Source organism: Cibotium barometz, chromosome 55 (genome assembly GCF_041138505.1).
Source record: "Cibotium barometz isolate CiBa-2024 chromosome 55, ASM4113850v1, whole genome shotgun sequence".
NCBI lineage: Eukaryota > Viridiplantae > Streptophyta > Polypodiopsida > Cyatheales > Cibotiaceae > Cibotium > Cibotium barometz.
In genome coordinates, this window is record NC_141100.1 from 17,644,936 (window position 1) to 17,789,114 (window position 144,179).

General features: G+C 43.3%; 1 protein-coding gene across 1 annotated transcript; it reads left to right on the forward strand.

The window, feature by feature from the left end:
* Positions 1–19,214: 19,214 nt before the first annotated feature.
* On the forward strand, positions 19,215–98,671 carry LOC147607442 (senescence-induced receptor-like serine/threonine-protein kinase). The gene is made up of 14 exons (XM_086790570.1): positions 19,215–20,079; positions 20,481–21,027; positions 30,004–30,494; positions 32,031–32,163; positions 32,282–32,353; positions 57,217–57,288; positions 63,005–63,070; positions 65,268–65,524; positions 65,656–65,885; positions 96,740–96,866; positions 97,036–97,092; positions 97,657–97,813; positions 97,925–98,057; positions 98,145–98,671. The coding sequence occupies exons 1-14, from the start codon at positions 19,944–19,946 to the stop codon at positions 98,460–98,462; spliced, it is 2,796 nt and encodes a 931-aa protein (XP_086646696.1). The 5' UTR covers positions 19,215–19,943; the 3' UTR covers positions 98,463–98,671.
* The last annotated feature ends 45,508 nt before the right edge of the window (positions 98,672–144,179 follow it).

The following is a 144,179-nucleotide window of genomic DNA, read 5'->3' on the forward strand; positions in this document are numbered from 1 at the left end:
TGATTACTCTAAAATATCTCATTTTTTATTAATACTTCATAATTTTTAACTAGTAAATCTAGTACTCAATCAATTCTTCATCTTATGTGGGTATTTACTTATTTTTGGGTATTTTCTTTTATTCTTATTCTTTGGATTTATCTTATCCCAACACTTGGGTATTTTCTTTTATTCTTTGGATTTATCTTATCCCAACACTTGGATTAATCTTATTGGTCCATAGGAACCTTAATTGGACCACCATAATCTAAAATTTTCAGAAAATCTTGACCCTTAAGTGCTAAGGTCTTCTAAATCATTTTTAATTAATTCCAATTGCACCTTGGAAAATCTATTTTGATTTTCTATTTCAGGGAAATATTTTTTTGATATTTGTAGAATTTATTTATCCAAAAATATCCTAATATTGATTTATCACTCTCTAGAAATTTTTATCTCAGTAGGCCAAACAAGGAAAAATAATATTTTCTTGTATTCAGAAACATAGAATGATTACAAGGGATTGAAGTAGAGGCTTATTTGTTATTCACGCTGAGGAGGAATCTTACATCCTCTCCCACTTGAAAAACGCGAGATGTCCTCATCTCGCAAAGTGGGGGTAATCCTTCGCCAACTCTTCTTCTTTCTCCCAGGTGGTGTCTTCTAGAGGGAAGAACTTCCACTTTACTAAGAATTCTCTGAGGACTCTGCTCCTGATGAGAATCTTCTCCCGAACAAGGATTTCCTCAAGTTGGAGTACCATCTAGCCTTGAGTTGGAGAGATCAATTGTTCATCATCAAGCATGTGACTCGGGCTAGGTACATACTTCTTAAGCAAACTGCCATGGAATACATCATGTACCTTGAGATGGGGAGGCAGAAGAAGTTTGTAGGCTAGATCGCCCACTTTCTTTATGACAGCATACGGAGGAGAGAGCTTCTTGTACTTCCTTAAGGATAAGGAACTTCTTTTTGGTCTTACTCAAATGAAGACCATATCTGACTCTTCAAACTCTCTCTCTGACCTCTTTTTATCTGCATAATGCTTTTGTTTGTCTTTGGCTCCCTTTATATCTTTACGGAGGATTGATTACATTTGTTGGTCCATGTCATCAAGAATTTGTCTGGACATTTCGACTCTGATCATCAATGGGTCAGACCAAGTCAACGGTGTAAGGCAATCGTGTCTATACAAAGCTTTGAAAGGACTCATCCCAATGCTCTGATGATAAGAAGCATTATAAGCAAATTCGACAAGATGCAGATGACTTAACCACTTCTTGGGTTCCCTGCCGCAACATGACCGAAGGATATCTTCTATTACCTGATTCACCCTTTTCGTCTGGCCATCTATTTCGGGGTGGTAGGTTGTGCTGAGATCCAAGAAAGTTCCTACTGCTTCAAAGAACGCAGTCCAGAATTTCGATGTGAATTTGGGATCTCTGTCACTTACTATCCTCCTGGGTAAACCATGCAATCTGAAGATCTCCTTAAGGAAAACTCTGGCAACATCCACTGCAGAGTATGTTTCTTTCACTGGAATCAGATGGGAAACTTTGGTTAGCCTATCAACTACCACAAAAATGGAGTTGTAACCTGATTGCATTGAAGGTAATCCAGTGACAAAGTCCATACTGATGCATTCCCACTTCATCTGTGGAATGTCTAGAGGCTGCAGTTTCCCTGGCGTCTTGACTCTCTTTGCTTTGACTCTTTGGCACATCAAGCATTTTCGCACATGATCAAGTACATCCTTTTTGAGTCCTGGCCAGAAGAAGCTTTTCTTCATAGACATGTAGGTTTTTATAAACCCTGAATGTCCAGCTATCAGGCTATCATGGGCTTCTCTCAGAATTCTTCCCTTTATTCCCTCATCATTGGGGATACGTAGCCGATTATTATAATACATGCATCCTTCATCCAGTTTGTATCCAAGAACTCGACTCATTTCCTAAGGAGTCTTGCTTTCCTGCATCAGAAGGGTAGCAATAGGGGCAAAGAATTTGTCCTGCAAGATTTTCTCCTTTGCTTCATTGACCAATGGATTTGACACCACTGTTATTGCAAGCAAGGAGGCTTTTCTGCTAAGCGCATCTGCAACCACATTTTCTTTCCCCGGTCAATACCTTATTTCAAAATCAAATTCCTGTAGGGTTTGCATCCATCTTCTTTTCTTCTTTTTAAAGAGAACGGGCGCACCCCAAGGTGAGACACTGGGTCTGACGAGTCCCTGTTCTAATAGTTGTCTTAACTGTTTCTTAAGTTCTATGGCTTCAGGGACTGGCATTTTGTATGCACGCTGGGCTACTAGCTGAGCTCCGGGGGTTAATTTGATCTCATGATCTACTTCACGAGATGGAGGCATCTCAGTCAGCTCTTCAAGAAACACATCTGCATACTCACTTAACCACTCTGGTTCTTTAGCCTTGCATTGTATGTCTACTAGATTCATTTTAACGACATACACAGCTTGCCTCTTTTTGAGCCCTTTTAATAATTTAGAAGCCTTGACTAGTTGTAGCACTGGGGATCTGAAAATTCCAATTCCTTGAACTTTGTTCCTTTGTGACAAAATGAATGTCAGCCTGATTCTTTTGGAGCCAATCCATTCCAGGGATTCCATCATATATTCCCAGGGGTGGTAGGACTATGAACTGGCACTCTGTTACGTTCCCATCTAGGCTAACCTTAAGGTCAGTCTCAAGGTGAGTGAAAAGAATCTTCCCACTGGCTAATTCCACTTACATAGGTTTTCCTGATTTTTTATTTGAGACTAATTTACGCAGACATCCTGGGAAAATAAAAGAATGAGTAATGCTTGAATCAATCAAAAGCTTGAATTGCTTACCCTGGTACTCTGCTGGAGTCTGGAGGACTAAGAATTGATGGTTATTCCCCTAATGCTCTATTGCTGCATAGATCTGTCCTTTCTCTTCCTCTACTTCCTCAGCTATGATAGACTGCTCTGGCTGCTGCAGTAGTCTGAGGTGGAACTCTCTCTCTTTGGTTATTCCAATTCTAGAAGGGAGTTTGGAGACTGCTTTACATGGAGGCTGCAAGGCTGAGCTGGCACTCTTCTTGGGTTACTCTGATTCTGGCGTAGCAGGGGACCCTGATTGGACTGATATGAAGGAGTCGGTCTCTCTGAACTCTGGGACCCTGGCTTCCTTGGCCCACCGAAGGAGATGGGCAATCCTTGAGCTGGTGCCCAAATCCCTGACATCTGAAGCATTTGTTCTCACTTTGAAGCTCTTCCCTTTGCATTCTGGAGAGAGCCAAAGTTCCTGAGAATGTACTTTGGGGGAAAGGTCTTACTTCCTTCATTTGGGAAGCTTCTCGTCTCCACATTCTGGTTAGGACCTTGGTGTCTCTTTGGAGGCGAAAAGTTGGAAGAACTTCTCGGTGTCTAAAATTTTTTAAAGGATGAGGGAGCTGGCTTTGGCGGGACTTTCACGATGAAGGCTTTGGAAAAGTCCTTCGCCATTCTGACAGCTTCTGCCATGGACACTGGCTTGGCATTCTTGACCAGTGTGTCCAAGGGTTCGCTCATTCCTCGAATGAACCTGGCCATGAGTTGCTCTTCGTCTAGAGGTGGTGAATATTTGAGTAGAAGAGCGAAGGCCTAGTGATATTCCTCGATGTTTTTGCTCCCTTGTTTTAGCTCTAAGAATTCGTTCATTTTGGTTTCCAAAAACCCAGGGGGACAAAATCTCTTCCTCAAATAGGTTTTAAGGTCGTTCCAGGACTGAGTATTCCTGTCCAGACGGTTGGTGTCACAATGGTTCCTCCATGCTCACCCTGGATGTTTCCACTATTTTTAGCCTAGCAAGAGCCATTTTGCTTCGCTCATTGTAGCATGTGACATCAAAATATTATTCCATAGCTTCCACCCATTTCTCCACAGCCCCGCCTAGGTTCTCCCCTTCTCCTTTGAAGGGTCCTGGGTGGCTGAGTTCTATGAAGAGCCTTGCGAACGTCGGGACCAAGCTCATCATCTTTAGAGAGAGGGTCTGGCTAACGGCCATGGTTTCCTCATCTCATGATTCTGCCAAAAATGATATATTATTAAATTTTTATTTTGATATCGTCCACGAGATCCTAAGACTTAAAAGGTTCGGAAAACATTTCTTAAACAAGATAAATGATCTTATTGGAGATCTATGACATATGTCCGGTAACAGATTTTTCTTTATCAGTTCGTCCAACCATAAACAATCACTTATACAACAGGGAATTTTTCTCCAAAAAATATTTCTTTATTTATATAAAAGTTGCAATATGTACATAGAGCAGCTCGGCTCCAGAAATCAAAATCTCCTCGGGAGACGCATAAGACGGCGGTACTGGGCCATGGCCATGCCCTGATACAAACGTTCTCTTTACTGCCAAGGGAGCTATAATCTTCTCCTTAGGAATAAAGCAACTAAGGAGTCTATAGATTTTGCATGAAAGTCTGAAATTTCGAGGCGTCGAATGATATAGAATGACACCATCATGTACCATTTTCAGCTTCATCAGAATCATGGCCAATGAGAGGTTTTGCCTCAGCATTACACGCTAGTCGTTGCAAGAGGCGTGGACATACTGCCCTACAAACCACTTATGCTGTCGTCTCTCTGCTAGGTGGTCAGGAAAATATAAATCCTCGAAATGGCGTGCGAGTCTAACTCGGCTTGTTCGAGTTGCAACAGCAGAAGAGATGAGATGCGAGAAGGCAAACGCGGTCATGTCTTGTGACTAGGTGAGATCGAGAATACCAGATAAGTATGGAACTTCCATCTATAAAAACAATTTCTTTGATTAAAGATTCTTTATTAATGAGACTTGCGAAATGAAAATACATTATGAAAATGCTTTTTTTGAGTTTTTTTTCAATTTCTGATAAGAATTTGCTTATCCTTATTAGCTTTTAGCAACGCTCTGATACCAGTTGTGGGGTCCGTGCCCCTCCCTAGTGCCCTGCCAGTGGGTGGCGGAAGCGGCATCGGCCTCCCACGTGGGGCGGGGATGCACACTCGGGGCCTCGCCCACCACCACGGATGTCTGGGACGAGAGGCTAGCCCGGGCGGTCGGGCCCAGAAGACTCCCCCTTGCCCAGAGGCACGGGCGATTCCACCATGGGAAAAATCTTCTAACGGGGGAATTACTCTAACGAGTCAAAGTCTTAACTAGATAAACTGATCTAATCGAACCTGAAGTCACATACTCAGATCAAGAAGAGATTTGCACTCGATCCATGGAATCGCCGCTTTTTTTCTCATTTACGAGGCACAGCCGGCGGCGGCTGATCCCCTCTCACAGAACAAGGTCTTCTCAGGATTTAAACTAATTAACGCAACTAATCGTATCTAGCTGTTTCTCAGGATTCCTTCGATTCACCCTAACCCCATCCGGCCCATGGGTTAGCCAACCACCCGACCACTGTATTGGTGGGATTCCTTTATAAAGATTTGGTTGTGTTTTTGCCCGGGTACCGAGGAAAAGAGTTCCCAGGGGCCTCGTAGCCGGCGATTCATGCAAAAATTAAGGTAGGCATACCACGTACACACCCAATATGAAATTACCATTTATAACAGATTCAACTGACTTTAAAACAATCCTTCAATAGAAATCATAATATTTCTGATCATCATTTTCTAAAATTTTGAGTCCATTGTATTACAATAATATCCTCTTGACTCTCCGTTGAAGACCAGTTGGCCAACCAACGAGATCCAGTATCGAAATTTGGTTCCCAAAAATCTTTCCTTTTAGTCCATCCGAAATCTTCCTCGATGTATGCATGGGTTTCCTAGCAACCGCGATCCCATGCATCACCTGGTCAGAACCCTCTAAGATCCTCCTTAGGTGTCCTAGCACTTCACTCAGGGACCGCTTCATCAGTCCTCGCCCATCATACAGGAAGCGCACCATTTTAACCGTACCGAGGTTGGTCAAGACCTCGGCAGGCTTTGCCGTCTGAGTGACGTCCCTTGACGACTCCCCGGTAGCTATTCCAACGAACCTCCTCTTAGAAAAACATAAGCCAAATGCTTCCTCCAGCATTCTGGCATAAAATAGTCCTTTGAATTAAAAAAACAGAGGTTCCAATGCAAGTAAAATTCCAATTTGAGAATGGTTCCAAAAACCCTTTTTCCATAATTCCTAGTTTCATAATGAGGATCCTTGATCTCTCATCGGGGTAATCTACCCATCATTCAGTCTGATTGTCCAACTAGATTCTTGGTGAGTTCGGTTAGGAAAAACTAGTTTAGTTCCGGTAGTCTATTCTTTGTGATTAGAAACTGGAATTGGTGTCACGAAGTTTTTACTTGACAAGTAGATTTATTGTCCGTCCCTCTCGTAGTCTAACCAAATTCATTCGGTTTAGTTCTACAAGGATTCCCTTCAGATAAACATCTAGCTTTGGGTAAATATCCATTTAGTGAATTTACCAATTAAAATATCCAAAAATATTCCTTCAATCACATAATTTCTCAACCTTAATTCATTAGGTAGAATTATGGTGGGAATTCATCTTTTGATACTAAAATTTAATTCAAATCCATCTTTTCTTAATTATCCTAAAAATTATTCTTTTTAACTAAATATCATACCTATTTGTTTTTTGAATAAACTTGAAATCCCTCTTTTTCTCATTTTAATGAGTGTAATCTAATTATCATGGGAATTCCTCTTTTACCATAAATTAAATCTATTTAAAATTCTTCTTAAAAATAACATAAAAATATCGATTAATTCCATTAAGCTAGAAATTCCTCTTTTCTCATTTAAATATTTGAATTCCAATATGGTGGGAATTCCTCTTCCATCATTTAAACTTATCTATGTAAAAAGATAACTTTAACTAAATTTTCTCTTAAAATTTTAGTAAAAATCTTCATTAATTCCTTTATACTAGGAATTACACTTTCCTCATTTAAATATTTGAATTCCAATATGGTGCGAATTCCTCTTTCATCATTTAAATTTATCTATGCAAAAAGATAAATTTAACTAAATTTTCTCTTAAAATTTAAATAAAAATCTCTATTAATTCCTTTATACTAGGAATTACAATTTCCTCATTTAAATATTTGAATTCCAATATGGTGGGAATTCCTCTTTCATCATTTAAACTTATCTATACAAAAAGATAAATTTAACTAAAATCTTTCTTTAATTTTTAAATAAAATTTACATTATTTTAGCATCCCAATTTTTCTCTTACTTCATTGGAATACATGAATTTCCATTGTCATGGGGATTAATCTTTTAACATAAAAATAAATTACTAGAAATTTCTCTTTTTCCTAATTAACCATTTATGCATAAACATAAAAATCAAATTTTCCATGATTATAATGAGAATCATTCAATTAATCTAGGATGATTAATCCTAGAATATGGTAGGAAGTCCTCTTTTCATATTATGAGTGAAAATGATTTATGTGTGTTAATTTTTTAGAAATTTTGCCATAGCTCCGTTGCTATTACTGATAATTCTCAATAATTTTGAAAACATAAAGTTTAGTAATATCATATGATAGAATAACCATTAATTGGATCAATATCCAATTATGGACTTGTTTCCTAAATTTTCCATGAATTAAATAGCATAAAAGCATTAAAAGCCACTTATTTGGCCTCAAATTGACAAGCATAGAAATTACTTTTAGATTAGAGAATTGCTTCATGAGAAGGTTCATTTGAATATAGAATAGGTCATAGGAATGACCATTCGTTGGGGGGGAGAGAGAGAGAGAGAAATGCTTAAAAAACATTATAATTTAAGCATAAATGGAAATTTATGTATTTTATCACCACAATTCATTAAAGAACTTCAATTGTATTAAAAAGCCATTCAATTGAATGCTTCTCAAGCTTGAGAGGGGTTGAGAAGAGAGAAACATTTGGAGATTAAAAAAAAAAAGACCATAAACCACACTTTACCTCCTAGATTGCTTGATTCTTTAATCAAAGTAGAGGCCCCCAACCAATCAATTGGTTTGGTATGTTGATGAAGACTCCAAGGAAGATTGAAGAGAGAGAGAAGCTCCAATCTCTTCAATTTGTAGAGGATTTTTAGAGGATAATAGAAAATAAGCTTATCTTAGAGTAATACCGGCATAGTTTAGTTCACAGATGAGAATACAAAAGAATGAGGGTCTATGTATAGGTGAGGGAGGCCACTAACTGAGTCCAACTGAGTTCTAGAATTTTCCAGCTTCAGTTTGGCTGAATTTGGACAAGATTTAGACCAGCTTAGCTGCCTTTTTTATTTGGTTTGATCCAAGAGAGAGGAGAGATAAAAATATCCTATTATTTTTTAGTTTAAAACTCATCCACACATGTGAAATAGGTGCCTCCTTGAAGGGCCCCCTTCTCCTTACCAATGTGTCAAAAATGAATGATTACTCCAAAATATCTCATTTTTTTATTAATACTTCATAATTTTTAACTAATAAATCTAGTACTCAGTCAACTCTTCATCTTATGTGGGCATTTACTTATTTTTGGGTATTTTCTTTTATTCTTTGGATTTATCTTATCCCAACACTTGGATTAATCTTATTGATCCATAGGAACCTTAATTGGACCATAATCTAAAATTTTCAGAAAATCTTGACCCTTAGGCTAAGAAATCTAGTACTCAGTCAACTCTTCATCTTATGTGGGCATTTACTTACTTTTGGGTATTTTCTTTTATTCTTTGGATTTATCTTATCCCAACACTTGGATTAATCTTATTGGTCCATAGGAGCCTTAATTGGACCATAATCTAAAATTTTCAGAAAATCTTGACCCTTAGGCTAAGGTCTTCTAAATCATTTTTAATTAATTCCAATTGTACCTTGGAAAATCTATTTTGATTTTCTGTTTCACGAAAATATTTTTTTTGATATTTGTAGAATTTATATATCTAAAAATATCCCAATATTGATTTATCACTCTCTAGAAATTTTTATCTCACTAGGTCATACAAGGAAAAATAATATTTTCTTATATTCAGAAACATAGAATGATTACAAGGGATTGAAGTAGAGGCTTATTTGTTATTCAGGCTGAGGAGGAATCTTACAATTAATTAAACTCTTTTTATTGTTTACTCTCTAGAATTTAGAAATTATGTAGATTAGAGTTCTATAAATCAAATTTGGGTTAATTTAAGTTAAATAAAGAATGATAAAAATGAGAAATGGTCAGCTATACAAAGGAGGTTATGGCAAAATTTTCGAGAATTTTGTGAAAAAGAAAGTTTGTTTTTTTGTTATTTCAAAAGAGTAATTCCCACCATTTTTGTATCTAAAAGAAATATTCTAATTACTCCATGTACATATTCACCTATGAATATGCATGGATATCACTGATATTAATTATTGAATTTGATTTTTATGCATAGAAAGATGCATAAAGGAATTATTTTTATTTCAAAAGTGTTATTCTCATTAAAATTGATTTTTATGCATAGAAAGATGCATAAAGGTTTTATTTTTATTTCAAAAGTGTTATTCTCATTAAAATTGATTTTTATGCATAAAGGAAAGAAACATAAAGGATTTTTTTTTATTTCAAAAGTGTTATTCTCATTAAATTTGATTTTTATGCATAGAATGATGCATAAAGGAATTTTTTACTTACAAAAATGTTATTCTCATTAAAGTTGGTTTTTATGCATGAATAGATGCATAAAGAGTTTTTATATCAAAATAAGAATTCTCTTAAATTCTATGTTTAAATTCTATAAATAGATGAGATGTGAGGTGAATAGATGTGACAAAATGTGATGTGAATCAGATAGATGTGAATGAATGGATGGATGGGATGTGATGTGAATAGATGTGTTGAGATGTGATGTGAATCAGGTAGATGTGAATGAATGGATGGATGGGATGTGATGTGAATGGATGGATGGGATGTGATGTGAATAGATGTGATGAGATGTGAGGTGAATAGATGTGATGAGATGTGAATGAATGTGATGAGATGTGATGTGAACCAGATAGATGTGAATGAATGGATGAGATGTGATGTCATGTGAATCAGGATGTAAATGAATGATATGGGATGTGAGTGGATGATATGTGATGAAAATAGATGTGAATGTGTATGTGAAGAATGGATGTGGATTTGTATGTGAAGAATGGATGTGAAGAATAGATGTGTATGTGAAGAATGGATGTGAATGTGTATGTGAGGAATGGATATGGATGTGTATGTGAAGAATGGATGTGGATGTGTATGTGAAGAACGGATGTGGATGTGGATGTGTATGTGAAGAATGGATGTGGATGTGTATGTGAAGAATGGATATGAATGTTTATGTGAAGAATGGATATAGATGTGTATGTGAAGAATGGATGTGGATGTGTATGTGTATGTGAAGAATGGATGTGCATGTGTATGTGAAGAATGGATGTGGATGTGTATGTGAAGAATGGATGTGGATGAGTATGTGAAAGAATGGATGTGGATGTGTATGTGAAAAAATGTGATGTGATGTAAAGAGATGTGATGTGACATGAATATATGTGGATGTGAAGTGATAGATATGAATGTATGGAAAGATGTGAGTAGTCTGTACATGTGAACGATTGGATGGATGTGGATGAATGAGATGAGATGTTTATGAATGAGATATAATGTGGATAGAATGTATGTGATGGGATGGTTATGAGAATGAATGTGGTGGATATGAATGAATGTGGATATGAATGAATGTGATGTGATGGATATAAATGGATGTGATGTAAATGAATGTGATGGATGTGAATAGATGTGATGTGATGTGAATCGGGATGTGAATGAATGAGATGTGATGTCATGTGAATTAGGATGTGAGTGAATGAGATGTGATGTAAATTGGGATAGATGTGATATGTGATGTAACTGAATATGATGTGATATGTGATGTAACTGAATACGAGGTGATGAGATGTGGATATGGGTTGATGCGAGTGATGAGAACTGATGCGGATAAATGAGAAAAGATGTGATGTGAATGGGAATACATATGAAATAAATGAGGATTGATGTGGAACAATGTGGAAAGACGAGAGTTCGTTATAGAAACTGTATTTATGACCTGTTTTTAAATGATTGTTTTATGTCAAAAATGCTGGGGAAGCATTTTGACCGTCTTGTGAATGAGGTCGTGGAGACCTATCTGATAACGTTGCAACGGCTGACAGAGAGTCAATGGAGGAGGTCTCGCGTAGCAAGGTCGGTCGAGGTCTTGACCAGCCTCGGTTCGATTTAAATGGTGAGCTTCCGGTACAGTGGATGAGGGACCAAGGAAGCGGCCTGTGATGAGTGACAAAGGGATCCTAGAGGGTACTGACCATACGGTGCTCGGGCTCTCGGGATCACCGAAGATACCCACACGTGCGTCGTGGAAGATATTGGAACAAGGAGTAAGAGTTGTTTTTTGAATTCGGGCATGCATCTGGTTGATTAACCTTGCTGGTCCTCAAAAACGGATGAGTCCATGGCTCTTTTATATGGATCTGTTGGTTGATCTTGCTGATCTTCAACGGAGATTCCATTTTGATTTTTATAAGTGAATATATTGCCGGGTACTATGAGCTAGGAACTATCGAAAAGGCCCTTGAGTGGACAGGTGGTGAGCATTCTGGTTGCCAACCTTGGAGAGTAGATGAGAAGAGCACCAAGAAGGCATCCTCCTACTCAAGGCCTCAGCTCTTACGAATGGAGATCAACCATTGGATGTGGTCATCCACATACTCATCAGTGGATGATCCTTTGAAGGTGGGAATCTTGATGTTGACTTGGCCCAGCAAACGTGGAAAGGGGTTCTGCACTAGGAGGATTGGATGGACTAGGAGGGTTGTCTTAGGGCTTGGCTTGGCCTCCCACATTGCTAATGGTGGAGTTACCAAGGTTAGACGCCATAGGAAGAGTGGTAGAGGAGGTTCCCTAGGTGACACATAGCTGAACCTCTTCCAACTGTAGTAGCGTATTGAGAGAGGATTTTTGGATGGGTTGGTCAGAATACCACATGAGCGTGTATTGGGCATGCAGAGAGGATGCAACATGAAAAGAGGATGTAACACAAAGAAAGGGGTGAGCTATCAGGACTCCCAGTTTTGTGAGTCCCACCAAGCATGCCAAATTTTAGTGTACCTGGAGAGCAGGGTTGGTTGCCCGACACACTACGTGGTGGCTCTTCTTTGGATAGTACGTTGTGAGTCCTCGATACTCACAACGCAACACAGAAGACACTATGTAACAAAACACAATACAAGAAGGGATGAGACTGCATAAGGAACAAGAACACTTGCACTACTCAGAGAACACTGATACATGTCCTTCACTATACCGTGCACACTCAGCAGAGGTTAGGACGACACAGCTCAAGCTGATGACAAAACATAGGGTACAAGTGGTATGAAGAATGAGCATAAAGGATGTCCTCCAAGGTGAGATAAGGATGCAGGATAAGGATGTCCTCCAAGAAGATGAGTGAGAGATGAAGAATGAAGTATGTCTTCCCTTCAAGATGAGTCAAGGGACCATATTTGCATGAGGTCCAGTCGGTGGCATCTCCTATCTTTGGTGGATGGCATGAGGTGGCAGTATAGCCTTTGGTAGAATCTCCTATCTCTAGAGATGTTGTTGGAGTGTTAGTTGGTACCGTTAGTGTCATTGGAGCCTTCAATGTTGCATACGATCCCAATGCTTGGCACCTCCGATGGTGTGACACTATTGTGGTGGGGACAATCCGTGTAGGGTAGACAGTCCATGTGGGTGCCCTTGGTGGCTACAAAGTTGTCGCACTATCTTCATGTACATAGTGACATACTCCAAAATATCACTTGCGTTTGAACTCTTGTCATATTGATCCAATGGTACAGAAATGGGCTTACATGTCCAATGCAATTTGGACATGTCTAATGCATATTGTCTTTGCTATGATAGCCATATTCCCTAAGGCATCCTAATAACCTTAATGCTAAGAAAGTATCTCAATTCACGCAAATCCTTCATGTCAAACTTCTTCTTGAGGAGACCCTTTGCATTCTCAACTTCCTCTTCATTGTCACCCTCAACAATCAAGTCATCCACATAGATGGTGATGACCACAATCCCCTTATCACTTATTTGCACATAGAGTAAATGATTCAGCATTTGTCTCTTATTATGTCATGCTCTTAGTGCTTGTTGTTTCAAGCCATACAAGGTTTTACGTAATTTGCACACATAATCTAGGTGACTCAAATCCTCATTTAACTAGGTGGCTCGTCGTCTGAATATACTTCTTCTTATGCAACTCACCATCCAAGAATGCATTCTTTATATCCATTTGATGTAAAACCTAACCTTTTGAGACAACCACTGTAATAACAACTATCATAGTTGAACGTCTCTTTATAATCAATGCCGTAGGTCTGAGCATTACCTTTGGCAGCCAACTCACCTTATACCTGCTTAATTCTTCCATCTGAGTTATGCTTCACTTTGTAGACTCACTTACATCTAATAGCCTTTTTATTCTCAGGAAAAGGCACCAATTTCCATGTCTTATTTGCATCCAATGTAGCCATTTATTAATCCATGGCTTTCTCCTATGTACATGCCCAACAACATCCTCAAAATATGTGGGTTCAACCTCTTACATAACCTTTACCATGTATGCATAAGGGTGAGATACATAACCATCATATGTCAATCTTTAAATAGGGTTTTTGAATCTACCCGACCTGCATGGTCGTGGATCTATCCGATGTCCTTGCAACTGCCTGTCTTTCTTGTACTAGGTGTCCTAATAGTAGTTAGAATCCCTAACTCCTTATCAAGGCTCTGCTCTGAGCCACACTCTCCATCAATCAACATATGAATGCCATGTTCACATGTCAGGCATACCAAGAGACTCATTGACCTCTCTTTACCTTTATGTGATGCACTTGGCTGAACTTGGAGAACTAATTTTCTAACACAACTTGCCACTCCATGGTCTATTAATAGACCCACTACTAGATAACTCTCTTGGTCCACTCAATGACTACGATTGCTGACCTGTAGTTTGTGTAACCACCTGGTCCTATGCATCAGCCCCAATCAAGTCTTTTACATTAGCATACCAAGTGCTCATCTAATCAAAGACATCCTTGATCACCCTTATCTCATGTGTGATAGGGTTATAACATATGTACCCCTTTTGCTCAAGGGAGTAACCAATGAACACACATTTTTTAGCCTTTGGATCCAATTTACTGTGTAGCTCATCAAGAATGTGTACATATGCAATACATCCAAACATGACAAGTTTGGTTTTCTGCTAGTATACTTCTTCTTTGGAGTCACACCATGCAATGCACTGTGGGGGTCCTGTTCATAATGTAAGTTGCAGTAAATTGCTTTAACCCAATAATGGTGAGGCATGCTCTTCTCATCCATTAATGCACGAGCAACCTCTACAATGTTCATGTTCTTCCTCTACAATGTGCATGTTCTTCCTCTTAACAATAGCACCATACAGAGTGTACCATGTGAATTGCCTTTGAATTCCATGCTTTCTCAAGTACTCACTGAACTCATTGGAGAAGTACTCTCCCCCTCCATCTAACTTAAGGCACTTAACCTCCAAACTTATTTGCTTTTCAACCAACTTTTTGAAATTTTGAAAGTGAGTAAACACTTCACTTTTCTCTTTCATGATGCAATAGACTGTGTGGTCATGAATGAAAGATACATAGTAACAACATCCTCCCATTGATGCCGTCGTTGTCGGCCCCTATACATTTGGGTGCACCATATCAAGTACTTACATTCCTGTTATGTGGAAACACATTCTTTGTTTGCTTTCCAAATTGACATGCTTCACATACTTTATGCATTCCATCCACCTTAAACTTTGGCAAACCTATAACAATTTTTGAATTTTGCATAGACTTCAATCGTTGCTCATTTACATGATTGTTATGTTAGGCACAAGAAGTACATTAGCCAAGTACCTCATCTTGCCATCCTGCATAGCCAATGGCACATTCCCAATGTGAGCAATAGGATGAGCCATTTCATCTCCCGTCTCTAGATAACCTGGTTTTTTCATATTTTTGACATCTCTAAACCACTCATCTTGCCATCCTGCATAGCCAATGGCACATTCCCAATGTGAGCAATAGGATGAGCCATTTCATCTCCCGTCTCTAGATAACCTAGTTTTTTCATATTTTTGACATCTCTAAACCACTAACCATGATAGGTGATATGGTTAGAGGCTCCTCTCAAATCCACATCATAGTAACAAAAAAAACTATTTCTAGCTTTCGAAACCTCGAAACTTCGATACGGTTTTTAAAAACCTCGAAACCTCTCAAGTACGACAGTTTCGCCCAAATCTCTCCCACCTCCCTCCTTTCCTTTTCCATCTTATGCTACTTCTTTCACGTCTACTCCTCCTTCATTCATTCTCTTCTTCTTCCTTTCTTTTCTTCTCTCCTTCATTCATTCTCTTCTTCTTCCTTTCTTTTCTTCTCTCCACTTCTTCTCCCTTACTCTTCTTCTCCTTTTCTCGTCTTCTCCTCTCTTCTTTTCCTTCAATGTCTTAAATCTTTCCCAATTTCTACCTTCTCTTCTTCAATTTCTTAAGAGTCCTTGATTGAACCACTTGTGGCATCTAATCAATAAAAATTGCCACAATGCCTCCCCAAAATAAGGATGATTCCTCAAGATCTGTGAGAAGAGACCATTTTTTCATCATTACACTATGTTTTTAGATGGCTACTATAAGTTCTTTAAGTATTTATACTTTATAAAATTATTGACTTTTTGAAACCTCATGGTTTCTTAGCCGAGGGATGAAACCTTTCGAAACAAAACCTCGAAATGAGAAAAACCTCGAAACGTTTCTTGTGACTATGATCCACATACATACACCATCATTGTTTGTGGATACATTTGTAGTCACATAATTCAACATGTGTTGCATAACAAACAAATGCTCACATCTATCTTTAACTTGCTTTGCTTGAAGATGCATAATTGTTTTGCTGCAACTTGCCACTTTTTATGTCACTCTGCTTCTTGTGATATTCTACTGCAAAGTGACATGGTTTGCCACAATAAAGGAAATCCTTTGAACTTGATCCTGATTGTTGTCTTTGGCCAGTTACCTTGGCCTCTTTGGCTCCCCCTACCTTGAGTCTAGCCTCTTCCACCTTTGTGTGTTTAATGCTACCCGAATCATTGGATTGCTACTGTCCATAATTCTGATTTCTAAAATGGCCCACTTTGACCTTAACCAACCATGACCTTTACCTCTACCTCTACCTAAATTTGAGTAGAAGACCTATTCTAAATTCTGATTTCTAAAATGGCCCACTTTGACCTTAACCATGACCTTTACCTCTACCTCTACTTAAATTTGAGTAGAAGACCTATTCTAAAGTGTTCTTATTTTGGGAGGAAGAGTCTTCACCTACTAAAGATTTCTCTTATATGATTAACATAGACACCAAATCCAGAAAGCTGGAAACATTCTCTCTAAAGAGTCTTCACCTCTTATGTAATTAACCTAGAGACCAAATCCCAAAAGCTGGGAACATTCTCTCTCACAGCGAGATAAAGGTCTTGAATGGCTTGTATTATTTACTAAGACCATTCAAACAGCTCACCAAACTTTGGGAGGAAGAGTCTTCACCTATAAAGATTTATCTTCTATGATTAACATAGACACCAAATCGAGAAAGCTGGAAACATTCTCTCTAAAGAGTCTTCACCTCTTATGTAATTAACCTAGAGACCAAATCCCAAAAGCTGGGAACATTCTCTCTAACAGCGAGATAAAGGTCTTGAATGGCTTGTATTATTTGCTAAGACCATTCAAACAGCTCACCAAGTCATCGTCTTCCACTGAGATAATAGATCCAAGGGATTCAACAATACCCTTAATCTTCAACACATACTCATTGATGGACATGTTCTTCTTCTCCACTATATGCAGCTCTTATTTTAGTTGCAACTTCCTTGCCTTTGTGTTTATCTGAAACATCTTTACCAAGTTTTTCCATGTAACTGCTAGAGTGTTAGCATCCCGTATATACCCTATCATAGTTTGTCACATGGATTGAAAGTCAGTACATGACTTATTTTACACCCTGGTTCCAGCCTTTGAGTGCCTTTATCTCTACTAGAGTAGCATTCTCTTCCCGCATTCTCTTCCCATAATTTTGGAGGATTCTCACTGATAATTTGGTTGATGTTGTTAGATATCTTTGCTTTGCAAACAACTAGAGATCTACAAATGGACAATTTCTGTATGCAACCTGCAACACAACAGTATCTGTTGTAACTCGTGTAACAGTACTTCTATACAATCTATATGTCACAACACGTGACTAGAGTACCTATGTATACACCCACAATCAGGAATACATGTGTAATCACTCTCTAGGCGCCCAAAAATCGGAGAAATCTAGCTCTCAAAGATACCGAAAGAGTGTCGTACCAAAAACAAGAAGGGGAAGAGATGATGATGATCTTATCCGTGTACCGCTTCCTTTGCTTTCATAGCTTCCTTTTGTTACCGCTTAGATCCTTAGCTTGAACCAAGCTATGATAACATGAAAAGATTGGGGGAGGAGAGAGCTTGAGCTCTTACAAGCACACACACACTCACATGACAATGGATAAGACACACACATAAATGGAAGGCTATGATAACATGAAAAGATTGGGGGAGGAGAGAGAGCTTGAGCTCTTACAAGCACACACACACTCACATGACAATGGATAAGACACACACATAAATGGAAGGCTGAAGTCTTCTTCTTCTTGTTGCTCTTAAAAAAGATCTACAGATGATAAGTGAAAACCAACATAAGTACTGAAGTACTATGTACAAGTGGTCCATAAGGTGAACATGTTAAGTACGTGATCTGACAAGATAAGTATGCCATAACTTGGTTCGACTAGGTAGGTGTAGTCCAGTTGTAGAATCACTGGTGAAGATCCATTGTGTCAGCTACCAAACATGCTAGTGGTGAAAAGTGAAACGGTCACCCAAGCACGTCATGAGTGTCAGCTCGTGTTGATCTTGATATCTCAACAATCGAGTCCTAGCAAAAGGTCTAATGGGATGAGTTTTATAAGAGATTTGGTGACTTCTTATGTCATCAAGAAGGGTTTTCTTATGATGCAAACCCAGGATATGTACAACCCAAGGAATTAAGGATGAGGTAATGGAAGAGTGCCATGCTCCTTCCTACATGGGGCATAGAGACACCTTGACTACTTTTCAAGCTATAGGAGAGCTATTTCTATTGGCCTACTATGAAAAAAGGACTCTTTAAGTGAGGGATTGAGTTCAAAAATCCTTCTTGATCTTGTGTACATGTAAGGGTGTGATTGGCTTAGAGTGCACCTTTACCGACACAAGTCACATGGTGGCCTTGGATGTTCTGGATTCAGCTGGATTTTCTATGTTTTTAGTCTCTGTTTGACTTGTGAATATGCATTTCCACTTGGATACGTGCATGGCTAGTGAGTTAGGAATGCGTGTGTCTAGGACCGAGTTAGACTTGGTGAGTGTGCATTCACAGGCTTGGGAACGTGTGTGGGCCAGGAAGGATAGGAACAGTGTCATTTTACATGAAGCGCATTGTGCGATACAAAAAATATGGCTCGAAGGTGTTATCGCTCATTCGGAGTAATGTAGCCAATGTGGTTGAGAGAGAGAGAGAGAGAGAGAGAGAGAGAGAGAGAGAGAGAGGTAGCAAGACACACCCTTCTATGATGGAACCAATGTTGATGTACACTTTGTATGTTTGTAGCATTCGACTCACCTTCTACAATCTATGATGATAAGATATTGGACGATGGAATAGTGGGCCAAAGTCATAGAGGAACGCTCTCTTGGCGTGCGAGAGACAAAGCAATATGCTCTCTTGAATGCCCAACTTTTTTAAAAGATAAAAAAATATATATATCGGTGCAAGAGACATAGCAATATGTTCTCTTGAATGCTTAACTTTTTTTAAAGATAAAAGAATGTCTGTGTGTGTGTGTGTGTGTGTGTATATAATATATATATATATATCATTGTATAGATTTGACATAACTCCCTACTATCGTTACATCCTCATAATAAGGTCTAGTTATACACTTTTCTCTCTTGGAATGCCTAACTTAAAACACTATCTGCATAGATTCCCCTCACATTTTGAGGGATGACAAAATATATACTCTTTCTTCTCATAGCATTTACCTTGTCACCTTGATTACAAAGGTGTTTCAAAACATGAGGGGAACTGTTCTTTCCTTTTTTTTTTCTTTTGTCGTACGTACCTTTCTCTCAGGAGGTGATGGCATATGTAATTGAGAGGTACCTACTATACAAAAAAAAAAAAATCTTGAGAGGTGCCCTTCCTAGGGAGTGGTTCACATGGAAGGTATAGGGACTTTACATTTGGTATGGTGAGACTGCTTCACATGGAAGGAGCTCAGTAGGAAGTTGCCTACTATGCAATGAGAGGCGATAAGACAAGTCAAGGAGAAGCGGTCAAGGAAAGACTTTTTTTTTGTAGCATAGAAAAGGGACCAAGAGGATGAGCACACGTACTCTGCAAAAGCCGGCAATAGAGATTGAGGACGACCCCATCACACACTCTTAATCACAGTTAATGTCCACAGTTTGGACACCAAATCTGCTTAATTATTTGTGGGCGAAGCATTTCACACGTTCTAAATGTCTCTCTCCCTCGCTCTCTCTCTCCTTTGACTCGATCATAGCCCCCTTTGAGCAGATTAGATAGAGCTTGCACGTCTTTGTTTCAATCCTTCCAACCACCCTGTCGCTCTTGTACAGCCTCAATTCTCCGGCTTTTTTCCTCCTAACCCTCATCTTAATCATAATTTTGGACCTAACCCTAACCCCAAATCCCTAACCCTTACCCTTTGCAGGGTCCCTATTGTCAATCCAGCACATCCATTGCTTTGGGTTCTGAAAGCAATCCAGGGGGCGAATGCATGGAATGAAGTGGCTCCGCGGAGCTTTACTTGCGCCCAAATCTCTTTCCAGGTCGGCCACATGGTTGCTAATACTGGGACTTGCTATATCATGGGCAGCATACGGACCAGCTGTCTTGGTGAACGCTCAAGGTACTTTATCAATATGGTACATTAAAGTACTGTAAGCTAAGTAATTACTGTGTACGTATATGTATGTATCTAGGCGTGGTAGACACATTACATTATTCATGTGTATGCGTGTGTGTGTGTGTGTGTGTGTGAGAGAGAGAGAGAGAGAGAGAGAGAGAGAGAGAACGTATTTATGTCAGCATGTGGATATATCCTCATATTCTACAGGTACATATACATGTGTTTGTGGTTTCTCTGCATTACTTTATGTTAGCCTAAGTTCTAGAACTAATGCACGCAATTGTGTGTGTGTGTGTGTGTGTGTGTGTGTGTGTGTGTTTGTCTGTGTCTCACTAATGTATGCATGTATCAAGTTATGTGTCATGATCATCAATAAGTCGTCACATGTGTGGTGCTTGCAGGTGGTGGTTTCATCAGCATTGATTGTGGGGCTTCTCAAGGGAATGTCTCTGATAACATTTCGTGGATTCCAGATGGCAATTATACTGTGCTAGGGAGCCCTATCAAGATAAAAAATGCCATTCTACCTTATGACACTCTCAGATACTTTCCAAACAAGACCATCAACAAGAACTGCTATGTATTCAACACAGGGGCCAACTTTTCTTACCTTGTTCGAGCTGGGTTTTTGTATGGGAATTATGACAATCTCTTCGACAGCAATGGGCTGCCAAGCTTTGATCTCCTGTTTGACGCCAACCTTTGGACCAATGTTTCTTTCAATGATGTCAACGAAATCGTTTCTCATGAGATGATTGTTTTAGCTTCAGGTGACACCACCAGTGTGTGTGTGGCACGTTCTAACATGTCTGTTCACAATCCCTTCATTTCCTCATTGGAGATTCGGCCAATTTCTAATGAGAATTCCTACTCTCCTGTTCATCAAAATTTTCTCATGAAGACAAATTCAAGGATCAATTTTGGGGAAAACAACAATGATTCAATAAGGTAAATTTTCGCCATCAATCATTGCTTCGGCCCAGAAAATTTGGGTTTTGATTGGGGTTTAATGAAGTCAGCTCTATGGAGGCTGTGGTTGTCTTTTGGGAGGCCTGTTACAGGTGGTGTTGTGTGCGTGCCATCTTTATGCATTGTTTGCCTTTTTGATACAAGAACGAGAAAGTACAAGCCAAGGCTGGCTGAAAACTTTCACCATGATCTCTATGCAATACGGACCACGACTGAGCAACTTTTTGGTGTCTTCTTCTGCAACTCTAACTCGTACACTGCTAAAACTTTTGGCTAGGAAGAGATAGTCTGCTTTGCTGCTGTCCCGGCGGGGCTCGGTCTGTGCTTCAGAAGATGGAGTTTGATGGATGAACTGATGCTTTGGGGGTTGGAGCAGAGAATTGTGGAGAATGTCCACTAGGTGCCAGGAGTGCACTTCGCAGAAATAACACTGTTTTGCCCCATTAGGGGCTTTTCACATGGCCAACCTATGGCCGGGGCTGCTTCCTAGCTGTTTATGGCTGTCCGAACACCTCCAAATCTGGCCCACTACTGCTCCATGCTGGTTTAAGCTGTTTTTGTGCTGGTTCTAGTGTCCAACTTCCGCCTTCTATCGCTTATGTGTTTTGGTGTACTCATTCATAGGACGATGCCTGTAGGCACTTTAAATTCCGTCAAAGGTTTACATCTTTTTTTTTTCCTCCCCTTCTCACTAGCCTTTGGCCCAAGATCCTCCCATGGTTACTGATGTTTCACCACCCGTAGGCGATGCCGCTGAGGAAGCACCAAGGGAGGTTTTGAATCCAGGACCTCTTGGTCCTAGGCAAACACCTTCACGACTTAAGTTATCACCTCATTGGCTCAAAGGTGTACATCTTACTCTAAGGTGTGCAAATGTCAGAATGCACAGCGGAAATGAAGACAACTGCTGTAGAAAGCAAGACACAGATGAAAGAGAGAGAGAAGCTGTGTAACTCTGCTATATACACCAAAGAAAATCCTGAAAATATACAAGGTGGAGTGTGGGGGTAAGGGGCCATTTTATATGGCCCTAGGTTGCTGGTCGGCCAGCCCATAAACAGCCGACAGCAGCCCTGACTGCTCACGACCAGCAAAAAGCTCAGTCGGCCAGAATTCATGTAGTCGGCTAGCACTGAGGGATAGGTCGGGTGGCACCTGAAGGCAGCCGACAACCCAAACACATCTCAAGAAAATACGAAAAATCCACGGAGAGTGAGGAAAAATGGGTAAACACGAAAACGGGCAGGCACACCCACAATAGAGGCCATGACATAGTGTACAGACAGCAGATGACTGCTAACACCCCCTCTTAGCTCATGGATGTGGAACCAACCCCAGTGAGTTGGAGTGCCGCCGGAGCATAGCCTGAGGTAGAGACTTCGTGAAGAGGTCCGTCGCATTGTCCTCCGTCGAACAATAAAGAAGCAAGATGTCACGAGCCAAGATCTTCTCACGAACAAAGTGATATTGTATCTCTATGTGCTTGGTCCGGGCATGGAAGACTGGGTTTCGAGCAATAGTGATACAACTTTGGTTATCGCACTGGATGACCGTGGGCTTCTTTTGTGGAAACCCAATCTCGCTAAGCAACCTCTGCAGCCACACAACCTCGCAAGCAGCACCACAAGCAGCCCAGTACTCTGCCTCTGTAGATGACAAGGCAATAGTTGGCTGCCTCTTGCTACTCCATGAAACAGCTCTTGATTCGAGGGTAAAACTGTAGCCTGATGTAGATCTCCTCGTGTCTGGATCTCCTCCCCAATTTGAGTCACTCCAACCTTGGAGTCGAACTTGGTCCTTCGTTTCACCTCCAGTGGCGTAGAAGAGTCCAAGATCCTTCGTACTTTGCAGATACCGCAAGATCCACAATCCTGCGTCCCAGTGAGACTTCAATGACGTCTGCATAAACGAGTTCAATAGCCCCACAAGAAAGCTCACGTCCAATTTGGAGAAATGCTGTACAATGCTGAGTACAAATGATATGAATGCCCAACGCAAGGACGAGGAGGCCCAAGAGTATCTAACTATCCCGAGGCTCTGCTGAAGACTCTCCTTGGCCACTGATGCAAGTCCAAGTGACTGAAGGATTGCACATATGCTGGCTGAGATGTAGAGTATCTTCCTTGTTGCCTGGAGATGAGCAGGGCGGCTGAATTGACGTCGTTGAATGTTCACTGCTGTATATCTGAATGAATGAGGGAGAACTGCTGCGCCTGTATTTATATGTCTCTTTGCTACTGGTCGCGGCCAGCACAAGGCTGTCAGCCAGGTCAGCATGGACAAAAAATACCAATTAAATAGCATTAAATGCTATAAATGGCTGCGCATGGGAAATAAAATGCTGTCCGACATGTTTATTACTTGGCCGACTGGATTATTATACCCAAAAGGTGAATTTGGGCATGTTCCTGGATTCATCTAGGTATATATATATTAAACCCAACATGCTGTCGGCCTGCAGCAAATGTTGGCCGATTGGGCATAGAGTAACCCCCATGCTGGGCGGCTGGTCACTAAGGTTGTCTAGGGCTAGGCTTAGCCCTTCGATAGGCCAAATAAGCCCAAGGACACCCTAAAGACGTCTACATGCCAGCTAATGTTTGAACTAATGTTAGAGCTGACACTACATGCTTCTGAATGATGCTTTCTCCAAGTGGGTTAAGAGGACTGACATCTGACTGACCTCTAAAGCTAAGAGATTAACTTACGTAGCTCGTGCCTGACTGTCCTTGGACTGAGGGCTCACAATGGGGTCACGGCGTACGACAAATAATCCTAGAAAAGGTTCTACTTCTGAACAAATGTTGCACTGATGATCATGCCAGTGTGTCACTGTGTACCCCAGTGCAGGGTGCACGTGACATCACCATAGCAGGAAAATGTGCTTCCTTTCCGGAGCGCAATCTGACCATCCACTATGTATGTGGGAGACTTCCGGAGGCTGAAAACCAACCGTCCTGGGACAGGAGACATATCGAAAGGGGTGGCCCACCGGAATCTAGAAACCAACCACATGAGCGAGAAAAAAAATTTCTTTCTTTTTTTTTTTGGTTTTTCTGGCTGAATCTTCACACTTGAAGGCTCTGATACCAATGTAACATGCGGAAGCTTCGGGGTCAAATCGGTAACTTCAATGCTCAGAATTCAACAATCTTTCACGACGAACATAACGCACGAAACTGAAGTAGATGTGCAGAAAAATAGAGAGAGAGAGAAAGATATATTAACGTCTACGAGAGGCTAAAGTCGGCCTATGAGACAAAAAATAATACAACTGTGTTCTTCCGGTCATCGGAAGAAAAGAAAGAAAAGAAAAAGTGTGCATGTGTCTGGATACAACTGTGAATCATCATGGATCGGTGGAGCCCTTATACAAACAATATAAGGGGGGTGGGGATGTGGATGGAGAGAGAGAGAGAGAGAGAGAGAGAGAGGGAGAAGAGGACACAATATTGGGTCCTGAATACCCGCCCCCACCACGAATGGTGTATTTGCTTTATTAGAATGATGCAAATCAGAAAACAAAGACTGAATCTTGACCTGTTTTGGCTGAGGTAAAATCCCTTCCCTTGACCTTCAGCTTTCACCCTTTGCGTTAGCTTCTCCCTTGGCTGTCCGGGCCCTTGAGATGCTTCAGCACTTGTGAATGATGAGATATGAATGAATCGTTTTCTGGGCTGTGTTTTTATACCCTCAAAAGCGCTCAGTCGGCCAGCACCTAAAACTCCCACGACTTGTGTAAATGATATTTAATGCTCTTTATGTATTCATTTTCACACGGTGGGCTGCTGGCTTTCCATCGCTTCTGACCAACCATCAATCTGGGGCTGTAAAAGCTTGCGCAGGCTGCCCATTGGGCTGGCCGGCCTAGCCTTTGGGGCTGGCCGAGTGGCTGCCCAAGCCTGCCATGCTGGCCGACAGGCTGGCCACCTTGCTGTCCGGGCCCCCCTGGGGCTGGCCGACAGCATGTTGGCCCAAGCATGGGCCTCTTGGCCCCCTCTAGGATGTGGCCTCCAAGCCTTACCATGAGATATTCAAGGAGTCTTACCTCCTTTTCTGGGGGAGCCATAAGGGCTGCCCCCTCTTCTATATGCAATCTAAATGCACCTACACAGAAGTTTGGCATCTAGTTGCAAACCAGATACACAGAACATCTGACATCATTCCAGAGGGAGACTCAGCGCGGATTGGCACTGCCTCATGTGCAGGACAATGCACACCTGACCTCGGACGCATAGAGTGGAACCCTGGCTGACTTGTCCCGGACTGGGCTCACATGGGACCAATTTCCACTCCAGGTCCTGCACCTTCTTGTTCAGATATGTCTACGTGGCGTCCAAGTGCGGGATGCACGTGACACGACCCGCATAAAAAGCTCATATATAGTAAGCCCCTCAGCCCTTGCATAAATCATCTCATTATTCATAGAATTAAATAGTGAATTATTGCAGAAGTATGTGTGCTTGAGACTTTGGTCCTTGTGCAAATTCAGCCAAGCACTCCTTTTGCTACAGTCCAAGGCAGTCTGAAGCTATCTTCAGCATTCAGCCTTCAGTATTGCATCTCCCTCAACAGGTTTGGGTGTGTAGAAGGCTCTCTGAAGTGGCTTCACAGTTGTCTTCAACCCATTCGATGGTTGAGTAGATGTTTGGTCTACATCGTCCTTGCGTTTGGCAATCCTCTGTCAATCATCTTCAATAAGTTTGTAAAAGAAGTTATGCAAAGCAATAATGCAAATACTCTTGCTTGTGGGAGTGGGCCCTTAAGTGGGTAGATTGGGACCCAATCTGGTGTCATCTCTACATTCTCTCTCTCTTTAGCTCCATCTCCTGTGAATAAAGATTAAAGTGGATTGCTTCATGCTCACTAACATGAAGGTATAAAGAAGGTCTTGCTATGCGTTACATGATCATGCTTCTGTCTGGATCACCTCCAAGCTTGATAGTGCCTGCTCTTGGGACTCATCCTCCAAAATCTGCTCCTTTCTTGGGGACTATCTTGTGGATCTCTTATTGGCAAGCTGTTAACTGGCTCTCCAACTACTAGATAATCTCCTCACTCCTCTCTATCCTATATGGTGCCACTATTGTAGGGTAGGAGGGAAGCTAGCCTGCACACACACACACACACAACCTCAAGCACAGAGAAACGTGAGTGCTGGAAAAGATGTACTCAATAATGATATGAAATGAAAGTACAAGTGAGTACTAAAAGGCCTAGGGCAAAGTGCCCAACACACATAAGTGTGTTCACACGGGGAAAAAACCTGTGTCCAGTCACAGGGAAAAAGTGCCCGTGAGTAAGCTGGGTTCACACCTGAACTAGCCGGGAGTGGACATGACCAACAAACCCCCCTCAAGTGAATGGTGTGAACGGGTAGCAGCAGGGTGATAAAGCTGTGAATGCTGCCTTGCACTATGCTCTGCACAGTAAGAGTGAACTGCAGTGCCAATGGAAAAAGCAAGCACTATATGACGGGGAAAAGGAGAATCCCCAATGTCATAGTGCTAATGTTAGAGCACAATAGTACATAAATGCATCACCAGAAATGCATGGCAAAGATCATTTGGACATCAACTGCATCAAATCAAGAGGCATCGCATAATACCCCCTTGAAGGCAAGTACCAAATGCCAAGCTGAACTGCATGTAATCCACATCAATGCTCTGTAACTGCACCAGTGATGAGCATAAGAAGAGGTAGCAGATATATGCATGTGTAAAGGCAACAGGATCCAAAAGTCATGCCTGCGGCGAGACATGCAATGTAAGCTGCAAAAGTGAAACTTATCAATGGAGGATCCGATGAGGAAAAATCAGCAATGGTAGGGCTGATAAAAGTAAAAATTCAGCAATGGAAAAGCTGAAAATGAGGAGAAAAATTGGGGGCGCGAGGCGGGCATCAGCCAATGCTATGAGAGGATAGGTAAACTCTCAGCGATGCCATGATCAGTGGCATGTATGGCAAGTGTAAAGATGCATAATCCCACAATGAATAATATACATGCGACATGTCAAAACCATGAGAGCAAGCCAACACTGGCCAAGTGTGTAAAAGGAACTCCGAGTAAACATCACATGTGAGAAAGTGACAATGTCAACACTGTAGAAACAATCCCACTGTAAGGGAAAACAGCAAGGCATCTCCAGTAGACATCACATAAGAGAAAGCGTCTAGCATAGACCAACATAAGGGTCAACAAGCTTAAGTGACCATGAGGCATCACCAACTGCATGTGGGCAAGTAAAATCCCCCTCTGAAATGTATCTGCCAGACAATGCATACCATGGAGTCTGACTATAGAGCATAGTCATCAAAAGCAATGGCATCAGAAGACATCTCTGCAGGCGATGAAGATGTAAGGGTCAAGGCTGACACGTGTGTAGCCAAATTGGCCTGATCTGCACTTGTGGAAGAAGATGCTAGCTTGTATATGCATTCCTCTACGGTGTGCCCTGTTTTCTTGCAATAGTTACAGCGCTTTTTCTTTTCAGGCTTGTCCTCTGTCTTGGGAGGATCCGATGGGCTAGGTTTAGGCCCAGATCTATTCCCACGTAAGGGAGCAGCCATTGCTGACTCAGCAGACATCATGTTGTTCCTGTTGGAAACGAGATTGCTCTTCACTGAGCAAGAGAGTCACAAGGTTGTCAAAAGTGACCGCATTAGGTGCATTGCCAGCCAACAACCGCAAAGTGGTACCAAATGTTTGATAAGAGTCAGGCAAATTACGCAAAACTGTCTGAACAAGATAGCTATCTGTCAAGACCTCATCAATGTTAATGAGTTGCTCTCGTAGGTCTTTCACGTGTGTAAGGTACTGATCGATAGAGTCACCTTCAAGCATGCGGTCAGTCTCAAGCTTGCCCCAAAGGTAAGCTACACGAGCCTCATTGCGACCTGAATACAACGCTGCCAAGGTATCCCAAGCACCTTTTGCAGTGGTGTAGGAACGAATGTGCGGAATGATATACTTGCGGCACGAGAGAGCAATCAACGCATGAGCATGAGCATCCCTAGCATCCCAAGTACGCTGTTGGTGAGTAGGAGGAAGACGAGGAGGTGGACCTGCAGGAGGGTGAGCGGGAATCACTTCACCTCACTGGAGCAGGTGCAAGAGGACGCTCCTCAGTGCCATCCACACACAGCCATACATTCTTGGCAACCAAAACATGACGCATCATATAAGCCCACATAGGATAGTTATCCCCATTGAGCTTGTCCTCTTGAGATAGCATTCCAAAGAGGTCATTATTACTGTTGGCCATGATAGTACAACAAATCTGTCACAAGTCACCAAGAGTAGGCAATGCCCAGCAAAACCGTAAGAATGCGGGAGATAAATAGCAGGATAACCAATGGACTGAAAGGGAACTCCTTCACCACGAGAAATACATATGCATGTCCCAAATCTGCAAGTGTACTGCACAATGATGCAAATCTGTCAAAGTGTCCACAATGGCACACATATACTGCAACAAACCATGAATGTATACATGTGCCGTGAGAAACACAATCAGCTGACACCTGTAAAAGCTGCAAGTGCGCAAATCTTGGCAGGTAAATTGTCGAATGCTCCAAAAATGGACTCAATGTAGAAAAGCCCTAATTTTTAGGCAACCAATTAGACCAGATCTGAACCGGATCTGCACCTGTACATCTGCTAATGCAATTGTCACCTGTACCAAATGCTATAATGCCCAAAAATTGGAGGAAATGCCCCAATTCCAACCAAATGTGCCTGAAATACCCAAAATTGCTTGCAAATAGTACCAATTTTTGCAAAATATTGCCAATTTCTTGCAGATCTGAGATTTGAAGTTGCTTTGGGCAGATCAGGTACTATATAGTTGGACTAGAGCAGGTACAGTCGTACGGTACAGGGTGCAGTACGGGCTGCAGGTAGCAGAGCAGATCTGGATAGTACGGGCATGAGGCGGCGTAGATCTGGGTGATGGTGGCGGTACAGTACGGCGGCGACGGCGGTGTCGACAGCAGGCAGGCGTAGATCTGGCGCAGGTGCAGCCGGCTGCTGTTGCAGGTGGCGCAGGGCGCCCAGATCTGACATGTATTACTAACATGAAGTATAGACAATGCTGAATAGAGATACTCACTAGAAGCATTGCTCCCGAGTTCTCAATGACTCAATGATGACTGATTGATCAATGAATGAATATGGCTAAGCCTAGACTCCTATTTATAGTGTCTAATGTTGGTGGCTTGGCTACCAACTCTACCAACCCTATAATAATGTCCAAATACGTGTGTTCACACACACTAACCCAATAACTTTGTCCACATTGGGCTGCTGATTGGGCGCCTAGACAATATTTTAATGATATGGTACAATAGCCCTTACAACATGAATCCGGCCACGTACTCGACCTCTGAGGTGGTGAATGGATAGAAGCATGTCCACGTCACACTTGGGAGGGTGTGCACTTGACGAGATTTTTAAAATGTTGTTCATTTGGCCTACACATGACATGAGAAGAAATGGTTAAGTGGCAGAGGGAAAATGGTTGAAACACACCATTTTGTAAATGGAAACTGCTGGAACAGCCAAACTGTGTTTTGGGCAGAGGGACTCTCAAAATGGACATTTCAGCCGTTCCATAACTATGATTAGAGAAGTTTAGTCTTTACTCATGTAAGCATTTATGCCATGCCTCCCCCCCTTTGTTTGATTTTCTACATCAAACATACAAAGATTTTTGTGCGAGCATTTCGGCCTGGAGATCCTGTGTTTTGGCCATTCCGTAACTATTATTTGCTAACATCTCTCAAAGCTTTAAGTTGAGAAGTTTAGGAAGGCCTCTTTCTAAGATTCTACTCATGTAAGCATCTTTGCCATGCTTTCATCTCTCTGTTTTCAAGTTTACATCAAACATTGAATTAATGTTGTGCCTTCCCATTCATTTGCATGCATCACTAAGTAGTAAGTGTGCTAAACTGTAGGTACCCTGATGATGAGTATGATCGCATATGGCAGTCAGATCAAAAGGTCATTGAGGGTATTTCGGCGTATGGCTTAATCTCTTCAAATAAGAGTGTAATGATCGGATCCATCTTAGACTCCCCACCCTCTAAAGTTATGCAAACTGCAAGGAGTCTCAACAAGACTGAAAACATGACATTCAACTTCGTTGCAAACTTTGGTCCTGGACAATACTATCTTGCATTCTACTTTGCCGAAATTGACACTAACACATCACCACGGTTCATGGACATGTACATGGATCAACGCTTAAGTGTTACTGGTTTGGATGTGTCTGCTTATGGTGGATTGTTCAGCACTGTTGAGATCTATTACAATAATTATACAGTCTTTGGCGAGTCTTACAATCTGCTTTTGATGCCTAATGCAAGCTCAATGAGAGGTCCAATCTTAAATGCAGCAGAATCCTACTTTTTACAGAGGGCTGATCAAGGGACACTCGACCAGGATGGTTAGTCTTCTTCATATTCAAGAGCTTTGTTTTACTTGATCTATCATTATGTGATACCTCAGACCTGATTGAGAGCACCATATGGTCTCATCTATTTTCTATTGAATGATTTTTTGGCTGGTCTCATAGATCCTTGTGGTCTTTATAAAACATTAATACAATTTTCTTCCTCCACACCCCTCCCCACCTGCCCACTTCTTCCCTTTCTCCTTCTCTTTGAGAGGCACAGAGGATGGTTGCATTGAGAAACTGGTTTATCTACATGTCCCATGCCATGAGGGGACCTTCCCACCGCCTTCGGATAGAGACTGAGAGAGCTGAGAGGAGGTAGAGACTGAGGAACACTACCAGTACATAGCTTTATAGCTTCCAAAATATTCTTCTAGACTCGCATGTGAATCTTCTCCCTATAGACACACAATGCATGTGACTAGCACATGTGCAAGAGCCATGTGACTAGTTCATGTAACTACCAACCTCACCCATCTCTACACTTTTCAACCTCTAATCACTTTGAGCCAAGAATCATGCAAACTAGAGGACTCCTGCCTCCTGCCTCCCCTTAAAATACAAATGTGGAGAGAACTTGTGTCTCCTCTCAAAAAAAAAATGTAGCCCCAAATTTTAATATCAATGGCCTTTGAGGTGGTTTGACCAGCTTGTGGCTAGAGCCCACCCTAGGGTTGGGCCTTCCAGAGTTGGGAGTATTGGCGCCTGATATTGATGAGTTTTGGCTAAGGGAGCACATAGAACAGAAAGCATTGGCATGAAGAGAGGTGCACCAAGCATTCTACCATGGGCTTGGATGAACTTGCAATGCCTTCCATCAGAATCCAGTTGTTGAGATTGCCATAGTAACCAGAACGTTTTCTAGCTAAAACTGTGGGAACATTATTTCTCTGGAGTCTCCGTTTCCATTTCAATATTTTTATTGCAAAATTTTCCTCTTAAATTTTAATATTTTGGGAATTTCCTCATCATCTCCTCCAAATTATAATCCACCCCACATTTTTTCTCAAATTTATTCACGTATTTCTATTTAATTTAACAATTTCACCTTTCATGTATACTATAATGCTTAAAATGCTGTTTCCTACCCGTTTCGATTTCCTAGGTTCAGGCCTTTCCGTTGCATAGATATTAGCCATTGCCTTTTTTGTTTCCATTTCTGTTTCATGCAACATCCTCATGAAGCACTCAAGGTACATGTGAGAAACCCTTGTGCCTTAAGTTCATGTTTTTCTTGTCGGGTGACTTTCTTGAATGGTATGGAAACAAACCATTTACCGTTACGAGGGATCGAAGGTGCTGTGGTTGAAATTAGATGTTTGCATGGAATGAGAATGTGTGAGTTGGAAAGAACCACCAAATTTTCTCTTTCTGGGGTACCCTATTTGCATCTTATATCTAGCATAACAAAAGGTGTTGGATTAACATTTCAATTTTGCATGTAAAAATGAAAAAAAGCTATATTCTTTCAACCTTAGGCACAAAAAAGTAATCTCATTTTTGTGAACTATACTGTCACTCCTATAGTACAAGCTCTGGAGAACATCAAAACTACTTTCAATCTTTCCTTTTGGACGGGTGATCCTTGTTTACCAAGTGCCTACAAGTGGTCTTGGCTTGATTGCGACAGCTCTGCTAGTCCAGCAAGGGTCATTGCACTGTAAGTATTGCTAGGATGTAAGCCACAGTTTTTTGAATGTCTTGAATTTTGTATGATTATTCTCTTGGCTTTAGTACAAACGGATGCTCTAATACAAGTTGACTTATTTCCACATCAGGAACTTGTCAAATAGCGACCTGCGTAGCGAGATACCCTCTGCTATTGGGAATTTGTCAGCTTTAACTAGTGTGTGAGTATTTTGACACTTTTTTATTTACGTTCTTATGGAACTCATGAAAGTAGCTATTTCCTTCTCAGTTGTCATTGAAGTGCATCTTGTAATCCTTTTAATGGTATGCGCTTTTGATCTGCTGCATAGGGATTGCATGTGGTAAGTCTGTGTCCTCTCAATGACCTTTTTGTGAATGGGCCTCCAAATTTGTGGCGAGTGATGCTCTACTTTAAGCCTCTACTACGGGTTCTCATAGGCGTGCAGGTCTTTGATACCTTTTACAGCTATATTGTGTGAGGCTTTAAGTCAAGGGACACTTTTATTCCGCTGAAATCAGAACGTTGTAGAAGAGGCTTTTCTTTGATTCTCAATCTTTGAAGTACAATCTGCCCATGAAACTTGGGCTCAATCTTACTCTCTCAATCTCAAGTACATTCTCACTCTCAATCACACTCACAATCACAATCATAGACTTACTCTCAATCACAGGATTCACAATCATGTAAATCCCTTACATTGCATGCAGCTTTTTTGGTTTATTGAATCCCATGCCTTGGAAACCATGCCATGCCACTTGTAATGGAAAGCGCACCACTTAGTACTCCCAAGAATAGCGGTCAATCCAATAATAGAGCCTAAATGTGAAACAGGAATAGAAATGTGGGTTAATTTTGCCATTTGATTTTCGCATTTTTCAAATGGTGTGGAACTCCAAACATGATTTTCAAGCAACAATGAGATCTTTGAACTTTTGAGAGACACCTTAGAGTCAAATTTCCATTGTTAAAGCATCCAAATCTTGCCTGCAATACTGGTCATGCAGTTCTAGCTGACAAAAACAGCTCAAAAGATACTTTTGGGTGCTTTTACTACATGAAGATGGCTGATATCACAGAAAATTTTTAAGTTACAAATTCTTCCTTTTTAGGAGATCTACCATTTTTGTTTACAACACTTTTCTTGATTCTAATTGGTTCTTAAACCCAAAACTAGCTCACAAAATGATCTGAAGTGAGTATTGTCATGTCTCCAAAACAAATATCCACCAACTCAAGTGAATTACAAAATAAAACACACATCATAGTCTTTATCTACTTATCTACTGATATGGAGGCAATTTTCTTGTGCAACATAGTAGCTCTATATGAAGTGTGGCCAGCTCAGCCACTATGAACGTCACTAAAGTGCCCCCTTAAAGTGCTACTTGCTGTGCTTGTTATATCTCAAGTGATTTTTTATCTAAAACTCGCTCACAAAATGACCCAAATTCAAGGTACATCATCTCCAAAACATGTATATGCCAACTCTATTATAAATAATGAGTTGAATGACAAAAAATAAATGAGATGCTGATCTATTGGTGGAGGCTCGTAGTTCTCTGCGGCCATTTTCTTATGCAACAAGGTAGCTAGCTCTTTACGAATTGTGTGGCTAGCCTCAGGCATTATGAACTTTACGAACATGGATCCCTAGGTGCTGCTGCATTTGTTAAATCTCAAGTCCCTTTCTCAAAATAATGCTATCATATCCTAGTTGCTTATGAAAATATGTTTCTTTTTGCGGAAACGACCATGAATATTAAGTTTTGGTTAATGAGGCCATGCTCTGCATGTGAGGGTCTAGCATCCCCAAAGCAGAGGAAGAATGATAGTGTACCAAGCAACCTTGGCTTTGCAATAACGCGTGCATGAGATGCAGCAATAGACAGTTGTGAATCAATCTCCTAAGTTGTGTAACACTTGAGTGTGAGAAGTACTAGTAGGATGTAACGGCCATGTGTCACTAGAGACCAAATTATTTAGCAAGATGCACACCGATTCAGTAGAGCATGTTATAAAAATATTTACACCACAGTGGAGCTCATAAAACCAACCTGCCTCCCTTCCTTAGAGGTACCTTTTTTATTCCATAACAAAAAAGCCATTGCTTAGTGTACATCAACGCTATTCAAAGGAATGTACTTTGCACTAGCAACATGCCACGCACTCATTGTTAAAGTCAACCAAAACATATACCAAAAATTAATACCCAGCTGACAGTCACTTAAAGGGAAACAATATTGACCTATGTTGACGGATGGATTGCGTGGTCAAGTGTGTGTGACTTATCCCACATGCATGGGAACGTAACGTGCATTTGTATTAAAAGGGGTGTTTCCCACCCATGAAGGCATTAATAGAAGTTCCCATTTTTGCTTTGTTCTCTCTTTTTGTTGGCATTCAAGCTAGCTGTAGGTGTAGCTGATTTTCAGCGATCCTCCTGGGGAAGGGGTTGAGTCTCCATCGCTCCCCCTCTCCAGATCCCCAGCTGTTTTTGTGCTGCCCGTTGTGCTTCGTTCTGTTTTTGTGTCGTCCATTTGTGCTTTGTGCTGTTTTTGTGCCGCCCATTTGTGCTTTGTGCCATTTTATAACATGCGGAAGCTCACAGAGACCAGGATTTTACTTTGATAAATATCTATCAGCCCTTGGTTCTTGACGATCAATATCACAATGTAGAGAAGAGAGACAAATACATAGGATTGGGTCCCAAATACCCTTTGAAGGGCCCCCACCAGGTATGGTGTATTTGCTTTATTGAACGAGTAGAGTGACGAATTGCTGGCTGAAATAACCAGGACTGAATTGACTTGGATACCTTCACTTGGCCGAGATAACATTCAGCCTGAAAATAGCCCCTTGATCTACACTTTCCACCTTGCCTTTAGTCCCTTCTTGGCCGTCTCAGCCCTTGGACTTCAGCTCTTGGAGAGAAAATGAGATGATTTATGCCAAAAGGCTGACCATCGCTTATATAGGCTCCCCACATGTTGATCGGTATGATTAATTGCTGTCGGCCTGTTTATCTGCTCACGACTAGAAAATATCATTAAATGCATCGCTTTTCGCCCGTGTGAGAATGGGCAGCCTTCCTGCTGGCCGACAGGGTCTTATGGGCCTCCATAAAGCTGTCCAATTGCCATGTGCACAGTGTGTATCTACCGTGTGCTACACGCACGCAAGACTAATTTCGAGGCTTGGGGAAGCTTGGAACTAGGCAGGCTGATTGACGAGCTGAGTTAGGGAAATACTAACGGGCGGGCACCCAAGTATGGATGGGCGGGCGGCCAAGTGTGGAGGCCCGATGACTGGCCAAGAGCCTATAAAAGGGTGGCCAAGGTTAGTTATTATATTATAGAGAGTCTCGCGAGTTTGTGAGAGCTCTATGGTCTTGGAGCTTGGATCTAGTGCAGACGTGCACCTGCTTTATGCAGCCGAGGCCGGCAGCAGTCTCGAGGCCCGCGAGGGCAGCTTCATGGCGGTATGGGACGTCGCGAGGAGGAGATTGGTCGGTACGTCATCCTAGTTAGCTCAGCTCGTGGCTCGGTGGGGATAGCCAAGACTGTGGGCTTGCCCACGGCTGTCATAGATCGACCACGAGGGGATCCGTGGGAATTTGACAGTGGTATCAGAGCATACCTCGTGAACGAGCAAGTCGGTAGGTAGAGAAGAAGAGGTCGAAGAAGGTGTGTTAAAAAGCTTGCTGTTTTTTCTGTGCATACTGCAGTTTTCAGATTTAGTATGTGTTTTTTCTTCATCAAAGAGACCCATGTTGATGGGAGATGGTGGTCTAAGAAGGGTTATTTGCTTTGCAAAGAAGAGAGTTGTTGTGTAGTTGCATGAGAGAAAACAGAAAAAAGGAAAAAAAAGCATGTTTGCTTTTCGTTGTTTTTTCATCGAACGAGAGAGAGAGAGTGAGAGAGAGAGCGTGCGAAGCGAGCGCTGCATTGCTGGTCACGTGCGTTGGTCGGGTGTTGTATGATGCTGCGGGGTGTTGAGGGCGCAAGTGTATGGGCGGCCAGGGCCAGTCGGCTGGCAGGCGCCTAGGCTTGCGTGGCCATGCCTGCCACGCCAGGCGGCCAGGCTAGCGTGGCCAGCCCAGGCAGCGCCTATGCCAGGCACCCAGACCAGGCCTGCGCAGCCAGCCCAGGCGGCGCCTAGGCCAAGCGAGCGCCCAGCCCAGTCCACGCACGGCAGGCGCCCAGGGCTACGTTGCCACAGGCCCACGTGCAGGTTGGCGCAAAGAAGCACAGGCTGACGTAGGTGACGGCAGCACGTCCGGCTACGGCAGCACTCGACGTCAACAACGCAGCAGGCCGCCGGCTATTCTAGGAGAAAAAAAAAACAAGGAAAGCCACGTTTTTTTAGTGCTTTCGTTTTTTTTTGGGAGTTTAATTTAAAAAAAAAAAAAGGTTTAAAAGTCATCTCCTCTCCAAGGTTTCAAAGTGTTTATTTTTTTTAAAAAAGAAAATAGAATATATATATCCATATATATAAATATAAATAAATAAATAAATAAATAAATAAATAAATATATATATATATATATATATTTAAGGAAAAAAAAACACAAAAGCAAAGCAAAAGCTAAGCCTAGCTTTTGGAGATTTTTAGCTTTTGGGAAACCTTTATAAATCCCCTCAAGTGGGCTTCTTGCCACACATCTCTCAAGTTCTTAAGTTTTCAAGCTCTCAAGCTCTCAAGTTCGCTCGCACTTTTGTTGTGCAAAGATCGAATTTTCTCTCCACGTACCCTCTTCACGATGTCGACCCAAGAATCGGAGTTGGAGCCCCTTGTGGAACGCGAAGGCTTGCCGGCTATGGAAGGTACCGATGCCGATCTTTTTGACGATTTTGTGTCAAAATCAGATTTCCAAGAGTTAAAAGTAGCTCTTAAAGCTTCTTCGACGGAACGTCAGGCACAAATCGCAGCCCAGATGCAAGCTTTGCAGAACTCCATCGCTCTATTGACCACTACCCTCTCTACTTTCTCGGGTATGGATACCTTGGCTTCAGCTTTAGGCCCCAATATTACTCCGGAACTGTTCGGGGGCGAGCAAAAGCAACACACCAAGGAGATCGTGGACACGTGGCTACATAAGTGGCAAGTTCACTTTCAGTTTCATCCATATGATGATGGAAAGAAGATCCAATCAGTAGCAGGTTTCCTGTCCGGCAAAGCTTTGCTTTGGTGGAAGGAACTCAACCCTAAGCCAACGACTTGGGTACAATTTGAAGATATCTTCAAGAAAGAATTCCTCAAGAAAGAGGATGATTACGATGTTGTTGCCCGGTTTTCAGCTTTGACCATGACCTCGCAGCACCTCACTCATGAGGTCTACCTCTAGGAGTTTCGTGACTTGCAGATGAAAGCTACAAAGATGGATCCCACTACTCTTTTGGGGTTTTTCGTAGCTGGTTTACCAGACTTGTACCGATTACAGGTTAAAAATAACAAATGTAAAACTTTGGACGAGGCCATTCATTCAGCTCGTATCTATGATGATACGATGGTCTCTTCCAAGTCGAAACCCGTTACCGAGCAGGGGAACAAGAATAAAAGAAAGTTCTCCGCACCTATGGCTAACACGACAGAGGGAAAGTCTTCGGACCAACCTTCGAAGAATTCAAGTTCGACACCAGTGAAGAAGAAACGACTCCTTAGGGCTTTAAAGCTCAAGAAGGAAGGACGTTGTTTTATCTGCGAAGAAAAAGGACACATGCGTAATGAGTGCCTGAAGCAAAAGGGTACCAAGTCAAACGTCGGACCCAAGCCAAAGGCAGCTAACCAGTTGTCTTTGACAGGTACGTCAATTACTGTACTTTCTCGCCCTAGTACTTGTTCTGATTGTCTGTTCAATCTAAGGTATTTGGCTTGCATGATCTTCTCCGAGTTTATGGAGAAGTAAATGGCCATAAGATTCACATTCTTTTAGACCCTGGCAGTTCGCATAACTTTGTTAACTACAAACTTGTGTAGAAATTGAGTCTTGATACGACACTCAGCGACCATACCTATGAGGTACGCCTACCTGCAGGAAGGCAAGTTTGGGATCGCAAGGTGGAGATGCTTCCAATCCAGATTCAGGACTACAAAGATACTCTGGAATGCTATGTTATGCATCTGGAAAATGTAGACTTGTTATTAGGGATTGAGTGGTTTAAGACTCTTGACGTCCAGATAGATTGGTCTAGTCATATTTTTTCTTTTCAGCATAGGGACACCAAGTATAGTATTTTAGGTGATTGTATTCATCCTCTCAGGGACCTCTTGTAAATACAATTAATTTTGGAAATATAATGGATTCTTCTTTGTATACCGCTTTCCATTGTGTATTGATTCCACTTTCTTCTTTTCTCATCCCTTCGTTGGATGTAAATGAATTAAGTGTGTTTGAAAGTAAAGAATTACAGAAGATACTTGATTCATTTCAAGACGTATTTCCTAAGGAACTGCCATCGGGTTTACCACCTGAACGTGCAGTAGATCATCGTATTGACTTGATCCCTGGTGCTCATCCTGTCAGTATTCCACCTTATAGGATGAGCCAAGCTGAGGAAGATGAGTTGGCTAAACAACTCGAAGATTATTTGAGGATGGGCCAGATCCGTCCAAGTAAATCACCTTGGGGTGCACCTGTGTTGCTTAGGAGGAAGAAGGACAATACCTGGAGAATGTGTATAGATTACAAGAGATTGAACAAGCTGACCATTAAGAACCGTTATCCTCTCCCTAGATCAGATGACCTGATTGACCGGTTAGCAGGAGCGAAATATTTCACGAAGATAGATTTACGTACTGGCTATCACCAGATACGTATTCATGAAAGGCATGTCGAAAGAACTGCCTTTCGGACTAGGTATGGCCATTACGAGTTTCTCGTATTACCTTTTGGGTTAACCAATGCTCCAGCCACTTTCCAGCAAATGATGAACGATTTTTTTCGTGAACATTTGGGAAAATTTGTGGTGGTGTTCCTGGATGATATTTTGATTTATAGTCGTACTCTTGAGGATCATGTTAGACACCTCACGATAGTCTTATCTATTTTAAGACAGAATCGACTATATGCTAAGTTAAGTAAATGTGAGTTCTTTATGACCAACATCATTTACTTGAGACACAAGATCAATAACGATTTGGATATGGCCTTCAGACTTTTGAAAGATAAAGTCAAGGAAGCACCTATCTTAGCATTGCCTGATCCTAGTCGGCCTTATGTTCTTGAAACTGATGCCAGTAACTATGCTATCGGGACTGCTTTATTTCAAGATGGTAGACCGGTTGCTTTTGAAAGTAAAAAGCTAGACGACACTCAATCTCGTTGGCCAACCCTTGAGAAGGAGCTTTATGCTGTGATTCATGCTCTCAAGGTTTGGAGACATTATTTATATGGCTCCAAGTTTGTGGTATTGACTGATCATCAGTCAGTCAATCAAGTATGCGGATGATTTGAGAGGAAGGAAAGCTTGTTGGGCAGAGTTAATGTAAGATTTTGATTTTGAGATCCGTTATCGGAAAGGGTCCATGAATAATATTGCAGATGCGCTTAGTCGGATTAGAGAGGTGAATACTTTGTCGTTCACCGAGATTTCTATTGACTTATTTCAGTCATTGAGAGGGCTTTGTAGGACTGATAGTTATTTTGGTCCATTTTGGCAGAAGATCCAGGACGGGAGCTCATTGATTGACCAAGACTCGATGACTGAGCAGTCTACTATTCAGGCTGCAGGAGGCCAGTGGATGATTCGGAATGGTTTGCTATTCCGTAATGACAAAATTTGTATACCACAGATCTCGGACATTAGGTCCAAGATTCTTAAGGAGTGTCACGACGCCCCTTCTGCTGGACACCCTGGGGTACACAGGACGCTATCATTAGTGAAACACACTTTTTATTGGCCGAAGATGAAAGGGTATGTAGAAGATTATGTTCTCAAGTGTCAGATTTGTCAGGCAAATAAAGCTGAACGCTTTAGACAGGCTGGATTGTTGCATCCTTTGCAAATCCCAGGTAATAAATGGGAAAGTATTTCCATGGATTTTATTACCGGATTGCCAAGAACACATCAAGGCCACGATTCTATTTGGATTGTGGTAGATCGCTTGACAAAATGGCTAGATTTTTACCGACCCGGAAGACTATTACAGCTACGCAATTAGCTCGGCAGTTTATCGAGCAATTGTTTAGACTGTACGGGTTACCGCAGGACATAGTCAGTGATAGGGAAGTTTACGAGTGATTTTTGGAAACTTGTTTTTGAGAAGTTGGAAACAACTTTGAATTTGAGTTCCTCTGATCATCCTCAATCTGATGGCCAGACTGAAAGAGTGAATCATATTTTGGAGGATATGCTTCGAGCATATGTATCCAAAAGACAGAGTTCATGGGAGGATTATCTTCCTTTGTTAGAATTTGCATATAACAGTACTAAGCATGATGCAGCACGTAATTTTTTGCAAGATATGCAGGAAATGTTACAAGTTGCGAAGGAATCTATTAGAAGTGCCCAAGACCGAGACAGGTTGTCACGTGCATCCCGCACTTGGATGCCACGTAGACATTCTGTACATTAGGTGCAGGACCTGGGATGGTGAACTGGTCCCATGTGAGCCCAGTCCGGGACGAGTCAGCCAGGGATCCATCTCAGTCGTCCGAGGTCAGGTGTGCATTGTCCTGCACATGAAGCAGTGCCAGTCCGCACTGTGAGTCTCCCTCTGGAATGATGTCAGATGTGCTGTGTATCTGGTTTGCAACTGGATGCCAGGCCTCTGTAGGCATGTAGTTTGCATGTAGAGATGGGGCCAGCCCATAGGGCTACCCCAGTGTAGGTATTTGCATGTGCATACTTAGATGGGCATGGGGGAGGTGTAGAACCACCCCCAAGGGGCCAGGAGGGCCCAAGACTTTGCCCACCAGCCAAGGCAAGGGCTGGAGGGGCAGTCGGCCAGCTCCAGAGCCTCTGGACAGGCAGCCGACAGAGGGTTTAAGCCCTAGACAGTAGGCAGCCAGGTGTAGGGGCAGTCCCCACACCTATGCGCAGCATGCCCAGCAGCCAGGGGCTGTACCAGAGTCATGCGCAGGCTGGACAAACAATTAATCAAGTGTGAAAACACTTTGTTAAGTGTGTGGGTATTTTTATTCAGTCGTGGGCTGTCCTGAAGCCAGCCGACTGGATGCAAGAGGGGGTATAAATACCCCAGCCCATAATCCCATTAATCATCTCATATTTCACCAAGAGCTCCAAGCATTCAAGGGCCAGGACAGCCAAGGGTTTGCTAAAGCTAAGGGGTGAAGGACTGAAGGTCAAGGGCAGGTTTTCCAGCCAAGAAAAGGTCAAGTACTTTGTATTTGTTTCAGATTTACATCATTCTAATAAAGCAAATACACCATCCGTGGTGGGGGCCCTACAGAGGGTAATTGGGACCCAATACTGTGTCCTTCTCCATCTCCCCCTTCTCTCTCTATTTTCTGCACATCGTCTTTCAGTTTTGTGCGTTAATTCCGTCGCGAAAAGAGTGCTGTTTTCTGAGTTTTGAAGTATCGATCCTTCTCCGAAGCTTCCGCATATTACAGTGGTATCAGAGCCTACTTCAAGGACGAAGATTCAGCAAAGAAAACCAGAAAATTTTTCGCTCGTGTGGTTGGTTTTTAGACGCCGGTGGACTACCCTTTTCGGAGTGACTCCTGTCCCTCGAAGGACGGTTGGTTTTTAGCCTCCGGAAGCCTCCGGAAGTCTCCCACACAGATAGTGGATGGTCAGATTGCGTTCCGGAAAGGAACTGCATTTTCCCGCTATGGCGAACTTCGGCGACGAGAGAGAACCAGAACCATGGGACCAGAGTGCACCAGGCAGCCCAGCTAGGGCACCCGGCTTGAGTGTACAAGACATGTTCCAGCAGATGATGCGAGCAATCGCAGACCAGACAACCAAGTTGGACGAGCAGAAGGCGCGGATTTTGGCTCTGGAGGAGCGTTCTCGCTCTCCAACGTCGCGTTTTCCATCTCCTCCTCCCTCTCCTTCCGTACCCCAGATACCAGATCCTCGTCACAGGGACCCTCTCGAGGGGTCACAGCCGCAGTCAAGCTCCTTGCTTGAGATGCAGATACGGGCATTGGAGATTCGACAACGAGAAGACGAAGCCATGCGACGAGTGGAACACGAGCGTTACCTCCGAGCTTTGGACGCCAGATTGACACCGGCGGCGCCCTCGAATCATTTTCCCGAGAAAATGAACTTCAGTAAGTATAATGGTAAACTCGATCCCACTACTCTGTATTCATGGTTACATCAATTTGAAGCTTACTTTGCCGCAGTTAGGAAATCAGATATTGACAAAGTGATCTTAGCCAGTTGGTATTTGGAAGGTGAGGCCATTCCTTGGTGGACTCAGTGGGCTCATGCCCACACCAGATCAGGTATGGCAGCTTATGGGTGGGACGAGTTCGTCCGTGACCTTAAGCAGCGGTTTTTACCGCCCCACTACCTTGAGCGACTCGAAGACGAGTTCAGGGGAGCGCGTCAGAATGCGCAACCAGTCCTTCAGTTTGCCAATAGAATTTCGACCTTGTGTCTACAATTAGGCTTATCTGATGCGGACAAGAAAGGGCAGTTTTTGTATGGCCTGGACACGCACATCCAATGGGAGGTGCGTATGTTTAGACCAGCCACCTTTGAGGACGCACTCTCGCTTGCGCAGAGTGCAGAAATGAAACACAATGGTGGCAAGCCCAAGACTTTCCAGCCGGCTTCTCCCAAGGCTAACACCTCGGGGGGCAAAAGCCAGAACCAGACGGGGTCTTCCCCAGGACAGAGCCCGGGAGCCTCTGGCTCCAAGAACTCGAACAATGCGTCTAAGCTTACTCCAGACCAGAAAGCGGAGGCAGGCAAGACAGGTGGCAAGTTGAGTGCTGAGGAGCTTGCTCAGTACAGGAAGGAGGGTAGATGTTACTTTTGTCACACAAAAGGACATACTTCTCGGGATTGTCCGAAGAAGCCTCCAAAGCCCGCCGCCGCCTCCACAGCTTCCGTGGTGAGCACAGCTCCCACACAGACCCCAGTGGCTACCCCTAGTTCTTCAACCCCCGGTGCTTCAGTTGGAGCAATTATTAGCCGGGAGCTCGAAGATAAGCAGAAGGGCGCCCATGACCAGGAGTATGAGCGCAACGAATTGCTCAAGTCCTTTGGCTACATAGGTGGCCAGAGAGTCGTTGTCTTGTTTGACAGCGGCAGCACGGAGGATGTGATCACGGAAGAGGCCGCTAGGCGTGCCCGTTTCGAGCTCAGTTCGGTGGACAAACAAGTTGAGGGTTTTAGCACAGGTATGACTACGAGCGTCAAGTATGAAGCTCTAGGTGCTAAATTAGTCATTCAGGGCATAGAGTTTGTGCGTGATTTTATGGTTGCCCCTCTTGTAGGAGCAGACATAATTTTGGGGATCCAGTGGTTTCACAAGTTTCTCCCTGATGTCAAGTGGGACAAGCACACGTTCCAGATTGATCGGAATGTGTCAAACACCCCTGTGACCATTAAGTGTAAGCCAGGTATTCCAAACTTTCCGCTCATAAGCCACTTGCAGGCTAAGCGAGCAGTCAGGAAAGGCGCACAGTGTGCGATGATTTACATCCAGACAGCCCAGACGGTGGCCAGTGCTTCCGAGAAGTACTCGGTTCTCCATGAAAAGTTCCAGAAGATTTTTCTTCGGGACAGTCTCCCTCCCCAGCTTCCCCCGTCCAGACCGGAGGATCACAAGATTGACCTCCTCCTAGGCTCAGAACCCCCGAGCAAGTTTCCGTATCGCCTTTCTAAGGCAATGGAATCGGAGTTAGACCGCCAACTCCAAGAATTGTTGCAAGCTGGCTTCATCCGCCCCAGCGTGTCGCCATTTGCAGCCCCAATTTTATTTGTCAAGAAGAAAGATGGGTCTTCTCGGTTGTGTGTCGATTATCGTGCACTCAACAAGCTGACTATCAAGAGCAGATTCCCGATGCCTCGAATTGACTATATTCTCGAGAGGCTGAATGGAGCTAAGGTGTTCTCTAAATTGGATTTAAAGAGTGGGTACCACCAGGTTCGGATTGTTGAGGGGGACATCCCCAAGACAGCTTTCCGTACAGAACGGGCCCACTATGAATTTGTGGTCATGCCATTTGGTTTGACGAACGCCCCAGCTACATTTAACCGCATGATGATGCGTATTTTCCGGGAGTTGATTGGAGTGTGTGTGTTCATATTTTTGGACGACATACTCATATTTTCAGCTACAGTTGAGCAGCATGACATTGATGTGGAGAAAGTCCTTAAGTTGCTGGAAAGCAACGAGCTCTATATCAATGAAAAGAAGTCAGAATTTTATCTGTTCCAGGTACATTACTTGGGATATATAATCAGTGCCGAAGGCATTCGACTTGATCCGGCTAAAGTGGCCGAGATTGTTAACTGGGAAGTACCTCAGACTGCTTATGACATTAGATCATTTGTGGGTATATGCCAGGCATATTCCACCCACATTGACAAGTTTTCTGATCTCTCGGCAGACCTCACCGATCTGCTAAAGGGAGTGAAAACAAGGAGGCAAAAGATTCGAATGACTCCACGAGCGTTGGAGGCATTCCAGAACCTCAAGGTGGCTTTGTCTGAAGCACCTTGTTTAGCCCTTGCCTCGTGGGACGAACCATTTCAGGTGATCACCGATGCGAGTAACATCGCAATTGGAGGTGTATTGCCACAGAATGGTCATCCAGTAGCTTACATGTCTCGTAAGTTACTGCCCGCCGAAAAGAATTACTCAGTCTATGATCGTGAACTCCTAGCAGTCATTCAGGCCTTGAAACATTGGAAACATTTCCTGTATGGCCGTGACTTCGAGGTTCGCACTGACCATCAGGCATTGCGCTGGATTCAGACGATGCCAAGTGCACAGTGGAGTGATCGACAACACCGCTGGAGTCAGATATTCCAGCAGTTTGGTGGCATGATTGAGTACCTTCCAGGAAAGGCCAACCCAGTGGCCGATGCTTTGAGCAGGAAGGGACAAGTATCTGCGATTCAGACCACTAGATTTGACCTTGTTGGTACAGGACTAGATGACATGAAGCACACGTACGCGGATTCTGAGGAATTCGGTACGCAGTGGGAACAGGCATTGGATGCCACAGGACCATGCCATTTTCTGATACGCGATGGTTGGCTTTACTACAAAGGCCGACTGTGTGTCATGAAATCATTCCGGGCAGCTCTTCTCCATGATGCCCATGACGCCATTACAGGTGGTCATAGGGGCATGAATTCGACTCTGGAGAAATTAGAACGGCAATACTATTGGCCAAAGATGAGGCGTGATGTGTTTACTTATGTACAACGCTGTGACATTTGTCAAAAGGTGAAAGCTCCTCGTGGAAAGAAGATAGGGTTGTTACAGCCTTTGCCAATTCCTGAGGGTCCTTTCCAAGACATTTCGATGGACTTTGTCACAAATCTGCCTCCCAGTCCGAGTAAGCGTAATACACAGTGTTTGACTATTGTTGACAGGTTCAGCAAATTTGTGATGCTTATTCCTTGCAGGGCCAATGTGACTGCCGAGGGTGTTGCCCAGCTATTCATTCGGCATTGGTACCCGATTGGTGGGATTCCTAGGACCATAGTGTCAGACCGAGATGCCAAGTTTACCAGTCATTTTTGGAGGGCATTGTTTGATAATTTTGGTACTAAGTTGAATTTTTCCAGTGCATTCCACCCACAGACAGATGGCCAGACAGAGATATACAACCAGTTGGCCTTTGATGTGCTGAAGTGTTATGTCCACGATCAGCAAGGTAAGTGGGAATCGTTTCTGCCTTTAGTTCAAGCTGTTTTGAATGACTCTTTTTCTTCAGCTATTGGCAGGACTCCATATGAGGCAGCGTTTGGAAGGCCTTTCCAGTCGTTGTTAACCAGGACGTCGTCTTCAGTACCGGAGGCGAACAGAGTGACGGAGTCTTACCAGGAGATCCTAGAGTCCGTCAAAGACAGATTGGCTAAAGCGCAAGAGGCCTACACTCGACAGGCCAATAAAGACCGAAGGGACATGAAGTTTTCGGAAGGAGATTGGGTATATCTTCGGATTATGAAGCAAAGATTAAAGCAGGTGGGCAAGCGATGCCCAAAGTCGTCTTTCACGAGCTTCGGACCATTCCCCATCCGGAAAAAGATTAATGAGGTGTCTATGCAGTTAAAGCTACCTCCGAGTTGGACTATGCACGATGTATTTCATGTCAGTTGGTTGAAGCCATATGCAGGTCCACCCCCTTCAGAGGTCAAGGACGAAGCGGAACCAGACATCATTGATGAAGCAGAAGTAATGGTTCGAGAACAGATCCTTCTGCACCGTTTCAAGCATGGCTCAGGCCAAAGACTACGACAGTTCCTCACGAAGTTTCAAGACCGAGGAACTCATGAAGCGGTATGGCTCGACAAGGAATTCTTCGAAGACTATCCGGCTTTATTGACGGATTATTTGGAGGCTATGCAGCTTCCGTCAAGTTAAGCAGAAGGGGATGTCACGTGCATCCCGCACTTGGATGCCACGTAGACATTCTGTACAGTAGGTGCAGGACCTGGGATGGTGAACTGGTCCCATGTGAGCCCAGTCCGGGACGAGTCAGCCAGGGATCCATCTCAGTCGTCCGAGGTCAGGTGTGCATTGTCCTGCACATGAAGCAGTGCCAGTCCGCACTGTGAGTCTCCCTCTGGAATGATGTCAGATGTGCTGTGTATCTGGTTTGCAACTGGATGCCAGGCCTCTGTAGGCATGTAGTTTGCATGTAGAGATGGGGCCAGCCCATAGGGCTACCCCAGTGTAGGTATTTGCATGTGCATACTTAGATGGGCATGGGGGAGGTGTAGAACCACCCCCAAGGGGCCAGGAGGGCCCAAGACTTTGCCCACCAGCCAAGGCAAGGGCTGGAGGGGCAGTCGGCCAGCTCCAGAGCCTCTGGACAGGCAGCCGACAGAGGGTTTAAGCCCTAGACAGTAGGCAGCCAGGTGTAGGGGCAGTCCCCACACCTATGCGCAGCATGCCCAGCAGCCAGGGGCTGTACCAGAGTCATGCGCAGGCTGGACAAACAATTAATCAAGTGTGAAAACACTTTGTTAAGTGTGTGGGTATTTTTATTCAGTCGTGGGCTGTCCTGAAGCCAGCCGACTGGATGCAAGAGGGGGTATAAATACCCCAGCCCATAATCCCATTAATCATCTCATATTTCACCAAGAGCTCCAAGCATTCAAGGGCCAGGACAGCCAAGGGTTTGCTAAAGCTAAGGGGTGAAGGACTGAAGGTCAAGGGCAGGTTTTCCAGCCAAGAAAAGGTCAAGTACTTTGTATTTGTTTCAAATTTACATCATTCTAATAAAGCAAATACACCATCCGTGGTGGGGGCCCTACAGAGGGTAATTGGGACCCAATACTGTGTCCTTCTCCATCTCCCCCTTCTCTCTCTATTTTCTGCACATCGTCTTTCAGTTTTGTGCGTTAATTCCGTCGCGAAAAGAGTGCTGTTTTCTGAGTTTTGAAGTATCGATCCTTCTCCGAAGCTTCCGCATATTACACAGGTTTTATTCTAATAGACATCGTTCACCTAGCTAGTTCTCTGAAGGAACGATGGTGTATTTGCGAGTTCCGAAAGATTCCGAGACTTTACGGACAAGTAGATCTCCGAAATTATCCCCTAGATACTGTGGACCATTTCGTGTTACACGACGGATTGGTTCAGTTGCATATGAATTGGATTTGCCTTCTCATGTGAAAGTTCATCCTATATTTCATGTCAGTAGACTTAAGGAAGTACTGGGTGGAGCAGATCAGTTAGTTACTCCTCAAGAAATTATAGATGTCGAGGCCATGACATTTGTTCCGCACGAACCTGAAAAGATTTTTCGGATTTCGTGAAAGAAGATTGCGTAATACGCTTATCACGGAATACAAGATCAAGTGGAAGGATCGTGTTGAGGAGGACGCTACATGGGAGACATTGACTACTCTTCAGAGGGATTACCCTGGCTTTTTAGTGAGCTCAGGAGTGAGCTCTTAGAGGAAGGGGAGTATGTCATGTGCACACTGTGTATCTACCGTGTGCTACATGCACGCAAGAGGCTTGGGGAAGCTTGGAACTAGGCAGGCTGATTGACGAGCTGAGTTAGGGAAATACTAACGGGCGGGCACCCAAGTATGGATGGGCGGGCGGCCAAGTGTGGACGCCCGATGAACCGGCCAAGAGCCTATAAAAGGGTGGCCAAGGTTAGTTATTGTATTATAGAGAGTCTCGCGAGTTTGTGAGAGCTCTATGGTCTTGGAGCCTGGATCTAGTGCAGACGTGCACCTGCTTTATGCAGCCGAGGCCGGCAGCAGTCTCGAGGCCCGCGAGGGCAGCTTCGTGGCGGTATGGGACGTCGCGAGGAAGAGATTGGTCGGTACGTCATCCTAGTTAGCTCAGCTCGTGGCTCGGTGGGGACAACCAAGACTGTGGGCTTGCCCACGGCTGTCATGGTTGGGAGGTGAGTCAGGCCTGCACCCCCTTGCTTGTTTGTTTGTTCGTTTGTTTGTAGGATTCGAGTTTCGAACCAAGATCGATCACGAGGGGATCCGTGGGGATTTGACACCAATTGCCATGGGCTATGAGAAGGCTTAATAGCCATGGGCTCTTTGGTGGCTCTTGGATAGGTTGTACATGGCTGCCCATGAGACAATCTTCTACAAAGCCTATCCCCTGACCTAGACTGATGCCCGTGCATCCGGCTGGAAGCCTAACAAATGCCCGTACACCTCTACATCATTCGAGAGGGTTACAGAGGTGCGGGACATGCACTGACTTCATGTGTGGACATGCACACCTGACCATGACCCTCTACAATGGATCCTTGGCTGACTTGTCCCGGACAAGGGCTCACAAAAGGCTAGTTACCACTTGCACCTGCTGTAGATATATGACCTTGTGGCATCCAAGTGCAGGATACATGCGATGACCCCTTTTGCTTAACTTGACGGAAGTTGCATAGCCTCCAAATAGTCCTTCAATAATGCCGGATAATCTGCAAAGAAGTTCTTTTCAAGCCAAATTGCTTCGTGCATCCCTTGGTCCTAAAACTTCGTGAGGAATTTGTTTGCATTATCAACTCCTGTTGGTGGCTTTTCTGATGTTTACGGGGGGCCATTTCTATGCTGAGGCATTCCCCATATCTTCCCCCATTTTTCCCATATTTTTTCCCCTATTTTATGGGCCTTTGATGTGGGTTGCCCACCCTTTTGTGGAGCTTTTACCTATTTTTCAGGTCATGTGAGGGACTAGGATGCGGTCGGCCAGCTCATATAGAAGTATATATATGTGCTGCCCCTTCCTCACATTCCATTCATTCCTTGATCATTCTTGATCACTTTGGTGAGCACCTTCACTCCTCTGCCTACGGAGTCCACTCCTTGCCTACGGCGGCTGGTTGTATCCACTCGTTTCTTGAGGATTAGTGCATCAGCGTTTTGCTGTTTTCTCATCTCTCTCTTGGAGCTTCAGTGCTTTTGTCATTCGTCTACACCTTTCCGCTGCTCTCTGACATGGTATCAGAGCCTAGAGGCGTCTAGACCTGGAATCGTTGATTGGAGGCTGATTGGTGCTGATTTTCTGCGTTTTCACACAAACTCGGTGGCTGTCCATATATGGAGCAGTGATCAGAAGGTTAAAGAGAACAGATCCTTCAACATCCAGAGATCCTTGGCTGCTGAGCCTAAAACGACACCAAAAGCAACCCCTCCCCAAAACAATAGAAAACAGCCATTTTTTTCAAAAAAAAAAAGGTCAAAATAGCAACGGTCAAAAACGAGGGAAGGGGGGGGGGGGGGGGGGGAATTGATCCTAATCCCTATTTTCATTTGCAAGAGACTCCCACACCTCAACATGAGTACTGAAGGATGACCATCCAGATTTGGATGACCTTTGTTGCCTTCTCATTACTCCACTCAAACTTGGCAAATCTGCATTTTTTGTGTTTTGTTCTCCTCTCTACTATCTATCTATCCCACCCACTCTCCCTACAAGTGCAGAGAGCAGCTCTTGGGCTGTTTCGGTGGTTGTGTTTTTTAGAGGAGGTACATCATGGCACTCATCCAGCCTTTGTTGTTTAGATACCCACTCTTCTGACTTTTCTTTTAGATGCCAAGTTGGAAGGCTTTTCGGGAGCAGCTGGTGGACAGATTGCCAAATGTTGGTACATGTGAGGACCCTTGTCACTCGTCTCGAAGGGAAACAACATTGGGAGGCCTTTCCAAAGAAGGCTACAGGGGGAGCTACAACACCTATGGAGTTGGTTCATGTGGATTTGTATGGCCCGATGCGCACTCCATCTCTTGGTTCATGTTTTTCTTTTGGTTGATGATTTTAGCCGGTATACCTAGACCTATTTTCTCAAATCGAAAGATGAAACTTTCGACAGATTCCAAACATGGAGCACCCTGGTGGAGAAATGGTTGGGACACTCTATCTTGACATTACGTGCTGACAAAGGAGGCGAGTTTACTTCTCGTCAATTTAACCAGTATTGTGAGCTACATGGCATTCAACAGGAGTTTGCTAACATAGGTACTCCTTCAGCGAACAGTGTGGTGGAGCGGAAGAACCGAATGGTGATTGAGATGGCTCGGACAATGTTGGAACATCGGAGTCTTCCTCAAAAGCTTTGGACGGAGGCAGTTGCTACTGTTGTTTATATTCTCAATCGGTCCCCTACTACTGCTGTTCTAGGACAGACCCCCTTTCAGGCCTACCTCGTTAGAAAACCCACAGTTTCTCATTTTCGGGTTTTTGGATCAGATGCATTTGTTCATGTACTTGATGGTGACAGGGGGAGGCTGGGTGCTAAGTCCAAGCATCATATTTTGGTTGGTTACAGCTCAGAATCCAAAGGTTATTGGCTCTACAATCCTGTAACCTCGAAGAACATTGTTAGCAGAGATGTGGTGGTTGATGAGACTTCATCTTCCATTGCAGAGGGGGCTTCCTCATCTTCAAGGGCTGATTCGACTCAGCCTCTCCTTGGCTCCTCGCTGGATCCTCCTATTCGTCTTCCTCGACTTGATCCGACACGTCTTGGAGCAAAGGCGGAGGAATCATCTGACATTGATTAGGAGGAGGAGATTTCGGTGTATGCTCCATAGTAGGCTTCATCTCAGGAGCAGGGTTTGACTTCTAAGGGGGGATCTCGTATTCCCAATTGGTTGTACCAGACATTGTAGGACTCGGGGGTAACACGGTTGCCTTCACCTCCAGTAGGGGGTCAGGGGGCCACTTTACGTGGCTAGAGCAACTCTGACTGGGCTGGAGATGGAGATTCCCGACGATCTACTACAGGGTATTGCTTTACTCTTGGATCTGGAGGCATTTCATGGACGAGTAAAAAGCAGCCTACGGTGGTGCCTTCATCGACGGAGGCGGAGTATCGAGGGGCTTGTTCGGTCGCTTGTGAGGTGATTTGGTTGCGGCGACTACTTGAGGAGATCGGTTTTTGACAGCAGCAGCCTACCCTTATCTCATGCGACAACCAGAGTTGCTTGGCTATTGCTAAGAATTAGGTATTTCATGCACATACCAAGTATATAGAGATCCATCATCCCGTACCACTTTGTTCGGGAGCGGATCTTGGAGGGAGACATTATCCTTGAATATTGTCCTACCCAGGACAACGCTGCGTATTTATTCACCAAAGGATTATCTCAGTCAGCTATTGGCGTTCATGGCAGCTTCTTGGGTCTTGGGCCACCGGTTGGTTCTAACATTCCCAGCAGGTGTTTTACCTTTGCCTTGGGAACTTTGGTTTGCTTAGTTCTGAAAACCTTCCCATGCCCAGAACCTGAGAGGGGAGGGGGTGTTAGCATATATCATCTCCTGTTGGTGGCTTTTCTGGTGTTTACGGGGGACCATTTCTATGGGCCTTTGATGTGAAACGGTGCACAAAGCGGAAGCAAAGGAGCACTAGAGTGTGCTGAATAGAGAGTGCAAGAGAGAGAGAGAGATATGGAGCAACTATGCTGAATATACTGAAGCAAAACAGTCCCAAGCAAGAGACACAAATAGTCTCATAAGTGAGGGAGCAAAATATGTACAAGACTGAATGAAAAGTGAGAGGCCGGCCCCACCTATTTATAGGTGGGTAGTGCTGGCCGACTGGGGCTGAATAAGCTGGCTGACTGGTAAAATACCAAATGGGCTGGGAAAATCCCAGAAAAATATGGAAAAAAGGGGTGGCCAGCCCACAATCAAGGGCCATACAAAAGGGACCAAAAAGGACACTAGAAATGGGCAGAAACTGGGGATGAATGTGCTAACATCCCCGCTCAGCACCAGATGCTAAACAAACTCCGAGAAGCCGAAGATGAGAAGCCAAGGAAGCCTGAGAAACCGGCTTGGTGAACAAATCCGCAACATTCTCCGCTGAAGGACAATACTCCAAATGCAAATCTCCAGCAAGAACCCGTTCACGAACATAGTGATATTGTATCTCAATGTGTTTCGTACGAGCATGAAACACAGGGTTCTTGGCGATGGCGATGCAACTCTGATTGCCACACCAAAGAAGAGTAGATCGGGCAGGAGGACAACCGAGTTCCTCCAATAATCTCCGCACCCAAATCGCCTCACATGCAGCATAACAAATCGCACGGTACTCCGCATCTGTAGAGGAAAGTGCCACAATAGGCTGCTTTTTACTGCTCCATGAAATGGTCCAGACCCGAGTGTAAAAACACAACCAGTGGTCGAACGCCGAGTATCTGGATCTCCAGCCCAATCTAAATCAGACCATCCAACAAGAGTTCATCCTTGGCCATAGAAGATGCCAAAGTCCAGAGTGCCACGCAAGCACCGAAGAACTCTGAGAGCACACCACCAATGCTGCTGACGGGGTTTGGATGAGAAAGAACTCAATAAACTGACTGCGAAACATATGTCCAATCGGGAGTAGGTCAACTAAATCAAACAACCGACGAGAACCCGACTGTCCCTGATCAATCCCTGGACAAGCATCTAGTAGAGAAAGCTTCTCACTAATATCCATAGGAGAAGATACTGGTCTATATCTAGTCATCTAAAATCTGTCGAGAATCTCCCGTGTGTACTTCTGCTGAGAGAAGAAAATGCCCTTCGAGGTCTGCCAAATCTCAAAGCCGAGAAAATAATGCAGAAGGCCAAGATCTGTTATCTCAAACTCTATCTCCAAAGCATCCATGACAGAACAGATCCTCACAGAATAAGAACCTGTAAAGATGAGGTCATCAACATAGACCACAATGATAACAATTGGTGCGAATGGTGGGCCGTCGGAGCGAAGGTCTCATCGAAGTCGACTCCAGGGCGCTGAGCATAACCCTTGGCAACCAACCTCGCCTTGTGCTTGTCCAAGCTGCCATCAGCTCGGAACTTCGATTTGAAGATCCAGCGCACAGCAACAATCACCTTACACTGCAGTGGCCTAGGCACCAAAATCCAAGTGCCATTGCGTTCAATAGCATCCAGCTCTGCCTGCATAGCACGATGCCAAGGCTCATGTGAAAGAGCCTCGTCCACAGAAGTGGGATCAGAAGGACCATTAATGATGGAGGACATAAGAGCATAATTAACAAACATGTCGCCCTCACGAGTTTGTTTCCCTGTAACTCTGGAAGAACGCCGGAGAGAACTAGGCGGAGGAGCAGAAGGAAGCTGACGTAACCCAGAATCACGAACTGTCTGATAATACCATCCAGGCATAGATATGCTCGAACTCGTTGGAGGAGGAGCAGAGTCATCATCATCTAACTGAGAATCCACAGCTCGAGGCGAAACAGAAGCAGCGGGAGGAGGAGGAGGAGGAGAAGGCAGGGACGGAGGTGGAGAAAGAAGAAGCTCACCACCCCCCTTTGAAGATGTAGGAGTCTCGTCGAACAACACATCACGGCTCACAACCACTTTGCTGGCCTGAGGATCATAAAGACGATATGCCTTGGACACAGTGTTGCATCCGAGAAAAGTCATGCGCTGAGACTTCGAGTCCAACTTGGAGCAATGCTCCTTAGGCACATGAACATATGCCGAACACCCAAATATCCGAAAATAAACAACGGAGGGCTTCTCACCATGGAAAGCCTCATATGGAGTTTTATTTGGAAGAGCAGCAGTAGGAGACCTATTCTGAATGTAGACAGCAGTGGAAGCCGCCTCAGCCCAGAAATGTCGAGGTAACGAAGAATGCTCAAGCATAGCACGGGCCATCTCCATAATGGTCCTATTCTTCCTCTCTGCAACTCCATTTTGTGATGGAGTATATGCTGTAGTAAGCTGTCTCCGAATGCCATGGGTCTTGCAATATTGCTGAAACTCCTGGGATGTAAACTCACCCCCTCTGGCAATCCTGAGAGCCTTGATCGAACAACCAGTCTCTTTTTCCACCTCAACTCTCCACCATCACGAGCATGTACAACGCCATCACGAGCATGTACAACGCCTTACTCAAAGACACGGTACTCATAGGACCACATAAGTCTGCATGAATGAGAGCAAGTGATGTCGAAGATCTGTCTGTCGCCTCCTTCGGAAAGGCGGCTCGGTGTTGCTTCCTCTGTAAACAAGAGGAACAAGCAGAAGGAGCCTTGATGGTCGGTAAACCCCCAACCAACCCATCCTTCGAAGCTCGCTGTAGAAGCTGATAGCTCAAATGGCCAAACCAAGCATGCCAAAGAGCAGAAGAAGCACCAGAAGAACGCAGAGCGGTCAACTTGTATAGACCTCTATCTTGGACTCCTTGAGCCAAGATGCTACCAATCGCCTTATCACGAATGGTTATCTCATAACGAGAGAAGATCACTTCCGCACCCTGAGCTGTAATAAGAGCACTCATTGACAAAAGGCTAAAAGCCAAATCTGGAATATATAGAATGTCAGAGAAGCACCTCTTGTCCTCGGAAGAGCGGAAGATGGGGATGGTGCCATGTCCATGCACTGGCATGGAAGAAGAATCACCCAAAGTGATCTCGCCTGACCTGGCAGTGAAGTCCTCGAACCAATCTCGATGGGGTGTCATGTGAGCAGTAGCACCACTATCCACAATCCACGACCGTGGCTGAGAAGTCACAAGAGCAAGTATACGACGAGTATTTGCTAAAAGAAGAATGCCATTATCCTTCTTGGTCTGGGACACGGCTGTAGATGAAGAGTTCTTTGGTGCTTCATCACGCTTCTTCTTGTGACATTGGGGAGATTTATGACCCTTCTTGCCACATTAATGACACTCAATGTCTTTGTTTTTAGAAGGTTTGCTATTGTCTTTATCCTTGTCCAAATCCTTGGAGTTCTTGTCAGAAATCCACGCCACGCAAGGCTGATTTCACCTTCACCTTCCACAAGGTGTAGTTGGAACCATCCAACTTTGTAGACTCAGAGAACATATGAAGAGAAGTCGGAGCAGCCATCACAAAAGCTCGGGCTCAATCTCAGAAATATGCACAATCTCAGAAGAAAAAGTGTCCTCCACAGGTACCAAGGGTGCCACCAAAGCCCGAACCACCACAATCCCCCTCAATATACTGAAGCAAAACAGTCCCAAGCAAGAGACACAAATAGTCTCATAAGTGAGGGAGCAAAATATGTACAAGACTGAATGAAAAGTGAGAGGCTTGCCCCACCTATTTATAGGTGGGTAGTGCTGGCTGACTGGGGCTGAATAAGCTGGCTGACTGGAGCAGAGGAGCTGGCCGACTGGTAAAATACCAAATGGGCTTCTCATACCTGGACTTGAGGTCTTGAGACTACTCCATGCTTACATTCGATGGGTGTGTACTGGTGGTATGGGATGCCAGGGACTTTGCACGTGGAGCCATGCCTTTGTTGCTTACTATCCCCCTATGCTCGGGGGTGAGTCCTAACGGCTCTATGGTTGGGCAGTGAACTAGATGCCTGAGTCTGTGTGTGTTTTCCTATTTGTTTATACTTAATCGCAGGGTCTGCTAGCCTGGGGGATTGACAAGTGCGGGGAGGGGGGTGGGGGCGAAGTCGACCACCCTAATTTTGTCCCCTTCCAATGGACCCCTCATCACCCCCTTCTACATATAAACCCCAACTCCTGATCGCTCACCCCATACCGTACGATCCCTTGGCCCCTATCGGGGAGAAAGAGAACCATATCCACTGTTTCATTCAAATGCATTTAGCTGAGTTTGAGTATGTGCATGTGGCTTGCTGCTAGGGGAGAGTGAGCTTATCTAGCTAGACAATAGATGCATGTTGAGCAATTGCTTCTGTTCTTATGAAATGAAGATACCCTGACAGGGGGACCAGCCTGGTTTTTCAGATCCCTGGTATGGTGTCTAGTTTATCGCATAACATGCTGGCTTATGGATACATTCCAGATAGCTTACTCAGCTTATGGCACATGGGTATAAAAACTGTACAAGCCAGCCACATGCATGCAGCCAGGTCATATATATACTATTAAGGTTTTAGACATTTCTGATTCATTTCTTAATGTTTTTTGAAATATAAGTTTCACTTCTTAAGATGATATTCGTATGGCTCTCATATGGGTTGATGCTTACGGGTTCTTAGGGGTTGATTCACATAGACCTCTTTCAACAATGGTTTACATAAGGAGCTTGGCTTGCTAAGAGGGAGTTTACATGGGGTTTCCTCCATAGAGGTGCATGCATGGCCTTATTTTCATGGGGGAGCATTCATAATGTTTTGAGCCATATCTTTATTTTATAAGAGAGTATGCTTTGTTACGGCCCCAGGGGTTTATCAGAAATCAAAACTTGTATCGGGCCACATATTTGTTATATCAGAGAGCATGATTTCTACATAAATGGACATCTATATCAGAGGATGTGTGTTAATGCTGTAAAGTAAGTCGTATTGTTTTGCTTTGGAAATGTGATGTTTGGAGTTGTTTCCTTGACATGTTTGCTTGTAGTTTTATGTGGACCCCAACATGGGATGTTACCACTGTCTATGGCTGCATCTTCTTGAGGTGTGTGATTGAGCTGTTTTCTTGTTGTATTCTCCTTTTACATTGTGCAGGGATCTTCATAACAATTCGCTGTTTGGAAGCATCCCATTATCTCTACAGAGACTCGAAAATTTAACATTGTTGTAAGTCATTCCATTTTATCGATAGTGGACATTATCTGAATCTTATCATTATCAGTGGCTTGCCTTTGTATAAAGGCAGTTAGTTCTAAGCTTGCTTAGAGACTTCTTTCATAAAGTTTCTAAAAATAAAATATGCTCTTTCTCTCTCTCTCTCTCTCTCTCTCTCTCTCTCTCTCTCTCTCTCTCTCTCTCTCTATGGGCTCCACCGATCCATGATGATTCACAGTTGTATCCAGACTTTGGCCTCTCGTAGACGTTAATATATCTTTCTTTCTTTCTTTCTTTCTTTCTCTCTATCTCTCTCTCTCTCTGCCCGCACCCTGTCCCTTCTGCCCGCCTCCCCACCTTCCGCCCTTCTGCCCACCTCCTGTGCGCCCCTGCTGTCTGCCCACCTGCCCTCCCTCTCTGAGATATCTCTCCCTGGACCCTCACCAGCTCTCGCCTCTCCTTTTCTTGGAACTGCTTTCCGCCACTCTGCTTGCACCATGTCCCCTGTGCACCCCCATCTTCCGCCCTTCCGCCCGCCTCCTGTGTGCCCCTGCTGTCTGCCCACCTTCCCTCTATCTTTGATATATCTGTCCCTACCCCGGGTTAATAGTTGAACCATCAACCACAGGCCACTCCCACCCTCCCTTCATCGCACATCGGGCTGGCTCTCGTCTTCACCCATGTCCTTGAAAAAAGTGCTCGATAAGATCAATGCCCAAGTGATTGCAAGTAAAGAACCAAATGGACGCAGTGTGCTTACCAGAAACTGCCTACAGTTGCTGAAAGAAATTTTGACTATCTAGGAAGATCACCATGAACGGGTGGTGCCAGAAATACAAGAGGAGATGGCCAAATTGAAGGATCGATATGCTAGAGAGTTAGATGGAATGGAGAAAGAGCTAGGCTCAATGGAGAAATATAGGACTGCAAGAAGGAAGAAGGAGAAATCAGTCCTTCCATCCTCTTTGAAGTTGCAGACCTCAAGGTGAAGCTCCAGGAGGACATTGTGGAGACCAAAAGGGAGATTGAAGGAGGGTGGGCTGTAGTAGTGAAGAAACAAGTTGAGAAGGAGTGGACAGAGGTCACCAAGAGACACTGGAGAATAAAAGGAGGAAGTTTCGGGCATTACATGTGCTTGTGGTTGGGCTGCAATAAAGGGAGTCTGCCAAGGGAGACACCACCATACTATGTCAAAAAATGCGCATAGAAGACACCATATATGAATGCACGAAGAGCAGATAAGGACACCACACTGCCTACCTACTGCTCCTTGAATTCAAGGACACCACTAGCTAGCAAGCATTTTTGGATCATAGAGCAGCCCTTGAGAAAATTTGTCTTGGCGATGACCTCGCTCCCACACAGGTGGAGTATAGCAAAATGAGCATGCGGCAGGTGCTTGAAGCTCGTAAGGTGGGGAAGTGGGTAGTTTGGCAAGGTCATCATCACAGACAAACGTCTCATGTAGTTACACGGGGTATATGGTACCACACATCATCACAGATAGATGCCACAAATAGTTACACGGGGTATATGGGACCACACATATGAGGATGGAAGTTTGGAATTGCAACCATAGTAGTTAGGAAACGCGTTTCCTACAGGGAAGGAAACTTGGAAACGTTTCCTTGTAGGAAACACATTTTTTTCAAGCAAATTTTTTGATTTTTTGATTTTTTTTTTGGTCCCAAATCTAACGTCGAAATCTGTGTGACTCTTTTGATAACGTTTTTCATGTAGTGTCATGTATGGTTTTTTTTTTTTTTTTTTTTTGGGGTGGCATGGAATGATGGATGATTGGATCATGGATCAAGGACAGTGAACCATGGTCTATGAATCATGATCATTTGACATTGATGATGGATGATTATATGGTTTTTGTTATTTGCGATTCAAAGACTGAAGGCTTCAAATTGATGTTTCCATGTATTCTATGCATTTAGTGTTATTTTTACATATTTTATACAATATATATTTGAAATTTTGTAAATTCAAAAACTTGTAGGTAGGAAACTTGTAGGAAACTTTGGGCTGATTTTACGAAACCTGTTTGAAACTTTTAGGAAACCCGTTTCAAACAACCCTCTAGCTACTATGACTGCAACCGGACTTTGTGGTCAAACATTGGGGGATTCAGGGAGATTTTCACAAGATGGATTATCATCTTCTACACAGAGATGCATGAGAGCATGGAGAGGGGACTACCACATGTATTGGGATACGAGTGGGAGAGTCGGCTTACCGGGGGGGGGGAGAGACGTGAACATTAGGAGGGGTGAGGGGATCAAGTGGAGTAGCGGTTTTATTTAGGGCACTTAGAGCCCATGTTTACCATAGTCAAGAGGTTACAGGTTACAACCTCAAGATGCATCTATGTGGTGGTATGCTATTTTGCCCCAAATTCCTCACGATATGCCCCACATGACCGGAGGGAGTCTCCATACACAGCTCTCCCTAAGGATATCATTGAGACTAGGTGAGGTCCTTACTTGGGGACTTCAATGCTAGGACCAAAACTGAGGAGATATAGATATATGATTTTGAGGACCCTATTAGATTGTAGGTGATAGACCAAGATGGCACAGGGCTACAAAAGATCTCACAGGACGATGGAGACATCACTTTCTATGGGAGATGCCTCCTACAACTTGGCTCATGCCACAACCTTGCTATCTGTAATGGGATGGCATGGTGGATCGCATAAGGAGGGCTTACTAGTTTTTTGTATAAGGGGGGACTCCAATACAATCGATTATCCTATGGGGTCGCCCTAGAACTAGCCTCGTTGATACCTTACTTTACCATCCCACCATGCCCGCTTGGTGCTGACCACAATTACCTCGCCTTCACCCTCATCTGCACACCACCAACCGCCTATGATTGTGATCTTATCTATGCAAATCAGCTCTATCGTTGTCTCTTGGATGTAGACCCATCTGCACCTTTCACCACCCTCACCTCATAGCTCACAACAATTATCCTCACATTTGCCATTGACAATTTTCCAAACACCTGCTGGTCCACCACCAAACCTCGCATAGGTACCACACCTCAGAATTGTTGGTATGACAATGAATGCTGTATCACACGTGCACATCTTTTGCATGAATTAGTTGAGAAGCATGACGTTGAACAAATTAACCAGTACCTTACTCGCTGCAAGAAACGAGCACATTGTCGTAAACAACAGGACTTATACCAACTCTTCCTAAGCGGGAATTCTAACGAGGCTTGGCATAGGATCCGGGAACGACACTTACCCACCCCCATCATAGACCCACACATCTAGCACTCATATGCACACTCATTGTACCACATACCCCACCAATTCCCCCTCCTAGATCCATCTCATGCATGTCCCACCACATCCACCTTCTTCATAGGAGACACTGTGGTGAAGGCTATACACATGCTTCAGAACGGCCGATCACAGGATCGTGAGGGGCTTATGGTTGAGCTCCTCTCTTATGCAGGCAACACCCTAGCACCCCTCCTAGGCCATATGTTTAATAGGGCCCTCTCAAAGGGCTTTCCCCCATTTGGTCAATCATCACACACTATTCCGCCTATCCATAAGGTGGGGGACCCCATGAATCCTAATAACTGCAGAACCATCATGATTGGCCATACCTTGGCCAAGCTCTATGGATCTATACTCAAGTTTGAGCTCAGCACAATTGTGGTGAGAGACGGATACAGGGCACTAGGGTAGGCAGGAAATAATAACTGAGTGTAGAAAGACCATGTATGATAGTTGGTTGCTGAAAGCTTCATGGAGTCACTGACTTGGGGAGGATTGTAGGATGGTATATGGGTAGGGGTGGGAGCAAGACCTAGATGAGAGAAACTCAAAGAAGAAAGATTGGGAAGAGGAACCACATGGGGAGTGGGAGCAAGGGATCCAGGCAATGAAGGAGCTGGAGTATAAGCAGAGGAGGAGCAACACTAGAGAAATCTCCTGAAGCCATGCCCTCTGACAAGAAACCTTGTTTGAAGAAAGAGGGCTGTAAAAAAAACAGCAAATAGCCTCCTCTCAAGCTTTGCACAACAAGAGGAGAGAAAGAAGAAAGGGAGGGAGGAGAGAAATAGAGAAAGCAAATCTCTCAGGAACCCTCTCCTGAGCACGTAGAGGAGAGCTTTAGCTTCCAATGGCAAAAACGCAGCCGTTCAGCAGTACAAATGCAGAAAACATAGCACAATGATGAAGCCTTTGCTCCAATCAGAAAAACGCAGCAGTTTCTTACGTGTAGATCAGCGTTTGGCTCTGATACCATGATAGAAAGAGCATCACAGGTTGTAGGCCCAAAGCACACACTGTAGAAGGTTGGAAACAGTTGATTATTACTGAAAATGAGCACGAGGAAAGTCCGTAGGTGCTTACAAGCAGAAGAGGCTTGCTACAACCAATGACCTCCAGTAGATATGCAAGAATGAGATGAAAAGTGAGGGGAAGGGTGAGAACCCTTATATATCCCTCGAGAGAGTTGGTCGGCTAGTTGTAGTAGGCCGATAGCTGTCCAGTAGCATAAAATGCTATAAAATGCCTAAGAAATGGTAGAAAATGCCTAAATAATATTTGTTAAATATGCCAATGTAGGGTCTCATAAAATGACCAGCACAAGCATGAAAAAAGGTGATGTAGACCCTTTGGAGATGATATATTCTAACAGCCTTTTGACACCCTAGTCACCCTCTAGCCTTCTTGTATCACCGATGATGGACATCCTGGATGGGCCCTTGCACGGCATACATGGTTGATTGACTGTTTTTATTCAGCTCTCCCATATCCCATCACTTATTGTACCCTATACATGGCATAGTTGGATCTAGATTTTCTCAATCTTGTATAATCTCAGAGTTTGAGATCTTAGCTTTCAGTTTTCAGTTTTAGTTTACTGTTGCTTTTTCTTTTTTCATCCATGACAAGATTTCATGGACAGTATGTATACATCATTTTGGTCTCATAGACCCTTTGGGTCTTTTGAAGACATTCTCTCTTTCTCTCTCTAGAGCATCACATGGATACTTTAGTTTGTGCAGCTAAAGTATGTATACATCATTTTGGTCTCATAGACAGTATGTATACATCATTTTGGTCTCATAGACCCTTTGGGTCTTTTGAAGACATTCTCTCTTTCTCTCTCTAGAGCATCACATGGATACTTTAGTTTGTGCAGCTAGTTTTTACAGTTTTTGTTTTCCATGGTTCAATATTCATCATGGATACATTGTACTACCTTTTTGGTCTCATAGACCCTCTCGGTCCTTTGAAGACGTTAATCTCTCTCTCTCTCTCTCTCTCACACACACACACACACACACACACATGCATGCGCACACACATGCATGCTGAAAATTCCATTTTTTTTCAATCAATCATTTTATTAATATAGATTGTCATTAAATAAGTAAACAGATTATATATTGTATTGATTAATTTACAATCCATATAATAAAATCTTTGATTATTTTTTATTAAATAGTCTATGTCAGCAAATTAATAATTATTACTTTTTTTCACCAAATTATTTGAAAAGGTATATTGACATTAATTTTTTGTTAATATAAAAGTAAATGATAGTTTATCATCTATCCGTCAATCATGTTTTTAAATAGTTGTTTAAATTCAACATGTTTCAAAAGAAAAGGCAGCTCTATTAAGAATCCTTCTCTTGTTGTTGTTATTGCCTCGTTGTCTCTCTTACACAAATGATTCTTTATTCGGCAGGGATTTGAGTAACAACAATCTTAGTGGGGAGTATCCGAATGGTTTCAACAATCATACAACTGCCAGGTGCTATAACACTTCATGGATCAGAGTTTTGTTTGGAATATTAACAGTCTCCATAACTGTTTTCACCTCAATGAAGGACTGGCAGGTTTGCTCAAATAGAGCATCCAAAAAGGCACTATAAAACTGATAGTCTTGCTCAAGAAAGAAGAAATGGCACACTATGTTTGCTAAAATTTGGAATAGAATATGTTAGAAATCAATGCTCCACCCTCAGTTTATAATCTTGGGCTCTGGCTAGGCAACCTCATTATACGAGTGGTAACAAGATCAAAGCTCAATAAATGCTCTCTGTGGGCACGGAGCTGGAGAGCTCCCCCACTAGCGCACGTCCGGTGCCTCTGCCTCAGCCTGCTACCCCTCCTGCCCCCAACGTGCCCAGGCTGCCTCCTCTCCTGCTCATTTGTAGCTGGCACCCCGTCCTCTTGTGATTCCCGCGCTTCCTCCCTCCCCTTCTGTTCAGCCCATTCTCCGTTCTGTGCAGCCCCTCTCCTTTGCAGAGCCCTGCTGCCTCCCCCCCCCTCCCCCCTTCCCCTTCCCCTTCTTTTCCCCTTTTCCTTGCACTTCTTGCTTCACCTCTTTTCTCTCTTTTGCACCCCGTGTGCTTCTCCCCTTTGGCTCAGCATTCCCTAGTTCTTTCTCTCTCTCTCAGAGGTTATACATAGCACTATCGGGGTGAAGTAGGGCTGCCTCATGTCTCCCACTCTATTCGGGCTATACGTTGATGAGATATCTGACTACATAGATAGACAGGGAGGACCAGGAGCACGACTGGCAAGAGTCTTGATCCGATCCTACTGTATGCAGACGACATTGTCCTTATATCTGACTCATCGGAGGGGTTGCAGAGTCACCTAGATGCATTACAAGCCTTCTGTGAGGACCGGGACCTCATTGTGAACCTGGGAGGACCAAGGTTATGATCTTTAACACTACCCCACAGTGGATAGGCAGATATGCACAGCAGGTTTTGTACTGTGGGGAGCCCGTGGAGCATGTCACATCCTTGGGATCACTTTTTCTGGACCCAAGTTCTCTATGGGGAAGGCAGCTGAAGCCAGATTGACATGTGGCTATGCAGCCCTGGGCACACTAGTGAGGCAGTGCTCACAGATATAGTTCTAGGAGCCGAGGACGAAACTATGGCTATTTGGCACGCTAGTCAGATGTGATCAAGACCGTGAGGGAAATGGATGTGGGGGGGAGGAGGAATGATGTGATCAAGACCGTGAGGGAAATGGATGTGGGGGGAGGAGGAATGATGAAGTCTAGGATGTGTGGTATGAGAGTAGGAGACCCCATGAGGTGATCCCCGGTACTAGAACCTCCACTATGCGGGAAACACGTAAGGCTGTGACTGTGGCCATGTGGACACCCCGTTCTATATAACCAACTCATGCATAGCCCCCATCTGCAAGAACTGTCTACCATATGCTGTTGCCTTCCGCATATCTGGTTGGTCCTCTGTGGGCCCATCTCAACCAATTCAATCTCTGACAGCATTATGGCATCACCCTTGAAGTCATACATCCGTCCATGCATCGAAGTCTCCCATCAAGAGGACCTCCCCTTGTTGGGAGAACTCTGCAATATCTGCAAATAATGGTGCTTATGGGGACTCCCCTCTGTCCCACTGCATGCAAATACTGATGTCCCCGGTGGGAAGTAGCATACTGCAGGCATCACTCTCAAGCCAGGTCTGGCTAGTCGCATCCACATAAAGTGGGCCTCCTCATCCCATCTGACCACTGTGAGCATCTGTTTCAGATGAGGCTGAAACAAGCATGCCACTTCTCCTGAACCACGCACCCCTCCAGTACTGCATGTCTGAAGGCTGATTCCCATGTACTACCGCCACCTTGGGTAGCCCTCTCTCGGGGCTTTGATGAGTTTCTGTGTAAATGATAATATCTCTATCTCTGTGAAGCCTCCGGGGTCCGAGAGAGAGTAATGGTGAATGTGTTGACGGCGCGCATGTGATGGTCTCAACTAACAACTTGAGAAAATGCAGATTTCATTATTATCCTTACTTTCTTGAAGTGGGATTATGAGATGCGCTATTTTGACATTGACCTGTACGTGTGCATTGTGAGAGTCCACTAATTCGCATGAGAAATATGAGCATGAGTCATAATTTTTTTGTGTTGTAACAAATCATGCCAGTTTGTACCAACTTCTTGAAACCTACTTGTCTGTCCAGGATTTCTGGAAACCCACTGCTTTGCTTCAACACTAGTTGCGAAGTCATGCCGGCACCTGCTCCTGTACCTGCATCTTTGCTGGAATCTTCATCTGCAAAAGTTGCAACAGGTCTCATAGTTGGCTTAGTATCACCTGGGTTACTTTTTCTTGTGATGGTTGTTTTGGGGTTTGCCCTTTACAGACGCAAGTCCCGAAAGAAACAAAAGCTTTTCGTGGCAAACTCTGCACACTGGCCTCCCGTTCCTCCTTTCACTGGTAAGCTAAAATCTACCTGCAGTAGCCTGGATTCAAAGGCTGAACTTACCAAATATCTTGGTTTCTTGCTGCTTGTCATTATGATAGTTGTTATTGTTTGGAACTGATGTATGCATCTCATTTGAATGCAGAGATATCAAGAGCTGTAGATCCTGTGGTTAACATGTGGAAGGAAGGTTCAAATGATGTGCCTATCTATTCATTTGCTGACATGCAAACTATCACACATAATTTTGAGAAAAAGCTCACAACAGGAAGTTTTGGAAGCCTATTCTATGGAACATTGTTAGGTGGACAAGAAGTTGTAGTGAAGTTTCTGCAGTCTAACATCCAGCAATCGCCAAATGAATTCCTAAAGAAGGCAAGATATTGAACTTCTTTAAGAGCTGGTGGTTGCGTGCATGTTTGGCAATTGTGTATGGATGGGCATGCTGCACGGGTATACAAGTGTGTGTGTGTGTGTGTGTGTGTGTGAGAGAGAGAGAGAGAGAGAGAGAGAGAGAGAGAGAGAAATGAAATGAAATGTTATATTAACGTCTTCAACAGGCCAAAGTGACCTATGAGACCAAAATTACAACCATGTGACATGTGATACACTGTCTGGAAAAGAAAAGAAAGAACTGAAGGTAAGTATCTAGCCCTACAATACATCAGTAGGGAGCATCCGGAAGCAGCAACTAGGGAGAGTGGGAAGCTAATGCTACTAGTCAAAATGGGGTACATGAGTACATGGATACATGAATACATGAATATGGGGGAGTACAAAAGTGACAGTGAGTACAACAGTATATGGCTGGAGTCATAATCATCCTAGGAGCTCTAGCATGGGTCTCTGCCGGATGGCCTGTATTAACGAAAGAAAGAAGAAAGCTGTATTAACGTCTACTAGAGGCCGAACTAGGCGCTAGAAGAGTCTCTCGTGGCACCGTGTCAAATGCTTTGCGGAAATGCACAAAGCAACAGTATAATCTCTTCTCCCACGCCCTAGCCTGGTCAATCAGACATCTCAGAGTGAATATATGGTCAATAGTGGAGAAAGCTCGTCGGAATCCAGCCTGCCCTGGTGCTCGCAGTCCCTCCTTCTCTGCATATGAGCTCAACTTTGCCTCGAGCACTGCGCCATAAAGTTTGGCCAATGTATGACCAATCATGATAGTCCTGTAGTTGCTGGGGTCTAGCATGTCTCCCGCTTTGTGGAGAGGCATGATGGTGTGCATAGTCCGCTCAGCTGGTAGGCCCTCCACTAGTGCCCTATTAAAGAGGTGAGCAACAAAGGGTCCCAGTGTGTCAGCTGCATAAATAAGATGCTCACTCTGTATACCTGTGTGGTCAGTCGATCTCCCATGTTGTAACCGGCGGATAGCTCTCTCTACCATCGAGGCGGTAAAGAAAGTAGAGGTGGTAGGGCGGGACTCCTGTGGTTGTGGTATGGGTGGCTGCTGAGGGATATGGTAGAGGCTCTTTGCATGTGTGTGCCATGTGTGTGGATCCTCAATCGGGGTATGAGGGCGAGGCTCTCTCATCCTGCGCCATGCGGTGGCTGCATCTTTGCTCATGAGTAGGTGGTATATATCCCAGTACTGTGCCTCCTCATATGCACGCCTCTTACGGCGTGTGAGGGTCCTCATCTATCGGCTCGCCTGTCTCTGTATAATGGTCCCCAGTGTTCTCTGGGCACGGAGGTGTCTATATAGCTCTCTGCACTCATCATCATACCCCTGATTCTGGGGCATGCTCCCAGATCTATCTGTGTGTGCAATGTGTGTATGATGGGGGAAGCTGCGGGTGGCGGCCGTATGTAGTAGAGATGACAGCTGGGTGGTGAGTGTGTCTAGAGGTGACTGGGGATCCATCTAGAGTAGCCCGTCATATACATGATGCTCATATATGTCTGCCAAGTCATGGGTGAAGTAGAAAGTTGTGTGCGATGCCTGTGTGGGCTGTGTGGGTGCTGGTGTGGAGCTCGCCAGTGACAGTAAGAGGTACGTGTGATCCGCACCAATAGGACAGGGGGGGATGGTGAAAGATGTCACTGCCTGTGTGGTCTTCATGGACTCCATGATGTAGTCCACTGTGCTCCCCCCCCCCCGATCGTGGAAAGCATGTCAGTGCTCCTGAATCCTACCACTGTCTCATCCCGTTATAAATAACGAGATGGTGTCGCGCTCCCAGCTCAAGTAAGTGATGACCATATCTGGTGTTATCCGGCCCCATGTCCTCTGACACCCTGCAAGCTCCCGTGTCCTCCACCTCTAGTGTGTGCATCACCTCGGGGTGCTTGAAATCATAAATGTCGCACTGTCGGCTCTGTGTCCGTGCATTGAAGTCCCCCATAAGGAGGACTCCCCCAGGTTGGAGTAGTGTATGATCTCATTTGAAAGGGCTGCATATGGTGACTCTCCCGATGGCCCTGTGTCCTCCTCCTCCCCTCTACTCTCCTCCTCTGCTGTCATGGCATATCTCGATCCTCTAGGAGAGAAGTAGCATAGAGCAATGTATAACACCCTGTCTGCTGAGAGCCGCAGTTTGATCCACATGTATCTAGCCTCCTGGTCACGTGCTACCACCTGTAGGCGCTCCTGTAGCTCTCGCTTGAAGAGTACTGCTATACCTCCATATCCTCTCGATCTGCTCTGCCGTGTGGTCCCCCTGTATGTAAACTCCCACTGATAGCCCTCTACTTTGGGTAGCCCCCTCTCTGGGCTCTGGTGCGTCTCTGTTGTAAGTAGTATGGTGTCCCGTCCCTCCATGACCTCCTCCATCCTCCCAAGATGTGTCCAAAGTGCTCCATTGCAGTTCCAAACTGCTGTGTGTATTTGTGAATCTGGATCCTCCATAGCCGATGTCCCATAGGCCGCCTGACGCTAAATCGGTGGCCTTGCCATCGATGATGACATGGCCATTGCGATAGAATGCTCTCTTGCCCTCTTTCCGGGCCTGTAGGACTCTCGGCATGCATGTTTTACTGGGTTCTATCTGCATCCTTGTAAGGTCGTCATCCAAATAGATGGGATCTCCCTGTAATCCTCGTAGAATCACCCTCTTCCTCATGAAGGTGACCCTCTCTCCGTCTCTCCGGCAAACTGTAGGATGAGGGCTCGCTTGCGTGTTAAGTCTTTCCCGAGTCTCCATGCTTTGGTGAAGGGGAGAGGGTCCTCTTCCCTGTAGCCAAGCTTCGTGCATAGAAGCTTTCCATCTTTCTCGGGAGTGGAGTTGGGTGTCTCGGCTATACCTGTGACTCGAATGTTGAGGCGGCGGGCTTGCCTCATCTTCTCCTCCTCAATGGTGGTGTGAATAATTTGGTGTTCTTCTCTTTGAGTCTCCTCCCTCACTTCTTTACGGATGTTCTTCTTCACCACTTCAACCCATCCTGACTGCTTGGCTTTGAGTTTTCCCTCCATGTCCTTTGTGATCTCCTTGGAGATCTCTTCTTTGATGGCCGTGAGAGTGTTGTCATTGATCTCCCCTTCTTCCTTCTCGGTGTTCTTGGCCACTTTCAATGCACTCACCTCCTCCTTGAGTGCCGTGTTCTCTTGTTCAAGGTCTGTGACCCGTGCTTCGAGGGCCATGATGTGCCGGTGTAATTTGTTCTCCACCTCATTGAGGTTGGAATCAGATGTCTTCTTGTTCTCCTTGATTAGTGCCTTCATTGCCTTCTGGAGGGCCTCGAGCTTCTCTTGGAGACTCGGAGCCATTCCTCGAGATTACTCTGCAGCGCTTTCCACAGGCAGAGAGAGAGAGAGAGAGAGAGAGAGAAATGAAATGATATATTAACGTTCTCAAAAGGCCAAAATGACCTATGAGACCAAAAAGGTTACAACAATTGGTGGATCTGATACAATGTCTGTGTAAGAAAAGCTAAAACAACTAAACAACTAACTGAAACTGAAACAACAACTATGAGGAAAAGTAAGGTACTAGGAGCTCCTAATGGATAACATCTGGGAAGGAAAACTCCAGCAACAAAGGTAAGCATCATATACATCACTATCCAAAGATGTCTCTCATCGGTCGATGGCGGATATCCTCAATGTCCTCCATGGTGAGTACTCTGACTGGACGTCTCCCATGCCGTGCTAGTATGGTCCTGATCCTCTGTTGTAGTCTCCGCCGGTGTTGGGATGGGGCTCTCATCTTGGGGCGCCTGGACCGCCCCAACTCTATAGCCCGATCAATCAGTGTACCTCTGGTGCAGCTATACTCTGGGGCTAGCTGCAATGCCTGCTGGCCTGATTGCTCAATCTCTGGTCGAAAGAAGTCTGTAATCTGCCTCTGTAGGTGTCTCTCTCTGTCTTATCCCCTCCCTCTCAAGAGACCCTTTCTATGTCTACGCAGCTCCAACAAGTATAATCCGAGGCATCTCTGATCCTGGTATCTCATGACTTTGGAAAGTGGTCCGAAACCCTCTCTGAACAGGCAGTGAAAACGGCCTCGTATCTCATAATATACTGGACAGTGACATATGTAATGTAACTCTGTCTCTGGCTCCATCTGGCACAACTGACAAATCCTGGCCTCAGCTGGTACTCCTCTGAATCTGCCAGTCTCAATCTCAACTGAACGTGCGAACACATCCTCTCTAGTCTCCCCAATGCTGCATAAGCTCTGGTCAATCTGGTCTCCGCTGCTCTCCTCAAGGAAAATAGTGGGCCACTAAAAACCACACCAAGGTAAGTATATGCATCTGTATACTCCACTGTCTCTTGACCATATGTAAAGGTGGGTACTGACCTCCTAACCCACTGTGCTGTGGTGTTAAACACCATCACCTTGGTTTTACCAAGGTTAACAGACAATCCACTATCCTATGCAAACGTGTGCAATGCATCCAAATGACGCTGCATCCCCTCTGGAGAATCTGAGATCAGCACAATATCATCAGCATACAATAACAACAGAATCCATGTCCCTGCTAGCTGTGCTCCTCTGTCACCCTCCCGCTCTACATAGTCTGAAACCCCATCCACATACATCCCAAATAAAGTGGGAGAAAGGGGGCAGCCCTGTTTCACCCCAATAGTGGAGTGAACCATCTCAGATATACCCTGAGTAGTACGTACCTGCCCCACAACTGTCCTATGTATAAAGCCATGATTCCCCAAATCAGCTCTGTGGGCACTCCCATCTCCTGTAGTCTGCGCATCAGTCTGGCTCTCGGTACTGTGTCAAAAGCTTTGCGGAATCCACCAAGCAATAATAAATCCTTCTGCCATATAATCTGCCCTCCTCAATAATAGCTCTGAGTGTCAAGATATGGTCAAGAGTGGAGAAACCTCTCCTGAACCCTGCCTGCCCTGATGCACGTATGCCCTCTCTCTCTGCCCATCTACTCTAACTGCTGCTCAAGAATAGATGCATATAATCTAGCCAATGTGTGACCAATCATGATGGTACGATAATTCCCAGGAAGCATGGGATCCCCTGACTTGAAGATAGGCACAATCGTGGACATATTTCAAGTCTCGGGAAAACCCTCACACATGGCTCGGTTAAACATCATAGCAATAAGCTCTGCAAGCATATCTCTGGCATGAATAAAGTGCTCTGCTACCAAACCATCATGATCATATGCTCTCCCAGTCCTCATCCTGTCAATAGCTTTCCTTACCATCTGAGTAGTAAAGAAAGCACATGTCTCTGGGCATGGCTCTGATGGGTCTGGCAGGGGCGGTTGTCCTGGTGCTGTGTACATGGATGCTACATACTCACCCCAAATCTCTGTGGAGGTAATGGCTAGTGATGGTGAATGCTCATGGAATAGTCGCCTGAGTCCTGACCTATAAATAACCGATACAAATCCCTCTCTAACTGAGCAAGATAAGCCCTCTTCTTCCGTCGCACTAGGCGCCGGAAGGTAATCCGTGACTGTCTGTGAGTGGTAACACCCATGAGCACCTCTCTCTGTAATCTGATCCTCATCTCTCTGCACTCCACATCATACCAGCTGTTCTGGGGCATGCTCCCAGATCGTCTCCGTGTAGGCTGACTATGGGGATATGCCTCTGATGCTGCAGCATGAAGCGTCTCTATCAATATCTGAGTGAGCTCATCTAATGGCCGTCCCGGCTCCTCGACACACAAGCATTTGTATATCTCATCCGTGTACACGGTGTCAGTCTCCCTGGTAAAGGTATAACGAGTGTGTGTGGAGACCTGTCCCAATGGAGCGGTGCTGAACTGAAATGTGAGAGTGAAGGACAAGATAGCATGATCCACTGCTACTCCAACCGGCCTAGTGCCTACCATAAAATCCTGAAAAGAGGGAATGAGATTGGGCTGAGCCATAACATAGTCCACTGTACTGGCACCATGCTGATGTGGAAAGCTAGTGAAATTGCCCGCTGTCGGGAATCTCTGTAGGCCATTCAGGATGGCCAATCCATGTGCAGTCCCCATGTCTATCAAATACCGCCCATACACTGTATGTTCCTCATCCTGTGAGAGTCTAGATAGGCCCATATCCCTAACATCAAGCTCCCTCGGCGTCTCCTCTGAGGTATCATAAAATACTATCTGGTTATGGGCCGGTCCTGGCATTGAAGTCCCCCAGGAGAATGATGTCACCATTCCTGGAGAACTCCCAAATGTCATCCAAAATAGAAAAGGGAGACTGCCCGCTAGGTGATGCATACACTGATGTACTAGGAGCAAAATAGCATATAGCAATGTAGAGAATCTGCCCGTCTCTGCCCTCAGTCTAACCCACATGTACCTAGCCTGCTCATCTCTGCGGATTATATGTATCAGTGGCTGCAGCTCCTCTCTAAACAATACTGCCACTCCTCCTGAGCCACGTCCTCTATGCTTTGAACGAGTCTCCTGTCTACAAGCTGTCTCCCATAGGTATCCACTAACATGTGGCATGGACTGTCCAGGAGCCTGATGCGTCTCACAGTAGAAGATGATGTCCCTCCCAGTGAAACTATCCTCAAAAGCCCCTACATGAAGGCGTAGAGATCCATTACAATTCCAAGTAGCAACTTTGAGTGTAGTCCCATAGGTCTCGTGCCGTCATGAAGAGCGTCTCTCCATAATCACCACTCTACCATCTCTATAGAAGGCCACTTTCCCTTTCTCTCGGGCTGCCCTTATCTCGGGCATAACTTCTTTCATGTGGGCAAGTTGCGAGAGTGTGAGGTCATCTCCAAGAAATATTCCTGTCTTCTTGAGTGTAGGACGTCTCTTCAAGAAGTCCTTCTTCGCTTCCATGGAGGGGAAACGAATGATAAGTGCTCTTTCCTTAGAAGACTCGCCACTACCTTCTCTCTTCTTTCCCACTCTCCATGCCTTTGTGTGCGTGGCTTCAATGCCCATCATAGAGAAGAGCTCCTTGGTTTCCCCTTCTGCATCATCACGGTCTTTTAGACCGGACACTCGTACATGTAAGGCCCGTGTCTTCCTCCTTTGCTCCTCTTCAAGGGTCATGTTGATGATGGTGGGAGTGGGGATGGGTGGCGATTCTTTACCTTTTCCTTTCTTGGCGACCTCGATCCATTTCTCCGCCTCGTCCATCTTCTTTTGTGTCTCTGTGATCACCTCCAAGGGCACTTTTTCCCATGTGGTTTTTCCCCTTGGACATCAAGTGTGAAAGGACACTCTAACATATAATATTTTGTACTTCTATATTATATGGATGTGGCACACATGCAAGGGTTGACTTGCATTTTGTGGATACCACACTTTTGGCTCTCTCTCTCTCATTTTCTGTGTGAGCTTCTCTACCTTGCACCTAACCCTAATGTGCAGGTTTGTGTGTGTGAGTGTGTGAGTCCAACACCCAACATGATGGACACCGATGTTTCATTTTCTTCGGGCAGGGAGGAGGTTGGAGGACTCTCTGCTACGGATACTCGGGAGTGGATTCTAAATAGTGGTGCTTCCAGGCACATGGCTCCTTCCCGTTCGGCTTTACAGGATCTCTGCGGGTATTCTGGTCACATTCTTATTGGGGATACATTCACTATCCTAGTTCACAGTGAGGGCAAGTTGGAGATAGTTCCCGATGGCAGAGGGGGAAAGCATTCCTCCTAGGTGTTGTATGTTCCATCACTTGGTTTTTATCTGTTGTCAGTGCATTAGGTTTGCAAGACTGGCGTACAGGTGGAGTTTGATGAGCATTTTGTTGCTTTCCGGGACAAAGCAACATGCCAGGTGGTTTGGGAAGACGGAGTGGAGAATGGAGTTTATAAACTTTCAGCACTCTCTCTCCCAGGTCCTCAATTTTGTGATGAGTGGTAGTCTGGTAATGGCCACTTAAGTGTGGATACGCTGCAGGTGCAGGCTTTCTCGGACCAGTTGGTGGATGGCTTGCCAGATGATGGCAGTAGTTGGCAGGAACTTCCAGTACAGATATTGGTAGTTCTTGTGTTCGTTATTCAGAGGAAACTTTATAGGTAACCTATGCTCTGATGTCTCGTAGTATTCGGGACAAAGAAACTCCTGTAGATGAGGAAGTTCTTTCCACAAGGGCCTATTGGAAGGCCAGGCAGGTGGCAGTTGATTACTCGCAGGTGGAGGTGGATGTTGCACATTCTGCAGGCTTTGTGGTTCTGGATTCAGAGGGGGTTGGTTACAGGTTTCCGAAGGCCTTGAGTGGTCTTCAGCAGGTTTCCAGGACTTGGCATCCCACCGTAATAGGTGTTGATCCTTGTGAGCAGTATGATGCCTCCTTGACTCGGAAGCAGAATGGTTCATTGATTTGGTTGATGCATACCAGATTGGACGAGAGCTTCCTGATGAGGCTGTTGAGCTCATGTTTGCAGAGGACTCTTTGGGAGGCAGGATTGCGTATCTTGTGGTTTCCGCAGCATGCGAAGGATCTTGGACTCTTTTACACAGGAGGGGGATTGATGGATGGAGTCAGAATCCACGGATGGAGTGACTCAGATTGGGGAGGAGAGCCAAATACGAGGACCTTGACATCAGGCTACAGTTTTTCCCTTGGCTTAGGAGCGGTTTCATGGAGCAGTAAGAGGCAGCCATCTATTGCCTTGTCGTCGACAGAGGCAGAGTACCGAGCTGCTTGTGGTGCTGCTTACGAGGTGGTAAGGTTGCAGAGGTTACTTGGTAGGATTGGGTTTCCACTGGAGGAATCCATGGTCATCCAGAGGCATTTTGTTCGTGAAAAGATTGTTGCTGATGACATCTTGCTAGAGTTCTGTTCGACGGAGGACAGTGCGGTGGACCTCTTCACGAAGTCTCTATCTCAGGTTTTGCTCCGCCGGTACTCCAGCTCCTTGGGGTTGGTTCTACATCCAGGAGCTGAGAGGGGGTGTTAGCAGTCATCTCTTGTTTGTATATTTACACCAGGGCCTCTGTTGTGGGTGTGCTCGCCCGATTTAGGTGTTTTCTCATTTTTCCCCACTCTCCATTTTTTTCCCTATTTTTCCTCAGGTGTGGGAGGCTGTCCTGTGGCTCCTGGCTGATCCAGACACCGACTGTTGGTCTGAGTATTCTGACATAGGCCGACTGCCCCTGTTGCTCCACGACTCTCTGTGTGTGCTGGCCGACTGGAGATGGGAGCAAGTCATGAGCCTGATGCTGCTGTCGGCTGCTTTTTGGGCTGGTCGACTGGATCATAGGGGCCATATAAAATGGCCCCTAGTCCCCACACACATTGTATTCGAGTATTTCGGGATTCCTAGTGTATATAGCAGAGTTACACGCCTCTCTCTCTCTCTCTCTCTCTCTCTCTCTCTCTCCCTCTCTATTGCTGTGTTTTTTTGTAGTGCACTTGCTCTTGTGTTTTCAGATCTTGTCTTTATCTCCACTGCATATTCTGACAATTCTCGAGTACTTGGTTGACCCTTTTTGTTTGACCATCACTCTGGGGGTGGTCAGCAGTGCTCATACTGAGCATTGTGTCCAACCTTTTGAAAACTGCTCGCCACAGAAGTGACTATTAAACTGCTGATCTCTATCATTGACTATATTGGCTGGCAGCCCATAGAGTTGATAGATATTCTCAATGAAAAGCTGAGCTAACTCTGGCGTTTTCACTGTGGTTTTAGCCGGAATAAACCGAGACATCTTGGTCAACCTATCCACTACAACCTAAATGGCATCATGGCCTCTGCTAGTTGTAGGTAGACCTACAATAAAATCCATAGAGACGCTTTTCCACTTATCGTCAGGGATCTCTAAGGGTTGTAACAACCCGCCTAGCTTAAGACGCTCAGCCTTATTGACCTGACATTTTTGACAATGCAAAACATGTTCTTGGACGTCCCTGTGAAGTCCAGGTCAATAGAATTGCCTTCTCACTAAGGCATAGGTCTTCCTAATTCTAGGATGACTGCACTTGGACTATCATGACACTCAAAAGGTATTTGGCGCCTAGTGTCTGAGTTCGAGGGTACACATACTCTTCCTTTGTGTAACAGGTACCCATTATTGATGGAAAAATGCTTCCAACAACGATTAAGCTCGTCCCTAGAAAGAGAAGAGCTGGGTGTGGAACTATCATCTGTACTCGCTACTGCGGAGTGGGAGGGATCCCTGCGTTTAACAAATTTCCACACCTTTGCATATGACTGATCATGTTCACACTTGCCTTTGAGTGAATCTAAAAATTCACTTTTCAACTTCGTGAAACTCAACGAGTTGACTTGAGGCATGCGACTTAAGGCATTAGCTACGACATTGTATCGGCCCTTGCGATACCTTAATTGAAAGTCCAATTCTTGGAGGATTTCTGTCCACTGAGCTTTACGACCTTTCAAATTAGTTTGAGTTGTCAACCATTTGATGCTCTCATGATCAAAGACAATCTCAAACTTAGTACCGTAGAGATAATGTCTGCACTTCCCTAGAGCATAAATGATGGCATAAAGCTCACTCTCATATGTAAAATAATTTCGCTGAGCTCTATTCAACTTCTTGCTCTCAAAAGCTACATGTCTTCCTTCTTGAAGAAGCACATCTTTCCATGCATAGAAATAAAATCTAATGAAAATAACACTTTTATAATAAAAAAATTTCTATTACGTATGGTCACTAGCATCCATTTTAACCACAAATGGTTGATTAGGATCTACTATTACCGACATAGGTGCGGTAGCTATGGCAACCTTAAGACAATCGAAACTTTGTTGTTGGTCAACACCCCAAACAAAGTTGTGACCCTTAGATTTTAATTAGTCCGTCATCGGAACCGCTAACTTAGCATAATTCCGGATGAATTTACAATAGAATCCTGCCAATCCAAGGAATATTTGTAATTCCTCTAGATTGGTTGGATGAGGCTACTTAAGAATTGCATCTACTTTCATAGGATCCATCTGAATTCCCTTTGCTAAGATTATGTGACCCAAATAATGGATCTCCGAGGCAAAGAACTCACACTTGCTCTCTTTAGTGTAAAGTGCGAATTGCCTTAGCAAATCGAACACTAATCGTAAGTGTTGCAAATGCTCTTCCTCGATGCAGCTAAAGATTAAAAAAAACATCAAGAAATACTATAACGAATTGACCAAGATACGGGCGTAATACACTATCCATAAGGGTCATAAATGTACCTGGAGCATTTGTTAGACCAAACGGCATAACTAAAAACTCATAATGCCCAAATCGGGTACGAAAAGCTATCTTAGGCACGTCCTCCATGCGGATGCGAACTTGATGATGGCCCGATCTTAAGTCAATCTTGATAAAGTATCGTGCACCTTGCAGTTGATCAAAAAGCTCATCAACTCGCGGTAACGGATACTTATTCTTTATCGTGATTGCATTCAAGCCACGATAGTCCACACATAAACGCATAGACCTATCTTTTTTCTTCACCAATAAATTGGTGATGCCCATGGCGAATTGCTAGGCCTAATGAAGCCGCTGGCGAGGTAGTCAGCAAACTACAAGATGACGCTCTACCTTGTTGAGTGAGCTTAGGAAAAATTTGAGCTTGTTCATTATTACGCATAGCACTAACATGTGGTTCACATATGAGAGAATTGAGAGATTTAATACTCAAACTGGGATTAAAATCACCACCACTAGCTTCATCATGAGACAAAAGTGAAGGAAACATGTAACACAAAAAGAGATTTTCTATTTCATGAGGATGTACAAGGCGGTCCACTTCAGCAGAACAAGTGAGTGGAGATGGGGGCACATCGTGCTTACCTTGCAAAGGAACTTGTTTACCGTGACCTCAAAACTAAAATTATTCTCTAGATAACTACGAGAAAGAGATGGTTCTAAATTAAACAACCATTCATGACCTAAAATAACATCAGCTCTAGTAATATACATAACTTAAAAATCTAAGTCCATTTCATGTCTTTGAATAATGAGTGGTACTTGCTTAACCACCGTATCCCATACATGCTTATCATGCTCATTAGCAAGAGATACCATGTATTTATGATCACTAGGGCTTTGTGGCAATTTTATTTTTTTAACCAAGTGATAATTCAGAAAGTTGTGTAGCCCCATCGTCAACCATGACACGAACTCTTCGTCCGTTGATGTGTCCATGTATCCGAACCAAATCATAAGGCCCGAAAGAGGGTGCCCACATCATAGAGGTTACACAACACTCATGTGTGGCATCGGTATGGTATACTTGAACTTCAAAAAACTTTTGAGAAGCCTCAAGTGGCAAGACTTGCACCATGTGCATTGCCTTACTACCGCCCTTATCGACATCTTGGCTACGGTTCTTTGGACAATTCTGCTTATCGTAATCAGCAGCCATGCAAATAAAACATAATTTTTCTTTTTTAGCTCGCTCATAATCTTGCGGAGACGAGGGATCCCTTGGCCCCTTAGCCTTCTTAACTGCGTCACTACCTTGTTTGGTCCCCTTCCGTTTGTTCCCCTTAGAACTATGGAAGTTGGATGCTCCAATCCAAGGTGTCTTGGCCGTGCGTTTCTTCTCAATATTATTATCGAACATCTGTGCACTCTTTATGGCCTCTTCTAAAGTTTTAGGTATTGAGTTTTAACCTTAGTCTTATATACATTATCTAGACCACGCAGAAAATCTCGTACTTTTTGAAAATCATCCAAACTCTCAAGCTTGAGAATTATCTCGCGATACTTAGAATATATTGGGTCAATGTAAGACCTTGCATCTTACAGTTATCCCAAGCATTCCAATTGCGATCCTTCTCATTCTCAGGTAAGAATTCTTTCCGAAAAAGTGCCTCAAAAGCAGCCGAGGACGTAGGTCAATCACTCTCGCCAAGGCTCATCCACCACTGGTGGGCCTTGCTCTCAAGCGTGACACTTGCCTCGAGAGCTCGAACAACATTAGGAGAATGCTTCAAAAGGTACAAGTCTGTCCACTTTTGTAAAAAAGTGTGCACTGCATCTTTATTACGCTCCTTCTCTTTCACGCGGAACATAGGAGGCTTCATTCTCTTGAGTTAGCGGCCACTTCCTGATTCCCGAGCGTTTCAGTGTCTTGAGTTGACCCCCCAGGAGTAGATGCTCCTAGAGTATCAACCGGGACACTCCGAAACCTTGAACTTTGTTCAATACGTTGTGTGCGTGATTCTGATAAAGTGTGTGCGTGGAAATCCACAAATCCATGATCACCCGCATCCACATCAACCATATTGGTATCCATAGATGGAGGACCGTGTCATGTGCACAGTGTGTATCTACCGTGTGCTACACGCACACAAGACTAGCTTCGAGGTTTGGGGAAGCTTGGAGCTAGGCAGGCTGATTGGTGAGCTGAGTTAGGGATAGACTAATGGGCGGGCACCCAAGTATGGACGGACGGGCGTCCAAGTGTGGACGCCCGGTGACCGGCCAAGAGCCTATAAAAGAGTGGCCAAGGTTAGTCATTAGTTCATAGAGTCTCACGTGTCTTTGTGAGAGCTCTATGGTCACGAGCCTGGATCTAGTGCAGACGTGCATCTGCTTTATGCAGCCAAGGCCGGCAGCAGTCTCGAGCCCGCGAGGGTAGCTTCGTGGTGGTATGGGACATCACGAGATAGAGATTGGTCGGTACGCCCAACTAGTTAGCTCAGCTCGTGGCTCGGTGGGGACAACCAAGACTTGTGGGCTTGCCCACGGCTGTCAAGGTTGGGAGGTGAGTCAGGCATGCACCCCCTTCACGTTTGCTTGGTTTGTTTGCAGGTTTTGAGTCTTGTACCAGGAGCGTTCTACGAGGAGATCCTATGGGGATTTGACAGTGGTATCAGAGCAAGCCTCGAGAACGAGCAAGTCGGCAGGTAGAAAAGAAGAGGTCAAAGAAAAGGTATGAGTTCGAGAAGATTGCTGTTTTTTGTGTGCATACTGCTGTTTTTTTTCACATTCAGCATGATTGCTTTTGCTTCGTAGGAACCGGCGATGAAGGTTTTGGTCTTGTATGGGTTGGTTTGATTTGCAAGAAGAAGGGCTGTGTTTTTTCAATTGTGTGAACAGTTTGAGAAAGAGAGAGAAGAGAAGTCTGTCGACAGTTGTAAAACTGTAAGAGAGAGAGAGAGAAAGAAAGAAAGAAAGAAAGCTGTATTAACGTCTACTAGAGGCCGAACTTGACCTATGAGAAGTATCAACGGCTGTTGAGGGCTGTGTGGCGCCTGAGTGGTTGTCCAACCCTTCTGAGGGAAGAAGCCAGCTGAAAGAGCCTTGCACCAGTCGCTCGCAGGTGGTGCACGCAGGCAGGTACACGTAGGCAGGCGGGCAGGTTTTCGCACGCGTGTATATGCAGGCGTAGATGGGTAGGTATGCGCACACAGGTGGCAACTCAAGTCGGCACTCGCAGGCGGGCACGTAAAGCTGCGCTGGAAGTCTGCGCAGAGTTGCTGCAGGAAATCGCAAAAAAGCATTTGACGGGTGGCAAAGCTTTCGATAATTTTAGCTTTTGTAAATTAAAAAAAAAACTCCACGCTATGTTTTCAGCGTTTTGACCCTGCGCTAAAGGGGTTTGAAAAAAACCCATGCTTTGCTTTTATGGTTTTTTTTAAAAAAAAAGACTATATATATATATAACACAAAAGCAAAAGCTAAGTAAGCTTTTGGGGAAGCCTATAAATTCCCCTCAAGGAGGCTTCTAGCCACACATCTCTCAAGCTCTCAAGCTCTCTAGCACTCTTCTTTGTGCAAGATCAAACTTTTCTCTCATCTTGCCCTCTTCAAGATGTCACCCAAGATTCCGAGTTGGAGCCCATTCCCGAACGTGAAGACCTGCCGGCTACGGAAGCCACCGATGGCGATCTTTTCGGCGATTTTGTTTCAAAATCAGATTTCCAAGAGTTTAAAGTTGCTCTCGAAGCTTCTTTCTCGGAACGCCAAGCACAAGTCGCCGCGCAGATGCAGGCTTTACAGCACTCCATCTCTTTGTTGACCACTACCCTATCTACTCTTTCGGGTATGTTGGGGTAAAGGCACTATGCCCACCCTTATAGTGTCTAGAAGCCCATAAGTTATAGTACATAGTACACTTAGTACTTTTAATGTACTAAGTGCACACTGTGTACTAGTGCAATATACATGTGTGATAGGGGAGTCACACACTCATCTCTTGGTGAGTTGACTTATCCCCACAACTCTCTCTCTCTCTCTCTCTCCCTTGTTCTCTCTGTGTATGTCTCCCACATGAATCTCTAACCCTAATTCTAATCCTCCCACACAACTGGTATCAGAGCTCCATTCAGTGCAAGCAGATTCTTCCCTGGTCCTTTGTTGTCTTCAGAGTCTCCAGCCAATCAGGCGCATACCCAGAAGCTCCAACTCGTTGAAGAAAGCACGGTGACCAGCATCTGTCCAGTGGCGCTAGAGGGAGGTTTGCCCAGCCAATCAGGTGAGCGTTCGTAGAAGGCTGCCCAGGCTGCCTAGCGCAGTTAACCTACAGCAGCTGGGCGTAGGCAGCCCAGCCAGCGTGGGCTGCCCATTCAAACTCCAGCCAGTAGCGTAACGAAGGGCAGGCGTGTCAGGCGCCTACTGCAACCAGCAATACGTAAGCGTTGGGTAGCTGGCTGCTGGGCGTGAGCGAGTACGTGTAGCGCAAGCCACTGAAGGAGGCGGCGAAAACACAGCAACGAGCACTGGCGACGTGTCGACTGGCTACTAGGCGAAGTCGGGCGCCGTGCTGGAGCCTTCGCGCACAAATGGAAACTCGTCACCGGCGATAGCTCAACTCTGAAGCCTTGACCGTCTGGAGGTAACAACAACAGAGGAGACTTTAGGCTGTGGGTGAGCGAGACAGAAAGCGCTCCAGGCCGTGGTGTTAGGTTTGTCAAGGGCTACGCGAGCGACACGGAAAGCGCATGGAATCGTGATCTGCAAGGTGGCTTCTCGTGCCAACGACGCTCTGGTGCCTTGACGACCTCCAACGTTGGATTAAAGTTACTTCAAAAATCTGGATGGAAAGAAGGATCGGGCTTGGGTGTATCTGAGCAGAGCATCAGATTTCTGCAGCAGCACCAAATTCAGCACACCCCCCTTTCCTGCAACAAAAAATCAGAAATTACAAGGTATTCTGCTTCAATTTTTTTTTTGGGATTTGCAATTGAGCAAGTACAATCATCAATTGAGCAGGTACAGGTGCCAAATTGCTCAATTTTTGAGCAAAATTGGCAAAATTGGGTGACATTGGTCACAATCAGGATCAATTTGCAGGAAATTGGATGTCGAAATTTGGGGCTTTTGATGTAATTGTGCAATTAAGCAGTCATACATGCTGTATGATGTGAGAAATCGCACATTTGGGCAAAATTGCAGCAAATTGCAGTGCAAATCAAGGGGCTTTTGTGCCGATTGAATTTATTTGCAAAATTTGCAGCAAATTGCAGTGCAAATCAAGGGGCTTTTGTGCCGATTAAGTTGATTTGCATGCAGGCACTCGTAGTTGATGCTTTGGGCAACGTGTTGATGCCTGTCAAGCACTCAATGTGCCTGTAAATCAAGGGGCTTTCATGTATTGGATGTATATGTGACCAGGGGGAAGCACTGTGAAGACTCTGGATGCCTTCATGTGCGTCAATGTACCATGTATGATCAGCAATTGATCTTAAATCAAGGGGCTTTTCAAGATCGTATGCTTGTTGAGCTTGGCAAAGCAGCAGGCAAGACTCTTATGCCTTGAATCCTCAGAAATCAGCTTGCAGTCAAAGGGGCTTTTGCCCAATTTCTGTTCGGGACTGTTGTATGCAGTGTTTGGGACTGTAAAAGTCTGATTTTCACTCATTTGGACAGCCAGGAGAGCATTTATTGCTACTGTACCTGCTGGTACAGATTTGGCACAGCTTTGTGCATGTCTTGGCATGGCTGTACACTGATTTGAGTGAGGAAAAGGTTCAATTTCAGTTGCTGTACTTGCCGGTACAGGTTTGGTACATCATTGGTGAGCACTTGGTACTGCTGTACAGTACTTTGGAAGGGCAACAGAGCACATTTAAGGTGCTGTCCTAAATCTGCAGCAACCAGATTTTGGTGATTTCATCACATAAAGTGGGAGAAAAGTTGCATTCTTGCTTCCGCAGTGGGAGATAAAGCTTGGGAGAACAACTGTGAGCACTTTGTGCGCTTTTGGTGCAGTGTTTGCACATTTTGCAGGGAGTCAGGCATTGACAGGTTGCATATTGCTATGGCAACCACAGGTGAGAGCTCTTCATTGCTTCACATCAAGAAGCTTGAAGGCTCGCATAATTATGATATTTGGCCAACCCATTTAAATGAGTTTAATGGTATTGTCAACCAAGTTATAAATCAAAAGTTGGCAATGGACGATGAGTTCAAAGCCACTTTTTTGTTATGCACTTTGCCAGAGAGTTGGGACACATTCAGGACAGCCACTAGCAATTCGCATGCTATGCTGTCATATGCAGATGTTGAGGGTGCTCTTCTTCAAGAAGAGATGAACAGAAAAAACAACTCTGTTGGAAAGTCCAATGCAATGAATGCACGTGGGAGATCCCAGCAAAGGGGAAAAAGCCAAGAAAGGGGAAGGAGCAAGTCTCGCTCCAAAAAGGATTTGGAATGCCATTATTGTGGCAAGAAGGGACACATTAAAAAGCAATGCTACAAATGGAAAAATGATCAAAAGGAAAAGGGAAAAGGCAAGGACAAAGACAAAGATGAAGCCAAAGATGTAAAGCCAAAGGGCAAAAGTGGAGTCAAGATTGAAGAAATCAATGTGTCACATGCAGGTGACAGTGAGGATGAGGTCCTATTTACGTCTTCACTTGATGCACTTCTTACAGGTGGTCATGGTATGCACTCATGGATCATTGATTCAGGTGCCTCCTTTCATGTCACAGGTTGCAGAGACTTGTTCGTCAGGTATACTGCTGGCAATGAAGGAGTAGTTTATTTGGGTGATAACCATGCATGCAAGATTCTTGGCAGAGGTGATGTGAGGCTTGCGTTTTCAGATGGCTCACAGCTTATGCTCCATGATGTCAGGCATGTGCCTGAGATCAAGAAGAATCTGCTTTCTACTGGACAGCTTGATGATGCTGATTATGTTACCACATTTGGTCGTGGAAAGTGGAAGATTAGTAAGGGCTCACTGGTTGTTGCCAGAGGCTCTAAGGTGGACACTCTTTACTTTATGTATGCAGGTGTTTGTCACCATGCTAATGTAAATGCAACCGAGCTGCCGGAAATCTCTATGTGGCATAGCCGGTTGGGACACATGAGTGTCAAAGGTATGGAGCAATTGTCTCGTTTGGGTTACTTGCCTTCTCTAAAGTTTTCAAGTTTTCAGTTTTGTGAGCATTATATATATGGTAGGCAACTACAGTGCCCCCACAAGAAAGCTCTTGGACAGAAAGATGCTCAGTTAGAGCTTGTGTATGTGAGATGCCTCAACTTTCTTTGGGAGGGGCAAAATACTGTGTCTTTTATAGATGATGCCACACGGAAGGTGTGGGTTTATCCTCTTCGTTTGAAGAGTGATACATTCTCAGTGTTTGAGAAGTTTGTTGCTCTTGTTGAGAATCAAACTAGCAAAACACTGAAAGCTTTGCGTTCCGACAATGGTGGAGAGTACATGTCCAAACAGTTTCAGGACTTTTGTGATGCTAAAGGCATCAAGAGGGAGCTCTCTACTCCTTATGATCCTCCACAAAACGGGACAGCAGAGAGGATGAACAGGACCATTCAGGAGAAGGTCCGTTCTATGTTGTCACATGCTGCATTACCTCATGGTTTTTGGGCTGAAGCTGTTATGACAGCCGTTCACCTTATAAATAGGTCACCTAACACGAGGCTTGGTGGGAAAGTGCCAGAGGAAGTATGGACAGGGAAGCCTCCGTCATACAAGCACTTGAGAGTGTTTGGTTGCGTTGCGTACGTGCACATACGCAGGGAAATGCGCACCAAACTTGATCCTAAGTCTCACAAATGCATATTCCTAGGATATGGTGACAGAGGTGAAATGGGGTATAGACTTTGGGATCCCGTGAATAGAAAGATTATACGCAGCAATGATGTCATTTTTGATGAAACATGCATGTATAAGGAGCCTGCAAGGCAACAGGAGCCTGGCAGAGTCATCTTTGATGATGATGGACATCATGGACAACAACCAAGGGCTGTAAATCAGCCATTACAGCAGGAAAACCAGCCCTTAAATGGTGCTGAAAATGGTCCAAATGGACAGCCAGAGATGGTAGAAGATATCCCTATGGATATACCACAGTTAGAAGAAATACCGGGCATGATATTTCAGCCTTATGGCATGGAACAGGAGCCACCAATGGGTGATATGCAGGCTGGACAGCAACCTGCAAATGATGGTCATTGGGTACGGAGGTCCACTAGACCCTCCAGAGCCCCTGACAGGTTTGTTCCAGGGGTTGACTACTTGATGCTCACTGACTGTGGGGAGCCCTCATGTTATAAGGAGGCTTTACAGAGGGCAGACAAGGCTCTTTGGGAGCGTGCCATGAAGTCAGAGATGGATTCTCTGCATAAAAATGGAACTTGGAAGTTGGTGCATTTGCCTGCAGGCAAGAAGGTTTTGCCATGCAAGTGGGTATACAGGCTCAAAGTTGCACCAGATGCAAAGCCAAGATACAAAGCCAGGTTAGTGGCTAAGGGCTTCAAGCAGGAATATGGTGTGGACTTTGAGGAGATCTTCTCTCCAGTGGTCAAAATGACCACACTTAGAGCTGTGTTAGCTTTGGTTGCTCATGATGATCTGGACTTGATTCAGATGGATGTGAAGACTGCTTTTCTTCACGGTGATCTCCATGAGGAGATATATATGCAACAGCCAGAGGGTTATGCAGTAAGTGGAAAGGAGAAGCTTGTATGCAAGCTGAAAAAGAGTCTTTATGGGCTCAAACAGGCACCAAGGGAATGGTATCATAAATTTGATACATTCATGAAATCACAGAAATTCAGGAGAAGTGACATAGATCACTGCTTATACACCAAGAAAGCTTTGGATGGCAGTCTATTGATCCTCATCTTGTATGTTGATGATATGTTGATAGCCGGGAAATCTCGTAAAGAGATGGATGCCTTGAAGAAGAGGCTGCATGAAACCTTTGATATGAAGGATTTGGGTGATGCAAATCACATTTTGGGTATGCGGATACTTCGGGACAGAAATCAGCATGTGTTGTATTTGTCTCAAAAGGAATACATTGGCAAAGTTTTGCAGCGGTTCAATATGGACGGGAGGAAGAAAACTAGTACTCCTTTGCCTCCATATGTGAAACTCAGTGCTATGGACAGCCCACAGTCAGATAGTGGCAGGGCTGATATGGCCAAGATTCCGTATGCTTCAGCTTGTGGCAGTCTCATGTATGCCATGGTTGCTACTAGGCCGGACATTGCATTTGCAGTGGGAGTGGTTTCTAGATACATGGCCAACCCTGGCAAGAAGCATTGGAAAGCAGTGAAAGTTGTCATGAGATACCTGAAGGGCACACAGGATATGTGCATTTGTTTTGGCAAACAGGATGCATTAGTGCATGGCTACACGGATTCGGATTATGCCGGTCATCCAGATAACCGGAAGTCTACTACCGGTTATGTGTTTACATTCACAGGAGGTGCTGTGTCATGGATATCCAGGATGCAGAAGTGCACTGCCTTATCTACTACAGAGGCCGAGTATATTGCAGCCACAGAGGCTTGCAAGGAGGCATTATGGCTATCTCGGTTAGTGGTTGATTTGGGATATACAGGGGATATTCCATTGTTGCATTGTGACAGTCAGAGTGCCATCCAGTTGGCAAAGAACCCTGTCTTTCATGCAAAGACGAAGCATGTGGATGTGAAGTATCACTTCATCAGAGAGGTGATAGAGAACAAGCAAATTCAGCTTGTTAAGATTCATACAAATGACAACCCGGCTGATCTGTTGACAAAGAGTTTACCTCCGGAGCGGTTTGCTCATTGCAGACACTTGATGGGCATTGGATGAGGCCAGTTTCAGCCTTGATATGGCCTTGTATATTATCATGTACATGCTGATTTTTTCTTTTCCTTAAGGGCACTTTGCCTTTAAGTGGGAGGTTGTTGGGGTAAAGGCACTATGCCCACCCTTATAGTGTGTACAAGCCCATAAGTTATAGTACATAGTACACTTAGTACTTTTAATGTACTAAGTGCACACTGTATACTAGTGCAATATACATGTGTGATAGGGGAGTCACACACTCATCTCTTGGTGAGTTGACTTATCCCCACAACTCTCTCTCTCTCTCTCTCTCCCTTGTTCTCTCTGTGTATGTCTCCCACATGAATCTCTAACCCTAATTCTAATCCTCCCACACAACTACTAAGTGCACACTGTGTACTAGTGCAATATACATGTGTGATAGGGGAGTCACACACTCATCTCTTGGTGAGTTGACTTATCCCCACAACTCTCTCTCTCTCTCTCTCCCTTGTTCTCTCTGTGTATGTCTCCCACATGAATCTCTAACCCTAATTCTAATCCTTCCACACAGGGTATGGATACTTTGGCATTTGCTTTAGGTCCCAATATTACTCCGGAACAGTTTGGGGGGGCGAGCAAAAGCAGCGTACCAAGGAGGTAGTGGACACTTGGCTACATAAGTGGCAAGTCCATTTCCAATTTCATCCATATGACGATGGAAAAAAGATCCAGTTATCAGCAGGTTTCCTCTCAGGCAAAGCTTTGCTTTAGTGGAAAGAACTCAACCCTAAACCAACGACTTGGGCACAATGTCTTCAAGAAAGAGGATGACTATGATATTGTTGTCCCGGTTTGCTACTTTGACCATGATCTCGCAGAACCTCACTTATGAGGTCTATCTCCAGAAATTTAGGGACTTGCAGATGAAAGCTACGAAGATGGATTCCACCACTCTTTTGGGTTTCTTCGTAGCTGGTTTACCCGACTTATACCGTTTACAAATTAAAAACAACAAATGCAAAACTTTGGACGAGGCCATTCATTCCACTCGTATCTATGATGATACAATGGTCTCTTCTAAGTCTAAACCCGTGTTCGAGCAGGGGAACAAGCACAGAAGGAAGTTCTCCGCACCGATGGCTAGCACGACTGAAGAAAAGTCTTCCGACCAAGCTTCGAAGAATTCTACTTCAACCCCAGCAAAGAAAAAACGTCTCCTTTTAAGGCTTTGAAGCTCAAGGAGGAGAGACGTTGCTTCATCTGCGAAGAAAAAGGACATATGGGTAACGAGTGCCCGAAGCAAAAGGGTGCAAAGATCAATGCAAGACCTAAGCCAAAGGCAGCTAACCAGTTGTCTTTGACAGGTATGTCAGTTACTGTACTTTCTCGCCCTAGTTCATGTTCTGATTGTCTCTTTAACTCTAAAGTTTTTGGCGTGCATGATCTTCTCCGAGTTTATGGAGAAGTGAATGGCCATAGAATACATATTCTTCTAGACCCTTGCAGCTCACACAATTTTGTTAATTACGAACTTGTGCAGAAATTGGGTCTTGACACAACACCCAACGATCATACCTATGAGGTACGCCTACCTGCGGGTCGGCAAGTATGGGATTGAAAGGTGGAGAAGCTACCGATCTGGATTCAGGACTATGAAGATACTCTGGAATGCTATATTATGCATCTAGAGCATGTAGACTTGTTATTAGGGATTGAGTGGTTTTAGACTCTTCAAGTCCAGATAGATTGGTCTAGTCATACTTTTTCTTTTGAACATAGGACCACCCAGTATTGTATCTTAGGTGATTGTATACATCCCTCTCAGGGACCTCTTGTAAATACAGTTGATTTTGGAAATATAATGGATTCTTCTTTGTATAATGCTTTCCAGTGTGTCTTGATTCCACTTTCTTCATTTCTCATACCTACTATGGATGTTAATGAACTAAGTGTGTTCTACACCCTACACACGGGATCCCCCCGTTGGCACTACAGGCCACCTGTTTGGCTCTTCCCCCCCCCTATTGTATGATTTAGCCGCTCAGTTCTTTATACTGATGCTTGTACTTTACAGCACCTAGGGAGAGTCTCCCGGGCTGCCATGATGTATTCACTGCTCTTCTCTCTCTTAGGAGCAAGAGAGATCTTTTGTAGCCCTACGGGCGTTTTTACATAACTAATGAAAGGATCTTTTCTCGGAAAAAAAAAAAGCAACGAATTAAAGAAGATACTTGATTTGTTTCAAGATGTGTTTCCTAAGGAACTGCCATCAGGCTTACCACCTGAGAGGACAGTAGATCATCGTATTGACCTGGTCCCTAGTGCTCAACCTGTTAGTATTTCACCTTACAGGATGCGCCAAGCTGAGAAAGATGAGTTGGCGAAACAACTTGAAGATTATTTGAGGATGGGCCAGATCCGTCAAAGTAAATCACCTTGGGGTGCACCTGTGTTACTCAGGAGAAAGAAGGACAACACCTAGAGAATATGTATAGATTACAAGAGATTGAATAAGCTGACAATCAAGAACCGTTATCCTCTCCCTAGATCAGATGACCTGATTGACCGGTTAGCCGGAGCGAAATATTTCACGAAGATAGATTTATGTACTGGTTATTACGAGATACGTATTCATGAAAGGCATGTCGAAAGAACCGCCTTTCGGACTAGGTATGGCCATTATGAGTTTCTCGTATTACCTTTTGGGTTAACCAATGCTTCAGCCACTTTCCAGCAAATGATGAACAATCTTTTTCATCAACATTTGGAAAAATTCGTGGTTGTGTTCCTAGATGATATTTTAGTATATAGTCGTACTCTTGAGGATCACGTTAGACACCTCAAGATTGTCTTAATTATTTTAAGACAGAATCGACTATATGCTAATTAAGTAAATGTGAGTTTTTCATGACAGACATCATTTACTTGGGACACAAGATCACTAGAGATGGATTGAGCATTGGCTATGACCAAGTTCAGAAGGTTCTAGACTGGCCTATACTGCAGACAGCGAGACAACTTCGTTCTTTTCTCGGTTTTATTGTTTTTCTTCAGAAATCTGTGTGGGAGTACTCCCAGCTCACACTACCGATGACCGACTTGTTGAAAGGTCGTGGACGTAAGTCAAATCAGCCTATCACTTGGAATAACGATCTGGATATGGCCTTCAGACTTTTGAAAGATAAAGTCAAGGAAGCACCTATCTTAGCATTACCTTATCCTAGTTAGCCTTGTGTTCTTGAAACTGATGCCAGTGACTATGCAATCGAGGCTGCTCTATTTCAAGACGGTAGACCTGTTACTTTCGAGAGTAAAAAGCTAGACGACACTCAATTTCGTTGGCCAACCCTTGAGAAGGAGCTTTATGCTGTCATTCACGCTCTCAAGGTTTGGAGACATTATTTATATGGCTCCAAGTTTGTGGTATTGACTGATTATCAATCAATCAAGTATGTGTGTGATGCAGATGATTTGAGAGGAAGGAAAGCTTGATGGGCTGAATTAATGCAAGATTTTGATTTTGAGATTCGTTACCGAAAGGGGTCCATGAATAGTGTTGCAGATGCGCTTAGTTGAATTAGAGAGGTGAATACTTTGTTGTTCACCGAGATTTCTACTGACTTATTTCAGTCATTGAGAGAGCTTTGCAGGACTGATAGTTATTTTGGTCCATTTTGGTAGAAGATCCAGGATGGGAGCTCATTGATTGACCAAGACTCAATGATTGAGCAGTCTACCATTCAGGCTGCAGGAGGCCAGTGGATGATTTGGAATGGTTTACTATTCCGTAATGACAAAATTTGTGTACCATAGATCTCGGACATTAGGTCCAAGATTCTTAAGGAGTGTTACGACGCCCCTTCTGCTGGACACCCTGGGGTACACAGGACATTATCTTTAGTGAAACACACTTTTTATTGGCCAAAGATGAAAGGGTACGTAGAAGATTATGTTCTCAAGTGTCAAGTTTGTTAAGCAAATAAAGCTGAACGCTTTAGACAGGCTGGGCTGTTCTATCCTTTGCAAATCCCAGATAATAAATGGGAAAGTATTTCCATGGATTTTATTACTGGATTGCCAAGAACACGTCAAGGCCACGATTCTATTTGGGTTGTGGTGGATCGCTTGACAAAAATGGCTAGATTTTTACCGACCCGGAAGACCATTACAGCTACGCAATTAGCAAGGCAGTTTATCGAGCAATTGTTTATACTGTACGGGTTACCGTAGGACATAGTCAGTAATAGGGACTCTAAGTTTACAAGTGACTTTTGGAGGCTTGTTTTTGAGAAGTTGGAAACAACTTTGAATTTGAGTTTTTCAGATCATCCTCAATCTGATGGCCAGACTGAAAGAGTTAATCAGATTTTGGAGGATATGCTTCGAGCATGTCTCCAAAAGACATAGTTCATGGGAGGATTATCTTCCTATGTTAGAATTTGCATATAATAGTACTAAGCATACGAGTATACGTTTTAGTCCTTTCATGCTTATGTATGGTTTTCAACCTAGATCACCTGTTACAGTGGGATTTTCAGGACTTCAGCATGATGCAGCACGTAATTTTTTGCAAGATATGCAAGAAATGTTACAAGTTGCGAAAGAATCTATTAGAAGTGCTCAAGACAGAGACATTTTTTATTCTAATAGACATCGTTCACCCAGAGAGTTCTCTGAAGGAACGATGGTGTATTTGCGAGTTCCCAAAGATTCTAAGACTTTACGGATAGGTCGATCTCCAAAATTATCCCCTAGATACTGTGGACCATTTCGTATTACACGACGGATTGGTTCAGTCGCATATGAATTGGATTTGCCTTCTCATGTGAAAGTTCATCCTGTATTTCATGTCAGTAGACTTAAGGAAGTATTGGGTGGAACAGACCAGTTAGTTACTCCTCAAGAAATGATAGATGTCGAGGACATGACATTTGTTCCGCACGAACTTGAAAAGATTCTTGGATTTCGTGAAAGACGATTGCGTAATACACTTATCACGGAATACAAGATCAAGTGGAAGGATTGTGTTGAGGAGGACGCTACATGGGAGACATTGACTACCCTTCAAAGGGATTACCTTGGCTTTTTAGTGAGCTCAGGAGTGAGCTCTTAGAGGAAGGGGAGTATGTCATGTGCACAGTGTGTATCTACTGTGTGCTACACACACACAAGACTAGCTTCTAGGTTTGGGGAAGCTTGGAGCTAGGCAGGCTGAATGGCGAGCTGAGTTAGGGATAGACTAACGGGCGGGCACCCAAGTATGGAGGGGCAGGCATCCAAGTGTGGATGCCCAGTGACCGGCCAAGAGCCTATAAAAGGGTGGCCAAGGTTAGTCATTAGTTCATAGAGTCTCGCGTGTCTCTGTGAGAGCTCTATGGTCAGGAGCCTGGCTCTAGTGCAGACGTGCACCTGCTTTATGCAGCCAAGGCCGACAGCAGTCTCGAGGCCGGCGAGGGTAGCTTCGTGGCAGTATGGGATGTCACGAGGTAGAGATTGGTTGGTACGCCCAACTAGTTAGCTCAGCTTGTGGCTCGGTGGGGACAGCCAAGACTTGTGGGCTTGCCCACGGCAAGTTTGGGAGGTGAGTCAGGCCTGCACCCCCTTCACGTTTGCTTGGTTTGTTTGCAGGTTTCGAGTCTTGTACCAGGAGCGTTCTACGAGGAGATCCTATGGGGTGCTCGGAATCTTCTGAGGTCATGGTAATAAATCAAATTCAAGTGCAAGATGAAGACTAGTACCTGACCAAAACTGGCTTGTCTTGCTCTCGTCGGTTGTATGTTGTGTGGTGCGGCCTTGCTGTTGACGCCGTTGCTGCACCGCTGTGTTGTGTGGGGCTTGGCCAGTCTCGTACCCTTGCTGTGTGCGGGCTGTAGAGAAATAGAGAGAAAAAGCCTCCTCTTTGACGTGGCTGTAGAGAAAAGAGAGATTTACTCTCCTCATGGCTGCCTGTGCTGATGCTGCCACGGGCTGTTTGCTTGCTCCTTCCCGTGCGGACAAGTAACGAGAGAGAGAGAGAGAGAGAGAGAGAGACAGAGAGAGAGAGAGAGAGTAGCTACTCTCCTCTGCAGCTTATGAGAGCGCACAGAGAGAGAGAGAGAGAGAGAGAGAGAGAGAGAGTAGTTACTCTCCTCCACGGCTGGGCTGCCGACTGCATTCTGTTGCTCTTGTGTGCATATGGTGGCTATTATTGCCCGCCTTGTTGAGCTGCTGTCCACACTATGAGCCTGGGCACTGCATTATCGGATGTGCAATATGCGCCAGTTGTGCGCTCGCTGTTGTGCCATTTTTGGGCCGCAACGGGAGTGACCGTGTTGTTGCGGGTGTGGCAACTGTGCAACGGCTGAGAGCAGCCATGCGCTATGGGCAATGGGAGTGGCTGTGTTGTTGCTCTTGTGTTCGTCTGTGCAACGGCTGAGAACAGCCTCGTGGCAACTGTTGTCTCACCACACACGGGTGGTGCACCATCTTTCTCCCACGGGCTAATGCAGATTATGGTGCTGTTGTTGCTGTTGGTTAGGAGAGTTTCCTGCGCAGAGGAAAGCAGAGGATGAAGGAAGGACTAGCTCTGATACCAGTGTGGGATCTCCACGAGACCTCCTAGAAGAGAACACGGCAACTCTCCACCCAACTGCTGGATATAGACCCTAGCCGGCTAACTATAGCCCTCGCCGTCCACACTAATCCGGACTCCTCTGAACTGCCCAACTCCCCCTAGCCCTACCCTTGTCATGACACTAGTTCCTGTAGCATGAGGACATCCAGATCATCCCCTACTAGAGCCCTTTGAAGCTTCTCACACCACCTTCTCTCATGTTGCAGAAGGCGCCGCCCAATCCTTGCACACCACCTTCTTTCTCATGGCAGAAGGCGTTGCCCAATCCTCGATGTTCCACAATGTTAAACCCCCCCCACCCCCACCCCCCCCCTCTTCCCAACTGCACCAAAAATCTACTGGCAGTAAACCTTGGCGCGCCTGTATCCATGACACTGCGCTCTTGGGCATAGATGTGGAGGAGGCCGACACGGTCCTCCCCCTAGTGATAGAGTTACCACTTTGCTCTACCAGCTACGATAGTGCTGGAATCTGCCTCGTGTGAAGATAGGTGGCTACCAATGGAAATACGAACCCCGCCCTGGTTTCCCAGGCCAAAAGGTGTGACTGTGGCTGGGGAGAATCTTGCCACAGTCTAGTCCTACCTACTGGCAGATGATGTTCCTGTAGCAGCAGGACATCGAGATCGCCCCCTACTAACGCCCTCTGAAGCTCCTCACACTCCACCTTCTTTCTCCTGTTGCAGAAGGCGCCATCCAATCCTTGGATATTCCACAAGGCTATCTTCATCGCTAGGTAAAGAGGGTGTGAGCCCTGGCAGGCCTCTCCTCAGCTCCTGAGGTTTTTCAAAGGGGAAGTAATGGCTGTCCCCCTGCAGGCACAGGCGCTCTAAATGAATGCAGAGCTGGCCTGCCAAAAAGTCCTACTCAAAGGTGGCATGGGACCTAGCACATCTTGGGTGAAGATCCTCTCTATGAAGGTACGTGAAGCTCCCTCTCTCAGCTGCAAAGCTAACATGAAAGAAGACGAAGATGTGAAGCTTTTGGGATCTCCTCAGGGTCACCAGCTCGATGCGTACCATTGACCAGAGCTGGTTGATGGTGTCTGTGATGTGGAGGTCATGCAGAAGATGAGAGAAACCAATTGCCTAGTCTCGCAAGGTGTGGTCCACTGTGCATGCATCCCACTCTGTTTTTGGGGCTACACACATCTGTGGGCATGGGGGGGGGGGGGGGGGGGGGTGGGAGACTGGTGGAGGACCACACAAACCCGGAGTGGCGCTACCACCTCCTCAACAGAGCAGGAATCAATGGGGAGATAGCAGCAGGAGTAATCCATCAGGTGACCCATGAAGTGCGGAGGGATGCCCTTGGAGTTAGGGGGGTAGACAAAAGCAGTGAAGAGCAGGTAAGGGTCTCCACGGGGTTGGAGAATCGCTGATAAGACTGGTGCAGAGCTCAGGGCAGGCCGCACTGTCCTGAGAGGAAGTCACGGCGTTTGGAGGAGGGGGTGGAGGAAGGGGGCGAGGCTGAAGGCGAGGCGGAGGAGGCAGTGAGGCTGTGGGGAGGTGGGGGCTGAGGATCCGAAGAGGCTGGGGGGGACAGGGGCCTGGGGGGTGGGGGGATGGGGGCGGGAGTGACGGGGGGGAGGACGGTGGGGAGGATGCAGGGTGCTGCCGGGGTGCTGGGTACGGTGCTGCCGGGGTGCTTGCCATGAGAGGGGCCCACAGAATCCTCTGGCGCACTAGGCTCAGGATCTGAGGATAAATGTTCATAATGGCTCGCTGACTAGGCAGAGGCCTTGGGGACAGAGGTCTCCCGTATTGGGTGGGCCCCACCATGCCTGCGACGTAGTGGGTCTGACAACGTGCACCCGTGAACCATCTGGCGCGTGCTGCTGTTGGCAAGACTGGAACCCCCCTTTGAAGTTGCATCTGGTGGGGTGGGGGGGGGGGGGCTGCTCCCGACGCTGCTCCTCCTGTGGTTCGCGGAGCAGGCCCCTCACTTGTGTCTCGGCGGGGACAAGCTCACACACGTTGCCCCATCTGCCTGCAGATGAAGGACTGTCCTGGAAGGCCTGAGAATTTTAGCCGCTGAAGGCGAAGTTGCAGCTGGGGAATCGCAAAGTGTGGAGGGATATTCTCCAGTGAAGCAAGTAATACTCGATGAATGGGATCCCTGCTGTCCTCGCAACCATGGCGGCCGAGAGGGGAAAGGGGGGCACAGGGGGGGCAACACTTTGCCTCAAAATGCAGGGATGAGTGTGTGGTACTCTTTGGGAAGACCAGGGAAGCAAACTGTCTTGGGAAGCTACTTGCCTCCGCCAAGGGGTATGACTCCAAGGAGAAACTGTGTTTCCACGGAAGTAGGCATGGGGGCTCCGCACTGCCAGCGGACTTTGCGACAAGGTCTTGTCTGCAACAGTTGAAGAGGAAAACTACATTTGGATGTATCCAAAGCCAAGAAACTAGATATCCGTGATACCACCGGGCTCCCCAATTAGAGCTGCCCAGAGGAGATCTCAGACCTGGCTGCAAGCCAGACGCTGCCAACAATCTTGCACACGAGGTCGTATGATTTCAATGAAGCCACTGAAGAGGCCAAGAGCTGAACTTCCGCTTCTGAGAAGAGAGTGTAGGGTGACCTCGTCTGGGGATGACAGAGCAGCTGCCATGAAGTCCTTCTATGGGTAAAAAGCCAGAGGGATGCCTCAACTGCTGAAAAAAGCCCTGCAGTTGCGCTGCCGAGAAACAGGAGTGGGGGGAGGTGCCTGGGAGAGATGACGGCAGGGGCTTTTTTTTGGGTGGGGTCGGGGGAGAGGAAAAAGCTAGGCTAATAATGAAAGAAAGAAAGTATCCTGGACTGCGATTAGACCTTCCTGCATCATTGGGACCAACACATGCTCCGGGTTCTCACAGCATGGTTTTCCAATTCCTGTATCAGCTCTTTCAGCTTGCCATCTAGTCCATTTCGCCTGTTATTGCGTGAAGAGCCCGCCGGAAGGGGGGGGGGGGTGTGCCTTTTTGCAGCAGTTACCACAGGTTCGTGTGTAACAGGTTCAGGAAGCACTCTGTGTGCCGCTTGGAGCACAGGTGGTGGTGAGCTGGTGCATGTGTGAGCTGGGAGGTGACCAGGGGGACTGGTGGGTTGGGTGGGCAACATGTGAGCCAGGCAGACCAGGGACAATCACCTGCAGGAAGCGCTTGGGGGGGGGGGGGGGAGGGGGGGAAGGGGTTGTTTTACGTCATGTTAACCTGCTGTGCACGCGCGCGTGCAAGAGAGAGAGAGAGAGAGAGAGAGAGAGAGAGAGATTTTCACATCAGGTGTCTACCCAATAGCTAATGCAATTATTCTGAACTTATTATTTGCAGGCTACCCGTCTTTCATATGTGAATCACAGAAATTTGTTGAGTCCTATTGGTTTCTGTGCTGAGAGTCATCGCCTCATGTTCATCTACGAACATGTACAAAAAGGGAGCTTGTATGATCACTTATACAGTAAGTTCATAATTTTAGGGGAATATATCCAAAGGCTGGGGGTGAAGAAATGCATTGTGTTTATCCACTGTTTGCACATGAAATCCAGGATCCAGGATAAATTACAACATGTTAGGCTAGATTATAATTTTACTGAATATGAGATAAATTTGTCGTGTTGCAAATGCAGATAATCAGTCTCTTGATTGGAGAACTCGGTTGAACATTCTACAGCAAGTAGCTCAAGGTGCAGTTAATCATATTATCATTATCACCTCCTATAATAGTCAGCGTGCTCAACCTCCAGCTCCAGATCGACCTTCAACCACATCCAACCTCCAGCTCCACTTTCCTCTGCTCTGGTCCTCCATCAACCTTGTCTTTAGTCTTAGCACCTCTGTCACTTGCTGTTCTTCTTCTGTCAACCATCCCTTCACCTCTGGCCGCCACCTTTCTTTCTCCAGCAGCCTCCCTTCAATCCATCAATCCCCATCCATCCTGCCTCCATTCACCATCCATCAAACTCCAGATCCTGCCGATTTACTCCAGGCCTTCCAACTTCCCATTTACTCTCCTCACAAAAACTTCCAAAAACAATGTTATGGTTAACATGTGGTGGTACACTTAGACAGCCAAGTATTGTTTGGGGCTGAATGATAAGACATTATTTTGCTAAATTCTCTCTAGTTTGCAAAAAACAAAAATAAAAATCATTGAGCCAAATTTTTTATTGCTTCTGGATAGCCAAAAAAAAGGTTGGATGACTTCTGAAATGGAGGACTTGAGAATTTAGCTTGTTGTTCTTGAGCAGGACTGGAATACCTGCATAATGAATGCATTTTACATGGCAATTTGAAGAGCACGAATGTGCTTATGAGTAGTGATGGAATGTTGGTAAAAGTAACGAATTTTGGGATTTACGAATTGTCACCAAATGTTGATGCGACTTCGGGCTACCTTGATCCAGAGTAAATCAATTCCAACTGTGATTTGAATCAAGATTTGTATTATCTAGAATTTGTATTAACCCTGTATTGACTTTGTATTAACCTTATGTCTTCCCTTTGCATGCTTTGTAGGTACTTTGTTGTCAATAAGTTGACGGAAAAGAGTGATGTCTATAGCTTTGGGGTGCTGATTCTAGAGGTCATGTGTGGACGTGCCCCCTTCGATACAAGGCTCCTGAAGGAGGCATGGAACATTGTTGATTGGGTAACTATGCTTTAGTGAGCCCCCACAAAGGTCATGCCACAAACACGGTTCAATGATACTAATTAATGTCTTTTATTTTGATATCAGGTGCGAAAAGCAATGCACGAAGGAAATTATGACCTTATAGCTGATCCTAGCTTGCATGGTAGCTACAATATGACTGCTTTGTCAAAGGTTGTTCAGCTAGCATTGCAGGCCACTGAGGGTAATATCAATGAGAGACCTACCATGGGCGAGATTGCCATGGAGTTGAAGGAGGCCAACAAGATTGAGCTTGGTCATCACCATGTTGCATTTGTAGAGCTAGCCGCTAGTGACTATTCCAATAGTTCAGACTTTCCTTTACCTTCGACATACCCCAATGGTTCGTGTGAAGATGATGTACCACATACATTGAAATTATGATTTTTCTTGGAGCTCCAAGGGAGGCAAGAATTGATGATTTGATATCTATATGTAACATAGGCATGGGTGCTAAGTTAATGCAACTATTCTTGGCCTTAGTGTCTTTTCAAAGCTTTGTATGATGGGGATTCAAGAGCTCTTGGACCTCAGAGACATTTCAAAAATCTACCTCATACTTCAATTTAAAAGAGGGTTGGTGTTTGTGTTTCTTCATGTTGTCCACCAATTTATCTGGCAAGGTCAAAAGGTACAAATGCAAATGCTGTATTCTACTGTAGATGTTTTTGTAAGGCAGCATAGAAGAGACTTTTCATAATCTCTTTCACCCATATCAACATATTTAATGTCTCAATTAACTATAGGTCTACTTAATTTTTGGCTTTAACATATCTAATGTGGATCAATTTGATGGAGGATTGTGGCATATCATGCCTCCAAGTTGCTATCTTAGATCCGAACTGCTAAATAAAGGAAAAGTATAGGAAATAGCATCTAGATTTGAAAAGAGAAACTTGGCTATGGCTCATCCTAACTCCCCTTGAAGCACATCCAATAAGATATTACGTGGTGAATCGCAACTGTCGTGAAGATCTTTTCAATGATTGAGCTCGTAACCCTTGAGGTCTTCAAGCTCTACAACTCTTTGAGAAGCAATTTCACCGCGCTTTTCGCGAGCATTGTCACACCGTCGCGTTGCACTTCGTGTACTCGAAGGGGACACGTCTCTTCTCTCATCTCACATCATTCACACTCAATAGCATGCATTAGAGAGAGATTAGCAAGAGCAAGGCTCAATTGCACAACAGGAGAGTATGTTGTATTATGAGAGAGATTCACTTATATACATGGCCATAAGTGTTCACACTTAAACTGTGGTCGGTCCAAATCTTTAGGTTCATAAGAGGCTTAATGCTATTACAATGACTATTCTCATAATATATCCATGAAGTACATCACTTAACTTGCTACCATATGCTCTTGAAGCGGGAATCGTCTTAAGTATTCCATTGGACCATTATGGTCGTCCGTCCAAATTATAGCTTTGGACACCATTGCTTCATATCTTGAATGTATGATCCTTTGGTGGTAGTTCTTGTTAACCCTAGAAATGGGTTAACATTCCCTCCTTCTTGATGTCGATCGCGTCCTTGTGATTGCGTTAAAGACCTTTGTGTGGTGAGAATGGACAAACTTTGTTGATGGCTGTGATGTTGAGTGATCTTCAAAGGTCTTTGTTCCTCTGGTAGGAATAAGAAGGGCTAGTTAGTAAAATGAAAAGGTTAGTGGTTTATTGGAAATTCCTAATGGGGTGGGAGGTAGGGTTTTTTGCGAATGATTGCATTTTTATATTTGTATAAGCATGGTTTTTTTTGCTCACTTGTTTTTGGTAGTCATAAGCAAGGTTATATGTGATTTGTGTTAGTGGGGATGCTAAGAGATGTTAATAATGGGACAAAAGATAGAAAAGGATCTGGAGGAACGTAGACATAATTATCAAAACGAGATGGTGATTCACAGTTCCTTATTTGATTCATTGAAGCAATATTTATCATTTGAAGAAATTGGCCTTTGATGATGTCTCTTTGTGTGGCAGGATTCTTGTCAAATGTTGTTGAGTATAGGACTTTTTCTTGTATGCTTATTTTCATGTGCTTTTTATGCTTTTATGTATATTTAAGTGCAACACTTAAATATACATGAAGTATAAGAAGTAAGTCATATAGACTCTTATTGAACTGCTCTATGTTGAAGTAGTCACTTGTTAGCGAGAGTAAAAGAATTACGTTGACTTGCGAGACTAATATAGATATCTTCACTAAGGATTGAACATCATTGATTTGTGAAGATGGTAGCGTCATTTGGAGAGGTTTGTAATTTGAAAGAAAATTCCAGGCGATGGGTTGTATCATTGATCAGGCTTTCGTCCACCATGGTCCCCCCCCATCCAGAGATTACCCGAAGGTTGTCAATGGTGAGGCTTTGGTGCAAATATCCTCTAGTGCATAAGTATGGATATGTACTCTCATGGAGCAGCTGCTACTTTAACATAGCCAAAAGAATAGTAAGCTATAAGCTTAACAAAATATAATGGCTATTAAAGATCCTTGGGAGAGTTGCTTGTGATATTCTACCACTTCTAGGTAGTGTGACTCTCGTGTTTGTGTGTTCTTTTTTGTTAACCCATTCTTAAGGTTAACAAGAACTACCACCATTATCTTACATCAAGGAGTCAAGATAGATACACCACAAAGGGTCATACATTCAAGATATGAAGCAATGGTGTTCGAAGCTACAATTTGGATGGGTGTCCGTAATGGTCCGATGGAATGCTTAAGGCGATTTTCGCTTCAAGAGCGTATGGTAGCAAGTTAGAATGAAGTCCTAAGTGATGTGCTTTCATGGATATATTATGAGAGTAGTCATTGTAACAGCATTAGGCCTCTTATGAGCCTAAAGTGTCCGGTCGGTCACAGTTTAAGTGAGTGTGAACACTGATGGGCATGTATATGAGTGAATATCTCTCATAATACAACAGACTCTTCCATTATGCAATTGAGTCTTGTTCTTGCTAATCTTCTTGCTAATATCTCCCTAATGCATGCTAGTGAGTGCGTGAGTGAAGGGAGGTGAGAGGAGGGACGAGTACCCATAGTGCAACACGGCGGTGTGACAACGCTCGCGGGAGACACGATGGAATTTCTTCTCAAGGAGTTGTAGAGCTTGGAGATCTCAAGTATTACGAGCTCGGCCATTGGAAAGATGCTCACGATAGTTGCGGTTCACCATGTAATCTCTTATTAGCTATGTTTCAAGAAGGGTTAGGGTGAGCCATAACATTTTTGGCGCCGTTGTGCTGGGGAACCATCCCTCTACTTTTCCATGATTTTTTCTCTAATCTATGCATTACCTACTGTCCATTATCTTTATTAATGGTTTTTTATGAAAAATATATGGATTTGATGGAGATTTGTGTGTGATTTTATGAGAAATAGCTCTCTTTTTTGTTTTGTAAAAAGAATGATTTTTTGCTTAATTTTTAGCTTAATTTATTGTTTTTGTTGTTGCTAATGTGATATTTAATGTTATTAGAGTTTGCACATAATTTATATTAGACTTAGTTTGCATCAAACAATGCAATAGAATGTAATTTTTAGTCAATGTTAGCTCTCTTTAGTATTAAATATAGAACTAAAATCATTAATTTTAACTTAAAATGTGTGTTTTTGTTGGAATTGTATGCATTAGAGTGTTAGCAACCATTAAGAGTAGCTTAACTCTTTCAAATATTTTTCAAATACATCAAAAAACTCTTGAAAATGATTAATTTCTCTTAATGGATTAGTTTTTGTCATTATTTAAGAGTAAAAAATTTAAAAAATGTGTTAATTGGGATCCAAATTAATCATGTAAGTAGTTGAAATTAGTGTTTTTGAGTGTTTTGAGAGCATTTACATGTTTCAAAACACCTAATTACATCAATTTTTTCATTAATTGAAAGAATTTGTTGATTCTCTTTTGCTTAATTTTGTCATAAAAGAAAATAATAAAATTAAGAGTTTAATTAATCTCTAATTATATATTAATTTACACATTAGTTGATGCACATAGCTTAGCATTCTCTTGCTTTATTCAATGATGCTCAATTGTGTGAATTAATTAGTGATTAAGGATTAATTAAAGTCTTTGATTAGTATAAAAGAGAAAGAATAGTGAAAAGATTAATTTTTAATTAATTTTTAATCATTTTTTACTCATGGATATCTACTCATTGAATACTAATTAAGGTTAATTCGTTGGGTCATAGGAGTGTCTATTTACCCTAATTAGCTTTGACGCTACACGCACATGAACGATCTTAGGGATATTTTTCCATGAGTTGTCAAATTGTCCATTTTGGGAGTCATTTATGAAAGGTGTAAGGGGATGTAAGATTAATCTTTGATTAATTTTTAATCATTTTTTTACACAACTCATTAAGGCTAATGAGAGTATTCAATGAGTAGATACCTATGAGTTGTCAAATTAATAAAAAATATCCCTAAGGTCGTTCATGTGCGTGTAGCCTCAAAGCTAATTAGGGTAAATAGACACTCCTTTGACCCAACAAAGAGTATGCCAGGCCTCTTGAGGCTGTAACGGACTGTGAGAATATAAAAAGAAAAAAAAAACACGTTTGCTTACTCATTAAGGAGCAATTAGAAAATCAGACATAACGATAGAGAGACTACATGGGCCGGTACCCTTACTGAACCCATTGGCTGACATCTTGGAGCCATTGAGATCTATGTCTCAAATGCATCTCCCAATACCGTTGGCCATGCCAACAACAAGAGTGTTATCGAGTTTTGCATCCCTTGTCACTTCAATTCCACCGGGCTTTGGTCCTTTACCTAACATTTTCACAAATCCTATAGGTACCAACCCTTTCAACCCCTGGATGTCCACACCTTAGATATATTGACTAGTCTAGAAAGGGGGGTTGTCCAAGGACCGAGTGAGTCCCTACCCATAAGAGCACTCACATACGGCCTCAGTGACTCATACAAAAATACGACTGTACAGATTTCTAAAATTATGGGCAAATACGACAGAACAATTCATCCTATTCAATTCATGTAAATGCTTGAACAGCGATGCGAAGCCTTTGGAAATCCCAACTGTCCCACCAAGGTACATGTGTTAAATCTATGATTAGAGGAGAGAAAGGCTAGTCGATGGTTCATTACATTGATGCCGGCAATCAAGACCAACTTCAGAACCTTAAAAATCGCCTTTATCCACAGCTTTTCAAGACAAGGTGATCGATGGAGTGCAACGAAAGAACTCTATTCAATTGGAGCGTAAACCAAACGAAACCATTATCCACTTTATTCTACGGATAAAACTCTTGGACTCACGATATGAGTCATGGAAAAAATTAAACAATTCTCAATTGAAGAGATGTTTCATGATGGGCTTAAAGAAAAACAGCTGATCATTGTATCCAATCCAGAAACATTTGATCAATGTTGTAAAGAAGCTATACGTTTAGATGATAACATGATGGAAGATGATCATGTTACGAGATGTTTCTCATCTAAACCAAGTGAAGCAATGGCAAAAGAAAGATTGATCTCGAAATTGTCATTCCCCGAATTGTATGCAGCCTTGCTTTAAAGCTTTCAATCGACATCTTTAAGAGAGGATGAACTCCTTCAAAACTAACCATCCTTAATGCCTCTACAAGTGAGGAGCGAAATGCCTTGTGTTAAGTACAATCACTACAACCATCCCAATCTCCATTGTGCATACAAGGCACTTGTTTTCCTGTACTGCATATATTGTAAATCCTTTGGTCATGATACTACAAAGTGTTCTAATTCATCAACAGTTGACTCAAAACTTTCAACTCTTGTGCACCAAACAGAAACAGTTCAAAGGGTAGAAACTGCTCAAGAAGCAGTTAAGCAAAACACTTTCGTGTCGAACCAGAACAGAATTGAGTCTCAATTTAGGGATCCATCAGTCTAGCCGAACCCCATCCAATCCATGGGTTAGCCAACCGCCCTTCCTATCACATCACATCATTTCCACATCAAATCACATCCAATCGCATCATCTACACATCAATCCACATCATCCATACATCCATCCACATCAATCCACATCATCCATACATCCATTCACGTCGATCCACATTATCCACACATCAATCCACATCATCCATACATCCATTCATGTCAATCCACATTACCCACACATCAATCCACATCTTCCATATATCCATCCACATCAATCCACATTATCCACTCATCCATACATCCATCCACATCAATCCACATTATCCATACATCCATCCACATCTTCTATACATCCATCCATACGTCAATCCACATCATCCATACATCCATTCACGTCAATCCACATTATCCACACATCAACCCACATCATCCATACATCCATTCACGTCAATCCACATTATCCACATATCCATCCACATCTTCCATACATCCATCCACATCAATCCACATTACATCAATCCACATTCATTTCATAAGTATTCCCATTCTCATCTAATCACATATTTTTCTATCTCATCACTTATTTCCTCATTTATCCTCATCAGATCTCATCCACCTGCATCTACCCATATATCTCATCACTTCACATATATTAACATCTATCCAGTTTACATCGCATCTTATCACATCTATTTCACATCACATCTCATTCATTCACATATCCTGATTCACATGCTACCACATTCATTCACGTCCCTTATCGTTCATTCACATTCCGATTCACATCACATCACATCCATTCACATCCCTTATCATTCATTCACATCCCGATTCACATGTTATCACATTCATTCACATCCTATATCATTCATTCAGATCCTCTATTTACATCCTATATCATTCATTCACATCCTGATTCACATGCTATCACATTCATTCACATCCTATATCATTCATTTATATTCTGATTCACATGACATCACATCTCATCCATTCACCTCTCATTCTCATCACATCCATTCTCTATTCATTCTCATCTATCTGATTCATATCACATCCATTCTCTATTCATTCTCATCTATCTGATTCATATCACATCTTATTTATAGAATGTAAGAGAATTCTTATTTATAGAATGTAAGAGAATTCTTATTTTTGATATAAAGATTCTTTACGTATCTATTTATGCATAAGAATAACTTCAGTGAAAAATAACACTTTTATAAAAATCCGTTTATGCATCTATTTATGCATAAGTTCAATTTTAAGGAGAATAACACTTTTGAAATAAAATAAATCTTTTTTATGCATCTTTCTATGCATAAAATCAAAATTGATGAGAATAACTCTTTTAAAATAAAAATAAATTTCTTTATGCATCTTTCTATGCATAAAATCAAAATTGATGAGAATAACTCTTTTGAAATAAAAATAAATTTCTTTATGCATCTTTCTATTTTAAAAAAATTTCTTTTATGCATCTATTTATGCATAAATTTAATTTTAATGAAAGTAACACTTTTATAATAAAAAAATTCTTTTATGCATCTATTTATACGCATAAAAATTAATTTTGATGAAAGTAACACTTATAATCAAAATATTTTCAATATATGCATCTTTCTATGCATAGAAATTAATTCTAATGAAAATAACACTTTTATAATAAAAATATTTCTAATATGCATTTTTCTATGCATAGAATAAAAAATAACACTTTTAGAATACACATGCGGTGGGGATTACTCTTTTTGAATAATAAAAATATAAAACTTACTTCACCAGAAAAAGAGAATTTTACCATAACCTCCTTTGTATGGTTGATCATTTTTTTAATTTTTTCACTCTAAAATTTACTAAAAATTTTCCAAGATGATTTAAATCATTCTAATCTAATCAATTTTCACTTTATTAAGAGTAAACACTTTGAAAAGTTTAATTCCATCAATTTGATTACACATCTAGGATAAAGAAAGGCTGAATTCAATAATGAAGAGAAGGGGGAAAGCCTTTCCAGCAAGACATAACATCCATTTTCATTTTAAAGAAAGCAAAAATCAGAAACCATAAAATAGAATAAGAAAAAGTAGAATTTTTAACTTACTAGGAGTTTTGTGAGCTTTCCTTTGACATGATGGTTTGAGGGATCTACTCTTGTTTGCAACAAGAGTGGCCACCAATTCTCTTAAAGAGGAAATGGTCAAAAACAAATGAATTATCAATGAATTCACTGTTTTTTGCTCTGGGGAGGAATAGAGTAACAGTGCATAAAACACTATTATCCATTTACAAAGGGGAAGGCTTCATTTATAGGAAAAAGTGAGCCTCTAACCAAGCAAACTGATTCTAGATTTTTTCAGATCAGTTTGGTCAATTTTTTACCATTTTTAGGTCAGTTTAGTTTACTTTTTGGATCTAGTTGAAGCAAGAGAGAGGAGAGATGAAAATATCTCATTATTTGTGATTTTAAAACTCAACCACACATGTGAAATAGGCGCCTCTTTCATGAGAAAAATTTTTCACACCGAGGTGTCAAAAATGCATCATTTCTTCTAAATATCTCTTCTTTTTTAACTAATAACCTTGTCCTTAGTCAACTCTTCATCTTATGTGAGCATTTACTCATTTTTTAGGGATTTTCTTTTATTCTTCCATTTATCTCCTCCCTACATTTGGATTTATCTAATTGGTCCATAGGAACCTTAATTCAAAAATTTTAGAAAATCTGGACCCTTAGCTAAGGTCCTTTTTACCTGATTTCAATTTATTCCAATTGCACGTTGGAAATTTCTTTTTGAATATCTGTTTTAGGAAAAATCATTTTAGATACTAGGAGGATTTTATATCAAAAAATATCTCAATTTTGAATTAGACATTTTCTCTCTCTAGGCTAAAACAGGGTAAAACAAGATCTTTCTTTTATTTCAAAGAGAGAAATAATTATAAGATCAGAAGGGGAGGTTCTTATACTTACACATCTCAAAAGCCGGAGGGAGGAATCTTACAGGTATCTACTTATTGAATGCTCATTAGCCTAATGAGTTGTGTAAAAAAGTGATTAATAATTAATTAAAGATTAATCTTTTCACTAATCTTTTTCTCTTTTATACAAAACAAGGACTCTAATTAACTTCTAATCACTAATTAATTTACACAATTGCGGATATCATTGGTTTTTCTATTTTCTTTTAAAGTAAAATTAAGCAAAAGAGAGTCAAATTGATGTAATTAAATATTTTGAAGTATTTAGATGCTCTAAAAATACTCAAAAACACTTATGTCAACTACTTACATGATCAATTTCGGTCCCAATTAACACATTTTCTAAAATTTTTCTCTTGAATAAGATTAATCACCCTTTATAACAAAAATCAGTACATTAAGAAAAATTAGTTGAATTCAAGAGTATTTTTGGATGATTTTGAGAAATTTTTTCAATGATTAAGCTACTTCTAATGGTTACTAACACTCTAATGCATACAATTCCAACAAAACACACAAATTAATCTAAAATTAATGATTTTAGTTCTATGTTTAATACTAATGAGAGCATTCTAATACATTGTTTGATGTAATGACTACAAACTAAGCTTAATACACTCTATGTGCAAGCCCTAAGAACATGAAAAATCACATTATCAATAACAAAAATAACAAATTAAGCTAGAAATTATGCAAAAAATATTCTTTACAAAACAAAAGAGAGCTATTCTACCTTGATATCCCTCTTGATATCCTGCATTTGCTGATCTATTTCATCTAACTTTTGCTTTAGAGATCTTTACTCTAATCATAGGATATGTCCAATTTAGCGAAGTCAATCAATCTTATCCATATAAGGCTTTAGATGAACTCATACCACCAATACTTTCATTGTAAGAGGAATTATAAGCAAACTCCACCAATTGTAGATATTTTATCCATCTTTGAGATTCACACCCACAAAAAGGCTTGAAGGATGTCCTCTATCACCTGATTTATTCTCTCTGTTTGTCTATTTATTAAGAAGCACTAAGGTCGAGGGAGGTACCAACTACCTCAAAGAATGCTATCCGTAATCTAGATGTAAAATTTACATCTCTATCACTCACTATTCTTTTGGGCAATCTATGTAACCTAAATATCTCTTTCAAGAAGACCTTGGCAACTTCCACTATAGTACACGTCTTTTTGACTAGTATCAAAGGGGCTACCTTAGTTAACTTATCCACAACTACTATGATAAAATTATACCCTATAATAACCAAAGGTAATAAAATCCATATACTAATGCATTTATATTTCTTCTCGGTGATATCTAACGAATGTAACTTACTAGGCATCTTAACCCTCTCAACTTTAATCCTCTAACAAACTAGGCATTGGCAAACATGTTGTAACACATTTCTTTTTAATAGTCGCTAGAAAAAGATTTTCTTTACAGACATAAGTTTTAACATAACCTGGGGTTTTTACAATAGGGTTAGCATGAGCCGTAGGTGGGGTGCATGCCGGTGTATGCGAGGGAGTGGGTATTGGTGTGACTATAGTGGTACAGGGATGGGAGGAGTCCTACAAGGAGAATCTCGATGTATTTGGTGAAAAGTAGCATACATTAATGTATAAGCTCTACCTTTTCAAAAAGCTGAGCGACTTGACCCACATGAATTAAGCTTCCTCATCTCCTTTCACTATTGTGACCATGTAGCTAAGATGGTCTCTAAACAGTACTGCCACTACCCCTGATCCTCAAACTCCTCCATCATTTATGGTTCTATCTCTATATGCAAACTCCGATGTCCATTGACCACCAGAAGACCTCTCTCAAAACTTTGATGAGTCTCAGTGTGTAGAAGACTAGTTGTCTCCCACTATATTACTCCATAAAACCACTAAGATTAGACCACAAAGTCATACAACAAAGAAGAAGAGAAAGCATACGATGTTACCATATTATAGTAGTGATGTGTGTGAACACACTTAGGACCGCCGGGGCACTTTTTCCCTCACTAGGAGGTTTTTTCCCCCGTGCATTGTATATACGCCCATTATCTTCTAGGGCTTGTTATCTTTCATTTTTGGCACTCATAATACACTACTGTGTTGTGCTCAAGCTTCCTCATCTTCTTGAAGTTGTGTGTGCATTCCTGCAACCCTAATTCCAACAATTGGTATCAGACCAGGCTTCCTCCTCCCGGGCAGCATCACCGGCACCTGCCGCTTCATCTCCTCCGATTGCAACGAGGTTTCACGAGCGTCTGCAGGTTAGTATATGCCGTGGGAGAGCCCGTAGGGCTTGGTCGTTTCAGAATTTTGATCTGAAGTCATTTCGCCCTCCGTTTTTGCATTCCAAGTACTGCGCAGGCAAAATCGTCCTACTGTGCAGATTTTCTGTCAAGATTAAAATCTGCAGGACAGGTGCCCATTCGTCTGTTTTGGGCTGTGCTATATAGCACAGGTCGATTTTATACAGGTTTACCTCTTGCAGACAGCATTTACATCTAGTAGTACAGTCATTGGCCATGGCTGACAACAATGATGTATTCCGCATGTTGGCTGCTGAGGATAAGTTGGATGGCACCAACTATCCATTGTGGGCATATATGATGCGACATGTATTGGTAGCAAAGGGGTTATGGAACATTGTGCAGGGTATTGATGCACGTCCTATTGTGGCTGGGAATGCTGCAAACACATCAGAAACAGGTACTGTTGATGATGGTGCAGGCACAAGTGCTGTAGCAGCTGTTCGAGAACCACCACTTTCAGCAGAGCAGATTCGTTGGGATGGTAGAGATGCGCAGGCTCATGCCTTGATTGCGCTGTCTGTCAAACGTACCATTATCCCACATATTCGCTTCTGCAGGACTTCTAAGGATGCTTGGGATGTACTTGCCACATTGTATCAGGCAAGAAATGAGGCTCGTGTTGCTTATCTCCGAAAACAGTTGGAGAATGAGCATATGAACGAAGGTGATTCTATGGATAGCTTTTTGACAAAGATCAAGGATTTCAAAGAGCAGCTCATTTCTGTAGATGAAATCCTGTCAGACAGTTCACTTGTGCAGACTGTTTTGAATGGTCTACCAGATTCTTATCAGGGTTTTGCTTCCACTCTTCGCTTGATGATGAAAGGCAATCCCAATGCCTTATCATTTGAGGAGTTAGTTTCTGTTTTGCTGCAAGAAGACCAGTCAAGGCAAAACAGGAATAATATGCGTGTCGCAGATCAAGCTTTCGTTGCTAGTCAGAGAAGCGGGAAAGGTAAAGCTGGCTTTTCTTCTAGTAAGCAGAAATCTGCAAATGCTGCGCAACCAAAGAAGGAAGACAAAGATGAGAAGAAGGGTGACAAACAGAAGACATTTTGCAAGTACTGTAAGGGAAATGATCATGTCATCAAAGCGTGTCCTAAGCTGGCTGCGAAAGAGGCTAAGAAGAAAGAGGCTGGTATGGCTGTTGCAGATGCCTCTCCTTCTAACAATGAATCTGCTAATGTTGTGCTAGATACAGAATGGGCATTCAATGCGCAGTGCAGTTATGACCCATCTTTGCATGACACATGTATGTCTGCAGTAGATTCAGATGTATGGTACTTTGACAGTGGTGCCACTAAGCATATCACCTCGCAGCGCAGTTTATTCACTTTCCTTGAGTCTGCTCCCACAGGGAATACTGTCACTTGTGCCAATAACTCCTCTTATCCCGTTGAAGGAGTTGGACAGATTGTGCTGAATGTTGCAAATGGCAACACCTTTACACTTTTTGATGCATTGTATGTGCCAGGGATCAAAAAGAATCTGCTGTCAGTCTCCGCATTTGCCAAAACAGGTTTGGTTGTAAAATTTGTGGATGACAGATGTACTGTTCATGATCTCTCTTGTGGTGACATCATTGTAGCATCTGGTTCACTATGTCGAGGGCTGTATAAGCTCAATATGGATGGCAAATGTGTAGAGGATTCAGCATGTGCTATTATGGATACGCAGGCTATTTCAAATGCAAAACTGTGGCATGCACGTTTTGGTCATCTGAATTTTGCAAGTTTGCTGCGCCTGCAGAAATCTGAAATGGTGTCTTCTTTGCCTAAGCTTGAGGCACCTGTCAAGCATGTTTGTGAGGGCTGCATATTGGGTAAAATGCAGCGTGCTTCCTTTCCCAAAGATGGATCAGTGAGAGCTGAACGCAGATTGCAGCTTGTTCACAGTGATGTTTGTGGTCCCATGCAAACTCCATCATTTGGAAACTACCTTTACTTCGTGACTTTCATTGATGATTTTACCAGGCATGCATGGGTATATCCTTTGAAGGCAAAGTCCGAAGTGTTTTTGTGCTTCAAACAGTTTTTGGTTATGGCTGAAAATGTGTCAGAAAGTAAGATGGGCACCCTCCGTTCAGATCGAGGGGGGGAGTATATGTCTTCAGAATTTAATGCATTTCTGGCTGAGCGTGGGATAAAACACCAATGTACAGTGCCGTATACACAACAGCAAAATGGTGTGGCTGAGAGAAAAAACAGGTCTCTCATGGAAATGGCAAGATGTATGGTTAAGAGTCAAAGTCTACCACATGGTTTTTGGCTTGAGGCTGTCATGTGTGCCACTTATGTACTAAACAGGTGTCCCACCAAAGCATTACAGATTGTCACTCCATATGAGGCTTGGCATGGCCGCAAGCCATCTGTTGGCCATTTACGTGTTTTTGGTTGCCTGGCATATGCATTAGTGCCTGTGCAACATCGCAGAAAATTGGATGACAAAGCTGTCAAATGTATTTTTGTTGGATATAGTGCTGAGAGCAAAGGCTATCGTTTGTATCATCCACAGACAAAGCGCATTTTGGTTAGCCGTGATGTTGTATTTGTGGAAGATGCAGTTCAGCCCTTGGTTTCATGTACTAAGGAGACAGATATCAGCTCACGTGATGTCTATGATACATTGTTGCCTCTTTTCAGTGGTGCACAGTCAAGTGCAATACCTCATGAGGCAGTTTTTCAGCCTATGCAGGTTTTAAATGATGGCACAGATCAGCCTATATCTGATGCAGATGTGCATGATGCACTTGAGGATGAGAGACAAGAGATTGAGGGCTCTAGGAATATGCCTAGATGGCTGGTGCAGACTTTGCGTGACAGCAAGTTGGATGCCCCTTTGTCTAGTCGCACTCGTTCTGGCTCTCATGGTGCCTCTTATACGTCAGATTGTTATGCATTGGCTGTTTCTAGTATGTGCGATGAAAGTGAGCCTGTTTCATTTGATGAGGCACAAAGTTCAGAAAATTGGATGGCTGCTATGCAAGCAGAATACGATGCTATTATGAAGAATGGTACATGGTCTTTATGTGACTTGCCCCCTGGCAAGAAGGCCATTGGCACTAAGTGGGTATACAAATTGAAGCGTAAGCCTGATGGCACAGTGGATCGCCATAAGGCTAGGCTTGTTGCAAAAGGTTATGCTCAAGAGAAGGGCATTGATTTTGATGAGACTTTTGCTCCCACATGTCGTATGACCACTGTTCGTAGCATCTGTGCATTAGCAGCTCATAATGGTTGGAATGTACATCAGCTGGACATAAAGACTGCGTTCTTAAATGGAGATTTGCATGAGGAGGTGTATGTATCGCAGCCTCGTGGTTTTGTTCAAAGAGGGCAGGAAAACAAAGTGTGCAGGTTAAAAAAGGCTTTATATGGTTTAAAGCAAGCTCCACGAGCTTGGTATGAAAAAATACATGCATATTTGACTGCACATGGGTTTCAGAATAGTCCAACAGAAAGCACTTTGTATGCTAAACGTGTGGATGGTGTACATCTAATCATTGCTCTCTATGTCGATGACATGCTGCTCACAGGACCAAATGAGAGTCATATTGCTGATTTTAAGGCTGATTTGAATGCCTCTTTTGAGATGTCAGATTTGGGGCATTTGCATCATTATTTGGGGATACAATTTAAGCAGTGTGATGGAGGTATTGCTTTGTGTCAGACAAAGTATATTGAAACATTGTTGCGGAGATTTGGCCTTGAAGACTGCAAGCCTATTGCTACTCCAATGGAGACAGGTTTGAAGTTGAGTCTTCATGATGCTGGAGATCACTTTGATGTCACACTCTATCAGACAGCTGTTGGTTGCCTCATTTATGTATGCATTACGAGGCCAGACATTCAGTTTGCAGTCTCACAGGTGAGCAGATTTATGCATAGCCCAGGCATTAAGCATTGGCAGGCAGTGAAGCGTATCTTTCGCTATTTGAGTGGTACTCGGCATCTTGGGTTGTTTTATCCCAAGGGGGGATCATTGCCGCCAGATTTACATGCTTTTTCAGATTCTGACTGGGCTGGTTGTTATGACACACGCGTGTCCACGAGTGGTTTTTGCTTCATGCTTGGAAGCTCATGCATATCATGGTTGAGCAAGAAGCAGCCTACTGTGGCCACTTCTAGTTGTGAAGCTGAGTACAGGGCAGCTTTCACAGCTACGGTTGAGTGTGTGTGGCTCAGACGCCTTATGGCTGATTTGGGTGTTGGGCAGCAATCTGCCACCACCATCTTCACTGACAGTCAGAGCGCATTGGCAGTTGCGCGGAACCCAGTGTTCCATGCTCGTACGAAGCACATTGAGGTGCACTACCATTATGTCAGGGAGAGACTCTCTGCAGGAGAGATCAGTTTGGCTTATGTGCCAACACAGGATAACCTTGCAGACCTTTTCACAAAGGCTCTGCCTCGTGAGAAGTTCGAAGCTTTTCGCAAAGCTTTGGGCTTACTCCCTTTTGTGGATTCGTCCACATAGCTAGACACTTCCCTATACATGAGTGCTAGCTCTTGTTCACCGCATCACTCCAGGGGGGATTTGTTACCATATTATAGTAGTGATGTGTGTGAACACACTTAGGACCACCGGGGCACTTTTTCCCTCACTAGGAGGTTTTTTCCCCCGTGCATTGTATATACGCCCATTATCTTCTAGGGCTTGTTATCTTTCATTTTTGGCACTCATAATACACTACTGTGTTGTGCTCAAGCTTCCTCATCTTCTTGAAGTTGTGTGTGCATTCCTGCAACCCTAATTCCAACATACGAGAGCAACTTCAATCACAAGAGCAAGAAACCTCAAACTTAATTGTGAGAATGGGATTATGTCTTTTCTAATTAGACAAATTATCTTATAAGAGACTAATATGTACAATGTCTAGCCACCCAAGTAATGTATGGGGGCCCAATAAGCTAGTCTAGGCTAATTCCCTAGTCAAAGTATACATTATCAGCATTACACAAGTTGTAAGCTCGGTTCTAACTATCTTTCAACATTACACAAGTTGTAAGCTCGGAGATTTTCCATAATCATTTTACATGAAGCATATTTTATGGTACAAAAAATATGGCTCAAAGGTGTTGTTGCATATTCAGAGTAATGTTAGCCAATGTGGGTAACATACCCCCTCCCTAATCATAGTTCCATCATCGAAATCAGCAATGAAGGTCACAGGGAAGCTAGTGGTAGAATCTGTTGAAGTTCCAATAGAAGTCATAGTAGGACTTTGTGTACTGGGGGGGTGGTTTGGTGGAAGGCCCTGTAGGATGTCCATAAGGTTATCTTGATTATATATTTGAATGTGGGCATTCGCCAACCTTGCAAGCATCCACTATATCGATTATAGTAGCCAAGTATTTGGCAAAGAGTTAGGGCCTTGTATATGATGAAGGCTATGCCCTGGAGACCTTCATCAAATGCATGTCATTCTAGAAACAAGGATGATGATGAGCTGAAAAAAAGTGAATGGTAATGGTCATGTTCGGATGATCATGCATCTCACCATAGTCTTGGATGAATTTGCTCATTATGCAAAACATCCATTCTTTATAAAGAAGGAGGGGTGGTCATGGTGGAGGTATCCAAGGGAAATTAAACTACAGCTTTGGGTTCTTCTCCATAGAATAGGTCCTGGACGATCGTGATTCAATTGGGAAATATATAGGGCTAACGCCGAGGTACCTTGGGTCATAATAGTATTCCTTCCAATACTTGTCCTTCAGAAGGTAGGGTGAGTGCCACATAGGTTATTAACCCATGAGTTTGTGGGCAAATGGGGTAGCTCTAGCTTACAATCTCTTTTAGCCCCCTTAGTCCCTCTTGCGACGATTAGCTCTTGATCAGTGGTTAAAATTTTATTCTAGTTTAATGAGATAAACATCAAGGTGATCAATGATCCTATTTGTATCTAGGGTGGGTTTTGGGTGCTACCTATGTGCTAAGATGTTGATGGCTCTATTAATGTTGATTCCATCTTGAGAGGGTCACGCTAGTTTACCCAGGGGTTCATCTACTGGGTGGTTGCTCTTTAATGGGGGGTGCTAGGATCTTGCCAACTTCTAAGACATTCATCAGAGGCAATGCTTCATCATGTGATATGAGAGAGGGGTGGTCATTTTACGATGTTGAGGCTTTGATGAGTCTATTTAGGATGTCTACTAGAGAGATAAGCAGTGGTGGGGGTGGTTTGGGAGAGACAAGAGAGGTGATGGTGGAATTGACGAAGCAAGGGATGTAATCCATGGAGGAGTGTTAGAGGTGTAGGTGAGCTAATATTAAGGGTTATTGCTTTGCCTTTGGTAGAAGAATCTAGAGCTTGCACAGCTGATCGTTTTGGGTGGTCCTCCTCTAACATATCCTTGTTATCACATCGTTATCATCCTTGTCCTTTTGGCAATGTCAATTGTGTCTTCTTCCTCTTCCTTTACAGGGAGTATTGGCTTCATGGATTTATAAATTCGTGGGCCTCCTTGTAATCCAATATGTCTTTGGGAGTAGGCCACATGCATGGTGTCAAGAACATGTGACATTTGCTAGTGCTCAATGAGTTGTAGCTGCTTCCAAACCCTATAATACAAAATGAAGATGCCGACGGCCTTATTAACAGTGCTGACCTCCAAGGTGAGATGGTTGTAGGCTTCATCCATTGCATGCTAGCCATGTGTGTGCATCCATTGGATGGCTCTCCTGATGATGTCTGTGGAGGCTAGGTATGGGCATAGCTCATCAAGAGAACAGAAAGATCAATGTAGTCCCCCTTGTCCAAGCTATTAGAGAAGTTGAGATGGCACCATGATTGGAGGTTGAGGAAGAGAACATGGTGAGGGAAACAAAAGATGGTGGACTCTATAAAGGAGATTGTGTTTTGGAAGAAGAGCATGATGAGGGTGGTGCGGGAGCGTAGGGTGCCTTGGAGAGGATTGTGTGAAAGGTGGAGATGGTGATCTCTTCGTGGATGCAGATGTTGTGTTGGAGGAGTTGAGTTGGAGGCTCAAGTGATTCAGCTCGGGGAGGCCAAAGGGTGATTAGGTGAGGGATGGCGAGGGTTGGAAGGTTGGTGTGGTTGCATCCATCAAGCTATTGACCTTCTTCTCCATTTCACAAGTGGCATGTACTTGTTGTGGCCTGGCTATCCTTCCAGTAATTTTTTGTTCTAGTTAAGCAATAGTCAAATCCTTCACATCATTGGCCCTTTGAAAATCCTTGCGCTGTTCAGACATCCTATTATTGATCTAGCTGAGAAATGATCAAATCCTATTATTTATCTAGCTGAGCAATGGTCAAATCCTATTATTTATCTAGCTGAGCAATGGTCAAATACTTTGTGTCAATGGCCCTTTGGAAATCCTTGCGTTGCTCAATTATCCTATTGTTAACTTTGTCCACAAGCTATTGCCTATTTCATGCCATTAATTTGGCCACATTTTCTTGCTTCCTTTATCTAGTCATGAATTTTATCATGTGCCTAGCAAGGTCCCAGATCATAGAGGTAAATGTTGTAGGGAAGTCCGAAAGGCAGCCTTGAGAGTTGAAGAGGGCCGAGAGAATCTTTGGACTGAGGTGAAATGGCCTTCTTGGATCCACTTATGTGTTTCAATAATGTTCTGCGTGGCCTCTTGTGAAGTGAAGAAAAATAAAATGTGCACGTGTACTTTTCCCAATACATCCTCAGTCATAGAGGGAACGATCTATAAGATTGGCCACGAGACTGGGGACGTGCTCTTGGGGGGCCTACCACCTAGCTTCTGCCACCTCCCATGTTGGTGTGTCCATCAGGTTTGTCTCCAAAAAGTTGGCAAAGGCATCGGTGGTAGCTAATTTCTAATCCATCCTTTCTGTCTTAGGTTGTGGGGAGTTTACACAGGGGAGGAGTAACCCTGTGGGGCATTTTGGGAAAGATGTTTGCTCGGAATGGCTGAACTCTAGTAACCGTATAGTTTGGCACCCAATAGCATAGTAAAGGATCTTTTGAGGACCATGGCTACTCTAAATGAGTTAACTTGAGCTCACGCCCACTAATTGAGCAAAGAAAAGGTGGAAGTTAATCAATTGAGTAAAGATGAGGTGGAAGTTCACCAGTCACTAGTTTCTATCAGTGCACTCGATTTCATAAATGAATCCTATAACAATAGGCTTGTCCATTCTTCTTACACAATAGTGGAATATTTGGGATTCATCTAAAAAAGTCTTTACCTTGTTGGTCTTGATCCTTCTATGATAGGGATTGTGTGTTGTACCACCTTAGGTGACACTCTCTTCATATCCATATACTTCCAGATAAAGCAATCCCTCATCCAAAATCATATCCTTAATGATGAATACTGGTTTGGACTCCTCCTCAACTTCTGCTAAGTCTACCTCCTTAACTTCAATGGGGGCCTTTACTGGTTTGGACTCCTCCTCAACTTCTGCTAAGTCTACCTCCTTATTTTCAATGGGGGCCTTTACTCAATTGAGGTGGAAGTTGCACTACATTGTTTGTTTTGCAAGTAGAAGTACCTCAATAAAGTGGAGATGAACTACACAACCATAAAAAGAGAAGGGTTGGCCATGGTTTATGTGGTGAAATTTAAATTCTTTGTGGATCACCAAGTATTGTTATATTTTTCCAAGCCTTGCACCATGGGTTCAATTACATGATGGTTTCTCTTACTCTTGGAGTTTGGATTCATTATCACTACATGTTCTAGTTGATCATATGTCATGAATTCCTAATGGCAAACCAACCGCTGGAATTGAAGTAATGGTTGTCTAGAACTGACATGTTGCTTACTACTTTCATATTAAGATGACTAATTGAAACATTCTAACACTTTTTTAATCTTTAGTCCCTAACATTTTTTCAACTTAAATACCTCAGATATTTTGTGGCCAGATATCTATATCGGCCATAACACCTGCACCTTGTGCAAACATAGCAGATTTCACATTGGGTATGCTTACATCCAAAGTAAACATTTTTCCCACTCTTTTTCCCTTTGCAACTAAACAACATTTGTTGTTGAAGTTCTCAACATAGTAGCCCTCAGGGTTAAAGCATACTTGCAAACCCTACTCAATCGTCTGCCCAATAGAAACCAAAATCTTAGGCCAATATGCGCAATAGAAACTATCAAAGGTCATCAATGCCCCAATTTGTGCAAAGTTTATAAAGTCTTATGATAAGAGGACGAAGACAGGTGAGGTCATGACCAAAAGGTTACATCATATCCATGAGATACATCATCCTGGGTACAAAATAGTAATAAAGAAAGCTAACAAAAATCTAGAACTATAAAATTTGATCTAGGTACATGAGCAGAGAGCTCTCATATCACCCTAATACATCCCTCATGGGCCGATGTGACATGGTGCTCATTAGAGAGAGAGAGAGAGAGAGAGAGAGAGAGAGAGAGAGAGACCCCTCATACTATTGATAACAGATTAGTTTTATAGAAAGAAATGTTAGATTTATGCATAGATTCTCTCTCTAGCATTGTTATTGTGTGTAATGTTTGTGTACTGTGCTCTCAAAAAAATACAATTGGGTTTTTTAATAGTAGGAACACCTTGGTGGAGAATTTTCAACGAGGTTTACAAGAAAAAGGTTCATTTGAGAACCTTGAAAGAGGAGTTCTATAAGCCATTAATTTTATTACACAACTAGGTCTACTAGGAGCTGCCTATAAATAAGGAGACATTAGTGGAATTTACATGTGGTTTTGTGCTTGAGGATCACACAACAATGAAGCTAACTCCATCAACGAGGCACACTCCAACAAAACAAAGCTCGATCATGATGGAGTGGCAGCAAGTTAATTGGACTGAGCTTGCTGACCTTCATTGCCAACAAGGGAATGCTAGAGGTTGAGATTGACAAGTGGAAAAGAAAAATGGTGGTGCATGGATCCATGCACACATAGTATGCTGCTAGGAGAAGACGAGTTGGTGGCAGCCAAAGTCGAAGATAGCTTGGTGGTGGTAGGTGTATAATCAATATCGGGACATGGTCTAAAGAGGTTGACATTCAACAAATTTGGTGAGCATGTAGAGAAGACAAGAGCCATGGTGAATGCAACTCAAAAGAGTCTTGATGAGAAGAAAAAGTAGCTTATGAAGGTGAATGAAGATCTAGAAGAAAAGAAATGTATCAGAATGAAGGTGTCATGGAGGTAGTGAGGTCATTGTTTGAAAGACAAAGTACGCACTTCAGAAGTTCACCTACACGAAGAGAAGGCAATTGAAAAGGTTAATACAGAGGTGATTTCTTGAATTAAAATGGAAATCAATAGCTATCAGAGTACATTGTCACTTCCTGGAGCTAACAAGTTGACTAGCCTACCCTCATTGATCACTTACAACTTTCTTACTAAAATCTATGGTTTTTTCCATGGCAAGATTGGAGAATTATCACATGCATAAACTATTTGCCTATGTTCTATAGGGCCCGAAGGATTCCTTGCAAAAGGATGTTGACATATAGGCTGGACATCTTGAATTTATCAAGGGAGCTCTTCATTAATTGGAGAGAAACTCCATTTTCTCTCTCTCAAAAGGATGTTGACATATAGGCTGGACATCTTGAATTTATCAAGGGAGCTCTTCATTAATTGGAGAGAAACTCCATTTTCTCTCTCTCACCACATTACCCCCTACATGCCCCCTACCTGTAGAGACAATGCCTATCATGTTATATAAAAAGAGTGGTATGCATGTGGTCTTAGCTTTGAGGCCAATATAGTTGGTGTCAACCTTCTGCCTTTGAGAAGTTTAGGTGTGAACTGAGCTGATCTCACGAGGACACTTTTTACCCTATGTTGGCAGAAGATTTTTCCCTGTGAGAACACACCCCTAGTGTGTTAGCAACCACATCAGCCCTAGTGCTAGGGCTACGTTGCACTCCACTCGCTCATTATCATAATTGAGTACATTCTAAATATCGCCACTATCGTCTCTGTTCTTTGAGTTCATGCAATTTTTGTCTGGGAGTCTATGCACAACATCTTCTTTTACCTCCAACATTGGTATCAAAGCGTTGTTGTCTTGAAGATAGTGCTTAGGTTTTAGAGTTTGGCTTCTTAGCTAATAGCTCTTTACCACCAATCACTGTCCTGGCATAAGTTTCAGAGTCAATGTTTCAAAGCTCTCATTTTGTTGCCACTCCTACTGGTCTTCATCTTATTGGTGACATCGAGAATGTTCTGGGTAAGGTATTGCTATGTGCATTTTCACTTTAGATCTAGGGTTTTGCCTTCTTTTGTACATTGGTGTTATTTTTTGTTCACACGGCCATACATTTAAGGCTCACCCTCGCACTAGCTCTTCACTCATCTTTCATCAGAGTTTTTCAACTGGTATTACTCATGTTGATATTGTTCAGGCATTCAAATTTCTTTTGACATTGGACTTCTGCATCCTTTAGCTTTGACTTGTTACTTCTCAGCATTCCTCTTGAGCATTTGACTTTTCCCTCAGTTGATTTTGCTTGGTCATCTCATTTATCTACGTCAGTCGATTTTTCCTTGTCTATAGCTTTCCACATTCAGTGTCTCGCTTTCAGTCTTCAGCATAGTGCTTCTCTCTCTACATTTAGCGCTTCTGTCTCTGCTTTTAGGCTCTCAGCTTTCAGCATTCAACACTTTGCTCTACATTTAGAAGTCTGTTTTTCAAACTTTGATTTCCTATCTTCAGCACTCAACGTCTCACATTTTGGATTCAATAATTGGCTGAGTTTACTTCCTTGGCTGGGTTTACTTTTCTCATCGGGTTTACTTTTTGGACGGGTTTTAACAGAGTCAGATTACACACCTGGAGACTCTAATTTGTTGTTGCCACATCAACATTAGATCTGCTGACTCCACGTCAGTTTTAGATATGTTGACGCTACGTTAGCATCAAACCTGTTGACTCCACATCATCTTTGGATCTGCTGATGCCACATAACCTCCGCACTACTGACTCCATGTCAGCATCAGACCTATTGAGGCCACATTAGCTTCAGATCTGCTCACATCTGTCTCCATGTCAGCATCAGACCTATTGAGGCCACATTAGCTTCAGATCTGCTCACATCTGTCTCCATGTCAGCATCAGAGTTGCTGATTCTAGGTTTGCTTCCATGTTGCTGATTCCACATCGGCTTTCGATCAGCTGATTTCGACCTGCTGCTTCCTCATTCAACTTTGCACTTGCCGATTCTGCAAAACCTGCTTCTAGTAAGTTTGCACATCTCTCTATAGACATTTGATGTAGGTAATCCTTGTGTCAGATACACCTCATTCTTCTGTATATTCCTTTGTTGGGAAACACCAAGATTAGCACTCAATGAAGAAGAAGATGATGGATCAAGAGCCAGGCTCTGATACCAAGAAAGATTAGCACTCAATGGGGATGGAGTGCACACATCCTAGCATTCATTACATGGAATGCACACATGAGTAGTCTTACCACCATGAAAGCTTGGGCATGAGCTCCAAGAAGATTGTCTATTCCAAAAGTTAGTAAATGAACAAGTCCATGGGCTTATATGCTTAGCCCCTTCCACACTACACTTATTAATGTCCTTTTTACACTTGTCCATGGCCTTTTTACACTTGTCCATGGCCTTTAGACCATACCATTGTTTACATGGAATGAATAGCTTTGTTACATAAAGTTAAGATGTTATTTAACTCTCAAGGTTTGTCGATACCAATCACCAACCTTTCCAGCTAGTGTAAGGCTAAAGGTTTTGGTCTTTGCAAGTCTATTCCTCTCACCTACAGAAAAATTCATTTGGGCACAAAGTGTCCATATTTGAGAGCTAGAACATAGTTGTACTCTGCGCTCATTGTCAAAACGGTATGTCACTTCTTGTTGCTACTATTAAAGAAACAAGCAATCACAACAACCAAGAAAAAGGCAATTGCCTCCCTTGAGACACCCATTAGCACTTCTTGCACCTCAGTTAGTGTAGCAAACCACTAGTCATGTAGTCCAACAAGCACCAATACCACAACAAAGAGGATTGATTCATCTTTCGGAAGCACCCATTCCACCCCCTGTCTTACCACCCCAACCACCAATTCCACGAGTGACCCCTATACGCCAAGTTGGAGTGGAAGAGGCACATAACTTTGAACACTATAAAGGAGAAGAGGTTGAGTACCAGAGCCACCCGAATTGGAGATACTAGTGGGTACAAGATGAATCTTTTGAACCTGTTCTAGTCTACTATCAATCTGGCCACTAGCAAAGAGGAACAATGCCCATGGTACCTGTGCAACGACAACCCATTCAATGTTACCATTGTGAAAGACCACATAGAATTACCGAATGTCCAAATAAGGGAACACCAATAGCTAATCCAACTATGGCACAAGCCCAACTTCAACAATCAAATCCATTAGCACCTATATAGATACTTGCAATGAGTGTGGAGTATCTTATATGTTTAGAGACTGCCCACTCAAGGCACCTATTATAGTTACAAGTGAGCTAACCCCCTCCACTAGCCTTAACTAGTGTAAGCAATGGTGTGATTTGCATGGTTCCACTCAATGTAATAATAAGGCTACAAGTGAAGAATAAGGGAAATGAAGGTAAAATTAATGAAAGTTGGTGGTCAACCCAATAACAAAAACAAAGAAACCTCTACCCCCATAACCAAACCCAAAACCACAAGGAACACTCGAAAGTGTGCCCTTAGGTGAAGGCCAGGAAGAGGTCACAATTCAAAGCAGCTCAAAAGACTCTAAAGCTACATCTCTAGCTTCTCAAGAAAAAGTAAAAGCTTTGCTTGATCAGAGAACAACCCCAAACAATCTCAAAGGAAAAATTACTTATCCTAATCCCATTGTGGAAAAAGAGCATATCGAACAAGCCCAAGAGCTTGTCCATAAACTCCAACAAGAGATGGAACTAGTGCTTAAGGAAATTCAAGATTACCCTACTTTCATACCCTCACCAACCCCGCCTAATCAAACCCTGACTCACGAGCCAAAAATTACAACTCCTCTAGAGTCTTTTAGTGAGGAGGCTCTTCTCCCAGATGTATTTCAAGAACCATTAGAACCACCACCAAATGTTGTCAGTGTAGAAGAGGACAAGGAAAAAGAGAATGATGAGTTATCAATGGACCAATAGACCCTATTTTCACAAGTAATTAGGGATGAGTTTTTAGGCGATATAGAAACACAAGAAATTATAAAATTCCCCATAAGAAAAAAGCCTATTCAGATTTTACACACCAATGCTAGCCCTAGTCCCCCGTGTGGAGTGAACAAAATTATAGAACCAGGGACATAACAAGCCTAACAACTTTTCTATCCAACCATATCCGGGTCTCAATCTGAACCTTATTGCAAGGAAACATGCACTTGTGGGAGGATCGTAGAGACTGGATGGAAGGAAGATTATGAGCCCATGTAGCCGAGGAGGAGGCGTTTGATAATGACTCAAGTTCACAAGCATCTACATCACCTAAAGCAAAGCTTGTGATTGCTAGGGTAACAATGAATAAGATTGGGCATTACTTTGAGGGAGATGAATCTAATGCCATTCTACCCATGATCTTTAAGGACAATCAAGTAACTGCAATCTTGGATGGTGGAGATGGTGTCAACATCATCACTAAACAATGCTAGGAATCCTAGGGAAAACTGCTCTTGATACTAAAGAAGTGATTGTGAAGTTAGCAGATGGAAACATAGCTAAACCAAGGCACTCTCTGAGATGTAAAAATAAAAACCTTAGGCATGAGCTTTATGCACACCTTTATGGTTATGAATTTTGTGAGGCCAGGTTCCTATGAAATGATCCTCGGTACATGCATCAAGTGCGTTTAGTGCATGAGACACCAATCAAATCTATTTTGCGGAAGGGCGATTGAACAATCCAATGTGATCTTCAAACTTGGAAAACCCACCCAATGGCCAAAGATATTATTTCTAATGAATCTGATATTATGCCTAGGATTGATACTACGCTTGGGACTACAACAATAAATGTGTTCCAAGCTTGTAATCGAATGATTAAGGACAACAAACCAGAGAAGTCATAATTTGCTTCAATTCTTGATGACATAGAAAATTGGATGCATATTCTTGCTATGGTGGATACCTTACTTCAAAAACAAGGCACACAATTTAGTCAACTTGATGGGATATAAATCACCTCATTATATGGCTTAGGAACAATTTCATTAAGTGAATATGGCTCCTCAGAATCGTCAATAGATAGTGATTATTCCGCACGGTCATCAACAACTACATACCAAAGACACTGACGTAAGATAAATCAAAGAAGAAATAAAGTTCCCCAAGTAATTCCAATGGAAACAAATTCTAATTGGTTGAGTTACCTTCATGCAATTGAAACCCATACCTCATTTGCTAAATAGTGGGAAACTGACTTAAGCCAGGTATTCCTTCCAGCCAATTTAGTGGCACCGCAAGAAGATAACATATCAAATAACTCCACCAAAACAAATCTCTTGAGATTTGCAAGGTGGCGTAAAAACAAAGCAAAAGCGGAAGCTGGCTGAAATACCTGGCTGCTAAATTGAAAGAGCTTAAAAACATAAAAGAAGATGAAGATCTTTGACCTGTTCCTAAATACTTGAAATCCTACAACATAGGAGATTGCATGGTCCATTCTGAGAAAGCATAGTGTATCGTAGCTCAAGGAATAAATGCATCATATGATGGTCCTGCCGAGGTTAAGGAAATAAATTTGGCTAGCCCAGGTGAAGAACCAAGACCAATATTCATCACTAAAGATCTTACCTCTCAAGAAGAAAAGGAATTACTTACTCTTATACGAGAGTTTGAGGATATATTTGCATGGAAATACATTGATATATTTGCATGGAAATACATTGATATGAAAGGTATTCCCCTAGAAAAGGAATTACTTACTCTTATACGAGAGTTTGAGGATATATTTGCATGGAAATACATTGATATATTTGCATGGAAATATATTGATATGAAAGGTATTCCCCTAGAAGTTCTTAAACATACAATTCCTATTGTTGAGAACACAAGACTAGTTTGTCCAACGTCCCTACTTGATGAATCCAAAATATTCTCAAACATTGGTCAAGGAAGAAATTGAAATCTTATCAAAGCCAGATTCATCTATGAAATTGAGCATATGGAGTGGGTATCGCCAATTGTTATTGTCCCAAAAAAGAATGAAAAATTTAGGGTTTGTGTAGACCTAAAAAAGGTCAATGCTACTGTCAAAGATGGATACCCATACATAGAACATGTGTTGAAAAGGGTTGCAAGACAAGAAGCTTATAGCTTCTTAGATGGATTTTCTGGATATAACCAAATACAAATTGATCCCAAAGATCAACATAAGACAACCTTTTCTACTGAGCAAGGAATCCATGCTTATAGAGTTACGCCATTCGGGCTGACAAATGCCCCAGCCATATTTCAAAGATTGATGTGCACTACATTCAAATAGTACCTTTGAAAATTTCTAGAGGTATCCCTTGATGATTTATGTGTCAACTCCACATGGCATGAGCATATGGCTTGTCTAAGAAAAGTATTTGAAATATGAAGGTTATATTGCATATCCTTAAACCCATTGAAATGCCAATTTTGGGTAAAACACACAGAGTGATCTTGGGACACATTGTCTCAAAAGATGGAATATCCACAGATGAAGGAAAAGGAAAGCTCATTTTGGAATTGCCACCACCAAACAACTTGTCTATAATATCTAATGGAGAACCCCCTCTCAGCATAGATGATGCTCTTCCATATGCTCCTTTGTTCAAATTGGACCTTGTCCTTGAATAGAGCGAAGACATCTCTCAATACCTTGCAAATGGCCTTCCACAATATCCACAAATGGATAAAAATGAAACAAAACGATTAATCAAAATAGCTACTTCCTATCAATTAATAGCAAGTATGCTTTATCGGATGATGGGAAAAGATGGAATCCTTCGACATTGTGTACATGAAAATTAATTTGTAGCTATTCTAGAGCAAGCACACTCAAGCATTGTTGGAGGGCACTTTGCAGCGCTGAGCTTACTGCTCTCAAAGTTCTTCAGGTAGGCCTTTGGTGGTCTACCTTATTTGGAGATGCTATACAAATTGTCAAAGGTTGTGATGATTACCAATGCTTTGCCATTGTGCAAGATAGAGATAGGATGCCATTGACACCCATTGTATCCATGTAACCATTTGAAAAATGGGGTATTGAATTTATTGGTCGTGTTAGTCCTACAGCCCAGAGAAACCCAAGCTAGATATATTATTGTAGTAACAGATTATTGCACCAAGTGGGCGGAAGCTAAAGCAACATGTGAAGCCGATGCTAAATGAAAACATCATTACTTGTTTTGATGTTCGCTTAGAGGTAGTGAGTGACCGAGGAACCCATTTCATTAATGAGACTATTGACTTCCTAATGGTAGAATTCCTTGTGGTACATCGTAAATCAACTCCTTACTACCCACAAGCAAATGGTCAAGCTAAAAGCACCAACAAAATCTTGTGTGCTATATTGACTAAGATAGCAAATGCCAAAAGTAATTCTTACATAATATGATTGTGATTAGCATTATTTTGGCCACATTAAGGAAAATAGGCTACACCAACTGTATTTAGGGTTTCATGAAGACTTGCCTCAACCCTTGCCACCATCGGATTTAAAACTTTGGTAAGAGGGTGAGAAGGATTGTTTGTTGGGAGATCAACAAGCATAAAGCTCTTCTCCAACAACATCTTCTCCAACAACATCTTCTTCAACACCATATTCAATCGGACAAATCATTGGCATTGCAAATTGGTTAGGCATTGAGAGTTGGCCATTGTTGGGAAATTGTTTATTTTTGGATTCCTATTAAATGTGGAATAATCACTTGATGTGGTAAATTGAAATGTGCATCGATTTTGGGGGAAACTACGGCAAAATGTTAATAGTTTTTCTATGCACAACTGAATTGATAATGTTTGATTTAGCCAAAAACCATGCAGAATAAATCAAAAGACATAGCTTGGAAGCATACTCCATAAGCTTCAAGTCAAGCTATTAAGCTTCAAAATTGGAGTCCAAATTCTACGTCAAATTGGCAATTTCCTACCCCATGCAAGTCTTGGAGAGCTTGATACGCACATGGAATTTTTGAGATTCAAGGTGTTCATTGGATAGTGTTTGCCTAATCCTTTTCAACAAGATAAAGAACGCAAGGATTAAACACTGTTTGTTGGAGGGTCAAAGTGCATAGTTGACTTTTTTTTAAAAGTCAAAATAGAGGATATTTGCCCTTGGACTGAAGTGAAGCGGACCACATATTTGGATAATAGACATCATAAGCTTTATAAAAAGCAAAGAGATACAAAATCGGATATTATTTGAGGTTTTTCCCACTTGAAATAGGTTTTCATCCATGCCGGGGGGAAGACCAAAGAAGTTTTCAGAGGTGATGCCAATGTTGAGCATGATAATGTGGATGCAATGGGATGATGAGAACATTGCCCAAGTGAAATTGGGTGATAGTGGCCACAATGCTATGGATCAAATACATGCTAGAGAGGAGAATGAAGATACCCAAGGGGTGGTGCCTGACACAAACCCTCCAATGAGTATGGAAATGCAATCGATGATAATGATGATGCATTCTATGATAGAGGGCATGATGGATAGCTTCAACAAAGAAACAAGAAATGTTGATTTGAAGGAATGATGAGTGACTATATCTTCCCTTAGGAATGAGCTTAAAGGTTAAAGCATGCATCATGGTGGAAAATCCTCTATAGATACAATTCATGGTGGTGAAGACTTAATGCATGGTACACAAGGATTAACTCCTTCTTCTAGGATACATGAAGAAACGGCATCTCAAGCAAGACATCCCATGGGCATTTCCATTGGCAAAGCTAATGAGGGTGGTCATGCTAACAAGTAGAACCATCCAACATCATCAAGCTCTATGGGAGGAGATCATCATCAAATGCCTTCTTCTTTTTGGAATCAAGACAAAGGGAAACATGTGGCCTCTGATTTCACACGCATGGATGGCACTTGGAATGATAGAAGACCTTCCACAAGGATGCATTTTAACAACTCTAATTAAGAAAGGGATGAATTCAAAGGGATAAAAGACAAAGTGGTTCTCACCAAGTTCAAAGGAGAAAGCACTTCCAATGAAGAGTTTCAAGAATTGATCAACAAGATGGATATGTACTCTCTTCTTCTTTGCCTATTCTGGGGAGCCTAAGCCAAGCTTTGCCATCAACTCCTTTGTCTCCTCTATCACTGCCCAAATGTTTTGCCAATCCTTCCTCCATTCTTATTTATCTAGGGGAAGCTCTTTGGGTTCTTGGGGGTGGCTCTCTAGTAAGGGAATCCTAACAGCGTGGCTTAGTACCACTTTATTTCCATGCTCGCTCAAGTACTGTGAGTGAAGTCCCTATGGTGCATGCTAGCCCAATCATCCTTCTTGTCTCTATGTAATCTATAAACCTTATGCATGTCAACTTTGTTATACCTGTTTGAGCTAGTTTAACCTACATAATCATCGATGCCACCCCCGACATGCTTTCTCTAACTTTGGATCCTTGAGAGTAGAGAATTCAGCTTCGTTGTTGTTAACCTTGTTGGCTAGGCATATATATGAGAAATCCAGCTTCGTGTAGAAGAGTGTGGGCTTGGTAGGTAGAGAGCTTCCCTGATGAACTTTTCTGATCAGGATTGCCTTCTTGGACACATTGGTGCTAGTGCGACCGTACCTCTGAAGCCTTGCTGGTAAGAGGCTATAAATTTTATGCCGTAGAGCAGAGGCTATTGATGCACATTTTGACTTCTTCCAGGTCTGGCAATAAGAGCTTGATGAGTTCCCCATTCCGATTAACAAGGTAACCACTAAAAGGGAAGAGTCATCTAACCACAATTAGAACCCCAAAAACTCTATCGCTTTGCTTGTAAAACATGACTTGCCAAAACTAGTTTAAATTTCAGTTAATCAGATGGAAAAGTATTATGAGAGTGATGACACAAATGCAACACTTCAGTGGTGCTGCATAAGGGTTATCAAGCTCTTGTGATCCTCCTTGATGGTGGACCCGGAGTAAGTATTGTGAGATAGAGCAATGTTGGGAAAGATGGGGAAAACCAGCCTTAGAGCGGACGAGCCTCATTGTAATCATTAGTCTCGGCAAAGTTGGTCTTCTTGTAAAGATTTGAAGATTCCCCTTGATGACTCCTCGCTTGGGGGCATGTGGAACTTGTAGCCATTTGTAAAAGTTTAGTAATTAGTGTGTGACTAGTTGAATGGAATTAAAAACATGTTTTTTATTTGAGGATTGTTGTAATGCAAGCATAAGTTTAACAAGTTGTTATGAAATTCTTACCAATAAGGGTCCTTTGATGTTTTGTGTAGATGTAGGTTGTAGAGATACATTTGTCTGGATTTGGCACGACACTTATCAATTTTGTCGATAGATTGACTGTGTTGATCTAGGTAGATGAAGGTCATGGATACCTTTGTGCAGGGTTGTTATGGTGGCATGGATTTAGTTGCCAAAGGCTGGGACAATGGAATCCAGACATATTGATTTACCTAGTAATATCCTTGGGCTCTTAAGAGGCTCTTTCAGACCCAAATTTGTTGTAATTTCCTTTGTGTCTGGATTATACATATAGGTAATGTACATATATTTTTATGGTTATTATTGTGATGATGTATGTACATACATATAGGTAATGTACATATATTTTTATGGTTATTATTGTGATGATGTATGCATGGGTGTTGTGTTTTTGTGTGAGTTTGCTGAGGTTGTGGACAACGGTTAGCTAGGTGTTGAATCTATTTTTATGGTTATTATTGTGATGATGTATGCAAGGGTGTTGTGTTTTTGTGTGAGTTTGCTGAGGTTGCAGACAATGGTAGCCAAGTGTTGTAGACTTAGGTACCTAGATGTTTACATTTTGAGGGAAATTTTTGAGCTTCCAAAAGTCATTTGGGTAGCCATTGTTGAGAGGCTTGGGCTTGTGATTGTTTAATTGGTTGTCTTTGTTTTTGTGGGTGGGTTTTTTAACGTTGGGCCATTTATTGGAATTAACCTCTATGGTAAGAGGAACACAAGTATAGGGGTTGAGTCGGTTAGGACATTTTTCCCTTTATCGTGGGTTGTAAGAGAAGGTAATGCAAGGAGGGAGTCTTCATCACACAAGTTGACTATTTCATCTTTCGTAAGAAGGACATGATTTGTTGATTAGAAATCTTCAAAGTTGCTATCCTTGCATCTTAGTCAATGGTACATTGGTGATGTCCCATCCAATTTTGCCCTAACAACACTTCTTCGAATAGTGCTAAAGGAGGTGTAGCAAATATTTTTCCTTAAATAGGTATGTCGGTGATCAAAAACACCATTTTTCACGTGCCAACACAATCTACTAGCAATCACCCCATAGCATGCACTTGAGCAATCGTAGGAGTTAGTTTAGGTTTATCGAGAGATTTCCATGATTCATAGGACATAAGATTGTGACTTGCGCCACAATCAGCCTAGTAGGCTTTACTTCCCAGTCTTCCTGATCATCTTCAATTCCAACAACTCGTGCCATGTTGACTTGCAACACTTGGCATCTGTATTTGATTTTTTCCTCATGTTCTTTAGCTTCCTTGATAGCTTGTTTTTTACATTTCCCTTTTTTTTTCCTAGGTGGCATGTATACTTTTCAGTTGTTCCTCCATTAATGGTTTAAAATATTGATGGAGTGTTGTCATTGACAAAGGTTTCCCATAGGAATTCCATCTAACTTTTCCAATTGAACCGCTTCACTTTTGGAGAATTCAAGAATTCTATAAGGTCCTAAGCCTTGAAGCTTAAGTTTCTTATTTCCCTTCTTGATGTTATACATCAACACCAAGTCACCCACGTGGAACTTACATTTTTTGATATTGACATCAAACCAACATTTTCATTGGCATTTCTCTGTCCACATTCCCATCATCGCATATAATCATTCTTTATCCAACTTCTCCTATTTAACCAATTGTTCTAAAAGATCATGAGCTGTAAGTTTTGCATCTTTTGCTGCTTGCAAGGTGGGGATCAATAATTGAATTGGAGTTATAGAATCAATAACATATACTAAGCAAAAAGGTGTTGTGCCAGTGGTGGCTGGTTTCTAAGCCATTCAATGAGCCCAAAGAGTACCTAGAAGTTTACGTTCCTAGTTTGAACATGATGCCTCTACAATCTTGGTCAAGATCGAACAGAGGACCTTATTAGTGCTTTCAACTTGCCCATTTTCTTATGGATAATAAGGTGATAATTTCCTATGGATCACCATGAACTCATCCCCAACAAAAATGTCACTACCTCATTTTTGAAATGGGTTCCTCTATCACTTATAATTTCTAGGGGACAGCCAAATTGTGTGATAACACTTTCGTACAAAAACTTGACAATCAACCTAGCATCGGCTTGCATGGTAGTCTTAGATTCTACCCATTTGGTGCAATAGCAAGTGGCTATAATGATGTAGCAAGCTTACATATAGTAAGTTGCTAGACTTATGGGTCCTACAAAATCAATGCCCCACTTGGCAAATTGCTATAAGGACATGATAAAGGTTAAGGGAATACGATCTTTATTTTGAATCACCAAAAATCTTTGACATACATTACATCTCTTGACAAATTCAGATGCATCATAGAAAAGGGTAGGCCACCACATCCATGTCAAGGTGATTTATGCAGCAAAGTGGCCTCCACAAATGCCTGCATGGGCTTCTTGTAGAATTTCAATAATCTAATGGTCCTCATGAATGCATAGCCTCAAGATGACATATTTGCCTCATCTCGATACAAATTGCCAGCTATAAGTGTATACGAAGATGCTACCCTTATTAACTTATGAGCTCGATCGTGATGAGGAGTGATGTCTTCATCTAGTGGGGACAAGAAATGAGCTATTTCATGGCTCCAATCCGATATTATGCTTAAGTGAAATAGGCATGCATCAAGTAATTCATCCTCCACTCCCACATGAAGTTCTCCATTTGGAACTCTCGATAAATGATCATCAAGAACATGCTAGGAGCCTTGTCTAACTAATACTGTATAATCAAATTCCATAAGAATTAGAAACCATTAAGTGATCTGCCGAGTAGAACAAGGCTTGTTCACCAAATATAAAAGTGTTTGATGGTCAACAAAATACACGAACTTATTGGCTAAAAGGTAATTCTAAACTTCTTTACTGCATATACCATGGCCAATCCTTCTCATTTGGTTGTTATGTAGTTTTTCTCTACATCATTGAGTTTCCTTCTTACATAGTACATAGGAAAAACCATGTGGTTTTTCATTGGTTGGGCTAAGATATAGCTAATGGAATGTGCACATGAAAAACCACTTCCCATCTTAGTAAATATTAGAGCTGAAGGTAATGCCTCTTCACATTGTTCAATCCATTCAAAGATAATGAGAAATCTATATAGTGCTTGGGTGAGGTCTGCGTATATGAAGATAAATCTCTTGGTAGTATCCACAATGTCCCATGAATCTTTGAACACCCTTGAAGTCAAGGGGTCATGGAAGTTCTATGATAACCTTGATTTTATTCTCATCAGTGGATATACCATTCTTGGATCAAACAATGTGTCCAAGAGTCACTCCATGGCATACCATGAACTGACACTTCTTTGAGTTTAGAGAGATGCGATACAACCTTCATAGCTCAAATACTTTTCATAGATAGTCTAGGTGTTCTTTCTGAGAGGAACTGACACATAGATCATCCATGAACACGTCTAAACATTTTCTAAGACGTTCTTTGAAGGTTGTACTCATTAGTCTTTGGAATGTTGCTAGAGAATTGGTAAGGCCAAAGGGCATGAATACGTAAGCAAAAATTCCTCACTGAGTGTAGCAAAGGTTGTCTTCTATTGGTCCTTTAGGATCAATCATGACTTGACTATATTTTGAAAATCCATTAAGAAAACTTTAAGCTTCTTTACCTACTACTCTCTTAAGGACGTGCTCCGTGAAAGGAAGTGGGAAGCTATTCTTTACCATGGCAGCATTGACTTTCTTAAGATCAATGTAAACCCTAAGGTTTCCATTTTTCTTTGTCACCCCACCACAATCAGGGACACCCACTCTGTGGGTTCAATCTCATAGATGAACCCTATGTCCAAAAAAATTTGAATTGCCATTTTTCTTTGATCTTGTGGGTCTCAATGGCTCTTATGTAATAGAGCCAATCATGGTCAATTTCTAAAATCTTGATAGATCTAGAGTTCTTCTTCCTTGAGTCTTTTGGATGGTCATCTGTCGTCTGAAGTTTGTGTGACTTTTCAAGTTGACCAATAGATGCTTGGACCTCAACTAAGGTGACTTGTTCTCTTTTTAAGGAGGCTTCGAGATCTTAATTCTGTAGACTCAATACTTGGTATATCCTAATAGGGGTATCCTAATAGGGGTCTTTGAATCTACAATAGCATGCACCCTCATGATGGGAGCTATTTCTATCCCAAGTTTGTTACAAAAGAAATAACCTCCTATTTTAGGTACTGTATCAATTGTTGCTAGGATGTGTAGCCAATTTTTAGCATCCCCCCTGGTTTGGGAAAACCTCTGGTATTGAAGTTCAGGTCAACAAATGACAGATCATCTATCTAGGCATTTTCAAAAAGACAAACACTCCTAGCATGATCCTCAACAGTCTGCTATGTAGTGACAGAGTCTGCACATCAATAGGATCCTTTGTTATAGGATAGTGTGGTGACTATAATTTTTGAGGTTGACTTTCATAATGACCTCTTTTTTATGCAGATAGACGTGGTCACTTCCCTAGTTATGTACCATTGGAAGTTGTCTCATAAATGGCCTTCCCAATATTGCATTATATGTCATGGGTTTTTCAAAGTCCATAATAGAAAAGATGTGATCAAAGGTAAGTCCACATGAGGTCAACTTGTTGATCCTAATTACACCCATGGGCATGGGAAGATTTCTATCAGCTAGTTTAATTTTTAAGATAGTGGAAGCCAAATTTGGTGATCCCCATTGTTGTTTTGTGTCTATGCTGATGCTAGCTCCCCCATCTAGGATTGTTATAGATGTTTCATCTTTCAGTTTTAATGGCAAGGTGGTGTTAGGCTTCTTACCCTCAAAGTACTTGCCAAACTTGTTTTTGACAAGAACATTCTTACAAGTGACATTGGGATTATCAATAGGAGTACTCTCTTCAGACCATGTCTGATCCATCTATAGGGTTCTAGTCAAATTTTTCATCCATCCATTCTCATATATCTTGCCAAAGGCCTGGATCTCTTGACAAGAAGTCTCCCAATGTATGATAGGAGTAGACATTACCACACTTATTCCTATTGTATCTTTTTGTCTCCTTGCCCTCCGAAGACAGGCGCTCTCATTGAAGTCCTTGTTCCTTCAGAACCTAAATAAGAGGGGAGATTATTCAACAAGTTTGGTCTAGAATTGTTCAACTACTTGGATAGCAAAGGAGCATAAGGCTTTGCTTGCTCTTTGAGGTAGGCATTCAGATGATATTCATTTGAGTTTGTGAATCCTTGATCCTTCTCTTTCATGGCTTTTTTCCTTGTCTCGGTTTCCATATTTGCATTGATTCCAAAGTCCATGGGCTTAGTCACAAATTTTTCTTTTTAATAACAGTTTTCTGGGGGAGACAACACACTTCCTTCTTTGGAACCTTCTAGGATAGGGTCAAGAGTTACCTTGGGCATAAATTTATAAGGGTTTGGTGTAGCTGGGCCTAGGGGTAGCTACCTGTGAACCTAGTTCTTTCCTCAACGGGGTTGCTATATTATGTCAGTTTATGTGGAAGGTCCTGTAATCCATTCCATGGAGGTCTTCTAACTATAGCTCTTTAATCCATGTCCAGAATTTCATCTCTTGGTGGAAGCATGAAAGCATGTTTAAAATAGTACTCCTTTTTACCAAAGAATGGTAGAGTACTAAGTGTACTTTAAAGTGCTAAATTTTACTGATAAAGGTAAAAATTTAAAGTGGCCCCCAAATTTTAAAATTAAAGTGTCAAGGAGTTATCCTAGCATCGCCTCATGATGCCCTCACGCCTCATGATAATGTGAATTGCTAAAATAGAATCATGATTGCATTTTGGATTTCTCTCTTTCACACACACACACACACCCACACACTACACAGTGCACACACACACACACACACACACACACACACACACACCTTAGGTCTCCCTCTCAAGCTCTCACATAGGCCTACATGTGCAGGTGCTATAGATAGGTCTCCCTGTACTTCTTTCACATAAGTCCTTGGATGGTACTGTCTACTATTGGTTAAACTCTCTCTCTCTCTCTCTCTCTCTCTCTCTCTCTCTCTAGATATATATATATATATATATATATATATATATATATATACATATCTCCACACACAACTCTCCCTCTCAAGCTATCACATAGGTGCACGTACTACTGTATAAAATATTTGGCTATGCTCTCTCTCTCTCTCTCTCTCTCTCTCTCTCTCTCTCTCTCTCTCTCTCTCTCTCTCTCTCTCTCTCTCTCTCTCTCTCTCCCCCTCTCTCTCTCTCTACATACACATAGGTGCAAGTACACTTTACTATTGGCTATGATCTCAATTTATTTCTGTCCATATCTTTACTCTATGGCAAGTTGCTATCTCATCTCTCTCCTTCTCTTTCACATGTTGATTTTGTATATCATTTTTCCACATAAGAAGATCCTACTGGTCTTGATTTCACTTATAAAATATTGATTGTTTTGCAGGATGTATTCCTTCAATTCAATCACAATGGAGAATGAAGACATCAATAATCGTTCATCCCCACAATGTGATACAATTGAGCTAGGTGAAGAGGAATCTTGGTGTCAGCTTATTCTGTAAAGAAATTACGATGCTTGGCTTTGTTAATGGTGTGACATTTCAATAATCGATCATCCCCACAATGTGATACAATTGAGCTAGGTGAAGATGAATCTTGGTCCATACAACCGTCAGCTTATTCTGTAAAGAAATTACGATGCTTGGCTTTGTTAATGGTGTGACATCTTAACAAAGAGACAAGAGATCTTGACTTGAGCACGAAGGCTAACATTTTGGTCTAGATGTTATAGCATCTCAAAATTGAAGAGGTTATGGATGTAACCAAACTCCCAAATCATATTGTATCAACACTAATTTTGGATAACTTGAAGAGGTCTCTGGCTAATGTAAAAGGAGTGCACAATGCTGATACGTTGGCAACATAAAGATGTGCATTGCACATGATTGCCAATAGCAGTAATGCATTACCACAATCAGTGGACAACAACAAAGTTACAAAATCTCTTTGTATTCATCCAAGGAATTTTAAGAAACACCATGTTAGCATAAAATGAGCTATTGAATGGTGGCTTGAGTCCTGAGGTTGTTCATTGTGCTATAGATTTTTGGATAAATAATACAAGGGTATCTCCATTAAAGAAATACATAGAAAGAGGATTGGCTAGAATCAATATGAAGAACATCTTACCCATTTTATGGAGGTCACAGAGGTACGTCCTACCCATTTCTTAGAGTAAATAGTTCTATAAAGTAATAAATCTAACTAATTAGTATAGAAACTTGACTCCTTGTGGCTTCACATGTAGCACTTCTACATAATAAGGTACACTTAACTATATATTAATTAGTAGCATTTAAGTACTCATAGTCTCATCCCATTAATTGCTATTTACTTTTAAATATCAGTAAACAATGCCATTCAATACTAAATAGTAACATCCTGTTCTAAATTTTACCATCCACTAAACACTTTTATGTATAAAGTAGTACCATCCACAATTCTAAATAGTACCATCTAGCACTAAATAATACCTTCAAGTAGTAGTTTAGTAATAAATATTTCCACCATGGCCAGTACTAAAGAATTGTAGTTACATTACAACTTATCTTGTTAAAAGTTTCTTCACATGCTATTTAGTACTAAAACCTATTATCCATTAAGTACTATATCAAGTACTAAGTAGTGCTAAGTAGTACTAATAGAGCCATTCAATACTAATTAATAACATCCTGCACTAAATAGAACCATATACTAAACACTTTTATATGTACTATCTAGTACTATAATACTTAATCTTGTCTTGTTACATAGTACTAAATCTCGCGGGAATGTTTTACAACTTTCCATAGATGATAGATGAAGACCATGTACTTTACGGAGTTAAAGTACATAGGTGGTGACTTCGGCGCCACATTTTTTGTAGGAAGTCACCAGTGGTGTGGTTAGGTCAGCCGAGACTCCACAAAACCTATGCACTAGTTTTTAAGTTGACCTCTATGATAAGGACGTCCAAAAATTCGTGTTGTAATACTAGAAATTGTACTGCAATATGCAATGGAGGGGTCAATTTGTGTAGTCACTTCTTAGCAGCAAGTGACTTAAGCATCTTGTTATAGATGGCTGTATATGGTACTCCCACTCGGGGGAGGTACGCCATTGGGTACGGAGTTACTCACAGACTAGTATGGAGCTACTAGTGTGATGATAGTGGGTACGTAGTTACTCACTACTAATACATAACTGCTAATAACATTAAGATCCTCGAGTGAAAGATACTCTAGATCAACATTTTAAATTACCGAACCACAATCCATGAGTATCGAAGTACTCATAAATATGTTGACGTTGCTCAAATCGAGGGACCGATTTGTTCGATGGTATGGAATAAGCAAGGAGAATGGAATAACTTAAAAGGAGTCATGGGCGGCCAGGCTAGTGTGGACGGCAGGCCACACACTATATAGCCTGGGGGATGAGGGGCAATCCTCATTCTTCCTCTATGGCTGGGTGGTGAGCCAGAGGCCGTCCCCTCTTGTGGTAACGCCGTAGCGGCGTTACGGGAATGTAACACACCTTGGAACCTTGGAGCCTGTCGACTTGCAAATAAAAAAGACTGTGTATGACCTACGGTTGGGTGGAGGGAGTAGAAAACGAAGCATGGATAGTCTCACACATTAAAGTATAGATGAATGCTAAAAAAGACTGTGTATGACCTACGGTTGGGTGGAGGGAGTAGAAAACGAAGCATGGATAGTCTCCACATGTACAGATGAATGAAGTATGAGTAAAAATCTTTAAATTTGGTTCACATATGATTCTAGACAAAAGAACTATACACAGTCTTTTAAAAAATATATATATACACATAGTCTTTAAAAAAAACTATGCAAATAGTCCCACCCTTAAAAAAAACTATACTAATAGTATAGTACACCCTTGGGCAATAGTATATACACCCTTCCATGCTTTCACCCCTCTATGTTTCTTCGGGGTAGGGGATCACGCTGTCAGGCGTTTTTCTGAGAAGTATTTCGGGCTTGTGTACATACGTATGCATGGTGTGAATGAAGAGCTTTGCTATGAAATGCGTTGCCAGGTGTATAGGGTGGACGGATTTGTCTTGGGCTTGTTACAGGCCTGTCCGGAACAACATGGTTCGATGGAGGTGGTTTCAACTGTTCAGCCGTTTGGTAGTTTGAAATTTGTGTGCGCGTCCCCAAATGGAGTGGGCACTGAAGGTTGTGTTTGAGAATGCGTGAGAGCATGGGCAATTAAAGTTAAAGGGCCAAGGTAGCATTGAACAATGAAAAGGAATAACATGGGCCATTTTTCATAATAAATAAATAAAAAATGAGGATAAAGTGGCCAGCTGGCAAGGTTGGCGTGGAGCTTCACGTAGCTGCCAGCACGAGTTCTGGAAGGGCGAAGAGCTAAAGAGTCGGCGCAGCCTGCAGAAGAAAAAGAGGAGGCCGCTGTGTTGTTCAGGGGGGCTCTCTGGAGTAGCCGCAGGACAGAGCCAAGGGAAGAGAGAGTTGCAGGCTGGTGGTCGTCGTGTAGAAGCTGGAGACCTCCCATGTGAATAGCATCGCAGCTGCTGCTGACAGAGAGAGCTGAAGGGAAAGCTTTGAGGTGGGTAGCGCTGAGAGCGCCAAAGAACGAGGAGCTGCATCGACTGTAGCAGCAGGGCAAAATCACCGTGAAGAGGGTGATGACAGGCTGGGCGCAGCCAAAGGTGCTCTAGTGGAGCCTCCCGTGTGAAGCGAAGAGTTCTAGGCCGTGTGGGAGCTAGTGGAAGCCGCTCTGCTGGCATCAAGGGGCGACAGGTGCTGGTGATAGAGAGGCTTGTGAAGCGCAGCTGTAGTCGGCCTGAAGGGATTTAGAGGTGGTGGGGCCTCCAGTGTAAAGAGAAGAGTGCCAACGTGTGGGTTTGAAGTGGCTGAAGCGCAAGAAGAGAAGCGGGTTTGTGATGAAACTAAGGGTCGATGGACTAGTGACAAGCGTGGAGAGCACGCGTGAGGAGAGAATTGAAGGCTGGCGTTACAGATGGTAGTGTGGCGGGCTGCTGGCAAGCACAGAGGGTTCTGGAGAGCTAGCGGAGGGAGACCGTGAAGTGTGTGGCCGCCTCGTTTGGGTGAAGGTGCCGTGGTTACGGGGAGACAGTGACACAAAGGTTGTCACCTAGTTGAGGCATTGCAGAGTCTGGGGTGAGTTGAGAGGCAAGGCAAGGTTGCCGTTGTGTGTACAAGGAAGTGGAGGCGCTCGAGAGACAGCAAGTGCTGAGGCACAGGCCTTGTGAGAAGGTGGCCTTGTTTGTAACCCACGTAGGTGAAGCAGGACAGTGGACAGAGCAGGGTGCCGAGCGAAGCAAAGACAGAGACAGGTGTTGCTGCTTAGTGGTGGGCCGGTAGCATTGCAGATAAGCTACAAGAGGAAGGGTTTGAAGAGGCTGGCAGAGGATCAGCACAGAGTGAGAGAGAGAGATGAAGGGTAGCTGCTGCTGACGACACATGCAGAAGTGATGGGTCGCAGAGAGTTGAAGGTTAGCTGGTGGGGCGCCTTCTGAAGAGAGTGAGTGGCCGGGTTCATTCTGGTGTGATTGGCACAGCATGCAGGCGAGTGGATCATGTGGTGATTGGGGATGTGGTGTATCCTCGGCTGACAGGTCTGAGTGTGTGTTTGTAAGTGGTGTGAGTAAGGCTTTTGTGTCGAGAGAAGCTTGTATAATGTTTTTTCTGGGAATATAAATTGCTGGGTGTTTACTTTGGTCTATGGTGCCCCTGTTTTTGGCTGTCTGTCTGGCGTGGGTGGGTGGAGAAGTGTGAGAAAGTGTTCCAGCCGGTGGCTGGTGGTGCCCCCGTTTGTGTGTGTTATTCCAAGTTTGCGAGGTGGAAGAGCTATAGAGGAAGGGTTTTCTTTCTTTTTTTCACTTCACATTCCTTCTGATGCCCCCACTGAGGATAGCTCTAGCGTTGTTCTTTGCCTAGAAGGGCGTGTGTTCCACTGAGGAGAGCTCAGGGATTTTTACAGGTTGTCATGATGTGGTCTTATCCGGAATTTCATGGAAGGAAGGGTGAAGATGTGTGTGACTTTTTGGAGCAAATGGAGTTGGCATGCATTAGCAACCATGTCACAGATGAAGAGCAGGTTCTAAAGCTGATAAAGATTTTCTTGAAGGGAGATGCCCGAAGCTGGCTGAAGGATTTTGAAGCACAGGATGCTGGTGTTTTGACCTTAGACAGGTTGAAAGAAGGCCTTTTGGAGCGTTTTCAGCAAGTGGAGGATTCTAGTGTGCTTTGGCAGGAGTTGAGCGTCTTGAAGCAGGTCCATGGACAATCACTGGTGGATGATTTTGTGAAGGTATTTACATGTTTGTGGAGTAAGTGGTGTATGACATTAAAGCAGGAAGTTCCTCCAATGTTTTTGAAGAAGAGCTTGTTCATTGATGGTCTGTTACCCCATTTGAAGATCAGGATTGAGTTGAAGAATCCCAGGTCATTTGATGATGCGGTTAGGGTTGCTAGGGAAAAGGAAGGCAAGGTTTTGAAGCAGATGGAGATGGGTATTTATCCGTATAAGGATGTTGTGTCTGCAACAACAAGGGATATGCATGTGAATTTGGTTGAGGTGGGTAAGAGTTCTATGCAAAGTTTGATAAGACAGGAACCTCAAAGGCCTATACAGGTACAAAGGGGGATGTTTTATATGCCTTCTGATTTTTTCCCGAAGTCTTTAAAGCAGGTGAAGGTGGATGAGAAGATTGATGATGCGATTGAAGCTAAGGATGTGCAGGTTGAAAAGCAAGATGAGGAGTTGCCAATGGATTCTTCTTTGGATTTGGACGTCGTGGCTGTTCATGACAATGATTTGGAAGGCTCTACTGAAGATCATTTGCATTCGGATTTGGATGACATGCATGCACATGGAAGTAAAGAGGATGATGCCTTGGGATTGGCTGATGATAAGAAGGAAGAGGAGCTGGATACAGAATGCTTTGAGGATGATTCTTTGCCAGATTCTACAAGGGAGGAGGATGGGGTAGAGACTTGTGATGAAGTGAAGATGGTTTGTGATGCGGATGTGGAGAGTGTGGAGGAAGATTCCATTATTATGGATTTTCTGGGACAGCTTGATGGTGGTATGGTACCTACGACGAGCGATGGACGAAGACGATGATACCAGGGGGGTTGGCAACATTCAAGAAGGTATGCATGTTGATTTGGCTGATGAAGAGCATTGTGAGGAGAGTATTGTGCCTGAGGATGATATATGGGAAGTTGCTAGCCTAAATGAACAGGAGCCAGAGATGGAGATGGATACAGACATGGTCGAGAGTGTAGCTAAGGCTTCTTTGCGTGTTGCTGAAATGTTAAAGGCAAAGTCCATGGAGGATAAGGGTTCTGAACCAGGTGAGCTGAATGGTTGTGAAGAGATGCCTAAGGTACAAGAGCTGGAAGTGCTTGTAGACACTGCTGATGGAGAGGATGTGGATTTTTGTCTGCAGAAAGGTCAAGATGCTGGAACCTGGTCTTCATTAGTGTTGATTAATGGGATGCTGAATGCTGCAATGCCACAGGTTTTGAAGACAGACAGGTTTGTTGTGAGTGAAGTGGATGATTTTGTGGTGCATATGGTTGATGTTTGGTATGCAGTGATGCAGCCATGGTGTTTCACGGATGCTGGGAAATGGGATGTTGAACAGATGTTTCCTTTTGATCCTGCTGGATGACTATGGAATTTATGCTTTTGTTGCTGAGCATGAATGCTCTAGCAGATGGGGGGGTTGGCAAAGTATGTCAGGCATTTTTCTGAGAAGTATTTCGGGCTTGTGTACATACGTATGCATGGTGTGAATGAAGAGCTTTTCTATGAAATGCGTTGCCAGGTGTACAGGGTGGATGGATTTGTCTTGGGCTTGTTGCAGGCCTGTCCGGAACAACATGGTTCGATGGAGGTGGTTTCAATTGTTCAGCCGTTTGGTAGTTTGAAATTTGTGTGCGCGTCCCCAAATGGAGTGGGCACTGAAGGTTGTGTTTGAGAATGCGTGAGAGCATGGGCAATTAAAGTTAAAGGGCCAAGGTAGCATTGAACAATGAAAAGGAATAACATGGGCCATTTTTCATAATAAATAAATAAAAAATGAGGATAAAGTGGCCAGCTGGCAAGGTTGGCGTGGAGCTTCACGTAGCTGCCAGCACGAGTTCTGGAAGGGCGAAGAGCTAAAGAGTCAGCGCAGCCTACAGAAGAAAAAGAGGAGGCCGCTGTGTTGTTCAGGGGGGCTCTCTGGAGTAGCCGCAGGACAGAGCCAAGGGAAGAGAGAGCTGCAAGCTGGTGGCCGCCGTCGTGTAGAAGCTGGAGACCTCCCATGTGAATAGCAGCGCAGCTACTGACAGAGAGAGCTGAAGGGAAAGCTTTGAGGTGGGTAGCACTGAGAGCGCCAAAGAACGAGGAGCTGCGTCGACTGTAGCAGCAGGGCAAAATCACCGTGAAGAGGGTGATGACAGGCTGGGTGCAGCCAAAGGTGCTCTAGTGGAGCCTCCCGTGTGAAGCGAAGAGTTCTAGGCCGTGTGGGAGCTAGGGGTGACGGGTGCTGGCGACAAAGAGGCTTGTGAAGCACAACTGTAGTCGGCCTGAAGGGATTTAGAGGTGGTGGGGCCTGTGTAAAGAGAAGAGTGCCAACATGTGGGTTTGAAGTGGTTGAAGCGCAAGAAGAGAAGCGGGTTTGTGATGAAACTAAGGGTCGATGGACTAGTGGCAAGCGTGGAGAGCACGCGTGAGGAGAGAATCGAAGGCTGGCGTTACAGATGGTAGTGTGGCGGGCTGCTGGCGAGCACAGAGGGTTCTGGAGAGCTAGCGGAGGGAGACCGTGAAGTGTGTGGCCGCCTCGTTTGGGTGAAGGTGCCATGGTTACGGGGAGACAGTGACACAAAGGTTGTCACCTTGTTGAGGCATTGCAGAGTCTGGGGTGAGTTGAGAGGCAAGGCAAGGTTGCCGTCATGTGTACAAGGAAGTGGAGGTGCTCGAGAGACAGTAAGTGCTGAGGCGCAGAAGGTGGCCTTGTTTGTAACCCGCGTAGGTGAAGCAGGACAGTGGACAGAGCAGGGTGCCGAGCGAAGCAGAGACAGAGACAGGTGTTGCTGCTTGGTGGTGGGCCGGTAGCATTGCAGATAAGCTGCAAGAGGTGTTTGAAGAGGCTGGCAGAGGATCAACATAGAGTGAGAGAGAGAGATGATGGGTAGCTGCTCTGCTGACGACACATGCAGAAGTGATGGGTCGCAGAGAGTTGAAGGTTAGCTGGTGGGGCGCCTTCTGAAGAGAGTGAGTGGCCGGGTTCATTCTGGTGTGATTGGCACAGCATGCAGGCGAGTGGATCATGTGGTGATTGGGGATGTGGTGTATCCTCGGCTGACAGGTCTGAGTGTGTGTTTGTAAGTGGTGTGAGTAAGGCTTCTGTGTCGGGAGAAGCTTGTATAATGTTTTTTCTAGGAATATAAATTGTTGGGTGTTTACTTTGGTCTATGGTGCCCCTGTTTTTGGCTGTCTGTCTGGCGTGGGTGGGTGGAGAAGTGTGAGAAAGTGTTCCAGCCCCGGTGGCTGGTGGTGCCCCCGTTCGTGTGTGTT

Bases quoted from the DNA above. Each gene is read 5' to 3' on its own strand.
- LOC147607442 (XM_086790570.1), top strand. From the start codon at position 19,944: ATGCATGGAATGAAGTGGCTCCGCGGAGCTTTACTTGCGCCCAAATCT. The intron at 21,028-30,003 runs GTAAATTTTCGC...GCTAAACTGTAG, and splicing joins AACAACAATGATTCAATAAG to GTACCCTGATGATGAGTATG. The intron at 32,164-32,281 runs GTAAGTATTGCT...TTTCCACATCAG, and splicing joins CCAGCAAGGGTCATTGCACT to GAACTTGTCAAATAGCGACC.